This window comes from Sceloporus occidentalis, unplaced genomic scaffold (genome assembly GCF_023333645.1).
Source record: "Sceloporus occidentalis isolate IW3139 unplaced genomic scaffold, rSceOcc1.0.p SCAF_189, whole genome shotgun sequence".
Lineage (NCBI taxonomy): Eukaryota > Metazoa > Chordata > Lepidosauria > Squamata > Phrynosomatidae > Sceloporus > Sceloporus occidentalis.
Window position 1 is genome coordinate 941,223 of NW_028317169.1, and position 144,179 is coordinate 1,085,401.

At 38.9% G+C, this 144,179-nt stretch overlaps 4 protein-coding genes across 4 annotated transcripts; 3 read left to right on the top strand and 1 right to left on the bottom strand.

Moving 5' to 3' along the window:
• The first annotated feature begins 36,968 nt into the window (after positions 1-36,968).
• On the top strand, positions 36,969-57,840 carry LOC149278429 (transmembrane channel-like protein 3). The gene is made up of 22 exons (XM_089501983.1): positions 36,969-37,072; positions 37,823-37,966; positions 38,441-38,516; positions 43,724-43,805; positions 45,315-45,421; positions 46,616-46,714; positions 46,988-47,130; positions 47,334-47,481; positions 47,905-47,948; positions 48,179-48,326; positions 49,138-49,247; positions 49,328-49,425; positions 50,014-50,219; positions 50,495-50,623; positions 52,883-52,950; positions 53,569-53,697; positions 54,661-54,771; positions 55,239-55,364; positions 55,679-55,757; positions 55,841-55,887; positions 55,929-56,228; positions 56,988-57,840. Exons 1-22 carry the CDS (start codon positions 36,969-36,971, stop codon positions 57,838-57,840), a joined length of 3,351 nt encoding a protein of 1,116 aa, XP_089358109.1.
• A 3,141-nt stretch (positions 57,841-60,981) lies between these two features.
• LOC149278430 (pseudouridylate synthase 1 homolog) lies at positions 60,982-66,649 on the top strand. The gene is made up of 5 exons (XM_089501984.1): positions 60,982-61,065; positions 62,706-62,870; positions 63,484-63,621; positions 64,579-64,684; positions 65,973-66,649. The coding sequence occupies exons 1-5, from the start codon at positions 60,982-60,984 to the stop codon at positions 66,647-66,649; spliced, it is 1,170 nt and encodes a 389-aa protein (XP_089358110.1).
• A 5,751-nt stretch (positions 66,650-72,400) lies between these two features.
• On the top strand, positions 72,401-88,397 carry STARD5 (StAR related lipid transfer domain containing 5). Its single transcript, XM_089501992.1, has 6 exons — positions 72,401-72,490; positions 74,172-74,221; positions 74,960-75,092; positions 75,777-75,894; positions 76,647-76,740; positions 88,250-88,397. The coding sequence occupies exons 1-6, from the start codon at positions 72,401-72,403 to the stop codon at positions 88,395-88,397; spliced, it is 633 nt and encodes a 210-aa protein (XP_089358118.1).
• Positions 88,398-91,993: 3,596 nt separating this feature from the next.
• Positions 91,994-117,599, bottom strand: LOC149278432 (pro-interleukin-16-like). Its single transcript, XM_089501986.1, has 18 exons — positions 117,294-117,599; positions 112,251-112,353; positions 111,394-111,530; positions 110,237-110,347; positions 109,740-109,854; positions 109,144-109,217; positions 106,632-106,851; positions 106,062-106,179; positions 104,182-104,314; positions 100,902-100,974; positions 100,068-100,489; positions 98,781-98,907; positions 96,967-98,026; positions 95,884-96,070; positions 95,469-95,570; positions 94,329-94,575; positions 93,303-93,434; positions 91,994-92,166 (listed from the first exon to the last, which is right to left on the bottom strand). The coding sequence occupies exons 1-18, from the start codon at positions 117,579-117,581 to the stop codon at positions 91,994-91,996; spliced, it is 3,822 nt and encodes a 1,273-aa protein (XP_089358112.1). The 5' UTR covers positions 117,582-117,599.
• Positions 117,600-144,179: the final 26,580 nt, after the last annotated feature.

Below are 144,179 nucleotides of genomic sequence, written 5' to 3' on the forward strand. Positions count from 1 at the left end.
GGAAGGAGGGTTTGGTTATATTTACATATCTTGAATAGTTTATATGGAATGGGTGTGACACTACTGATAACAATTAATTTAAGTTTCATTGTAATGATGCGAAATCTAATATACAGACCACTAGACATGGTACTAATGCTATCAAAGATAGATTATGACTCCACGAGGTCCTTAGTGAAGTATAAGATTGGTTTCCTAGTTAAAAGTACCAGTGCCCAGATGAGTAACATCTCTTGGAACATTTTCACTTGTTGACACATCAAATAACTCTTGAACCCAATAATATTTTACCACAAAGGGAGTAAATGTTATGTCCTGATTATTAGTGTGACTGAAAGGGATATATCTTTAAATATTTTCCAGACAATCTAAAATTTTGTCTAGAATCCAGATGATGCATCTAAAGAATTTATATGCACTGTAGAAATCTGAAATAAACACCCCTGTGTGTCATACAGGATCTTAAACTACGTCTCTTTATTTAGGTGGCATAAATCTTAACTGTGACATGTTTACCGAAACCCAGTAACATTGATAAAAAATGCCAAGCAACACTAACATTGGAACTGAGCGGAATTCATAAGTCCTAAGTAAATAACCACAGTACATAACCATTTACATTACCAATCTTTTTTAAGAACAAAAATACAATTTCCTTTTAAGTCAACTTGTAATTGCCAGTAAAAATATTGCTTTTGTTTTGTTAGGGTAGTTGTCCACTGCCAGCATTTTGAAGAGTCCTTGGATAGCAGATCACAGGACAACTTTTATTAGATTAAGCAAAGAAATCCTTATTTTCCTATTTTAGTCTTCTGTTCACTTTCATTTTAAATATTGCACTAATCTTCAGGACTTTAGAAGTTCATGGCAAACCAGAATCCCATTTAATCGTTAATTCTGTTCAGTTAAAGTATTTGACAAAGTGGACATTTACTCACACATACGTGAGGTTTTTTTTTATTTTTTGTCTTTAACAGATCCACATTCCACATTTGACTATTATAGATAAAAACATTAATTTAATAGAATCTATAATAGGAAAAGTGAAATCAATATGTATATATTAGCATAAATTGATTAGTCGAAGGTTATGGGTCAATACATGGTATTTCAATCTATATTTCATTAGAGATATCCGATTATGTCATTAATGCTATGTCCACATCTCGTGTTAATACATTGAACAGGAAACATCACTCTGAGTTCCTTTTTATCAATTTAGAAATATGGAGGCACACATAAATGTATTATATGTTTGCTAAGTAATTGAGGGAGTTTGTTAATGTCTGTCCATTAACCACGATGATGGAACTTTCTACAGCCAGATGCACAATAATTTACTCTTGGTGAGTTGTTGAGGATGGACATATAGGTGATCTGATATACTTACCTGGGAAATCTCCGGGTGAATCCCTGCTTCCTTAGGTTATTTTAATTTTTTGTTATTACTTATACTTCAGATAGTGCACCATTAATACCTTGTTCATAATAAGCTGCCAATAACATTTCGTGACTTTGCATGAGTAGTTATCTTTTCCTGCCAAATTACTGATTGAAACTAATGAATTCCAGATTTTGACATACTCCGTAGTAATTGAGCATATGCCCAGTGACAGGGACAATGCTTAATTCATGGGTGGCCAGAACTTATTACACAAAGTGTGGGACACATTGAATTTATGTTATGTATGCACACCCACATGGTGTGCAATAATGTATAATTGGTTAATTTACACTTTGTCAGAAATAAAACTAGTACTTCATTTAACTGGTAAATGGGGTGCAATGTTTACTATGCAATGTGAGGTCAATAAAAAAATAAAATAGTTTGTGAAAATTAATGTGAAATATGGTACATTATAGCATATTTTGTTTAACCCCTTAACGACCTTTGCCGGTTCAGGACCGTCATGGAAAAACGGTCGCTTAATTACCTTTGAAGTTCCTGAACCGTCAAAAAAATTAAATAAGCTTAGAAAGTGATCAATTATCACTTTCTTCGCTTAAACGGCGTTACTGTAATGCCTCGATGTCGAGGCATTCAGCAAGGCCGAGATCGGCATCAGGGGCCATGTTTGGCCCCTCCCCGGGGCATCAACAGCCGCCATACATTGTTTGGCGGCGAACGCCCGTTTTAAAAGCGTTTAGGAGGCGATCAACGATGAAAGAGTTCGCTAGATGGTCTCCAGCCCCTCTAGAGAACTCTGGCTCCACTTGCAGGTTGAATACAGGTACTGCACTCAACCATGCAAGTCAATGGAGCCCAGCTTTCTAATCACAATGTCATTAGTAAAATATTCAAAAAATAATAATAAAAAAAAAAAAGGGAAAAAAAAAAAATATGCTAACATTTAAAAATAATTATGCAGTGATGTCACTAGATGAACCATCCAGTACCAGCAAAATGTGTAAAAAAATATAAAAAAAAGTATTAAAAAAATAAAATAAAATAAAAAAATAAAGTTCATTATTTTGAGCAAGTGCAAAAATTTCTCAAAAATCTCAACAAAGAGTTAAAATAAAAGCACTTCAAATACCCAAGGGGTGTCTAATATAAAAAAAAATGGCTGATGGGGTAAATTGGAGTGGTAGAGCTCAAAGATAGGGCATAGGTACAGACTGACCAAAATGGAGAAAAAAAGCGCACTTCCCAAATGTGGCATTTTAAATCTCAAACAACACGACAAACCCATGCATGTGGGGTATCGCTGTACTCAGGAGATGTTCCTGAACACATATTGGGGGGTTGTTTGACAGTGACATATACCAGGACCTGTATATCTATAACTAAAGTACAATTTGTGTGAAAAAAAAATAAAAATAATTACTATTACAAAGTTTGACAAAGTGTAGTTGTATAATTGGTGCATGGAAAGGGTTAAAATAACAGCCTTTGGAATACCCTGGGGTGTCTAGTTTTCAAAAATATATGGTTTGACGGGGTTAAATTGAGTTAACCAGCTTCAAAGATATTCCAAAGAGGAGATGGAGGCAGAATGACCAAATGACCACCTGAATTACTCATGCCCCAAAAGTAGCCTTTTACCAGCCAAACAATCTGACAAACCCATGCATGTGGGGTATCGCTGTACGCAGGAGATGTTCCTGAACACACTATTACAAAGTTTGACAAAGTGTAGTTGTATAACTGTTGCATGGAAAGGGTTTAAATAACAGCATTTGAAATACCCTGGGGTGTCTAGTTTTTAAAAATATATGGTTTGAATGGGTTAAATTGAGTTAACCGGCTTCAAAGATGTTCCAAAGAGGAGATGGAGGCAGACTGACCAGATTTTTTTTAAAAAGGTTTGGAAATCATAAAACGCTGCTTGTACTTATTGCCCTATAACTTACAAAAAACAGCAAAAAACATAAAAACATTGGGTATTTCTAAACTCAGGACAAGTAGTAGAATCTATTTAGCTAGTTTTTTTACTTGCTTTTTTAGGTGAGTAAAAGATTTTTCAAATAAAAGTCATAAAATGTGTTTTTTTTTCAATTTTTCACCATGTTTTTTTTATTTTTTTTATAGTAAATAAGATGATACGATCAAAATAATGGTATCTGAAGAAAGCCCATCTTGTCCTGAAAAAAACAATATATAACTTATGTGGGTACACTAAATGGGTGAGGAGAAAATTACAGCTGAACACAAGCACCACAAAAGTATTAAAACAGCCTCGGTCCCAGAGGGTACAAAAAGAAAAAACGAGCCCGGTCCTTAAGGGGTAAATATACTGTGGTTCTTTACTTGAATTATAAACAACAACAGTTACTGTCATGGTGACTCCTTTACTTACTTACTCAACCTAAAGATGTATGTTTATACATGTATGCTTTTACTGCCACTTAAAAATTGTTATTTACATACAGCTATATCACACCCAAGTTGCCACAAAACCCTGACTTGAATATCTATCTTCTTGACTTCCGCAACCCTCCTATTATTCAACTCTGTCAACTACAGTCTGCTCTAAATGCTGCTACTTGGCTCTTTTCTTCTGACAGACTTAATCTGGTATTCAACTTTGTGAAACCCTCCACTGCCTTCAAATTTCTTCCAGAATTAAGTCTAAATTTAATCTGTGATATCACATTAATTTAGAATTGTATCATTCTGCACACCCATACTTTCCCTAAAATTGTCCTAAAGCTACAGATATCTCACCTACTTCAAGCCTGCTGCACTGGTGTCAGCAAGGCTTTTGCTTTTCTCTTTCATCCTTCACTATTATCACCTTACAAGAATCTGCACCTAATGTTTCTTTAACACATTTTAACATTTTCACCCATCATTCCACAAAAACCCTCACTCCCATCTTGACGACTGTGACACTCTTCTGGTTGGCATTCCCTTGATGTCATTTATCTCCACCATAGTCTATCCAGAATGTTCAGTTTTTTAAATTATAATTCCTGGTCCTAATTTACATAATTCTGCCCATATAAATGTTGAGGATTTAATCACACTAGATGGCCAAATATTGCTTAGCCCGCCACTACTTTAATTTTGGAGAGTTCTATATAATCTTACTCACCATAATGCTAAGTCTGTGAGACTACACTGCCTTTTTACCCCACTTCTCTTGTTATTTATAGGTCTCTCTGTACACCATTAATGATTCACCTGTGAGGTAGGTCTAGTCAGGAACCTGCAACAATACACACTATTTCTCATTTTTGCATCTGTGACAGTTTTATACATGGCCCTGACAGTGTGTCTGAGTGACCTTAGTTACAGTAGTAAATACTATTAAATAGTAGGTCGACAAAGGCTTCCTGGAATGCCACCACCCAATAGGCTGATTACAAGTGAAATCAATCTTCTCCCAAACTGGCTCCTTAACACTATAGAGTCAGCACTGTGTTCATAATTTACTTTAACCTGGCACTGCTTGTCTTTAAAATCACCGGCATATGATGTCATTTCCCAGTGCTCATAAGGATGGCAACGCAGAGAGGGCAGCTGGTGGTGCCCCAGATTAAGACATTTAAAAGTCATTAAGACATTTAAATGCCCATGGTTTGTAAGAGGTGCATTCAGATGATCTCCTGCTTACCAATTTAAGTATGTGGTACTTACTGCTAGTCATCTCTATGGCTGACTCAAGTGAACAATTATGCAAATAACCTTACAGCCCTTTTATTGGAAATATGTTTAAAGCTTTTTTTGGTTTTACCATAAATCTTAATGAAACCTAAGAAGCATATTTGCATAACTGTATGCTATTTCATACAGTCCTTTCCTGCAAAAAATAAATTATGATTTAACCATCTTATTTTAGAGACACCTTTACATAATCATCAGATCTTCCACTTTTATTGCTTATACATTTGTTTCATAAATTAAGAGAGCATAAGATGCCAAAAAGACAAGCTTTTACATAATATAAACTTGATCAAGAAAGCAGAACAATTAAGCAAAATCTATATTTGTAAATAAATGAAATAATTAAAATATATATTTTGAAGATAATTTCTTTTGGTTAGATGATTCTTTGCGTAGCCAGCCAGTGAGATCAATGTTATGCTTACAGTGCTGTGAGAATTCATATCATGCTTGATGCATTGCCAGGTTCAGTTAAGGTTTCAGTCATTGATTGAATGATCATGTAGTGTTATATCACCGCATACTAATTAGGTAAAAGTGTCAATTAAGTACACAATGATTTAATCTAAGATAATGTCTTCAGGTGCAACATATAATTAAGGTCAGTCTTCTTAGGTTTCCTCTTGATGAAGCAATCATGTATATCCAGTTACTCCAGCATAACTAACATTACAGCTGCATGATGGGTTGGTGTTTCATTGTGTTTGGAGGGCACAGGTCCCCAGTTTTCAAACTACATTTTAACACAGTTAATTAACGGAACAATATGCTGCACCAAACAGCGACACCATATGTGAATGTACACCATAAGCATACCTCCCAACATTTCAAAATGTGAAAGAGGGACACTTTTTTTCCCAATCTCGCGAAACTCACCAATACAAGCATTTGCACTTTACAATGTTGCGCTTGCGCTTCATTTTTGTCAGCACAGTCAAGCATATTAAAAATAACCAACACAATGAATTGAATTCTTATGAGGCTCAGTCAAACATACTACTTCCATGCAAAGCGGGACAGAGGAAGGGATAGGTGGGTCATCGGGACAGAGACCCAAAATCGGGTGCAGTTGGGGGGCATGCATAAGTGAATACATAATAAAGCACTTTATCACCTACATTTTATCCATTCAATGCCAAATGGCTAATTTTGGAGTGAAATACATATATTTAAATACAAACTTTGTCTGTAAAACTCTTCAGGCTTATGTTTCTTACATACACATGGATGCCTTATGTGTACTAAAGTCAGATGTGTGGTGAGAAGCACACACAGACTCTGGGGGCCCAAAATAAAAACAGTAATGTCCTTTAATTACAACTCTTGTCAACCTGTCCTTTAAGAGAACTTGATTGTCAGCCTGTTGTTACCTTATCCTTCCATAAATGCATAGTACCTGAACTGCTAATGGTAGCCTCTATGATGTTCTTTCCTACGTTAGAAAGCAAGTGCATGCAGAAGAGGGGCACTAGTATTGCTGTTTTCAAAATGTGACCATGTATATCTCTGGCAAAGCATTGCATTGCAGCCATTTTGAATGAAGGCTTTGACACTTCCCCTGGTTTTTAATGTAATTGGTGTTATATGTTTTATGAATACTCTTCACAATCCCGTTGCTTCTATTTTATATGAATTTTGAGGAAAATTTATAAAGACATATGAAAATATGGAGAGCTTTTATTCTGGTAAACCTGCAGTGTCTGTGCAGGGGAGAGGTGTTTGGCCATGCACACTCTCCTACCTATCTCCCTCTCGCCATACACTACAGGGCGCTTGATGTTAGCCCAGCTCCTTCATGAAGCCACTCATCCAAAAGGGTGAGATCTCCCAGTAGCCTCCCTTGAGAAGTTCACATGTAGGCATACCTGTGTAGTAAAAGGCCCCTGGGAATTAGCATAGCTAAATGGACAGGGAGAATATATGTGTGTGGTTGAGTGCTTTTTGATTCGGGTGCTTTTTGATTGCGGTATGCAAATGTGAGGGGCGGAAGTGCCTAGGGGATATAGGGTGCCCTCTGGGTGACCCCGGTCAGTGTCACTTTTAGAAGGCTGACAATACTTACCTGCTTCCCACACTTTCTCCCTAATTTTATGTGTACTAACTTTCTTTTCTATTGTCACAGCTGGCGGTTTGTGTGTCCTTGCCGGTCTGGTTTGGTAAGTTACGGAGTTTGGATGCTGGTGTGAAGGAAGGCTCAATCCTCCCCTGACCTCTGGTGTTTTATTGGACGTGCCCATCGAGCTTATGGTCGGCTGGTGGTTAGCACTGGTTTTTGGACAGCGGAAGTTAGATGTCATGTTTGTTTGGACGAGGGGGAGATGAGTACCTGTGCTTTCGATTGTGCGGTGGTGAGCGGCCGGCAAGGGCAGGGTTAAGTTCAGGTACTGTGTTGGAATGTTTGAAGGGTTTTATGTTTTGGTATGTATATTTTTCAATTGGTATTTATTGTTGTTTGATTGTTTATGTATTTATGTTAAATAAAGTGTTTTAAGGCCAACACAGTCTGGTTTTGTTAATAAAGTGAGCTGTGGTCTGTGTTATCCATTTCGGTCTCCGTGTCTTTATTTGGTGGGTTATAGTGGTAGCTGTGTACATGCTACCTCCATACATGACACTTTAATACTTGTCTAATTTAATGTTTAAAAATATTTGGTGTCCTAAAACTGATACAAGATTTATTAGTCAGTACATCTCCCTTCTCCTTTATATAAGTTCTGGATATTACTGTGAGATTGTATATACCCAAAATATTACCTTAAACCTGTGTGGTGTCATACAATGGTTTGTTAAAAAAAATAACACCAGTGTACAGCTGTTTCATGTCATTTGGACACCCACATTATAGTTCACACACCAGCACTACTATAGGAAAAACATATAGCTTGTAATATCCATGGATTTCCTGGGAACATAATTGCAAGGTTTTGCAGAGGCCACACAAAACTAAGCTTTGTCTTGGTCTGCCAAAAAAGTCTTGTGGTAAGCATTATTCACACCATTAAATGATCCCAGACACCATTGTGTTTTTGTTGTTTTATTTTTTGTGTGTTTTTTTGCATTTTATCTTTATGGCAAAAACTTGGAAAATATGCTGTTTTAGTCATGGCTAGCCAACCCATAAACATTATTAATAGCTGTGTTCTGCAATCACTTATGTACAGTTTATGGTACACAGAAATAAGTCATTCTAAATTTTACCCATATGGAAGGATAGAAACAATTATTAGCCTCTGAAGTTATGGACCAGAATTGGATATGTACAACTAGATTGGTCAGGTGTCCATGTCCAGCTCAAGTCAAAGAGGTCTATTTACTAAAGAGAGAGTTTGCAAGAGATTTGAACAGTTTAACCCCTGATACCCTTATGCATCCTCTCCACTCTGCCCACTATATGCAAGAATAATGCAGTCCTTCACTGAGCTTAGCCTTAATTAATAGTGATATATCAAAGTTGTATCTATTTTCCTGCAAACTCCAGTTTTAATCATGAATGAAAATAATCAGACAGGTTAATGGCAGGTTTCCCATGTTCAATAATATAAGGTTTTCATTTTTTGAGTATGTATTGAAGACGATAGAACAGTGTCTCTTCACTTTGATTACCACTGCTGCTGATCACAGAAACAATTCTTTCTCACTTTTCCTCCTCCTGATCTGTTTGTGCTGATCAGCAAGCAGTGCTCCATAGCTATGCATTGCCGATTGCAATATTTGCGATTAGCCAACAGAGGAAGCAATGAGAGATCACAGCAAGGGTTAGAAAGACTTTGGGTCGGTGACACCTACCAGAACACAATCCTAGATTGCGTGATCGGGCATCCCTTGATTGACTGTGTACTGGTGCTCGCGGCAAGCATCGGTACACACGGTCAGTCAACAGGGGAGAGCACAGGCTGTCCATAGATCTCCCGTGAAGCAGAATAGAGATGACACACTGCAACAAGTCAGGACTTATATGTAGGTCCTAATGGGCTTCTTGCCACAGGTTTTAAGGACGTACAGGTACATTCTGTGGGGTTTGAAGGGGTTAATTTGCCTCATTCTATAGAGGGGATGTAAGGGACATTACATTGTTCCATAACTTGAGATGGAGTTTTGCCAATGAAAAATGTAAAATATAAACAGGTGAAATCATATGGATAATACCAAAGTATGGCAGCAATGGCAATGATGCCATAGTATCACATTTTAAATTATAAACACTGATACATAGTAATATTATGATGACACATTGTAAAGTATACTGTTTATTTGTTACTGGGCAGCTTTAATATCACAGTAGGGAATAGGTTCCAGTGTAAATAAAAGGAGTCTAAAAGTTCTCAATATATGGGGCAATATCACTATATAATATTGTGTTTTTAATATTAACATAAAGAGATGATTTACAGTAAAATATCACCTTTTGCATTTCTTTATTCCCTAGTGCACGACTGCTAGATTCTGGAAAAGTCTACAACTAATTTATCTTTGTGGAAATGAGTTGTAGCGGTCTTTACCCAGTTATATAACAATAATGACAAATCTAAAAGTAGCTTATTAAGACAGGTCTCGTTTAAAATGTCAAAATGTCAATTATAGAATTACCATCTTTTGCGTCAGCAATCTATTTCTGGATTATTACATGTTGTGGAAAAAATTCAATAGGCTTTATATTTTAATGAAATCTACCAAAGCAGATCTGAATCAGTCATATTTTTTCCATTGCTGAGATGTCAAAAACTGCCAGCATGGCATGTGCTCATGCATCCAGAATTGTCATGAACTATCTCCTTACCCAACATGCCACTTGTTCTATGAGTGAATGTAATAAATGGGTTTTCTTTTATTAATGTAACTTAATAATGAAATTCTGCCTACAGTAGTTTTAACCAATGCAAATATATTGTACAAAAAGTTGTTAATTTGAGTTGGAAATCTGGACATTAATTATTTTGTCTTGATCAACCAGACATTCCTACCTAATACTGCACACTTTGTAATGTAGTAATTTGTGCTCTGTGAAGATCTAAAAGCCACAGAATTCCACTTCATTTTCAAGAAATATAATTATTCTGTGTTGTTAATTTTAGATGTAGAAATGCTGATAGACTGAAGCATTAACACCAGAGACTTCACTACTGTGCTTTTCATCAGCTCCAGCTAAAGTGATATTTACACAGTAATATATACAGTATTATTATAGCTCTCCCTTCTGCTTAAACACTAGTGCCATCTTCAGATCATTGCTTCCTATAAAATATATTTCATAGCTTAGAAGAAACTAAAATATTCATATGTAATTCATGGGCTTACGTATATAGAGTCCATTGTAAACTTTTTTATTAGTATACCTGCCCTGCAGTATTAAAAGCAATATAGTGCAGAAAGCTATATGTAACCTCTAGCACTCCAGCTGTTAAGCACTGCAAATCCCAGCATGCTTAGTGCAAACTAAAACTTGCACTTTATAGCAACCAATATAGCAATTAATTAGGTGTTGTTGATATAATTCGTCAAGATCATCTTCTCACAGGCCCAGGCTGGCCATTTGGCAAATTGGACTTGTGCGGCAGATTTGCATTAAAGTGTGCATGTGGCCTGGAGTATAGTTGGCCTTAAAATGATGGGGCTGTTTTTCTTCCTCAGTCTGGCCCTGTCTTTAAATGTTTAACAAATCATCTGATTTAATCCGGTCTGTGTCTCCTATTTTAGCTCTAATAAATCCAGCACAATTTTGTAGTTTTTAAAAGCAAGACACACACCTTTGCAACTTCCTTGCTGGCTGTCTGCCATTCACATAAACACTTTTATAGCATTGTTATGAACACAATACAATCTGTAACAATAACAAGCACACCATGGCTCATTGGTTATCCACAAGTACACAGTTGTTCAATTTGCAGTGCAAGGGTAATTATTTCCATATTCCCCTTTTTTCCAATCACAATAAAAGTCTGATTCCTGGTTACCCAAGTCTGACCTTCTGCAGAAATAAACAGTATTTTCTTTTTCTGGAGCAGATCTGTCACTTTTCAGAAATTCTACATTTTACAGTTCAACACATTAAATAAACACACTGTATATATTAAAATATATAATAGGAAATAAGATACTGATCAGATAATGGTACAGATCTCAGCTTCCATGAGTTAAACTGAATATCTCTTAAACAATTACATTGGTAATTACATTGCCAAACAATAAGCACAAGCTATAAGTAGTTTTAATTAATACATTTGGTTATGCTCAAAGCTGTGACATTACCGTAACCATTTATTGCTTGTGAGTTTTTAAGCTTTGGGGCTATTGTCATCCTGGGTAAAAAAAGCTGGGGAGGAGTTCTACTTAAACGCCCCGGCGGACCCTTTTGTCACTTTTCTGTGGTTTGTAAGGCGTGCTTTATTCCGAATGTCTGCTCCTCTAGGAAGATTGGCCCCAAATGATGGTGCAAATTGTTTGCTGTTGCTTTTGGCACGCAGGATCCAGTTGATGCGTTGCGTATGTTTGTTTGTAATGGCATGTTTGTTCCAAATGGTGTAGAATTCAATATGAACTTTGTTTTGTGTGAAACTGTTTGTTTCCAGCCTATTTCTCGTAGTTCACACAGATACTGGGTCCATCCTCTGCATTGTAACTGTGGAAAAAACGCCATAAAAAACGCCAAGGCAATAAACCCACATGGCTTTTTCATGGCGTTTTTTCTCTCCCATAGACTTCTATTGGAGAAAAACGCCAAGATTTCCTTGCAAAAAATGCCAGAGTGTCAACATGCTGCGATTTTGAAAAACTGCCACAGAGCCCAAAAAAGCAGAAAAACGCCAAAGAGGACTGAAAAAACGCCGAACAGAAAAACGCCAAGTGGATATGGCATTCTGCGATTTCCTATTGAAGAACAGCTAACATCTGGCTGCAACGTTTTTTCACTAAAAAAACGCCAGGTGGCGCTATTGGCGTTTTTATGGGCGTTTTTAGCAAAAAAAAACCAAGTGGAAACCTAGCCTAACTATTGCAACTGGCCATGCTCAGTGTTACAGGGTGAAGTTTACTTACTGGACTCATAAGGATTGAAGGTTTGTGTAAATGAGTAGGTGTCATGAAACTTGTGTACAGGACTTTGTTCAGTCTTCTGGCTCTGCAAATGGGAAGTATTAGCTAGTTGTGTGTAAATATTTTAACAGTTTTAAAGTATTTTGATTGATCTCTATCAGGTAAAACAAAAAAAGTTTCAACATCTGTAATTTTTATAATTTTATCTCACGGCTTAATCAAAAACATGCATGGTTGCCTACCCCCTGCACACATAAAATAATTTTTAAACCATGCAGATACCTAATTCAAGTCATTGTGGGATAATGTACAAATATGTTTTATTTGTATGTAATTTTTTTAATCACACGAGAAAGGCTCATGTATAGGGCTATCCTGAAATTAAGAAGAGACACAAATTCAACAATTAAGGGACAAGTGGTGTAGAAATGCAATATGTCTAATGATCTTAATTGATGAAAGTGGTCAAAAGACTATAATGGGTACACTGATTTTAGCAGATTCATGATAGCTTTAACCCTTTTAGGATGCTGAAAATGCTGAACATATATTGGTAAAAATATGTCAGGTTAAAATCTGTTTTAATATGCCACAAACTTTCATACTGCACAGAAACACAGAACTTGTTTGCACTTTCCAGACAATAACTAATCAAATTCATTTTGATTTTATAACAAAACTGGTTTCTGTATGCTGGTCTGTTGGAGAAACCAGAGAGGATGATTATATTTCTGTGCATTGCAGTAAGCCAAACAAGGATAAAGTTCATGTATTCACAATTCCCTGCCAAATATTGATCCACTGCTGTCTAAACAGTAAGTTCTACAGCTTGAAAATGAAATATTTAAAAAAAAATAAACAACTAAAACTCTAGCTCCCCTTACTGGTCAAGACGGTGAATTGAAATTTTAAAAAATGGAGAATCTTAAGTCACATTTGGACTTCCTGCACCATGTTCCTGCACCACCTGCCTTTAGGGTAAAATAAATTCTAGTATAGTATATCAGGTGTACTTGTTGAAAGGGAGTTGGCAGATAAGTAAAACCATCCTATTCACTGAGCCAGTTCATGTGAGGAGATTACTTAAACCTCGTTTTACAAATTCAGCTACACACTATACAAGGCCAACTTGCAGATATAGCTCAGGATTTTGACTTAACTTGCAACAGTTAAGTTAAATTATATTAGGCTGTTTGAAATTGGATGCAGTGATTGTAAATGTTGATATTTGGTAGAAACACTATTTTTTATGGATTGGATTCCTCACAACTCATGCCTCTCCACAAATAAATATTTATAACATTATTTTTTCCTTATTCCCAACATACTAATAGTAAGTTAGATATTTTATGTGCATAACAAAAAACTTACAATAAATACTTAAAAAATGCTAGTTGATAAATAATGATTATTATTTTTTAATAACTTTATGATTTTATTATTGTAAGGGTTCTGCTGTGGTATGTGGCACCAAGACGCAGATCCTTTATGTCATGTTAGTTGCGAGGTGGGGTCAGGCCCCATTCAGGCTGCGGAGCTGCTTCTCTCGCTACAGTTCCCCTGTCTTGCTACAGTTCCCCTGTCTTGCTACAGTTCCTCCTTTGCTGTAATCCATTCCTGGATTTTCCTGTGCTCAGCCGTTTACTTCTGATACTTTGTTTCAGTCCTACTCTTAGCTTCAGCTTCTGTTTCCTTTATAAGGTGTGCCCCACCCATTTGTTATGTTTGTATCAGTCTGCAGTCTACAGGTATGTTTTATCTCTGTTCTGTGTTTAGGTTTAATGTTTACTTTCAGTTTATTAGTAATTCAGTAGGCAGGGTTTAGTGCTAGGACCAACCGAAAATTTGAGTAATTGGCATAGTGGTGGGCTAAGCATACTATGGCCATATTTTTATCATATCGTTCTAGGCTAGTCCTCTATTTATGTGTGTCAGACTTTTATGTACCTTTGCCATCTTTTCCCTGAATCATCTAGGATCTCAGCTCCTCACTCCATCCCTTGTGCTCCTTGCCTTTTTCACCTGTCCTTTGTTGTGTCCTGTACCATGTATGTCTTGTCTGACTATGTATCTTGTTCGGTCTCTCTGTTCCTTGCTGTCCCCCTTGCTCCCTCTGTCCTTGCATGCTTCTGTTCTGCTATTACTATTCTGTTTAGCTTCTCTACTCCCAGCCTGCAGCATTCTGCACATTTGTCTGTTGAGCTATGTCTCATGCCTGCTCCAGGGTGCCTGTGGAATGTCACCAGGTTCTGTTTTGTTCTGGACAACATCCGCTGCTATGTCAGGGCCCTGGTATGTGGCCGCACAACCCTAGGTGCTCAACACTCGGGGGGAGTGCAGTCACCTTGCACCAGACCCTGTCAAACTCTGCTACTGCGCAATAACTCCTGAACACCATCTTTGGGCACTCTAGGTCAATACAGTCGTCTGTATAGACCCAGTCCCTGACACTGGGTTTCCATGGATCAGACTTGTTTGTCCAGCACATCCCACAGATGCTTGATTGGATTGAGATCTGGGGAAGTTGGAGGCCAAGTCAACACCTTGAACTTATTGTTGTGTTTCTCAAACCATTCCTGAACCATTCTTGTGTGACAGGGCTCCTTATCCTGCTGAAAGAGGCCAATTCCATCAGTGAAACTGAATACCATGTCCATGAAAGTGTATATAGTCTGCAACAACACTTACATATGTGGAACATGTCAAAGTTACATCCACACGAATGGCCGGACCCAAGGTTTCCCAGCAGAACATTGCCCAAAGCATCCTCTGGCTTGTATCCCATAGTGCATTCTGGTGCCATGTGTTCTCCAGGTAAGCAACCCACATGCACCTGACAATCCACGTGATGTAAAACAAATTGTGATTCATCAGACCAGGCCACCTTCTTCCATGACTTCATGGTCCTGTTTTATGCTCATGTGCCCATTGTAGGTGCTTTCAGCAATAGACAGGGGCCAGCATGGTCACCCTGACTGGTCGCATACGCAAGAAACTGTGATGCGCTGTGTGTTCTGACACCTTTTTTAATCAGAAACAGCATTATCCATTTCAGCAATTTGAGCTACAGTAGCTCATCTGTTGGATTTGACCACAGCCTTTGCCCCCATGTGCAACAATGAGCCTTGGTCGCCCATGACCCTATCGCCGGTTTACTGTTTTTCCTTCCTTGGACCACTTTTGATAGGCACTGACCACTGCAGACTGGGAACATCCCACAAAACATTACATTTGCCAATTTTTCCTGCTTCCAACACATTGACTTTGAGGACAAAATGTTCACTTGTTGCCTCATGTATCTCAACCACTGACAAGTGCGATAACAAGATTACCAGTGGAATTCCACCTGTCAGTGGTTATAATGTTATGGTGTGCACCACTTCAATGGCCACTACACACACCTGGTAATACTGGCCATTGAAGTGGTGTGCACACTGCTGCAGACTGTGCCAGCTGGTAAAAGTGTATGCAATAAAATATTTGAATTATAGCTTTATATGAGTTATACCTAGTACAAGGTATCACTTGCCAATGACCTCCCTGTAAGAACATAAAATATGCCCAACATGTTAACACCTATTATTACCTACCCCAGTGACAATGTTTTTACCCTACTAGGCCTCATATTTTCTAAAGTGTTATCATTACGACACCGCAACAGCAAACTTCAGATTACGCCAATGTCAATTAGGCATTTTGGTAGCAGCAGTCCACATCAGATGAATTGTCTGTATAAAAAAAAAAAAAAAAGCATTAGGTATACCCTATATGGGATGCACTCTTTCGAGGTCCAAGACTATGGGCCCCCAAGCATCTGGTGACATTAAAAATTAAGCACATTTAGAGGCATAATTTGTTATGTTGTGTTGCATTTACCTGATGTATATGATGCTTATATGTTTGATATTATTTTTAATTATATTTCTGTTTGTTACACTACTCTTTCTTTAATAACAATATAACAATAAACTTTGATTTAAAAAAAATATATGAAATTATCATTGCCAAACTTCAACACAAAATCAGTATAAACTGCAGACTCTCATTGTATTGATGACCTTCTCTGGCCTGGTTTCATTTTGTTCAAATGTGACAGAATTAATTTGAGATTTCTATATATAATATATATATACTCATTGTTTCAATTAGTGTTAAACAATTCAATGTGTGTACTACCGATTGCATTTCATAGCACATTCACTGTAATAGGTTGACTATGTTGCTAATTTATTTCCTAATCACTACAAACACATTTGGCCTTAGTTCAAATACTGCTGGGTCTTAAACCACATGCAGGGGAGCATGGCGACACTGAACAAAAATGACACTTTGCTCTAAGTTAATGTATCCTTTGATGAGCTGTGCTGGGTGCACAGCTGTGTGCATGACATAGTTAGTGCTTTCACTCTTGGCACTGGTTGCATCTTAGCTGACTTAGCCGAGTGTTATTACTGAAAACAATAGAAGTGGCTTAATATTAAATTCTGGTGCCCAACCTAAATGGTGTCTTCTTTAGTGACAAGAATAAGGTTTCTAAATCTAAAATCTAAGCAACTGCACAGATGAGGCTCGACATGCATCCTTTAGTTGGCATGTACTAAATAACTGCGCAGAAGAAGACCCTGTGGTGAGATAGAGCTCTCAACTCATTTTACTTAGTAGACTCCTTAATAATCTAAAGAATTCTTCAGAAATACTTTGTACACAATTTTACCACTGCCTGTCAGACTTTAAAATATCTGTTTAAATAGTGATTGTGGAGAACAGCTTCAACAGCTATTCCTTTCCAAATGTAGCGATAGATCTGTCTTTTACCAGTGAAAAAAAGAGCATTTGATGGTATCTTTCAAACCCTTGGTATCCATACTTATAAAAAATACAAATTCAGGGGTGCTACTTTTTAAATAAAAGTTTTGAATTTGTTAATTTTAGACAGCCTCCAGAACATATGTAGCTATTTTAACACTGTACAGAACACCTTATAGAAAACGCCATACCTAGGAGCTTCCCTGGGAAGGTTACCTGGAGCTCTACCACTTCTGTGGGAGTGCCTTTGTAAGGATGTGGGCTAGCCACACGTGGATAGGGCAAGTCACACATAGAGGCAAGGCTTATTCCAGACTGTCTTGAGTAGAAGGGACAGTAGGCATAGCTAAATGGAAAAAAGGAAAAGACCTGGAGACCTGGAGAAGCAGCTCTTTACCTAGAGACCCCTGGTCAAACCTGGACTGTTGTGTGTCAGTAGAAAGGTTCCAATATAAATTCATTAACAGCATGGTGTGACTAACAGATGATATCACACCACAGAGACATAACATAATATTTCATGAATTTGAGGCTGAAAGGCAAAATGATATTGTATTGTATAATGTATTATGCATTAAAATTAAAAATGACAATTTTCTACAGAACATTTCACTTCAGTCAGACTATAAAAAGCAGGAAACCCACTACAATATTATCTTGATGAGACCATTGAAAACCCAGACACATTAGCAGAGATTTCCGGAAAAAAGTTTACTGAGGTCAGTGTTTGTCCTTAAATGTTCCCTGTCTTCTCTGTGACACAGCAAACAATATCTGTCAATGTCTTTGTGCTTTATGTTGTTAAGCTTCTGTATTGTATGCACACATTCATGTATATAGTGATGTTATATACCAAGTGGGTGATTAAGATGTTAAACTTATCATATGAATGATTAGCTGAAGGTGAGGGTATATGCTGTGAGTAAGGGTTATATATTCTACTATTGCAGTAAAGTTGATATGATCAGAGAGTCAGCAAACAACTGTTATGCACAAAACTGTGAGTTGGGTAAAAATGTGTGTTTTTAGCTACAAACTCATTAAAGTCGTTAAGACAATCAGTATATGCACATGCCAAAAAAACATACAAAAGACTAGCATGCAGCAGATGCAAATATATGCAAGTTGAAAAAGGAGGCAACTTTCAAAAGGGACATTTACATTCCATGTTATTTTTTTTAATTTATTAATTAAAATGTATTTGAAGGGTGTGACATTTCAAGCTAAACTCAGATGACCTATCCTGTAACTAGCATGCCTTGACAGACAGCTCACAGATTAGTTAATTTCCAAGTTGTTTAGCATGCAAGGCCAAGCAACTTCAGTTGAGTTAATGCTTAACTTGACTGTCCACTTGACTTCTTAGTGAGTAGACCTAATTGTCTCTCCATTATTCTTCCTCTATGTATAGATTCTGCATTGTCTAGTAGGGAAATCTTTCTAAATGCCACCTTCATTATTTTTGAAGGAAGGCTTCTGAGTTACCCTAGAAACCAACAAAGGTTTTCTGTGATTGTATGGGTATGTACTAGTACATGACTGTGTACATATGGTTGCACAACACCCCATAAGAATAAAAGACAGCCCTGGTTGTAGTTTACTGCTTCTAAAGCTGAAGCATATTAATAACATAGTAACATAGTAACATAGTAACATAGTTTGTAAGGTTGAAAAAAGACCTAAGTCCATCAAGTTCAACCCTTCTACCTAACCTTCCTATTCTTGATCCAAAAGAAGGCAAAAACCCCCTAATTAAGCTACTTCGAATTCTGCCATCAGGGGGAAAAATTCCTTCTTGACTCCAAGAGGCAATCGGATTTCTACGATTGGTTTTGAGAGAAATGGAAACAATTGATTCAATATTAGGTCATATCTCAAGATTGTAAACTTGCGAGCAGGGCCCTCTCCACCTAATGTATCGGTTTGTCTTAGTATGTCAATTCTAGGCTTGTCATACCCCTTGAATTCTTGGCGCTATTTAAATAAAATATCATAATCTCTCCTAGGAGGAGTTTGTGTAGCAGTTGGAGAGATGTCAGCTTGATGTGGCACATGTCACAAGTCTATGCATTATCATTCAAAATATATGAACAGGAAAGGTGTGTTACTAATACATACATTGTATTTTAATCACTACACACTTAACTTGATTACAAAATCCAATGTTTTTAAAAAGCCACATAATATACAAAATGTGTGATTACTTTAGTGATAGCCAAGTTTCAATACCGGAATTGTTAACATGTTTTGAATGTTTAATGCTAATTTTCAGCATTAAATATACATGGCAATTAATGAAACAGACTCATCAAATAGCTTGATGAGCAGGTCTCTTCTAATGTATTTTGCAAACTGCCATGAACTTGTGTACCTTGCATAAACAGTTACCATATTATGAAGCATCACCCAATTAGAGAAAGTAAATTGCAGTGCCACATTATGTTCTATGATCGGGCCAGCAAAATCATTAAAAAAGTATCACAATTGAAAGTAAGGTTCTCTGCAGCTTCTCAGAGTAGGTGGTGAATCATGATACACATTACATTCAGACTCTTCCTTGGCTCAAATCACTTGGTGTGGGATATTCATTAAAGTTTAATTTAGTTGATGCAAAGTCATCCAAAGACTGTTCAGATTTGGGAGTGATTAAAATCTGGCTTGTTTGCTCTACTGATTAAAAAATAGAAGTACTATGGACAAAATTGACTTTACATCTGTAGAGTAAACATGCAGAATGTGTCTTAGATCTGCCTCTCCTACAAGTGAAGGTTTACATAAGATAAATTGATCTTTTTTTTTCCAAATTTTGCAAAACTTTTGATAAATACAACAACAAAGATATTCCCATTTGGAATTTAATTCCTCTTCTTAATGTCTTACTTAGGTATAATATTATCATTATTGTTTTATATATATATATATATATATATATATATATATATATAATATTATTTACATTTACAGTCTTTTCAGCCATCAAATTCATTGCTTACTATGTTATCCTCTCCACTGTACTGCTCCTCTTCTCCAATCCTTTCATCTGCTGTTATATCTTCTTCTGTGCTTTTACAACGCATCACTATATACTGAGCCAGACATTGACAATGGTTCAGCATAACTGTAATCACTATATATTGTGCCAGACATTGATGGTGGTACGGCAAAAATCCCATCACTTGCTGAGCAACACATTGACAGTGGTACCGTATACCTGCCATCACTTTACACTGAGCAACACATTGACGGTGGTACAGCATAACTCCCATCACTTTATACTGGGCCAGACATTGACAGTGGTACAGCATAACTCCCATCACTATATATTGCGTCAGACATTGAAGATGGTACAGCATAACTGCAATCATTATATAATGTGCCAGACATTGATGGTGCTACAGCGTAACTGCCATAACTTTACACTGAGCCAGACATTGACTGCCATCACTTTACATAAGGTAAGTGTTAAGTAAGTAGGGAGAGCCTACCTTGGTTTGGGATGGTGGAACTGTTAAAGAATAAGCTGATATGAACACTGAAAGTACTGTAATGGACAATCAGTCCCCAATGTAGCCTAATAAGGAGGCCGGGCGGGTCAGCAACGGTTAATTGGTACAGTAGCAGCGTAGTAAGAAGGCAGGTCTCGTCAGCAATGGTTAATCAGTACAGGAACAGCGTAGTCAGGAAGTAAGCCGGGTCAGCAACAGTTAATTGGTACAGGAACAGCATAGTCAGGAGGAAAGCCGGGTCAGCAACAGTTAATCGGTACAGGAACAGTGTAGTTAGGAGGCAAGTCGGGTCAGCAACAGTTAATCGAACCAACCAGGGTACCAAAGGTTAATACACAGCTAAAGTCAAAATACAAGCCAAGGTCAGAACCGATAAGGAATAGGCTGGGGAAGGCAATAGGGAAGGGAACTGCTGCAGGACTCAGGAACAGGCAGGGAGCAAACAGACAAACGCTGAGTTGCAGGAACTGAGCAAGGAATATTAGTGAGGTAGGGCCTTAAATAGAGTCACAGAAGCCCCTAAAAATCTCCTGCCAAAAATATGTCGTCGGCCCTTTAAGAGAGTCCCTGCCGGCATATGTGCATGCATGCGTAGTGCCGGCTAGGCTGCTCAGAGCACAATCAGTGCTTGGCTTAGTAATATTGATAGTAGTTAAGGTGCTGAGCCAGGCACTGATGGTGGTATGCAATAACTGTAATAATTGTGTACTGCCATCAGATGGCCATCACACACACATGCTTTTTGCTTTCTAACACTCTCACAATGCTTCCTTACCTTTCCTGTGCCTCTGTCTCATCTCCTGCAGCTCTTCATTCTCTTCCTCCACCTTTTTTGTTCTTCTGTCTCTGTTCTGCCTACTCTTTCTCTCTTTTTTCTTATCTCCTTAAAGAAATGGGTTTCTGGTCCAGCAGTGGGCGCGGCTTCAGTGCTGGGCACCAAGATATGACATCAAATCCCAGCACACATACAGTGATACATAGACATTTATGAACAAATACACTTATCCATAGACCTTCATGCACACATGCACCTTTTTATAGACATTCATGGTCACATGCACTGATACATAGACATCCATCAAATGTCAATGTCTTGTTCAGTTTATATTGGTGGGAGTTATGCTGTACTGTCATCAGTGCCTGGCTCAGTATGTAATGATAGGAGTTATGCTCTAAAGTAGATCATAACTCCCATCACTGTATTCTGAGACAGACATTACATTATATGAATGTATATAGCACCAGCGGATTCTGTAGCGCTGTTACAATCAGCCAGTAAAATGAAAAATCACAAAAAGAGAAGAGGGCCCTGCTCTTGCGAGCTTACAATCTAGCTGATGGTGGTACAGCAGAACTCATATCACTATATACCACAGTTAATGTCTGTCTCAGCCATGTTTTTCAGGACATGTATACATTTTTATATTAATGACAGCACAGGTAAAATGCTGCCCTGCAGTATGTGGGATGTATAGTTTCATGGAAGGGAACCAGTTAGTCAGTTGAACATCATCCATAACACAGGACTAAATATCAGTCAATGCTGTGCTTCAATGGAGCATCAGCATTGAAAGAGTTAAAAAATTATAAAAAAACAAATAAATAAAAAAAAATAACAGCACTGACCTGAAAGTCCAGGGTGCTTCCGGGTCAAATGCTGGGCTGGGCTGCTGATGATCAGATCACTCCTGGCCAATAGGAGTGATCGGATAATTATGGCAGCCCCTGGATGACCCTGCCCTACTAAGAGAGAGGGGTCATCTAGGGTAATTATGATAAAACACAAATTATTAATAAAATAAAAAAATGTATGCGTTAAAAACGCAATAAAATACATTTTCTGTGAAATTTTGGCAGACATCAATGAATAATGGCTACCTGAAAGCTGTCAAAATTACCCTAGTTGAACACCTTGACTTGTCTGCTGTTCATAAATATATACTTTTATGGGGTAATTTACAGTGGGGGGCTTCCAAAATGTCCCAACTGCGATATGGGTTCAGTAAACCAATTTCTGAAAATTCCAAATTTGAAATAAAAATGCGCATGTTCCAGTTTTGCTCTCATAGCGTCCTCAAAAAAATGCATGAACCGGGGGATGTTGGTGAACACAAATTTCTGCAGTTGCACATATTCTATACAGAATATAATATGAAATCTAAAGCAACATTGCAACATATGCAATAAAAATACTTCAAAATTTGGCAGCAATTGGCGATAAAAGCCCTGTTTGAAAAGTGTCAAAATGACCCTAGTTGTACACCTTGACTTATCTACTGTTCATAAACATATAATTTTGGGGGGGTAATTAGTATCTGTGACAACTATTGCAGTTATTAGACTACCATGCCAAATTTGAAAAAAAAAAATTTTTTAAAATGTGATGCATGCCTTGCAATATTTGCCCTATACTGGTCAAGATAGATGAAAATCCTGGCCATGTTGGGTAGTTTCCAAATCTGGACAAGTTAATGAATATATTTTGGATACATTTTTCCCATTGGTTCAATGTGTGTACAATTTGTATGTATACAAAACTGTAAAAAAATGTTTTTTTCATTTTTTCCCCACTTTTTCCAGTTTATTTCAAACAAAACAATGTACTACCAAGCTTAATATGGTTTCAAATGGAAAAACAATATATGATTTGTGTGGGTGCACTAATTGATAAGAGAGAAATTACAGTTGAAGAAAGACATAGCAAAAACACAAAAACGGCTCCGGTCCTTTAGCAACACCTTAGTATCAAAATCCAGCTCCTGAAGGGGTTAATATGGATCTCTGGAAGAAACAGTTGTTTTGTTTGTATTAAATGTTTCTGCTTATCATTCGATTTACTCCTGTGGATCATATTTGTCAAGGAAGAAATTGTGTACATCATGTCAATGAAAGAAACATAACTCATACACATTGGGATGTTTCCCCAAAATGCTCTATATTTAGAATTTAATTTATTTAGATTTTTAATTGAAAAATAGCTATCTATATGTACAAAGAAACATTTTTTTGTCATATGTAGCATTCTTATATTTTGTAATTCATTCTTCCATACGGATGATAAAATAAAACTATAACTTAATTAATTATCAAGGAACTAAGGTTACATTTAATTTAATGACATAGTATTTATAGAAATAAATGCAGGCTCACATTGCTGACTGAATTATTTTATTTTTTGTAGAAGTTAGTGGATTTGTATTTAATTCTGGTGCCTTTTTAAGTTTTAACCAGTAGGTGTCAATGTACTGATAGAAATAGTGTTAAAAGGCATAAAAGGTGATACAAGTTCATTTTCTATTTCCACGTCTTTCTCTTTGTTTGCAAATACACTGTACACATATTAAGCATCCATATAATAGTGGCTAGAAGATCAATTTTTAAAAAATAATGCATTTGCTGGACCATAGGAGAGTTATTGGGGACGATTGTTAAGTGACCTGTATCTGTATGTCAATTGCTTGTCATTTTGTAATTGTCGTTATCTGTAAACATTTTTACCTTGTACAGCGCTTCTGAATCTGTTGGCGCTTCATAAATAAAGTATAATAATAATAATAATAATAATACTTTCCAGGAATACCAGTGCTTTTTATAGTTGGTTGTATTCATATTTATTGTAATAACATGGTACTCTAGAAAAGATTCCAAAACCATATGTACCATAATTATCTACTGACTGTACAAGGTCTCTCATTCTGCCCTCATAGTACAAGTGAAAGGATAAATAAAGGAACTGTGTGAATGTAGTCATCCCCTGTAAGCACAAGAACATAGTTCTGAGTGTATGTGATGGGGCATTAGCTCATGAGGAAAACAGTTTTAAGTGCAATGGCCCCGATTACAAGAAACCCCAGGGTTATCACTGGTTGGAAATTAGATTCATTCATGCCAACCTGCAAGTAAAGGACATGTAGGACAAGTGGTGTACTCTTCTGACCTTTTACAATACAGTATGGGCATATGGCCAAGTAAACAAACAGCAGTTAGACAACGTGTTCAGTGTGAACTGGTCAGTCCTGTACAAAACACATTTATAAAAACAAAGCATAAAAAGACCATACATGTTTCACAGAAAGCTCTTTTATTCTAGACACCTTGGTGTCTGGTGGAAAAAGTTTCAGGTAATGGACCCAAATGCCCAGTAGTGAGACAATAGTACACATTTAATGAAGGCAAGTTAATATTCCTCCATTGTGCAAAATTGGATGCCACGGGCCCAAATCAGAGACCAGATCAGATGCATCAAACATAATGTAGCAGTTCTTGAGCTCGTTGAGCTGTGCAGGCTGTGGCTTTAGTACAGAGCTGGGTGGCATCTGCTTTTCTGATACTTTATCAGTGTTGGTCTAGCAATTATTCTTATTCATTTAAAATGACGTGAGGGATATATTATACTAGCTACAGATATTATATGGAACTTTGGGTTTTGGCAGTTTGCTACCATTCCCTTGATGTTAGTGTTTTTTAAATACATGTATATAAACTTCATACAGCATGTGCTTTTTTTAGTGTAATAACTTTAGTGATATTAGTTGGTTTGAAATTCCAAAACTTTATTATTTAAATATCTATCACTCGCATTCTACCCTCACTAAGTTTTGTCACACTTAACATTTCTGAACTTCAAGACACATTATCTTCCTTGTTCCTCCAATCAGGGGAGGAGGTGTGCCTCAAAGTGCTGCCATTTTGGGGAAGTTAATCGGGAGGCCATAATAATAAAGACAGATTTGCTGAGAAAGAGAAGCAATTCTGAACCTCTCTCTGCAAATCTATCTGCATTATTCTGGCCTCTTTGTGTACTTCCGTAAAAGGGTGGGGCCACAGGGGCAGCCTCCACCCCCTTCCACCAATCGGGGGAAAGTATGTGCCCGGAGGCTGCTCCCTTTCTGAAAGTTCACCTGGAGGGCATATTCATAGAGAAACAAACAAAAGTACACATGGAGCAGCAGATGAAGAAAGAAGACAGAAGAACAAGTTGGAGCAAGAGAAGTCACAGAGCTGCACGGCAAGGAGACAGGGACACGGAAGTGGTCGGTGGAGAACCAACAAGACAATTCTCCCAACTTACTTTTAACTTACCAGCTGTATGCTTGTCAGTTTGGGACCTGAAACACTAAGTAGGACAGGGACCAATTTTAGTGTAGCAAGTGTCATTGGACCCCACCAAGCCTGACTGTGAGCTGCTTACTCCAAATGTAAATTAATGCTTAACTCAGGACTAAATATAGTCCAAAGAAAAATATATTAAATCATAAATGTATGAGTTAAATGTAGTTAAAAAGTTTAACTATAAAAACATTTGGAAACTGCATTTTCAATGTAAAACATGACTTTTGCAAATAACCTGCTCCACTTTTTATAATCTTTATTAAAAAATAATGGCCAGAAAAACAAGCAATAGAGATCCCATATCCATAAAAATGGATTTGTAGTTAGTTGAGAAGTGAGAACATTCTACTGATGTCCAAATATATTTACAAAAATAGGGCATCTCATCTTACCCTTTTCTTTTTAACTGTAAACAAATTTAACCTGCTGGGCTATTAAACTTACTAATGGAATATTAAAGATTGCTTTATTCAACAGTAAAAAATGTTTCCTTTTAGGTTAACTCAATTGGCAGCAATGAAATGTATTATTATGAAATATTATATTGTACACACAGGGGTGATTTTACGGTGAATGGAAGTGACATGGCCTTAATAACTGGGTATAAAGCTAAATACAAAGTATAGTGGTCGACATTGATCCTTCATAATGGCCATAAACCTCTCATGCCTGAATTTTGTGGTGTGATAATGGTATAATTTCAAGTCATCTTGATTTATGCTTCATTAGATTTTAGGCATTATGGGGACATTTATAGAAAGTCCACTGCAGAAGACCTTTACATGGGCTTATACCATCTATCTGCTGGACACTGTAATTACATTGTGCCTCTTTTCTATATAATTTATCTGCTATCCTCTCATTTACACGGAAGCACACAAAAGTGACACTGTGTAAGATTTAAGGAATGCGTTTAGGGTGACAGAACAAGGCTACTAAACGAATCAGGACATTTCAATGTCAATGATATGAGATGAAGTTAAGTCAGGAAGTAACTGATCCATGAATCTGGGAATTTGTGTATTAAATGCAGACCTCAATCGATTCTTATTTGGAATTTCAAAAAATGATGTCACATTACTGGTCAGCATGCACTGCAAGAGAATGTCGAAATATATATTAAAAGAGCATTGTTTAAAAAGAAGATGCCATAATTTTCCTATTGCAAACTTATTTATGCCACATATTTACAAACTTGCTGATTTAGATGTATACGCCATTTATATCAGTCTGTATTAGCTGGTATGCCTCTGACTATAGGGACAATGTATTTATGCACAATGCGTTTATACCCTTGAATTTAAAGTTAACACTGGCTTAGTAACCCTCTCTTTCCTGATATCTACCAGTATTATCAAATGCTGTGTGATTTACATCTTTATTGCAGATATTTTCTGAATTTCTCACAGATGCACTATTTTATATTAAACACGTTTTTTTTGTAGATACATTAAATGATTCCAGAATATTTTAAATATATTTAACCAATCCCCAGACAGTAATGTTAATGAAATGTAATGTTAATGTGGCTTTCAGAATAACAAATAACGCTTATTTTTTTTACTCTCTGTTTATGTTTCAAATTTGATTTGAATGCTTTTATGTATTTTCTGTGAGGTTGTGTTTCATAGATGTCTGAGTTGTTTTCTGCATGAGCTCAGCACTTTTCCTCAGCTCAAAAACAAGAATATTTGAGTTTTATTAAAGGGAAACTACATTAATTCATTTAACCTGATTCTAAAATGCTATGTTATCAATACTCAAGGAATGGTTGTTAATGCATATTAAAATAAAACGATAAATATGTTAAGAAATTTAAAATATAGTTTAAGTGTATTAATAAGTGTTTTATATACATGTAAATAGTATATATATATATATCTACATATTTTATATATATATATATATATATATATATATATAAATATATATATTTGTATGAGAAAACAAATTGGAAAATCATATATATTTATGATGGCCAAAGAATCGTGATATTTTCCATGACTTCCTTGCCTATCCAAGAACTTTCTTGCATCTTCAAAATCAAATACCGGTATGTTATCTCTCACTGCTGTACAACTTAGCAACTGTAAGAAACAATTCATTTTCAGCTGCAATAGTCTTATTTAACTTTTATGGACACTAAACCAGTAAAGAACATTCAAAAATGCCCGGGCATTTATTCCCGGGTAAATATTCAAGATGTATAATGTACTGATTGCCTTGTAGACTATAGCTCCTCCAATGGACAGAGTATTTTTGCCCGTATTGAACTCCTTCAGAAAAGATTGGATGATAAAAAAGGTTTACAGCCCTAATCTGCACCAGCTATAAGTTTCTATTCCTTATCCACTCATCAGTTATTATACCTCTGTCCAAGTAGCAATAGCTACTTGGCTACATAGCAACTTTAACAGAGTAAGACAGGGCAAGCTTGCAAACTTCTCTAATACCAAATAATATTCTGTGACCAAGGCATTACTATTTATCCACATTTACCCTCTGTCCTGCTTACAGAAATGGATTTTTGATGAATTTAGCATTTTTTTCCCTTTTACGCGTGCAATGAAGCCACCTGTCCCCTGTTGTAGCCTGCTTATGCCTATGTCTATCGCACGCTGAGCCGCCCATTTGATCTCTGTTCTTACAGTAAAAGCTGTGCGAGTGGGGGAAGAGCTCTCAGCCGTCAGCTCCCAGCCACCACACTCCCCGCCCAGCCTGGAGTCTCCCCTCCCTCCCCAGTGACTGACTGTAATCCTGCAGTCACACTGACGATTGCCTCCACCCCTTTCCTTATAGCGTCCACACTGCTCAGCAACTCATCTAACAGTATAAAATTAATATTTGGGCTGCTGAACGTTAGGGGAGGTGGGGGTTAATTTAGGGGCAGTTATGTTTGATGGGGTGTTTAGCGTTAATTTAGGGGCAGTTATGGTTGATGGGGTGTTAAGGGTTAAATTAGGGGCAGTTATGGTTGATTGGGGTGTTTAGGGTTAAGTTAGGGGCAGTTATGGTTAATGGGGTGTTTAGGGTTAATTTAGGGGCAGTTATGGTTGATGGGGTCTTTAGGATTAATTTAGGGGCAGTTATGGTTGATGAGGTGTTTAGGGTTAATTTTGTGGCGGTTATGGGTCTTTATGGTTAATTTAGGGGCAGTTATGGTTGATGGGATGTTTGGGATTCATTTGGGGCAGTTATGGTTAATGAGGTCTTTAGGGTTAATTTAGGGGCAGTTATGGTTGATGGGGTCTTTAGGGTTAATTTAGTGGCAGTTATGGTTGATGGAGTCTTTAGGGTTAATTTAGAGGCAGTTATGGTTGATGGAAAGGAAAAGGGCTGATTGTTATTAAACAGCTGACAGTATAAAAACCTCCCAGTGGATATAGTTTATCGTAATCTTTCATACTATTGTAACCCAGTGCAGCAAATCTGTCTGATCACTCTGCATCTGGGTCGTCATGGACACTGACCTTTTTCCCCAGCACAGTGCAGGACTTCAATAAGGAGTTGTTTCCAGGAGCTGTCAGTCTCCTGTGTGATTGCTATGATGCTCAGGCTGCAAGAGGAGATGCCCCCCCCCCTAGAAGCTTTGGCAACAGCAAGGGTAGGGGAGAACTAAGCAGGGGAATAAAGAGGGCAAAAGTAGGATATAGCTCTCCTTGCTAGAAGGCCACTGTAGTCAAGGTATCACTGTACCTGGCAACTACATAGTATCATGAACGAGTATAAGGCAGCTGGAATTACCCATTGAGATCCTGGGCCTGCAGAGAGTGCCAGATTCCAAAGTACAGAGTCCACAGCATCAGAGAAGTAAGAACAGAGCTGCAGAGAGACATCTGTGAGGGAAGACAGCTTTAGTCCCAGCATGGAGAATAAAGAAGCAGAATTGCCTGAAATACTACCTGCAACAGTGCACCAACAAATAAACACGGGAGTAACTGGACGGTGTGAGCACCTGCATTTTGGAGGGAGAATTAGGTGCGTCTACAAGCAGTTAGAAAGAAGCTTCCAGGAAGGTATAAGGGGAGAGATAGAGGAAAGAAGGAGTGGGAGAGAGGGTAAGGGAGTCACGGAAGTAGTAGGTAGGGGTTAGTATGTGTGGATATTAGAGTGGGTGTGTATCTGTAAGTGTGTGTATGTTGGCATAAGTGTGTGTGCAATTGTGCTTTAGCATGAGTGTGTATTTATAAGTCTTTGTTATAGGAAGTGTAATTTGTAGCATGAGCGTGTTAGAATGAGTGTGTGTATATAAATGTGTGCAAGTACATACGTTAATTACTGGGGGCCACTTGGCTTTACCTTCCCCAGGCCTCCGTTGGTGGATGGATTCCCCAATTCTAGCTTGAAAAGAAATGCCCCAATCTCCCTCACTGTTAGTGGATGCTCGGAAGCCACTAAAGTGCCGAGAAATAGCTCAGTTTGCAGACAATCTGGTACTCAATGTGATATACATATTATTTCCCAAATGGAAGTCTGGTTTTAACAAAGGGCAACTATAATATGAATGTGAGTTTCCCAATTTTTGGATTGAAAAAGATGCTGTTATGAGTTCTAAGTACAGGTTGAGAGTCATGTATCCGAAAATCCCTTATCCAAAATGATCTGAAATCCAAATTGTTTTTCAGATAAAGTTCAAATAAGGCATACTCACAACTGTGGGGGGAAGGAAAGAGGTGTCTGACCTCTCCTGCAGTCAGTAGACTTTTTTCCTGGACTAGGAGTGTTCTGAGGGAGCCTGAATAATGGAGCAGAAGAGCTTTGGGACTACAGGGGAAAGCCTGAACAACGGAGCAGACACAGGCAAGAAGACAGATCTGTAATCCCAAATTTCCTAGTCTCAAACATTTCGGATAAGGGATAATCAGCCTGTATATGCATTAAGTTTATATTGTCTATGGCTAACAGGAGAACCAGTATGTCAATGCCAATACCTTGGGATAATATGGTTTATTTTTGTCAATGAAATGAAGTGCTTCTTCAGTCTGGAAAAAGTAAAAGTTTACAAGCATCCGGATCCTGGAGAAATGTGTATAACTAAAATGCCATTTTTTATTTATCTAGAACAAGACCAATGGACTGTATGCACAAATGGAAGCCAACAGTTTGGCTCCCAAAGGCTGGATGAGCATCATGCATACTGGACATCTACATTTTGGCTACTTCTACCTTATAATATAGTATATATTGGCAGTTTTGTCTAAAGCTTAATTGTGTCTGCCATTAAAAATTAAACTATGCTAGTTTGACCAGGGCCCTCCTCACCTTTTGTTTCTATAAATCTAAATTGGTATGTCATGTTTGCACAAAATACAACACTGTTGAATATGATGGCACTACATCAATCAATCAAAATAACTACATATGTCTTAATATGAAAAAATTTATTAAAATAGTAATTGTATTATCTTACAGCTCGGCTTTCAACACTACACTTGAAGAGGTTTTTAGATGTTGCAGATACAGTATTTACATGTGTCCCAACATAACTGTCTGCTGATGACAATTGACATCACAATCTTGTAAATGGAGTCAGTTTGTGTGGTTTTTTAGCCTTAAGCAACTAGCAGAATATCCAATATAATAATAGCAGGGATAGTATAATGTCTTTTCCAGCAATCTTCAGTCCATCTGGTGGCACCACCACAATATGTTATTTTACACCCTACTTTGAAGCTTTTAGACTGCATTTCATTATTTTTCCACTTATAAAATAAAAAAATAGAGATCCAAATTATAACTCACAAATATGTCCGTAGTGCAAGCAAATGTATAGATTGCATTCATTTGAACATTCTTTGTTAAGAATGATTTTTATGGCCACAAAAGGACTTTAAACCAGACATGAATAGTGTAAATAAACTAATGGTGTGGAATTCACTCAGTGGTTGCATTGGTTTAAGAATTACTGTCATTGACGAATTCATCACACTTTGAGCCACTTGTTTTTATTGACCTGCTTTTAAAAGGACACCTGAATCTTCCTACCACTTGCGACTAGTAACAAACTTATGGTATGTCACACACATCTAATAATTCAATAACTGATTTGTGAAAGTGCAGTGGGCTTAGCAAAATAAATGAAATAACATTAATAGGTGCTCTATCAGCTCAGTTCACATTTTAGTGTTTGCTCTATTGGACGGCTCAGAGTGGCTCATTCATGAAAATGTACACAATAAAATGAATGTGTCATTGAAACTGTGTATTTATTTGTTTCACAAATTTTAGCCACACTAAAAAACTCCAAAATTGAAACAAAGTATTTACCATACCATTTTTCATGTAATTCAAAAATCAAAAGAATAAATCTTCATTATGACTACTTCTTCAAATTTTCGAGCACAAATGTTCTGGATGCAATTGGAAGAGTTGTCAACTCTCACCTCTCCTTTTCCTTAAAATTTTGTTTTTCACCTTAAGCCAAGATCACTTAATGGACTGAGAGTGAGCTCCTGTTCTTGGGTTGACATCATTTTCCTGATGATTGAGAGTGAATTGACAGAAACCTCTTGCATTTAATTGCTGTATGCCGGCAATTCATCATAGTGTTTCTATGTAAACGTAGCAGCAGTCTAATCCCTGTTTTTAGCTCAAATACCCAAGGTTTATCAATTTGTGGTAAACATAAAACAGTAAAATCAGTAGGTTGTTCTCACTAATAATGTTCCCTTTCATTAAATATATGTTAATTTGACACAAAAAAACATGAACCCAAAACATGACATATAACTCTGTGTATGTCTGTGGAAAGCTAGATAGCTAGATAGCTAGATAGATAGATAGATAGATAGATAGATAGATAGATAGATAGATAGCTAGATAGAGAATTACTGTTTCTGGGAGTCACAGACATTCATGTGATCTTTGCTCTCAAACATATAGTATGTCCCTTGAAGGACGATATATACTCCTTGCATACTGGAAATCTCCCAAACCCAGATAGCCTCTTAACTTGATTTTCTCAAGCCCTGCTGGAACCATTCTATATTACCGTATTATGAGGGGTTATTATGTTTAGCATGACTGCTAGACACAGTATGACTCCATACAGCAGTCACTGGTAAATATTACTTTTTAAATACTACTAATGCATCAGAAACAAATTAACTGTTATACTAAAATGCTTCATCTGTTGGATACACAAGCTTACTGTCTGCCAGATGTCTGCAACTTGTTATGTAGGAGAGGAAGCCTTGGACAATAAATAAGATGTTTTTTTTTCAATTGTAATTAAAATAATAATTCAAGACATGAATTTTTTGTCTCTTTATTTTTCTTTCTTTCTTTGGGCTTTGACAGCTTGACACTATTTAAAGTACACCGAAGTTAAAATTTATTGAAGGAGGCTATTAAGTTTTATTCTTGTTTAATCCTGGGGGTTTACTATAACTGGTGAGCTGCAATCTGGCCCTGATTTGGCCAGTAACACCACAACTGCTACAAAAAGAAAAGGGTTTTCAATGTGGAAACAGACCCACAGCTGAATTTAAGCATAAGGCAAAATAGGCTTGGTATCTTAAAAAAGGTAGCAGGGGTACAGAAACATTGGGGGATCTCAGGCAGGATCTCCCTTTTTGCCTTATAACTTTGTGATGACTTTGCAATTGGAATATTTTTTTATACATTTGGGAATTATTATTGTTTAGAGCAGTTTGATTAATATGCTATATTGAGTATACATGTGTTGAGAAACTTGTTCTAAATTGTGCACCTAATCTGGAATCACTTGATATTTATTTGTGTAGGTTTTCTTTGTGTAATGCCCTCATACCTGACTCCTATAAATAGACCATTTTGTAGAGATGCCACAAGTTGTGGGTGGGTGTGGAAAATTTTCCAACCTACCTATATATTTTAAAATCTCATTTCTTTTAAGCAAGGCCCACCACCCTCCACAGATAATGCTTTAATTGTACAATTTCTATAATTATTTGGGTGGTGTTGAAATGTATGTTTAGGGATACAAGATACACCATATGGACAAAAGTATCGGGACGCCTGATCATTACACGAACAGGGACTTTGATGACATTGCATTCTAAATACATATACTTTAATATGAAGTTGAATCCCCTTGCAGCTATAACCGCTTCCACTCTTCTGGGAAGGCTTTCCACAAGATTTTGGAGTGGTTCTGTGGGAAATGTTGCCCATTCCAGTAGAGCATTTGTGAGGTCAGGCACTGGACGAGAAGGCCTGGCACACAATCTCTGTTCCAGTTCATCCCGAAGGTGTTCGATGGGGTTGAGGTCTGGGCTCTGTCTGGCCAGTCAAGTTCTTCCACACCAAACTCATCCAATAATGTCTTTATGGACCCTGCTTTGTGCACTGGGGCCCAGTCATGCTGGTATAGAAAAGGACCTTCCCCAAACTGTTCCCACAAACTTGGAAGCATAGCATTATCCAAAATGTCTTGGTATGTCCTCTTCCACATAAGCACTTAAAAATGTAAGCGTTAGAGTTTAATATTAGAAGAACAATTCTACATTAGACTTGCATTCAAATTTGCATTTTGTGGCTGCAATTTAGACATTAAAACTCCATAAATGTAGGGATACATTGTATACATCTGTTCAGTCTGTATTTACACCTAAAGTAACAATTCAATAGATAGTAGTACTTACACCTACAAGAAAAGTATAGCCCGGCCAAGCCTAGCATCCCTACTATACAGAGTGTCAGGGCTCTGTAATACAGAAATCAGGAAACTACCATGACTATTCCCTTGAACATTTATGACAAAAAGTATTGCCTAGAGAGGTTAACTCTATTGACCATTTTATGAAGGTTGCTGTTAATTAAATGTTCTTTTCAACTGCTTGATTAGCATTGAGTTCCATTAACCTTTGACCTTGCCAGACTTATGGAAACAAGCAAATGACAAAACCTCACCAAATCCATCCTTTCTGTTAATCATGGTTTTCCCGAAAGCTATGTTATTGGCCTTCTAGTTACAACATTACAAAATACTTAGTAATACACATGGATGTAATTTTCAATGTTTTGATGATAACTCATTGGTTAATGGTACAATCAAGTGATAAGATTTGTGCCTTTGCGATGTTCTATTACACCTCTGACCTCGACTCATTCACCCTCTGTACTCAATCCTAGCAATATCTGTCACCTAACATGGCAGTGGTTAAATAACATTTTCGTGGGGGGTCTGTGCTTATGCATTGTTAAGGCTAGGTTTCCACTTGTTTTTTTTTTGCAAAAACGCCCATAATAACGCCAATTCAGCCACACGGCGTTTTATTAGTGAAAAAACGCTGAGGCCAGATGTTAGCTGTTCTTCAATAGGAAATCGCACAATGCCATATCCACTTGGCGTTTTTCTGTTTGGCGTTTTTTCAGTCCTCTTTGGCGTTTTTCTGCTTTTTTGGGCTCTGTGGCAGTTTTTCAAAATCGCAGCATGTTGACACAATGGAAGTCTCCAATGGAAGTCTATGGGAGAGAAAAAACCCCATGAAAAAGCCATGTGGGTTTTGCCTTGGCGTTTTTTATGGTGTTTTTTTCCACACTTACAATGCAGAGGATGCACCCAGTATCTGTGTGTCCTACGAGAAATAGGCTGGAAACAAACAGTTTCACACAAAACAAAGTTCATATTGAATTTTACACCATTTGGAACAAACATGCCATTACAAACAAACATACCCAACTGGATCCTGCGTGCCAAAAGCAACAGCAAACAATTTGCACTGTCATTTGGGGCCAATCTTCCTAGAGGAGCAGACATTCGGAATAAAGCATGCCTTACAAACCACAGAAAACAGAGAAAAGGGTCCGCCGGGGCGTTTAAGTAAAACTCTACCAAGGAAATGACATGAGGGGGCAGATACTTGCCATTTATCCTAATCCCTTTTAGCTGGGTGACAATTCTAACGTGTAAAGGCTGGAAAAACTGCCTAAGGTCAAAAAAGCTATTTCCACAGAAAGGCTAAAACGCCAGAAAAAACTCCAGAAAAAACGCCAAAACGCAGGAAAACGCAGTGGCAGTTTTCTTGGCGTTTTTCATCAAGAAAATAACGCAGGACAAAAACCCAAACCTAGCCTTACTCAGTTCACAAACTAGTGTTTAATATTGTAATTTGTTTTAATCTAGAGACTTTGGGGAATTTCTATTGTGTACGTCTGGATGATCAATGGGATCATGGCCTCTTACATCTTCTGTGATCCAAAAATCAAACCCAAGACAAATAAATTATCTTCTTGTATGAGTAAACCCTTTCGAATTCTGCCTCATTGGTAATGCGTCTTAAAACACACACAAAACTATGGCCCTTATATGACCCCGTTTATGAAGCAGTGGTGTCATATTACTGATCCCTCTCAGGGATGTTACTTTTTATTTGTAATACGGTAATTTTTAGAGTCTACTGATTTCTGTGTTATAAGGCTACCTTAGTACCAGTTGGGTCTTTGCCTTTGGCCACCTGTGTAAACTAGCTTTGTACAACTTCAGTTACATTTATAATATTCAGTATTTATCACCTAAATGGGGTGCACATACAAAGGGAGAACAAAATAAAACAAAATCCAATAATTGAAAAAGAGCAATACATGAGGGTATATTATGCATTCACAAAAGTGTTTAATAAAGAATGCTCATCAATTGCACAATTCCAAATTCCACAATTCTCCAAAACAAATTAAACAGCCAAAGACACAATATCATAATAACAGAGTGCAGATACCTAGGGAGACACATAAAAGAAATGTGCAAAACGCAAATCATTCCATACAAGGACCAGCAAGGATTATCAAAGTTCAGCAAACAATATAACATATAAGTTATATGTCCTGCCCAACTTCTTCAGGAGGAAATAAATTTTTTTAATATTGAATTTTCCCCATCTAAATACAAAGACTTTGAGCAACAAGATATTTCATGTAATCTGGATACAGAATACTATTCTCTCTTTCTCTCACCCCCTTATTAACACTGGACTAACTATTGCTCTATTTAAAGATTTTGGGTGACTGTCTGGAGGAATTTTGTGTAGAACCAAGAGGGTGCCTAGAGCAACAAGGATCCTTTCTATATAGAAGCTGGTGGGTAATGCTGGACTCACTGCAAAGTGAGTGTATTGTCTACAAAAAAAATGGTTCCTTATAAATAAACAGTTAACACTTGTATGGTTGATAAATGCCCCTGGCTTAATGTGTTTTAAGTGATGATCTAATACTTAATTTGTGTTTTATTTTTTCCATGTGATGTTTATTGCTGTGTAAAACCCAGCTAAGTGCTCAGTAGGGAAAGCAGTTTTGCAAGCCCTGCCATTACTAGTAGCATTTTGATCTGTCACTGAAGTGGGCTGTTCCAAGGCAATAAAACAGGAGGAGATTGCACTGTATACACAGGACTCAGCTCCCAACACAGAAGGGATTATAGCACTGCCATGACAGCAGTCAGTGTGCACTCAGCACTCAAACCTCCCAAATCAACAAAAAGATACAAGACTGTCAGAAGGAATGCCAGCATTTACAGAGTGCCTCCTCACAGGTGAGCTCTTTATCTGGTCTGATCTATCTAAGGAATTTCTGTTAGATTTTCATCAAGTTAGATTAATTTATGAAAATGCAAAAGCTTGTATTGAATATTACAGTTTCCCTTTTTGATTGCACATATACTTCACATATCAAGATATCTTGTGTGTCTGCTATATAGATTCTGGAATTCATTTTATTGCCTGCGCAAAAGCTGCTGTGAACTTTTAATGGTTTTAGAATATGTGAAAAGTTTGTTAAAATGAATGGGAATAGGGGAAAATGCCTACATTTAGACATTACATAGCATTTATGTGAATTTCATTGGATTTGTACTGATCTGTTTCTATTAGTGTGACCAGAGGCAATTGAATTTCTGGGTTTCTTTGTTACTTTCAGCACCATGGAGAGCGACAATCAACATTACTCTATAGTAACGCAATACACGGCTATGGTTCATTTTTCTGTGTGTTTAAAAATCATATACACGGAAGATCCATGATTATTTATCTGTAATTTTGTACAGCAGGCACAGTGAGACAGTATAATCAGATTGACAAGTATGATGCGGTGCTAGATATCCATGTTATTCGATGTAATACATGTGTGCAAACAAAGGGTTAAGAGTTTTCCATGTCACTTTTTCTGTACACATACATGTGCAAAGGAAACAAGGATGTCTAACACATACACATGCAAACAAATTATAAATATATATATATATATATATATATATATAAATAAATGTAAGCACTTTTTAATTCAGCAATTCAGATGACGATGATGCTGATGGCAAAGAGGAGAATAATGACCCTGAAGCAATCTTCCAGAACATACAAATCCAGAAAGAGACTGTCGCAAATATTCGATGTAGACCGTGGCCAATGAGACAGAAGCTCCGCTCACTCAGGTAAAATAGATCTGAATTATTACGTTTCCTAGGTTTTCTGGACTTTTATATTCCAGTTAACATTGACAACTGGGTTTCTTGTATCAGCAAGATGTTTTTGTTTAACATCAACTATGCCATATGTCTAAAGCATGCCCTTATATAATTGAGAGATTATATTGTATATTTCCTATTAGCAAAATGATATAATCAAGTCATGGGAAATGTTATCATTTATTATCATGGAATACTTAATTGGCTTATTTTATGATTTGTTGCCCAGCCACAGATGCCGCAACAAACAGAGAACAAATTATAACATTAATGAAATTATTAGATTAACATGATGTAGCAGATGTATATAATGGACCTGTATGAATGATGCTGTGTATTGGTAACCCCATGATTGCAAGAGTGGTCAGCAAGGATGGCAAAGGAATGGTATCCTCACCACTAGTCCTAAGTAACCGTTTTCAATGGATTCTTACTCCACAGACAAGCTAAAGAGATTGTGTTGAAGTATGAAGGCAGATTGACCAGAACGAGAGGATATCAGGCTGCAGGTGCAGAGGTAGGAGACATGGGTGATTATGACTTACAATATGGAATTGGCATACTTGTGCCAGTCCATAACTTTTCATCCAACAACAGATTCCTACACTACTCATCCAGTCTTTCCTTGTTATTTTTCTTACATACAATATTTTCCAACTATTATTGCAAATTGTATGCCCTTCAAACCAACCATTCAAAGAAGACCTAGTGCCACTTGATTTACATGAGCCAATAGTTGACACCTTTCTGGTTATGCTCTATATTTATATGTAATACACAAATTATTTTTATCCAGCATTAGTAGATTCAATAACCCATCTAAACCTAAAATCAGTTTTAACAGTGAAAAAATTTTGGTTTGCAATTCTATGACCTTTTTAAAATCACATTCTCAGGGGCAGAATCTAGACAACCACTGCTAAAACTGTTGCAATGCAAGCTAATTGAAACATCTGCACTTAAATGATTCAATGGGGTCTATAGAAAAAAAGCATGTTAGAATTTGCCAGCATTGCAAGGGTTATTTTTAAAACCATGTTTACTGTAAGAATATCTAAATTCATATATATATATATATATATATATATATATATATATATATATATATATATATATATATATATATATATATATATATATATATATACACACATACATACTATCATACTTCTTTGGTGTGCAATGTGTTGGCATTGCTAAAAAGTATACATTTAGTATGTATACATACCACATCATAAACTTTTTTTATTGCATGCTACGCTTTGCTACAAAATGTATTTAAAATACACTAAAATAGTAGTCTTTACCAACCCATTAATACAAGTCTTTTGAGTCTAATTGTTTTATGCATTATTCAAAAATGATGGGGGATCTTAAAATTAACTGATACAATCGAACACATGAGTTTTTGAAACGGACTGAGACCCTAAAAAATCATCCCATCATTCAGTTTGTATTTTGTAAAGACAACCAGTTCAACGATAATGCACTAGATCATTTGATGTTATATGACGATATAGATTATATTCAGTGTGTAAATAGTGCAAACAGTTGACAGTTCCTATGGATTGATAGAGTATTGACTTATGACACAGGGGGCCATTATATTGACTTTTCCTGATATATGATTAAAATGACTGATGCCTTGTGACATAAGTATGATCTTGGATTATTTCTACTCAAATCAAGTAAATTATTCCTCGGATATAAATTTAAAAACACTTTAGTTAACTGAATTAATTCTAATTAATTCTAGCGTATCGTATTAGTGCTTAAGCCGCAATTGGCTTGTCTATAAAAGCATCCAATAAATATGTTTAATAAACAAAATACTGAATCAGCGAATAAAGCTGTTGAATCTTTTTCAATGCCTATTAAAATATATTGGCAGCTTCATGTTCTAGCGAACACTTGGTCTCTGCTCATTAACTCTATCTCCATATCTTTTAGGTTAGTGATACTTGTTTAATTGAATCATTACAATTTTTGAGATAGGGCTTATTTCTCATGGGGTGCCTTAATGTGGCAAATAAGCTCCCAATACAGTACTAAAGCCTTTTTACTCAAGTTATATATTTACAGGTTAAACACTGGTCATTTGTACTTTGTCTTCGTCATGTATAGATCAGTCAGTGAAGTGACTTTCAAACAATTTCACTAATTTCAATAGGTTTGGATCAAAGCCACCCAAACTTTTTGTTTTTTTTTATTTCTTACAGAAAATGCTTACTGAGGTGGTCCTTCATAATGTAATGTGAAATAAGAGAGATTAAACTACAACTCTCCTGCAATTTCTCCCTGTATTTAAATTTGGAATAGGGTTGAAATCCTTGGTAGTAATCGTCTTTAGTGCTTTGAGAGCATCGGCAAAGAAGCAAATTTACTGCCACGGGCAGGATTTCTTGGAGACAGAATTTGTGCTTTATAGCGATCTATTGTTAAGCTATGATTGGCATATGCCCTGTATCATTACATGAATACCATCCACAGGCAGGTGAATTTACTTATTAAAATTTAAAAGGAGAGTATCAAGTATAGAAGGAAAATGCATATTAAAGCACAGTCTTTTGTAATTGAAACAATACAGCTGCTGGGAGACACATTATAGTGAAATTGCAACTTTATTTCTGTGCAAAGCCCAGAACTTCCTCCTGCCAGCAATGCTAATGCTTTGTCAAACTGTGATTAGTTTGTTATGTTGCTTGTCCACTATTTCCAAATAGTGCCTAAAGAATAAGAAAATAAATAATTTCAGAGTTATAGAATTTCTTATTTGTTTCTCTTGTACCATGATAGTGTATCTTTCATTATGCAATTTCATTATTCAATAGAAAGAAGTGTATATTTTGCACTGCTTTGTCACAGTGCAGTTTGATCACAACCCAGAGGCATGTATGATGTGTGCTGGTTGCAGGCATAAATCCACATGGTCCTGCAGACATCATGGATGATGAGCTTCCTGCTGACCATGCTAAGCATGGCAGGGACCTCATATTTTGCAACAATGTCAACCTTGTCTGGAACATTACAATCCTGCTGCTCTGCCAACCTTATCCGTCCTTCTCACCAACCTCTTCCCTTTCTCTCCACAGCTCTATCACAACCTCCTCCAATTCCCATCCCACCTTTGTTGATTTCTCCAAACTGTGCCCACCACCATTATTTTCCCTAACTCAATTGGAGAAATTTTAAGATTCTACTAGGCCATAGAAATGATAGCAAATGAACGACCCTGTAGTGTTTGCTTTATTCGATTTAAACAACAATACAGGCACAACCCGATAATGCTTTCCGCGGCCCTTGCAGTCCCCACTCACGTGACCAAGGGGATTAGGGTATAGTACAGGGGCAAGCCAGCTGTGGTGGGCCACAAGCTTAGCCAGGGTCAACCCAGTCCCAACATAGATTCTAGGTACACACAGAAGAAAGCCCTGCGCTCAACTCTTGGGCGGCAGCAACGTCTATAGTATTCATCAGCCCAAAATATTTATTTTTCTGTGTTTGTTCTATAGGTTCTAAGTAGTAGATTAGGTTGCAAGTGGATAATCCATTATGTCGCTGTACCACATATCTCCCACACATCCCTTACACACTCTTCACCTCCTATAACATCATCACTCTGCATACGTAGAAGTCATCAACAGTGTTTGCAAGGGGTCCAGTAATCTGTACTTTAAAAGGGAAAAGCTCACCATCCACTGAATCACAGGGTATGGACTAAGAACTAGGCAGACTGTCTGGCTCTTGGCTGTACTATGTACTAGTCTCGGTACCTTATTTACATCAACTAAAGCCCAGCCTGTTAGAATATACAGCTCTTTGTTTTGCAAATAACTAAATCATATCAAGGATCTTCCCTGTTGGAATTTTTTCTCATTGTAATAAAAACATTTTATTGGATTACACATTCTCACATGTGTATAGTCTTACAATAATGATGACAGCGGAAAGGGGACACACTTTTATCTTTGTCAGTGCAGCCTTGCATAGTGACATCAAGGCCTAATTTATGTGCCATTAATTTAACCCGCTGACTTGTTCTTAATACAAATAAAGAATTGCGCTGAAACGAAAGAAACCAGTTCTGCCCGTTCTGGCACAGTTCGCAGCCTTGGTTTGTATTTTGTTTAATTAAGTACCTTAGTTAGGCACTAATGAATGAGAGTGCTGTAAAAATTAATTAACTTCCTGGGAAATGAATGATGCATCCATTAGTTTAAATCCCAGGCATCACTTAAGTTTTGGTTTCCAGAAAATGCAATAGTTTCTGTGTGTACTAAATACATGCTATACAATTAGTCATTACAGAAAAATCAGTATGGCGGTATTGATTCTAGATAACATAAAGAAATATCTACATTTAATGATAGGATCTTTTTGCAGAAAAGAAGGTTGGTGCATGGAATAACCTCCGAGAAGATGAAGCTGTAGATAAAACATACATTGGATAAATGCATGTCTTGAGTCTTAAATGCAACATAAGATTTTGGAACATTTTGTTCTAGTCTGCAGTATTTATTAATTCTGTTTTAATAAATATTTACTATGTTACGCATTTGAACAAGAACATCTTTTATTATCGGATTAGCACTTAGCATTTAAGTATTTGGGAGGGAGGGTAGAATAAATATGTAAAATTCCATTTTTTTCTTCATATATGTACTTACATTAGATATACATTGCATATAGTTGTGTTGCAAACAATTGTCTTTAGTGCTTTAATGCAATAGTTATCTAGTAAACACATTTTAGGGTTCAGAGTTAGTTAACATGGCTCATTCACCAAAGCAGGAAAGAGAGTTTCCTCCAAAAAATTATGGAAGCTGGGTCCCCGGCAAATTTCTCTGCAATAAGTACTGAGCTAGTCCTGTATAAAGTATAGATCAAATTGATCAATAAGTAAGAGTTAGAAGAACATCACTATTGTAATGTTTTTATATAGGCTCATACAAGCTATTTATGGCTTAGACCTTCATAGCAAAGTCAGCCAGATAAAACTGCAACTCACCCGCCAGCTCACTCTTTAGTAAACAAACCCCAAATATTACCAGTGTGCATAGCATCAATCTGTGTTTTTAGCTTTGTAATAATTTTCCAATTAACACCCGAGGTAGAAAATGTATGCATGTTACTGTCCCTGTTACTTCCTATCGACTTCTCTGCTCCACAACTGCACGAACATACAGTCCACGGTTTTGCGGTGTTAACTCTGGCACTAGTGACAGTACCAACCTCATCTTGTGCTGCAATAAAAAGTTAATTGAGACAACCGCAGCTAATTAAGTATTGATTAGGCAATGATGACGGAAAATGTGCTTTCTAGCAAAGACAGGCTTGATTAATCACCACAAAATGTTTAGTGCAGGAGATACGACCAAGAAAATTAAAGAGGTACTTGTTAGCTGTAACATCAATTAATAATCAAATATGTTAGATGGACATCAAAATATCCTGACAATTGTCTGTTTTCTCTATAGGCATAACATATTACGTTAATTTACACGCAACTCCAATAGAAGTTTCACATGAAACACTTTTTTTTTTCTTCGAATTATAGTCATTGTACATAAAGTAGTTTACAATACAAAATCTTCAACTTGTTCTCTATAGCAATATTTCTAGATACAGTGTTTGTATTTGTACAAGGTATGTGTAAGACACTTAGTTACATAGTTACATATTTATGGTTATACATAAAACTCATTTTTTGCATTCTTCTTGTAGCTTTGGAGAAAATTTGCCAGACTGTCCTATAACTTTGCTGTCCTTTTTATCCCATGGGAAATGAGGATAAAGAAGATAGAAAGTAAGTATTAAGAAATGCATAAGTAACCTGTTAATATTTACTGTATAAAAACCACAATAATAAGAAATTAATTAAGAATTAGCAATATGAAAGGGTTATGACTGGAGTAGAATTTTAAGGTATATCTCCCTCCAAAATAAATAAATAAATAAAAACACTTGTCATGTTTCTCCACCAAAAAACCCCAGACACCCATAAACCACCTAAAAGAAATGTATCTAGAAACTTTGCAGATGTTGCCCTTCATTGGTTGATGCCAGAGGAGGCCCCTTGCCAGCGACCAATACAGTCGCTCTCATGGACCTTTAACTCCTGGAGCCGAGAGACCAATGGTCTCCCCAGGCCAAGTTTTGGCTTCAGGAGTTAAAGGTCCATACGACCGACAGGGAGCTCCCTAGAAATGTATCTAGAAACATTGCAGATAGTTTATATACAAGGTCCAATCAGACTACAATCTCATATTTCTGTTTGTGTTGAAAGTGTTGTAAGTTTGTATTAGTTTTGTCTTCCTCAAGATATAGATATGACAAGGGCCTGAAGTTTTATACAGTGAAAAGATTTTTTACCTTATATCAGCATCTTACTGGTCCGGAGAAGGGTTTGCCCTTCATTATTTGATGCCAGAGGAGGCCCCTGCTGGTGACCAATAGAGTCATTCTTACGGACCTTTAACTCCTGGAGCTGGGAGACCAGGGGTTTCCCCAGGCCAAGTTTCATCATCAGGAGTTAATGGTCTGTAGATGAGACTCTATTGGTCACCGGTAGAGTCCTCTTCTGGCATCAACCAATGAAGAGTAGCTGCCCTTCATTGGTTGATGCCAGAGCAGGCCCCTGCCGGCGACCAATAGAGTCGCTCTTATGGATCTTTAATTTAAATCCTTTGCCAAAGCCATTGGTCTTTCCAGGTCAAGCTGCTCCAAGGTTCCCCCTTGCCCTGTCCTTTGCCAGGGGGATTAAAATCCCTGTTCCTCCCAAGCCAAGCTGCTCAGAACCATGTCTGAGTCTTAAACAACAGCTCTGGGCAACCTGGCCTGGGGAGACCAATGGCTTCGGCATCAGGAGTTAGAGATCTGTAAGAGCGACTCTATTGGTTGATGCCAGAGGAGGCCCCTCAAAGTCACTTAAATCCTCTTTCTTCCCCATTCTGATGCTCAGTTTGAACTTCAACAAGTTGTCTTGACCATTGCATTGAGTTCCTGCCATGTGATTGGCTGATTAGCTATTTATGTTAACAAGCAATTGAACAGGTGCACCTAATAAAGTGGCCAATGAGTATGCTTGCTAATGCAGCCATCTGTATGGCCACAGTCTAGGGTGGTGGTTGCACATGCATACATATGCAACCTGTCATAGGATCTTTGTGTTTATATTCTGTGAGTCTCATAGTACCAGGCTTGTGGCAATGCTGGACTATAAACTTGCAAGCACGCAGCTTCTAATTAAAAATAGTGAGAATTTTGGTCTCCCTATTATAACAGAAAGATAATGTATCTTCCTCTTTTGTATCAGGTCATTTCGGATCTGGGGTGGCATCCTACTTTATCTTTTTGAGATGGTTGTTCGGGATTAACATTGTTCTCACAATATTGACTGGTGCATTTGTTGTATTACCAGAGGTAAGGCTTGTAGTCCTGTCATTTGTAAGTATCTGGAAAAAACAATAATATTAATGTGTGTACAAACCCTGAATTACCATATATTGCTGGCTTCCCTAGGAATTATTACTGCACATTTTATTCTTTGCCCACTAATAAAAATAGTAATAAAAAGTAATTTCGGGCAGAGGTTATGTTTCGGAGAGTTGATAATAGACAACATTTTTTATGGTTTGTGTTAAAGTAGGTAAGGCGATGTATGAACTGGAAATGTTAGCGTGCCAGACACTAACTATGGTAGCAATAGTAACCCCTGAAAGGTTGGTGTCCATTCTTCATTATGAAGTGAATACAAAATTACTTGCTAAACTTTTGGGAACGCTAAGAGACTGTGATTTGTTATGTAGCATGAGGCTATATTTCAGTAAATATTTGGATTGACAAGTGCATTAGATTGCAATGTCAACAATAGTTTACTGCTTTCTGAACCCTTCGGCCAACGTCTGATTTACACCAACCTTATGTGATACATATCTCAGGCTAATTTATTGTAGTCACTCCTGGCCACTACTTAAAGCTCCATAAAAGACGCAAGCCATTTATCACCTATATTACGCCGCACTAGGAGCTGTGACTGATGTGAATTGTGTTGGGGATCTTGTTTGCACTGTATTGCAAGGATTGCTATTCTGATCCCACTATGTCCTTGAGGTGTTGTGATTGTTTGATTTGCTGCTATTATAAATTATATCCTTTCATCCATTTTATTTTCAGTCACAAACAGTTGAAGGACAGATATAAGGCATTTTTAACTTTAAGTTTATGAAGAATCTATGTAACAAAAAATGCTTGTAATATTTAAAAAATGATTAGTGCCCCCTAAAAATGTTTGCCCCAGAAGGTTAACATTTTCATAACACATTTACCAAACAAAGATACAGTTGTAGTGTTTCTTGTGTTGTAGCTGAACCAAGTCCTATATTAGGTATATAGTTGGCGAGACTCTCGCTTTATGTTCACTTAAATGGAAAGTATAATATAAAGCATGGGAATGCATAGAATTTTCCTTTCATTGTGTGGGTTATTATTTTTTGTTTTTCTTCCACGGGTAAGCTTGTCACTAAAATGAACAAGTAATATACTGTATCACCTTCAGTTTGATTTTATTTAGTGCATTCTCAGCTGATCTCTCTTTTTTAATTTTCTTCTCATCAGATCCTAGCTGGGGCCCCTTTTGGAAGCACCATCAATAAGAAAATCCCTGATAAGGAAGTCTCATCAGCACAGGACCTCAATACCATCTGGTCATTGGGGGCAAGGCTCAAAATTTATTACATCTATATCTGGTTGATCTATTGAAAATCACACTTTCAGAAACAAAGAAATAACATATACAGGCATATCTCAAAACAGACATCCTGGCTAATTATGATTGGATGTTCTTGGCCAAGAGATGGTTCCAGCTAAACACACCAGTGTATCTTGGACATAAATATGTTATGCCTCTAAGCAGAGAATAATTAAATAGATAAACTCCAAGAATGATGCAGTACCTTGTATTCTAACAGAGCTCTGTCTGGTTTGCAGGGTTATCTGCAATACTCTGTGTTGTTTTATGGATACTATGGTCGAGAAAGAAAAATAGGAAGAGCTGGATACCGTCTGCCGCTGGCGTATTTCCTCGTTGGAATGGCAGTGTTCGCCTACAGTTTCATTACATTGTTAAGAAAGTAATTTTTATGAATTATTTTTCTGAAAGAAAAGACTGATGCAAATGTTCCATACAAACAGCCTGTATTTTATTAGTGAACATTACTAGTAGAATTGCATGTACAAATACAGCTAAATACACATTCAAAAAAAGGCTTCTTAATATAAGAAAGCTACATATGAAATATGGTATATTGTTAGAAAGACAATATTTTTTTATTAGGATGGCCAGGAACTCCCGTCTGAGCTTGGCAAGTGCTTCTGATGAAAACTACACTTTCTGCTGGAGAATCTTCTGTGCATGGGACTATCTTATCGGGAATCCAGAAGCTGCGGAGAGCAAAACGGCTGCCATTGTTAACAGTATTAGGGTAGGTGCTTATTGCTTAATTTATATATTTTAGAAGCTAATTTTCTATATTAAAATCAAAATTCCTGATAGCACAAATGTCTGCTTAATGAATAATTTATATGTGATAATATAATAAAACTATTTCATATTAGTGGATGTGTGCTAATATTGAGATGTCCCCTGGCTATTTTACAATTTGTTTTCATATTATTGAGAGTACCCTGGCCAATGACTATTAAAGCCATCGAGAACAGATAACTAGCGTTTCAGACAGACAGACAAATGACTTATGCTTCTCAGTCTCTGTCTATACACAGTATGTTACAGTAAGTAGGTTTCATCCATATACTTTTAATGCATGTGTTATACTTGTTCTAGTAAGGCAAAACTGCATTTTTGATTGCTTATAGTGTACTGCTTATTTTCATGTCCCTCGGCACAGGAAGCCATTTTAGAGGAGCAGGAAAAAAGGAAAAGTACAAATTTGTAAGTACAACAGAGTATGATGTCATTTCTGTTGCCTGATTGATTACTGATTATTTGATTAATAAACAAATGTCACTTGCGTAGCATCGGTTACAAGCTTAATCGGAGCAATGTGGTCAAAGAGACAGAAGCTTAAGAATACTTTAATAGTCGAATATCGAAATACGTAATTATTGAGATTACCATTCTGTTATTAACCATTATTTCTTTGCTGTAACAATTCTATTTAGAGCAGTAACAATAAGCCTCCGGATTCTCGCAAACATTCTAGTCCTACTTTCACTCGCTGGCAGCATCTATATCATATATTTTGTGGTGGACAGATCTCAAAAACTGGAACGCACAAAAATAGAACTTACACTCTGGGAAAAAAATGAGGTAAGAGAAGTCACATACTGTGGACAGTCAGATATACTGCACCGTGTGCGAGATAGGATGAGGGAAACAGCTACCTTCCTATTTAGACAAATCCAGTCAATCTAGCTTGTGTTTTAGCATGTGTTAGGAAATAGCAAATTACAATTTATCTTATTAACTTTGTAGACTACCACGGAGTCTTCAGAAACATTTTCAATAGCATTTCTTTTTATGAAATTATAACAAAATGATAACTGAAACCAAAAATATGGAAGGAAAAATATCATCAGTTATGTTGTTGTAATATAATCCATCATCAAGATTCCTCTTTAGTAGTTAAAGTTACTTTACAAGGTACATGACAGTGTCCAAAATGTATATAATTAAAATTATCATGGTTGAATGCCAATCCTGAATTACTACAGTTGACACTAAATGTGGCGCCATACTCATACTCCTGTATGATGCCATGTGGTCACCATGTTTTTTACTTTATTTACATATTTTAATGTTTTTGAATAATTTGCACACTAATTGTTTATGTCAGCCATCATTTGAGGTTGCAAAAATGTTATTAAGGTTTGTATTTCTTTCAAAGTACGTTTACGTATAGATTTTGTAGGATAAGAGTGGTTTCAACTCAGTTCTCGGTGATCCAATAATTGGCCAACCCAGACGTAAAATGCATTTTGGAATCTCCAGCAGTAGGCCTTGAAATTCAAAAGCTGCACAGTCCTTGTTTATATCACCAGTGCTTACATTGCCCCAAGCTGCTATGAACTAATGATATTTAAACAAAATGTTACTTACAAAATATGACATCCTCTTTTAGGTGAGTGTGGTTGTCTCGCTAATCACCATGATTGCTCCATCAGCCTTTGAGCTGGTCGCTGCATTGGAGATGTATCATCCAAGAACTACACTACGGTTCCAGCTTGCAAGGTAGGATGGAGTAAAGTCTAAAGCAATTGTCCAACACGTGTATTCTAATGATTAACCAGTTGAACTATCACTTTTTTCAGGGTTCTAGTACTATATCTCGGAAACCTTTACAGCCTAATCATTGCCTTGCTGGACAAAGTAAATAGCATGAGTGTAAGTAATACATTTAACTGTATTTGTGAGTGCTTTGCCACTTGTTAAAGCAAATTACATTGTTTAAAGTGGGCCTTTTATCCAATGATGTGTGGATGACAAGGTCCACTGCAGGCAAGTATGGCACATAATATATACATTGTGCTAGTCAAACCAGTAGCATATACACACTACGTTCTAAAGTTTGGGGTGACTTAGAAATGTTCTTGGTTTTGAAAGAAAAGCACATTTTATCCATTAAGATAACATCAAGTGGATCAAAAATACAGCGTAGACATTCCTAATGTTGTAGATGCCTATTTTAGCTGGAAACGTTGATTTTTAATGGGATATCCTCATAGGTGTACAGAGGACCTTTATCAGCTAATGCAAAGTAAAATGTTTACCTTTATAATTTATCAGTGATAAGTGCACTTTAACTATTGAATATTCTGGCAAAATACCGGAAAATAAATGAAGACTTAACACTTATACCTTGGCCATAACATTTGTATTACAAACATAAATTGTATACTTATAATTATTATTTTCCTGATCTGCGCCATTATTGTGAATATATAATAAGGTTTTATATCTATGTTTTTTCAGAACAGTGCCAATGACACTTTGATAGATTCAGCACCACTTTTTGCCACAACATCTATCACCGTCCTTCCTACAGTTACTCCTGATTTGGCAGCTCTAGAAAACTCGACCCTGGCATTATATATGGAGCAGAATATGACAAAAACCATGGCATTCATTAACCAGACATCTTCCTCCATTGTTTCAGTTACTCCACTTCAAAAAAATGAATGTTGGGAGACCTATGTTGGACAGGTAGGAAGATGTACATGAAACAGATAACAGTAAAATAAGTAGGTTAGTTAGACTGTAAGCTCTATGGGGCAGGGACTTTCTTTCCTAATGTATTCCTGCCTGTTGTAGTCTGTAGACTAGTTTACTCATTATATGACTGCACTTATTATACACTTTTATTATACTGTACTAGTAAAGCATAACAGTATACCTGTTAGCACTTTGTAAATAAAAAAGATACATACACACATACATGTTGGCAGCCTTTAAATAATATAAATATGTCTTTATTACAGGAGATGCTGAAACTGTCTATTATTGATATGATTTTCACAGTGGCAAGTATTCTTCTTATCGACTTCTTTCGTGGCCTTTTTGTACGTTATATGAGTGACTGTTGCTGTTGGGATCTGGAAAGCAAATTTGTGAGTATTTCTTGCCTTCTAGTATAACAAACTCAAACTATGGTCTATTTACCACCATTGATTACAGAATTTCTTAAGAAAGCCATCATGAGGATATCTGTAGCATAGGAGAAGGTGTTTTCAGAAAAAAAGTGTGGAGGGAACAATTTATTAACACAACTTTAGGCTTTTATACAATTATATTTAAGATGTGACTAGGATTGGTAAGGTATACCAATAATTTAGGATAATAGCAATAATAAAAAAAATCCAGTGTATTAGTGTTTAGGGGCATGAGATGATTTGATTTTTGCAGTGTTTATACATATAGCATTCCTAGTTGATAATTTCTACTTGAAAGGATAATCAGTTAGTTTGCAGTATAAATGGTAATAAAAAATAATTGAATTTCCTCATTGTATTTAATGTAATAACAATTATATGATATAAGCTTGCAGTGCATCAATACCCGTATTTACTCATTGTACTAATTCTAGTTATATAATTGTTCAAATAAATTGCAGTATTTATACATGAACTTGAGGCTTCAAACAACGGATGTAAATTGTTTGATCTTTTGCTGACCTTCTTCAAAAATGCAGATACTGTAGGGTTGCCTTACGATTCACAGTGGATGTGGTCAGCAACAATTCCCTCTCTGTCCTCTAGGTGGTGCAATTAAAACAAATGTGTATCATTTTGGGTATAGTGAACTACATACAGATTCCCCTAAAAATTAACTATAGTGTTATTTTGGTGAAAAATTATTAATGTCACCCTTTTTTTTGCCGTCTTTTGGATCAACAGCAACAAATTAACAGATATAGGAAAGGCTGAACTTGATGGACGCATGTCTTTTTTCAGCCTATATAACTATGTAATATGTAACTACATACCTGAATTTTTTGAGCGGAGTACGTTTGGCATCTGTTTTGGGGGCATGCTGTTGGATGTGAACACAACCATCTGCATTGTAACACATAGGCAAGGACCTGCTTGTATTCTGTGAGCAATCTTAAAGGGTAACTCCAACAATATTTTTATCCTTTTTTTACTAAGCAATAACTTTACATGGAAATGCATATGAGCAAGTTTCTCAAAAACATCCATAGATGGTAACTGTATCACTTAACTTGACATTCCACGCAAGCACTCACCTACACCTTGGGATGGGTGTGGCGGTCACGCCTAAGGGTATGATGGTTGTAAGGGTCTTCCAGTATAGCCAGGGGATGGAGGTCTGTAAAATGAAGAAAAAACAGTGCAGTATGTCTTATGGAGCCAGGGTGAATAATAACATAAAAAACACTTACACTATATAGAGCTAAATATAGCTCTATTGTAGCAGCGTGGGCAGTATAATCCCCACCTGTGGGTGTGGCTTCTTCTGATGATATACTTAGGTCACAGGTTTTCAGAGTGGATATGTAGAGACATAAAACGATGCAAGACCTAGGGTACACTGTGATAATGGGATAGGCTTTAAAGAAATATATAAAGTACTCACATTTGTGAGAGCAAATAAAGGTTGCTCTATCCTCATCAGCATGGGTGCTATTTTCCCCTCCAAGGAAATGGCTCCAGTGAGATAAAAATCAGGATAAAAGCCAAGTTAAAAATAAAATAAAAATGGAGGTCCACGATTAAGAATAATCCAAAGCTTTATTAGATAATAAAAGCAAAAATGCATAAAACACGTGTTTCACCCAAAAAATGGCTTTTTCAAAGTACTCCCAGCACATAACCATTTTGTATTTGTGCTCACCTACTTGTGATCATCTGGTAGTGAAGCTAGTTATCGTAACCTGGAAGCCTCATGGAGAAGGAAACTCTTCACCGATAACGCACACAATGTTGTGTAAACGTGCATATCACAAATGGCATCCAACACCACTACACATGTCAAGTATTTATTTATTATGTTTGACAATATCTGGCTTCATGTATGGGTAGTATGATGTCAGCTTGGGTACATAGCACCCTCTTAAAGTCCAAAGTCTGGCATGGGATGGCAATTTGTAGTGAACATTTAGCAAGCACAATGTGCAGATGGAGTGAGTGTGAGTTTATCTGCATTTTCTTGAAAAGTCAAGTTTAAAGGAAAGGTAACTATAATTTTATGTAAAGAAAATAGTACATAAGCTATTTAAGTTCTTGGATAACGTCTGACTAGCTTTACTGTATACTCACATAGGTGAGATGGGAATTTATTCCAGGTAATAAGCCTGTGAGATACTTAAGGAATGTTAAGATTTTGATTTGTTTTCCAATTTATTTTAGCCAGAGTATGGCGAATTCAAAATTGCAGAGAATGTGCTGCATCTGATCTACAACCAAGGAATGATCTGGTATGTATCACTTGCCTGGAGCTCTCCTGCCCCTAATAGAAAGAAGGGAAGAAAAGTGGGTATGATACGAGAAGGTACTAGCCATGTATATAGGCTTATATAGATTTTAAAATGGGTACAGAACATGGCCAAAGATTTCCCCCCAGCCCCACACAGATTAAACACCCTCACCCATAGGCCCTGTAAATATCTCCGATTTCCTTAGCCCACAGGTGTAATATAATGCCCAGATATGCTTATATGACAAAAAAGAAAATAATTGAACAACATTCTAAAACCACAGCTTGATATGGTACAATTTGGGGCTGCAAGTGCTACCATGGACATTTAGCACAGAACTACATAAGGATCTTGAACAGTTTATTTAAATGTCAATTGAATAGAACATTTTTATCAAAATATTTTTTATGGGGGTCCACAGTAGCCCAGTACCCCTGTTAAGAATAAGCAGATAAATATGTGGTTCATTTCATGTCCCAAAAAATTATTACCACATAATCCGTATTTTGTTGTTTGTGAAGCTGACAACTTTTAAGCATAACTATTAAATAACCTGGAATTTAATAAGTTGCATGTAACAGACTTAATTATAAATCTAAAATGTAATTCTTGTTGCAGGATGGGAGCCTTTTTCTCTCCGTGTCTACCAGCGTTTAATGTGTTTAAATTGATTGGGCTGATGTATTTAAGGAGCTGGGCAGTTCTGACATGCAATGTTCCCCATCAGCAAGTTTTCAGAGCTTCAAGGTTAGTAGAAGGTAGCGTAAGATATCTGTAAACACATATCCTACACCATAAGTCTGCATTATTACTTAGCAATGCAAGGAAAACATTTTTGGAGTCGTTATCAATCTAACACATTCTGGACCAAAGTGACATGTTATATCAGAGAGGCTGAATAGATATTCAGCATAAGGGCTTGTTGAGTACATTGTTCAAGCTGCTGTGCTGTTGGACAGAGTAGAAAGTCATACATCCTTTGTTTTGGGGTCTGTGTTTTAGAGCATTTGAGAGAGTGGCTTCAGCTGGGAGTACCAGTACATTACATGCTAAATTGATAATCAGCTTGCTGACCAGTTCTGTGCATGCGCGCTAAGCATAATCTCCGCACCTTAACTGTTTGAAGCAGTCTGTTATCAATACGCTGTGACTCAGATCACAGATTGGTAAAATATATCCAAAACCAGGGTGCTTGGTCGTGTTGAGAAATAACCATCTACACCATTCAGCTTTCTTATGTAATTTATTCTATGTTGATCATTCTGGTATCTATTCATAGTATCTTCAGCTCTACCAAGGAGTTGCCTAACGCTGCCATATTAATCATATGATGGTGTATTCTTTTAATGACAGAGCCTTATTAAATATATAGTATGCACTTCATATTAAGAAATTGTAATTGGTTTTGGTACAATGTAAGAGGCATTTTTTTCACATGGCCTGATGAATGACAAACATACAACGTGAATTAGGTTATTTAAGCAGTTTTTTAATATTTATTTTTAATCAACATATTTAATGTATAATTTGGGAAAATTACATTTTTAAAGTGACTGTTAAAGGTGAAATACTAAGAAAGAGAATGAGCCGATAAGCTTTGCCATTGCATTTATAACATACTCTGTATCATGTAAATACTCACATTATTCAGTAGCGTAAAAATTGAAAAAGTAAAAATATATATGTATATTTTTTTTATTTCCTTTGCAGATCTAATAATTTTTACCTGGCTATGCTTCTGTTTATGTTATTCCTATGCATGTTGCCAACAGTGTTCTCTATTGTAAGGTATAAGCCATCCATAAACTGTGGACCCTTTAGGTAAGTTATGTTACCCAATAACTAAAACACATCTGGGAATCCACAAGTCTTGTACACCCAGAAACAATTTAAATCATGTCTAGCCATACAGAGATATCAGTGTGTGACAGTATAATCCTCTACTTCTATACAATATAATCACAGACTTATGCATTTAATGCTTGTCACTTCTTTGTGACCTTTGTGCATTAGGCCACTGTTTATCAATGATCGTATCCTGGATGCCAGGCACTGCTGTGTCAGATGACCGGTGCCAGTTTTCTGAGTTTTTTAATACTAGTCTGGAAGTGGGCGAGCTCGGTCCTTAGAAAATATAAAGTCCAGGTGGTGCTCAACAAATAATGGGTTACTCCAAGCCACTATCTATATCCTGTTCTTGAGTTTTTGATCCCTATTACAAGCAGACAACTGTTTAATTCTATAGAAATATTGGACATTTTTCTATAACCTGTCTGTCATCTCAACAGTGGGCAAGAGAAAATTTATGACATTATTTCTGAAACCATTCAAACCGATTTTCCTGCTTGGTTTAACAAAGTGATGAGTTATGTGAGCAGTCCTGTGGTGGTTGTCCCTGCTTTGCTTCTTCTCTTGTAAGTATTAAATGTTATCCCCATAGCACCATGGTGCTTGTTGTTGTGTCCAAAAATGGGAGAAAAATATTTTTAAAATTTTAAATATAAATACAGGTAACCAATATTGCTTCAGGGTGTAGTTTCAGTTGTATTGTACCTTCTAAAGAAGCAATGTTAACACTGTTAAAAATTGGGGTGAGCTATTGGTATCCCCTTTCCCTGGTGTGGGATGGTGCAGATGTGCCTCCTTGCTCTCCACACCAAATATTTAACACTGAAATACATACATTTCCTATCTTTTTCTTATTGTGAAATTACATCTTCTCTTTCAGCATGTTAATTTATTATCTACAAAGTATTGCGAGATCACTAAAATTCACCAATAATCAACTGAGAGCACAGATCCAAACCGTAAGTCTAAGCACAGAACCATAGATTTCTGAGCCAAACGTCACAGCAAACAACCGCTGTTATTTATTAAATGTCTTTCACAGGAAAGAATTGAGGACAAGAAAAAAGTTTTTAAGTTGGCTGTAGGTACGTCTGGTGATTGTGTATCTTTAGTCTAATTTAAGTCTTAAGGAAACTGCAATGTGTCATAAGTGAGCATTTTCTTCATTTGTCAGCTCGGTTTCAGAATATTGATGGACATGAGAAAAAGCAAGAGAAAGACAATGACATAGTCAGCCAGGAGTCATCTGCACGGTCATCCACACCAAGAAAGAATGGTAGTGTAGTGAATTTTGAATCGCCAGTAAGCAAGAACAGTAGAATTCAAACAATCTCTCAATCTGCAACACGGCCGGGAATTTTACACTCTCCAAATATAAGTCCTTCTGTGTCGGGAATCCAGGAAAAAAGACATGAGAATGTTACAAATAGGTATGTACAGTGTATATATAGACATATAAAAAAATAAATGTGCAACATACACAATAGAAGGAAAAGCTGTAACTACTTTACAGTTTTTGTGCAGTTTATTCATTCAGAACCCCTGTTCTGTATGTACAAAAATATCAACAGTTTATGGATATAATGACAGCTGGGTCAAATGCATTTAAAAAAAATAATTCTGGTGCAAAATTGTAAAAGTGGAGCAAAACAATAGCATCATTCTTTTGTTTGCTGTGGTGTTTGTTATGACTTTACAGTTTGCACTAGATTTGTCCTTTACACAGAAAACTGCCTCCAGTAATATAAAAGTGCGGAATGGTAGAATGCCTCCAATATGTATTTTTTCAACTATATAGCTTATAGTAGCCAGAGAAGAGCTTTTTCCCCACTGTGTGTCACATCATTTAACTGACAAAGTTACAAAGACACAGCAGTAATACACTTCGTAGGCTTGGTTCACTTACCAGGGCTGGGTAAAGTTGTTAATTAAAGGTAAAATCAAATACTGTATCTCTAAACCAGTGACATTAATCAAGTGTAAAAAAAATACGTACAGGTAACGGGCAGTTTAATAGGTCCACCTAAAAGCCTAATAATGTTGGGTCCCATTTCATATCATGACTTTTTGTCCTATAAATGGGGCTGACTATAAGATATAACTAGGTGGCGTATGCAGTTGGGTCTATCACGTTTTCGTTAGTTCCTAATGTTTTATTGTTCTTTTTGTTTGTTTGTTTTTTCCTGGAGGCCCCCAAGTGGAAAGATGAGAAGTGTGAGTGATGCCTGTCGGACCAAGAGCTACAACCCAACCCATCATCACAAGAAGCATGTTGAAGATTCCCAGTCTGAGCCTCTCTTCAGAAGAGGGATAAGGCAGATAACTCCAGATCATCGTGCAGCGGGTGTATCAAGTATGGTGTCTCAAAGACCCCATACAAGATATTTTATTGTAAATGAGCACGACTCTCGCAAGAAGATTATACGTTCAACTTCTCGTTTACCGAGACACTTCCGAATGGAAGAGACTGGAGACATAGTGGAATTATACCCGCGAAACGTCAGGAGGTACGTTGTTCAAACTCCACGTCGGTCTTATTCACCCCATCTGAGTGAGGAAGAAGAGGAAGAATTGCAAAAAGACTTAATACGAAGATCCCACCGCCCTCGCTCACTATCAGATCTTAGACACCCTCCTCGATTTTACATTGGAGAACGCACAGACAGTCAGATTTTATCTGGAAGAGATCTGGTGAAAATGCAGTACAAATCATGGGAAGGAGGGTTCCACCTTGACTCAGACAAAACCCACCATCGGAAAAAGATAAATCTAAGAAATATAGACCTTGATGAACAATATGTGGAACGCCACCACAAAGTTAAATCGAAACAAAAGCATGAGCCATGCCCTACAGAGTCTGACTCAATTTCCAATACATCCAGTAGTGACCAGCAAAACAGCAGCACTGACCAGTACATTCAAGTTATTCATAACAAGGACAAATATATAAAAACCAGTGGAAAACTAACTAGAAAGAAGGCAAAGGCCAATGTTGACATAAAAGCCTCTGCATTTAGTGAGTTAATTTGTTCCAATGTTTAAGAAATTATTAGTTGAGCAGATTCTACATACAATATTGTACAAAATTATTATACAGAAAATGATTAAATACATTGGAATTTTTACTCTGCATTTTCAATTTTGTGGTCCATGGCAACCACCAGGATAGGCAGCACTGGTCAAGATAATGTAGGCTGCCTGCACACACCTCAAACTTTCAGTCTTAACCCTTTCAGTGCCAGCCACTGCCGTGCTTCTGAACCGATCAGCCGCATACCCACTCCTACTGCGCGTTTAACTGTACACACAATACTTCTATTAAAGAGCCAAACGCAGAGGCTTTCTCTGGAGAAAGAACAGAATGCTGCCGATTAGTCGCATGTTCTAAAAAATATAATAATATGGCTTTTATTTAGGTAACACTGGCTAAAGGAACAGGCTGGCTAGCACATTGAGAAAATAATGGCTAACGTGCAGGGATAACAAAAGTTAATCAGTGGCAGGAAAGTGCTCCCGGTGCTACTTTAGCGTGCAGTCTACCGGTAATCTGCAGACTACCATTAAAATACCGTGCATTCTGTCTAGCACAAGTACCAGTGTTTCAATCGCACCTTGATCACATTTGCTGAAAGTGCTAAGAAAGGATTCAGATTTGTTTTTGACAATTCTGAAAGACATACAGCGTGTATATCACATAAAGGACTAAAAAGTATCATATTTCCACAAGTATAAGACGCAATTTTGGGGGCCGAAATTGGAAAAAATATATATTACATAAAGTTATTGTACTGGCTGCCTGGGCATGATATGAGTGTGATTGATGTTAGCTGTTAGCAATTGTTAGCAATCACAGTCCTATCATGCTCAGGCAGCCAGTACATGCACATCGCTTTCAGCTTCTATGTGCCCCCTACACATAGATCCATGCTAACACAAACACACTCATTCATTCATTTACTCCCCCACCTTACCTGAACTGCAGATCTTCTGGCGCGGCTCGCAGACTTCTGTGGGGGCAGCTGTTTCCCTCTGCGCTGCTCAAACAGGAACTGAGCGGAATCATGTGATGCGATGTGCATTCACATGACTCCGCTGGGTTCCTGTGTAGCCGCGATGGATTAAGAGACACTGCTGACCAAGACAGGTAAGCAGCAGGTCCCCTTTCCGGTAAAATAAATAAATAAATCTACCACTACTGTATAAGACGCACCCAATCTTTATAAAAAAAGGTGCATCTTATATATGGGGACATACGGTAAATACATTTTATTTGTATCTCATAAAATTAAATAGGTAGTAGAAGCATTATTAAACACTCATCTACAGACACCAGACAAGCCAGAAGGCTTGTTTTTTCCCTCATGGTGCTGCCACGACCACAAGGGATTCTGGGTAGGCGATATCACTGACACCACCGCCAATCATACGTAGGCTAGCAAAACATCAGTGTTCAGATAGCACACTTTGGATTGGCTGCTGCTTCACTCTGTTTAGTTCTTATTGACTAAAATGGGATTTCCTCTGAGCATTATATTTTGAGCGCCGTTGATGTCTATCATATACCTTTAGTGCTAATCCTTTAGTGTACAGTCTGTGAATTTGTTAACTGTGAATTTATTAAAGTTACATTGTTCATACAGACAGATGGCGAGACTCCTATTTACTGTGTAAATCCCAGTGGCTTGTTTTGATGCATTAATTTAATCAGCCATTGGCATCAAAAGAATTTGTTTCTGTTCTAAATGCAATACTCACATCAATAGCTAGTAATACGTTCCAAATGCATGGTCTTGGAAAGCTCCAGTCATCCTATTATTAATTACAATCCCACTTTAAATAGTCCCTGGTGAAACTACGGTACTCCCCGATACTTACAGCGCCAAGGAGATTTAGACTTTAAGTACAAGTCTGGAGCAAAGTTAAGAGAAATAGTATAACTTGAAACCAGTGCCGTGGTTGCTATATCGCGAAGATCACGTTCCAACCTTGCACCGAGTCCGAATCTTTGTTCGGTTTTTATTTTTTTAACCACATCTGATTTACCACGCCTCCCCAGTCCTTACTGGAAGCAAAAGCTCGCAGCCTATCTCCTCAAGCCCTGCGATGACATCACTAGCCGTTTATTCTACAGCCGCTAGTTGTGGAAAGTTTGTGCGCATGCGCCTTGGTAGATGTACGGAAAGCCTATTGGCCCTAAAGTTTAACAAACGTGTTCCTTTTTTTTTATTGCCTGTCGGGAGAGGTCAAGTTCCGTAACAGCGTAATCTGCGGGTCCTTTTCACCACCCTATAGCAAATTTCGAAAATGAAATACTAGTATTACCACCGGCCTCTCCAAATGTACCGGGTGGTTTGATGGTTTCTTAAATAGACACATTTACCACAAGCAGTTCGAGTTTCAAGACGGCAACTGGAAAAGCAGCTCACTCTGGTGTGTAAATTAAGCATTGGATTATGATCGTGATTTTAAATTAAAGATGTGTCCCGTGTAATTACTCTCTAATTACAATCCAGCTTTGGTAATACTGAAAGCAGCAGGTAAGTCATATATATATATATATATATATATATATATATATATATATATATATATATATATATATATATATATATATATATATATATATATATATATATATTGGTAGGTAGAGCAAAAAATCCCCTCTTGATTATTGTACAATCGGAGATGGCAACAAATCACCCCACTAACCACATTGTACGCACCCCACTACCCACATTTCAAAGAGGTATTGTAGGATACAGTGAACCTGGACACATAGAATTTGGGGCAGACAAGAGCCATTCAGCCCATCTAGTCTGCCATTTTTCCTGCTTTAAAGGCTCAAACCTTTATCAATCTGTAGTCTTGTCTTAGATCCAATAGGAATGAATGCCTATCCCATGCATGTTTAACTTTCACTGGCTCTTAGTCTCTAGCACTTTTGCTGGGATGCTTTCACTTACATTACATCTAAACCTCTGACCCTCTAGTTTTCGATTAACATTATGTCCGTATTCAAAATAAACATCCCTCCTGTACTTTACTAAATCCCTTTATGCATTTAAATGTATCTACTCCCCCAAGCTATATATATATATATATATATATATATATATATATACACACATTCTTCCAAAAAAGGTTCCTTATTTTTTTTGTTTTTTATCTTTTTCCAAGCAGAAAATGAGGCGACCTGCTATATTGGGCATTCGGTCCTGGCTACAGTGCTACTCTTCTTTATGTCAGACAGGTGGTATTGCATGCTCGGTGAGTGCTGAAATACATTCTCAATAAATAGATTTACATTCTACGTTCTGTTTTTTCTCATTTTTGTACTTTGGAGACATGTTTTTTTAATGTATATTTCTAGCAGGAAGGGGCAGGAGGTTATTTTGCACCTGTTTTTTTTATTTTATTTTTTTTACATTTTATTGGAACAGAGTGGTTCCCCTTATGTCATGGTGACATCGTTGACATCTATTATTATTGAATTTTTATTATATATATTTTTTTATTCAACTATTTTTAAATCCAGGCAGCAGAAGGGCACTGCTGTCTTGTGAAAGGCCTTCTAGCTTTCAATATGGAGAATATGATCACTCCGGAGAGCGACGATGTTCCTTCTTATTTTTTGATGTTGCTGAATGCTTCAAAAGGTTTTGCAGCAACACCGGCTCAGCGAAGAAAGCTGATTGCTTTCTAAGCTCATTTAACTGCAAGTCAATTGTCGTTAATGGGATGTTTTCCATGATGTGCCTGGCACATAAATGGTCATGAAAGTACTGCAGCTGGGTGGCCAGGTTATGGTTTTTGAAAGATAAACGTAGTATATATACAGGAGGTTTTCTGGAGTCGGACCTTTATAACATATGGTGAAGTCATGAGTTCCAACACACCTCTCTCCTGAATAGAGGAGTTGAGGTGTGAGGTGTGTTTGAACTCATGACTTCACCATATGTTATAAAGGTCCGACTCCAGAAAACCTCCTGCTGCAAGAGGAGCTTGGTTGGCCCTGTACAATATATAGCTAAATCAGGGAGAGGTCTCCTTTCGTATTGAGCTATGGATTGTGCAGCTCAGCCCTTCTTGCTGCAGAAACCTCCCAGTGTTGGCCCTTTATAATACCTGGGAACTTCTTGGCTCCGGCTACCCGGAGCCTTCCCTTGCGGGACGCGGCCAGGACTGCACACTGACGTCAGTGGGAAAACCCCGTTTAATGGAAAAATGGTCGGGGAGCAGGGCGTGTCAAGACCCCGCTCCCGCGACCCGGGTGTTCCCAGGTATGTTTATAATGGATAGTGAAGTATGAGAGTTAAACCACAACCCCCCTGCCAACTCTCCCTTATTGTGATAATGGAAGTGAAATCATTTTTGTTTGTTGCTGTCCCTTTTATAATGCACACAGAAACCAATAAATAGAAGTATTTACACTTACACTTTAGCTTTGCAGAATTTGGCCATGTACTGGCCATGGTTTGATTGGATAGGATTTGAGTGGATGACAGGCTGTGACAGGTTTTAATAAACTCTGACATTCCATACCCTTTTTTTTTCTTGAATCACCAATAATTTTGGATTATTTTGGCTAACTCCTTACAGTCTGGCTACTGTAATTAGTTGTGAGTCTATTTTAGAGGAATGCTTGCTTTGTTTGGAAGAACAACTGAGAATATAGGGCTTTTTCTGTCTAGTATTTGCATATAATTGGAACATCCAAATTATTTTACAGTGTGGAAAGATTGGGCTATTTTTTCCTTTCTCATAAACTGAGTTTAACAATTTCTGATTAACTTTTTGTCTCATTTTAATATCTTTAAAATATAACACAATATATTGTAAAGTTACTTTCAACTTCGTTTGCGTTCAATAATTTGAAACTTTTTTTTTTTTTTTTTTCCTTTGCTCAGGGTCTCGTAGAAATGGATGAAGATACGCCGGATCAAATATCTGACGAGAAACCCGTGTGTGAGACTGCTGATAATTTAGACAGGTCTAATAGCGACAATATAATTCCTAGGAAGAAATTTGCAATGTTGATGGCTTACTGTGGTCGTGGGTATCATGGCATGCAGGTACGTGTTGGATTTCATGGCAGCAAAATATGTATTTTGTAGGATGAAAGCAAATTGTGGGAGTAGGAGCTTGAATAACAAGTAAAATCCACTTTGATGTAAGGGGGTAACTACTATGCTTATAGCTCCAAATATTTTCTACAATGATGGCAGAGGTGGATAGAAGCACGAAAATGACAACTAGAGAGATACCTCTTGGCTACCCTAATACTAAGGTGCAGTACACACATCCAACTATGATTGCATGACTGAAAAGAAGTAGCAGCTTCATCAATACTGCTAAATATGTAGACACAGGGAGGTACAACCTCACAACACCGCTGTATTAATGAGTGCTTAGGTATTCACAGTGTTGTTTCAAACTTCATTTCTGTCTCTCCATCTTTTGCCATCTGGACATTTTCAAAGATTGTTCCCCAATATCAAGGGGCTCTAGGGCAACTTCCACTCTTGTACCAACAAAATCAACCTGATCTTAGAGTATCTTCAAATCGGAAAACCCTTACTGACAATAAAGCAATACCAGACAAGCACAATGGAGTGAAACTGTTAGAACACCTCATAACACATGCATGATCTGTGGAAGGTTAATTATTATGCATTTTTCATACAGATGAACCCCAATGCACCAGATTACCCAACAATCGAAGGGACCCTGGTTTTAGCACTTGTTAAAGCAGGATGTGTTCCTGAGAGGTACTCCTCAAAAATGAATGAGCTAAAGTTCCAGCGTTGCGCTCGTACTGACAAGGTAGTATTGAACACGTGGTTTTCATTACATTTGAATAGTAACTTACGGTTTCAGCATCAGTACATTGGTTTCAGTGGACTAAAGCATCTTCTAAAACAGGAAAATTAATCTCCCAAGTTTTTTTTTTCTCAGCATTAAAGGGTTCCATATTTTTCTCCTTTATCTAAACATTTGGAGGATGCCATTGTAGACATACATGATATTTCTGTGGCATTCCACGCTCAACCACCAAGACCTGGACCAACCATTTGGCACACTGGGCAAATGCGGAGTGGGCCTGTTGATAGTTTTATCCTTACCGATACTTCAGCAGCAGATTGGGTTGTGGTTGCTTGCTGGATAAGTGCATAGACGTAACAATGTCTTTTGAAGAAGCGATAAGCGAAACAAGTTCCGTCACACGCGGAGACAAAGAGAAGGCGGCAGGCTGAGCAAAGAAACAGGTGTCGAGTGGTTTGAGAGAAACGCAAGATTGTTGGAGGATATAGTAGGACAGAAGAGAAATATATACTGCTTGTTGTTATCCACACTTGACTGGACTTACTTGCTACCACTATTGTTGTTCAGAAACAGAGTAAATTACATTTGAAATCCAGATCTTCTCCTGGCACGGTCTGTGAGTGAATTCTGGCGTTGCAACGTTACCACGGATAATTATGGTTGTGACTAATTAAGAGCTTGCATTTTAGGCTCCTTGGGGATTTATTCAATAAATGTCTAATATTATATTTGAAATACTACACTATAGGTTTTTTTCTCCCTTTTCTTGAGGTCATTGAAAGAAACTAAAATAAGTGGCATTTTCATTTTCACTGCACACTCACCTGATGGTTAAAGTATGTAGACTTAATGTGGCTGCACTTATATTAATTGCTTTCGCTCATTTTTAGTGTTATACATACTTTTTAGAAGTTCCCCTTTTAAGGTTATAATAAGGCTGTACCTTTTTGATTTTAGGGAGTGTCTGCTGTGGGTCAGCTCGTTTCTGCAAGACTTTTGACATCCTGTATAAACCCAGTAGAGGAAATAAACCTGCATCTTCCACCAGAAATCCGCATATTAGGTACTGAATAAATTCCTATTTTTTTTTTTAATTGTATGTCTTATGTTGTGTTACACTATAAGCAGTTGTGTGAATAAATATGTATATGGACACGTGTATGCGGGTGTATGGATGTACATGTGTGTAGATATGCATATGTAGGTATGTATGTGTATGTGTATATATATATATATATATATATATATATATATATCATGGTTTCTGTTAATACTAGTTAAATCAAGATGCATGGGAGGTGGCCGGGAATGATAAATATTTGGGAAACCTTTTGTTTTAGTTTAGATAACACTGATACAAAAGGGTGTGTGGAAGAAAGACAGGTTTTCTCATGAAATAGATTGAATCAGGTCAGGAGATCTTTGGGTTTTACTGCCCCATGATTGTAAAGACCCCAGGGTGTGGTGTTGGCCAAAGGGAATAACTTCAAAGGGTAACTACGGCAACCACAGGGTCCAATCAGGGATCTCCCAGTAGACTCAATTGGGACCCTCTAGTATATCAAGGGACAGGTAGTGAAAGAGAAAAGAAGAGGAGAGAAAGAAAAGAGACAAAGGAACATCACTAACCTGGAGCTCTCAGGGAAGGTAACTATGAACATGCATGTTTGAATATTGTAAATAGGAACTTATATGTATTTGTTGTAAGTGTGTCAATTAATGTGGGGATTATTGTTATTGTACTGTTATTTGTATTGTTTTATATTTGGAACGTTCTAGTAAAAGTTTGTATTGTTGTATCATAGCCGCATTGTGGATTCTTGGATATCCTGTTGTTGTTTCAAAATATTCTGTTGCATTCTGGAAGAAGCGAAAGTTTTCAGTTCAAACCTTAAAAGTTAGAAGAGATAGAACAGGGATTGTATAACTTAATAAGCCAGTGGGTGGGTTTATCGGTGCATATTTCATAAGTGTACCCATACACCTATTCACCTGGATAAGTGTAGTTATTGTAGCTAGAAAACACATTAGCCTTCAGGAGATATATCCGAATACATATTGTGATTTCATTGATATGTGTTTGGATGTATCTGTTGTTGGATCAGTTGTAATCTTAAGCACATAACACATTCATAAGTCGTTTAGATGGTATGCTGTAGATAAAGCATTAATCCATCTGATTGATATTTTAATAACACAATTCCCTAGTTCCCTCAAAAGAAAACTTAACAGTTGGTCTAATACTCAGCTAGGTAACCTTTTTTTTTTTTTTACTACGCTGAACTAATATTGCAATGAAAAGTCAAGATATAAATACATATCACCATTTACATTCTCTGTTTTTCATGCAGGTATAAAACAGGTGACTAAAGGATTCAATTCTAAAAACATGTGTGATGCTCGGACCTACTCTTATATGCTACCTACGTTTGCACTGTCTGGATGTGCTCCCTTTGCTCCAGACTCTAGCTTTCGTCTCCCCCGGGAACAGTTTCACCACATCAACAGATTGCTTTCCTTCTATAATGGCGCACATAAGTACCATAACTTCACTGTGAAGAAGACAGCTGAAGACCCAAGTGTCTGGAGGACGATGTTTTCCGTGTCCTGTGCTGAACCGTTTGTCCACCATGGCATTGAGTTTGCTCACATTCTGTTTACTGGACAGAGCTTCATGATGCACCAGATCCGTAAAATGATAGGTATGATCATAGCTGTAGCAAGGGGCATTGTTCCTGCTGAGTTTCTCACACAATGTGTGCAAACGGAAAAGTTTAGCGTCCCTACAGCCCCTGGATTAGGCTTGGTACTTGAGCATACTCATTTTAATATATACAACAGTCGTTATGCTGGTGATGGGTTTCATGAAGCACTTACATGGGAAGAGACTTTGCCTGCTATAAATGCTTTCCGTGAAGAGAAGATAACTCCTGTTATACTTGAAGGAGAGTTAGAAGAGCTTTCCATGTGCTGTTGGCTAGATAAACTAAAGCATCACAGTTTTCTACAATTACAAAGGACCTCTTGAATCAACCACACTTGTGTACTAGGAAGAGCATTATGGGATCCTTACGTACCTTTTTTAAGTTTGTGTAGCCAACAGAAACCAGTTAAGCAAGATATGCTTAATTTTTCTTTTAAGTAGTAGTAACTTTTAAATAAACTGTCTTGGCATTTTTGTAATATAACTGTGCCTTTGATATATATCCCCCCCACACACACACACTCTGCAGAGTGTTTCAATACTCAATGACCTCATACTCGCATTGTATCAATGATCTCCCCACCAGTCCTGCTTCTCCAGCGCCGGACTTGTTTGATGGCAAGTTAGACTATTTAACAGGCTAATGTTCAATTGACATATATATATATTTCATTCCAGAACATATGCAGCGTTAACAAAGTACAAGAGGGAAGTTTATTTTAAAATGTCATAATCTAGTCCAACTACATGTTGCCGCCATTACAAGCCATTTTGGCGCTTCTTAACGAAGTGGAGAGACTGTGTGTATGAGGGTACATATCAATGACTGATAGGTAGAAGTAGCCCAAAAAATGGGTGGTGGTCTCATTGATGGTAAGGGCTGTGATCGATGGGTCCAAAAACATGTGGGAGTTTTTCCTTACTTTTGTAACTCTGGCCAGTCAGCATTTACAAGGAGGGGGGACAAGCATTAGATATATAAATTTTCTAACACTGTTTTAACTTGTCAGTAGCAGCAGTTACAGACTGATGAGAGTTGGAGTGTGAGACTCCCAGTTTATTTTTGGCCAAAACCTCTAGTTTTTGGTCAACCAAAAAATATTTGTTTATGATTGCGCACAGTGTGTTTAAGTTTACTAAATAATGTTCTGTTCCTGAGTAGAGTTTATTTGATTAAGTTGCCTTTTTTTATGCTACTAGCCAAACCTCTTTGTGCAAAATACTTTGCATTATCTTTCCATTTTATGTATTTCGTCCTTCCGATTTAGACGTAGGTATCGGGCTTACATCTATGACACACCCTTAAATAAACCACCAACTAGTTGATGATTAATTTAACAGTGGTCAACTCTATACATTGCTTCTGGGTATAATAACTTTATACAAACCACACACACATTAAAACCAACCCGACAAGGATTTCCCTAACTCAGGGCTTGACAAATTTGTTGTGAATCTAGGCGCCAGCTAAAAAAGTTAGGAGCCAGGATTTTTTTTAAACTAACAGTTGGTCAGGAGTGATCTGATCATCATCAGCCCACTTACTAAACTCACAGCATTTGACCTGGAAGCACCCTGGACTTTCAGGACAGTGCTGGTTTTTGTTTTTAATTTTTTTTGATAAATTTTTTTTTCTTAATGCTTTCAATGCTGATGTTCTATTAGAGCGCAGCATTGACTGATATTTAGTCCCCACAAGCTTGTGGGGACAAATGTTAACCCCTGCAATACCACGAATGTGTCATACACATACATACATTAGGGGTTAACGCTGCACTGTCACTCTCATGGAGCGATCAGACAGCAGGGGAGGCTTGGGGCTGGTCTCCACACTCATGTGGAGACCGAAGAACCCTTTCCCCCTGTCCCTGAAGCTGCCTCTGGCAGCTGGGACGCAATTACTGGTCTATAGACCAACCATTGCAGGGAGGAGTCTCTTTGATGCCTACAGGAGTCATCAAAGAGCTTGTGAGGGCTCTTCTTTTGCTGTTGCTGGTCTGCCTGGGCTTCCAGGCAGACCACCAGCAGCAGCAGAGCCCCTTACAAAACGTGAATTAACCCCTAAAAACCCCCTCTCATGCAGCGATCAGGCACCAGGGGGGTGTGGGTACCCAATCAACACTCAGCCCCCTTCCCTTAAGCTGCCTGTGGCAGCTGAAAACATGATTGCAGGTTTTCCTGCAATCGCGGTTTCAGCCTACAGAATCACTCCGTGGGAGTGATCTCGGGGACGGGCTCTGAGTGGCTGTGCTGTCTGCCCAGACTCCTGGGCGGATGGTAGCAGCGCCCCTGCGATCACCACGATTGTGGCGATGTGGGGGCATTTTTTAGGGATTTAACAGGCTGACAAACACCTAGGGCAGGGCGCGACAAATCCCTAACTAATATAATTTTAGTAATGTTTTCAATTAATCTAGCATGGGTTGTGATATCCCATAATATCCCGTAAATAGCACAACTGTTTATTACAAAACCAGCCATTCTAAAAAAATAAAGTATTATTATAACAAATAACCTACGTCCCATTCGTGATTTCAACCATTAATGAGTCTACTTCCCATAGTGAAGATTCAATGCACCTCATGTTGACACATTTTCTTATGCAGGTCACCACCCCTCACTGAAAGAGTAACGCTTTCAATGATTTGAAACTTCAAAGGTTAAGTACCAGCGCGTTCCCAAAGGGGGTTTGCCATTCAAATTCCCTACAGAACTCAGATGTTCCCTATACGGCACTTTAAATCCATTTTGAACACACAAGGTGACACTGCGGCTGTGCGTACAGTGTGTGAGCGGGAGGTGGGATGTATGCATGTGGGTATGTGAGCATGGATGTGTAATTGTGTGTGTCAGTATGGATACAGCAAAAAGGGTCGCAGCAGGCCCCCTAGAGGCACGGGCCCATCATGGCTGCAACCGCTGCACCCCCTGTAGTTATGTCAGTGGCGCTGGATATGTGCCGGTGTCTACCAACTCCCACTGCCCAGCTAATGCTGCTGCTTTATCCCCTTCCTTACTCTGAAGGATCAATTAATCAAACTGGTCCAATTTTTGGAGAAACTGAGTCCCATAGTCTGCTGCTAGATGTTTGTATCCAGTGGTGCAGTGTGGATCTCTTCCTTAACCCTGAGATGGTGCTGCTGTAGGTGAAAGGTGAGTTTCATCCAAGCCAAATGGCCAGGAAACAAAATGCATTGCTTGAAAATGAATGTGGCAAAAACTAAAATTTCATCCAAATCGAATTTGCTTCCAGAGCACAAGACTAATATCAAATGCCTCTTAAATAGTAAAATAAATAACATATATACACACACTCACAAGAGTGGGACCTATCAAATGTAGGCTCATGGGTAGCAGGAAAAAATGAGGGCAATGTAGTGTTGTATCGGGGTTTAGCAGGACAACCTCCCTCAATGTGGCTTTAAAGAAACGATGCTAGAGATACATACCTGGTAACTTGTGAGCCCCATCTAGAGTCCCGCGCGAGGCGGCTTTTTTAATCCCGCTCCCGCTGATTTTTTGTGGGTGTTCCGCTCCTGCCACAATCACGGCCACCTCCGCAGAGTTCCCGCGCAGTCCCGCAAGGTTGCCTTCTCGCTGCTCCCTCAAAGTGTCTCTTTCTCTTGCTCCGCCCAGGAACAAGGCGGAGTCACGGGAAGTGACGTCACATCACGTGACTCCGTTTTGTTCCTGGGCGGAGCAAGAGAGGAGACGCTGTAAGGGAGCAGCGAGAAGGCAACCTTGTGGGACTGCGCAGGATCACCGGGACCTGTAGGTACAGTGCCTGACCGCCCGCAGCACCAGCAAGACCGCCCGCAATGCAGTCCTCTAGCCCCATCCATCCAGAGTGTACTCTTTCGGGACCAGCCACGACTGCCGCGTGACATCAGTGGGCAGTCCTGCTGACATCGTAAGAAACACCCCCATTTAAAGGGTAAATGGGCGGGACGTGAGGTGTGTCAGGACCCTGTTCCTGCAACCTGGAGGATGTGGGAAACTATGGGAAACTGGAAAAGCAGCTCTGCTTCCCGAGAAACCCAGAGAGTTCCCAGATATATAGATATATTAGGAGCAGATAATGGAAAAGATGGCCAAAACTAAAGTGTATTAGTTTTTACTATAAAATGCATAGCATATGCTTACATTAAAAGTAGTAACAATATGTGAACATTTAGCCAGCCAGGAATGCTAACATCTAGTACCTTATTCCATGTATTTTCAACAGAGGGTATACGTTAATTCCAGGTGTGTGCTGGTGCCGCCTATCCATTTTCTTACTTCCTATGTCTATGTCAACGCGTTTTGCTACAGGAGCCTCATCAATGGAAGTCTGACCGCTTCTTGTTGGATTAAATGGTGTTAAGCCTCTCATTGCTGTAAAAGGTGGCTTTTAAACTGGATTGTGTTATATATACTTATGACAGTGTCATGATATACATGATATGGACAAAAGTATTGGGACCAGAGCCGGCCTTAGGCGTTGTAGCGCCCTGTGCGGACTACTCCTCTGGCGCCACCCCTCACTACCCCCCCCCCCTCTGCCCCTTCAAGCTACCCCCCCTCAACCTACCCCTCCCCTCTACCCCTTCAAACTACCCCCTCTGCCCCTTCAAACTACACCCCCCCACACTTACCTTGTTGCCGGAGTCCTGCGGTGAGAGCGGAAGGCATCCGTCTTCTCGCTCTGCCACGGTGCCGGCATTTCATGTTGATCGCCGGAATAATCCGGCGCTCAACATGAGATGCCGGCACCGCAACGGAGTCACGGAGAGTAAGGGGCGCTGAGCGGTTGCTGAGAACTTCACGAGCAACCGCTCGGCGCCCCTGACCGGGATTTAGATTAAAGCTTCGGGGTTTTTTTTAAACTTTATTTAACATCAATGATGTTAAATAAAGTTTAAAAAAACAAAACAAAAAAAAAACCGATGCTTTAATCTAAGTCCCGGTCAGGCGCCCCTGCAACCATGTCGCCCTGTGCGGTCGCACAGGGCGCACACCCCTAAGGCCGGCCCTGATTGGGACATCTGACCACTGCACCAACCGGGACTTTTATTATATCACATTCTAAACAAACATACATCAGATGCTGAAGGGTACATACCAAGACATTTTGGACAATGCTATGCTTCTAACTTTGTGGGAACAGTCTGTGCCCCAGTGTACAAAGCAAGGTCCATGGAGACATGGTTGGATGAGTTTGGTGTGGAAGACTGGCCGCACAGAGTCCTGACCTCAACCCCATTGAAGACCTTTGGGGTGAACTAAAGCGGAGAGTGCGAGCCAGACCTCCTCCAACATCAGTGCCTGACCTGATGAATGCTCTACTGGATGAAACACTCCAATATCTTGTGGAAAGTCTTCTCGGAAGAGTGCAAGCTGTTATACAGTAGCTGCAAAAAAAAAGTCCTCGTGTGTAATGGTTAGGTTTCCCAATACTTTTGTCCATATAGTGTATAATAAAATACATTTTACACACACAAAACGTTTAATACATGAAAATAAACAGGAATGAAATTTATGGTGTTTAAAAATGATTCATAACATTTTAAAATATATATATATATATATATATATATATATATATATATATATATTAAGACATTATCCATCTAGTGAAAAAATGCAGGATATACAAAGATTTTTTTTTAAACTTATTTTAAAATGTAATAAAAAGAAAAATAAATCAAATTTTTTTGTACAAAGCGATGTAAAGATTAAGGGTAGAGACATTTATAGAACATGTTTTCTATACATGTTTATAGAACATGTTTTCTTTACATATTACACACACACACACACACACACACATTATATATATATATGTATATATATATATATATATATGTGTGTGTGTAATATGTAAAGAAAACAAAATATATCTATATATATATTTAGATATATTTGACTAAACCGCAGACACATCATTAAGGGCGGGTCCTGAATGAGGTGAGGGGAGGGACCATCCTTCAATCCTAACCAATCAGCATCTGAGCACTTGTCGGGGAGCTCGACCGGCTGTCAGTGTGCCGCGTAACATTCGAGCGGGTCACCCTTACTCTGTCTCCTGCAGCATTCATGGAGTATACGGAGGTGGCCAGGTCCGCTGCGGATAAGCTTCTGTCCTACAGCAAGGACCAGAGCGGCTGGAAACTGTGCAAAAAATCCGTGAGTAAATGTCTGGCCTGAGTGCGGGCTGCTGCGGCAGCGCCGTAAGGGCTAATCCAATCAGTTATCCTCTATAATACTCCGTGTCACGTCTCATCGAGTTCCGTGCTGTGTGCGCAAAGCGCTTGCTGCTTACAATGGAAGCTGATCATGCGAGACGTTCTGGTAGTAGAATGCTCACAACCTCCAGCCACAAATCTGTGGCTGGGATGATGGGAGTTTTAGTCCACAAAATAATCCCTGGATGACCCTGGTTTCAGTAAAGAACGTGTGGTCATTTTGCCGGTATATAGAAAGCTGCAGTATGCTGTCATTTAGATGGTAGGTGTAACTAGGTAAGGTGTTTGGACTCCTGCCATTGGTCAATTGTCCGTGACGTAATATCACGCAATTCTCGCTGAAATAAGGAAATAGGGCTATTTTGGGGTCGTACTGTGGGTGTGAACATTTACTGTAATGAGAATACAGATATATGTACATAACACAATGCAAAAATGTAATAATAATATATATTTTTAAAAGCGAGTTTCAAGTTGTTCCTTTGTCTGTATTAGTCTATCATTATTGACACAGTTCTAATATGTGTGCATATAATATATAATCTAATATTAATAATCTGTAATATATTGGACTCGAATCTGAGCCATTGTTCATCACCTCTGGCAGGAAACCACTGATAAGTTATCAAACAGGAGCTAAGAATAGATAGCAATAGGCTGAAGTATCAGATGTGGTGTCATAAATCTTTACTTGCTACATATCCAAGGGTGTAAAACAAACAAACTATAACAAACCAAATTCAGATGAAATGGATACATTCTAAAACAGAGAAATGGAAATAGACAAATAAACATGCACCAGATGTGTTTGCGGTCTGTTCACGTAAACAGTTATTAGCTAAAGGCAACTCTCCAGGTGTTCTTGAAATACATTTCCAACATGGGAATTCAGGTAGGAAACTTTTAAAAGCTTTATAGAATCAGCACCAGCAGGCAGTACTGGGATGCCCTCATGTAATGCAAAGTGCAATGACTAAAAAGACTGGAATTTTGCTGATTTAACTATGCATTATGCAGGGTGCCAAGCTCTTCTTACAGCTGAAGCTCGCTGGGGTTGGCCCTTCATAATGTTTCGTGACATCAAGGAGTTGAAACCATGCTCCTGTCAACACCTGCATTACTGAATAAACCCCAATAGGCAGCGGCATATTTTAGTCTAGGCTGACCAGGCCTATGGAGGGACTCCCACTGCCGCAAAACTGGGGATCCCAAGAGGGGCAATGTGCCCTGCTGCTGTGCTGCTACTCAGTGGGCCTGTTTAAAGGGAGAACTCGGATCTATACCCAACCGACCCATTTACACTATCCATGGGCTGCTTTACAAGGCTGCATGCATCTTTAGGACATGGAGCGCTGGGGTATGACATCATATCCTGTCACTCTTAAACAAAGATGGTGCATGTAGAGGGGCACTGCCTTGGGTAAAAGTAAATGCAATAGGCGTTATGTATTACACTTTCTGATGGTGATTTTTGATGATTATTGGCCAACAGACAATAAGAATCAATGGGTAATTCCCAGCCATTGTGAAAATATATATATATATATATATATATATATATATACCATATACCATACCATACCATATACCCATAACATTTTTATGTTGGTGTTGCTTAACAGGGAGAAATTGCTGTGCATTGGAGACCATCGTGTGAGTTTTCTGGAAATCTGTAAGTATTGCTGTAAGATTCTAAACATTCTATTCTCTGACATTATTATAGCTTGTTTGGCTTTTCTCTCATTTTGGTACAATGTATATATATTTAAAGTATGATCAGTCATAGTTAGTGGTTAAAGCTTAGTCACTTATAAACTACAGTGCACTATTGTTACAGTTAATCATAAACTAGCTAACAATCTTTTTTAATCTACTCAGTTGCAATCTCCTGAAATTTATTACCTGTATTTCCTACTAGATAGCATTCGTGATACATACCTTAGAAATTGGCATTGACTTTTTGAGATCATACATATTATAAATATGTCTACTTCTAAAGCACTTTTTCAACTAGTCTTACCCTAAACTACTTTTGATGTAAGGTTGTTTATCTACCATCCTCTCGGTAAAACTTTTTTCAAGTTTAAGACTATGACCTCGTGTTCTAACATTTCTCCTCCTCTGGAATAAACTTATCTCCTGTACTTTGGTGAATATCTAAGTATTTGAATGTTTCTATCACATCACCTTTCTAAATTCCTCAGAGAGTCGAAGGATCTTACTCCTTACTATCCTTACTATCCTTACTTGGACCAATATGGCCATATTCCTTTTTCTTAATACATTATTGTGGCATTTTTTTGATATGACATCACAGTATGGGGTATAGGTTATAGTAAGCATATGCAAATTGGACTATCCATGGACTAATTGGGAATGCAAGATATTTTATACTGTTTTTAAATTACAGATATAAAGGAGACGCAATCATAAATGCAAATTCAGAACATGTTTGGAAATGTTTGAAGCCGGAGCCTCATGGATTGAGAGTCAAATGGGATAGTAATGTTGAAGATTTCCAAATTATTGAAGCAATTACTGATGTAAGTAATTAGTTGATAGGTTGGCCTTTTGTCTGGTTTTCGGCTCTAATCCATAACTCTTTAACAAGCAACTATGAAACATAAAAATAATATGAAAGATACCATCAATGACATTTTGTCAAGCACTGCATGGGTTGAGCTGGGTTGAGCCAAATCCACTCGTAGACCCACTCGAGGACCTAAATATGCTATGCGGAGGAGTTGGTTTCAATGGCTCAATGCCATCTTGCACACCCCCACAAACACCCAAATCAATGATTAGCAGCTACTACCGTTACTGTCTGTTTAGTACAATACTAATTATTCCTTGGTAGACAATATAAATATTAAATTCTATAACATGTCAAAGTAACAGAAGTTTCTTTTGTATTTATTTATTTTTATTGAGTTCTAGGCACTTGACTAACCGATACACGTTTAATACAAAATATTCCTTAATATGAAGCTAAAAAAGACCTATGTTATTCAATAGATCGTTTTACAGTATAGTCTACACCCTAAAGCTCACCTAACTTGCTGATTTCTCTATATTTGCAACAATATAAAGAGATTCAAACTAAGCAGCCGATCAAGATGTGGGGTTTGTAGCATGCTAGTGATATGTATTTCAAATTAAAAAGTTATTATAAACACTGACTTATATTAAATAATTACGTATAATATATATTGTGTTGCTTTGTTTAGGAAATCTCTGTATGCCGGACTATAACACCTTCAGCTGCCATGGGAATTATTGCCCCACGAGATTTTGTAGATGTAGTGCTGATTAAACATTATGAGGATGGAACAATTGCATCTAATGGTGAGTAAAGCCCTGACAAGTGAGATATATTTAATAAATATTCATTGAAGACAGTATGATTTTCAAAATGTTTTTAGTTCTTGTTCTGTCCAAAACCACCTCAATGTGCCATGTTAAAATATCTCAGAATAAGAATTTATGTTTATGGGGAGCATATTTGGTTGCATATATTGTATAGAGGTTTTGGGATTAAAATCAGATTTGGTAATTTGGTAATACTTATATTTAAAGAGCCGATGCCCGCAGGCTGAGAGACAGGATCTACAAAATAATAGATATAAAGGTACATGTAAACATCAGATTTTTATTAAAGCAGATATGTCACTTTTCCATGCCCTACATATTCCAGTTCAGTACACTAAATCAACCTATGAAGTGTATTATGGACTGGTATGAGCAATACTAATTACTAAAAATATTGTGTCACGTGTATATCATGGAAGCAATCTTAGCTTCGTTTTCTCAGGATCTGTATGATTATTCTTCCCCATAAATAAATTTGAATCCTGTCGCTAAGATTCTGTATGTTGATTGTAGGTTCAGGCAAGGTTGTACAAGGTTGACTCCATGAGTTTGAGTTGAAAGTTGAAATCATAATTCTAGTACAATGGAAACCCAAATACTTGTATTTCTTCAGATGATAAATATCTGTTTTTGCCTATAATTTATTTCGAATTTGGAGTATGACTGAGTTCATTTTGTACGATATGCAATGCCAGATAAAACAACTTACTTTTCTCATGCCTTTTTAGCGACCAATGTAGAGCACCCAGGCTGTCCACCTCAACGAAATTTTGTTAGAGGATTTAATCATCCATGTGGTTGCTTATGTGTGCCGGTTCCTGGGTAAGAATAAATCAATTTGGTCTTGTATTGTATTTTTATTTGATAACAGCAGTAAATACACAGATTTGTTGAGTCTGACACCTTTACATGTATTTATTACATACTCAACTGATTTAAAGCAAAACTACGACTTTCTATGACCCAAATACTATGCTTTTCTTAAGAGCTGCATTATTATTGCACTATATAATACTATTACAATTATACTATTAATGTATCCAATTGTTAAGTTGCTGATTGTGTAGGCAGCTTGTTAAGGTCGATTTTCAAAAACATGTACTATATGCAGTTTTAATTAAACGTAGTCTTTGTGTTTGTCTTTGGGGGGAAAAAAATCTTCGTATTCTAACAATATTTACCCGCTTCCATGTTCATTTCGGATGAATATTGTTATACGTTCTTCACATTTGTTTTCTGACGGTTTTCTAGCAGGGAATAATTCTGGGTTGACACTGTAACAGTACGCAGTCGTAAGAGCAACTCGGTTGGTCCTCTGGCATCAGCCAATGAAGGGCAGCTGCTCTTCTAGGTGCTTCCTAGAAGATGTTGGAGCATAATAGTTTGTCTTTCAGGTTGAAATAGATGTATGTTTGTAGGAGTCCCAATTTACAGTCTGAGACCCGACTACTGTTTTTGTAAAGTAGACTTGTGCATTCGTCTTCGGGCGAACATGAAAACGAGCACGAAGAGGCCGTTTTTTTGTTCGTTCCGAAGGAACGTAGAACAGAATACAGTGCCGGCAAACCGTAGGCGAAGACGAAGACTCACAATCACGAAGATTCGAAGATTCTTCGTGATCGTCTTCGTTTTTGCCGCGCAGCCGCCAAAATTTCAAACAGGAGTGAGCTGATCCTCGTCTGTCCAATCAGCTCACTCTTGTGACGTAACGCTAAGGGTCTCGTCCAATGCCTGTGCTGCTGTTTTTTTAATTCTGAAGGCGCCTTTATAAGACCAGAGCTTGCCTGAGAGATCCATTCATTTTTCGCTGTGACTGCTTTGGCAACACTGCTGTGCTGCATCCGAGCGTTACAGAGAGAGATTGTTCTGTTCTGTGTGAGACTGGTAAGCCTTAGCCTGCCATTTCTCACTGTGTACTTCATCCTCACTTCAGTGCTACTTAATTAATATATTTAATAATAATAATTTGATTAATTTAATTTTTTTAAAATTAATTTGTCATCAACTTTAGTGTAAGTGCTGTTGAGTTGACAGTGCACCCAGTGCCTCAGTGGCACTGGGGTGCCCTTGCCCTGGGCTGGCACTAGTGCCTATTGCCTGTCCTGCTTAAATAAATTAAATAGAATTTATAAATTACAATTTAATAGAATCTATAATTTAATAGTTCATTATAATATTATATATATATATATATATTTGTCAGTCATATATATATATATATACTATAGTATACTAGTGTAGAGTGTACTGTAGACATTCATCTACTAGTGTCTAATTTAAAATCAGTAATATTAATTAATATAATTAATAATTGAATTCATTATAAAATTATATATATATTTGTCAGTTATAGTTAGTAATAGTATACTAGTGTAGAGTGTACTGTAGACATTCAGAACATCTACTAGTGTCTAATCTAAAATCAGTAATATCAATAATTCTCTAATTCTTTCTTATCTTAATAGTTAATTAAATTAGCTATAAATAAAAGTAATAATATTAATTAATTACTACTAGCGTATAGTTCAGCTAATCTTATTAGTACTGGTGCTGCAGCTCTATAGTTTGTGCTTTGTTTTAGCAACAGTAAGAGACCAAGTCAATTTTTCTTAATTAATCTTTCATTTTATTTCATTTGTTTTGCTCACCTCAGTCCATCAGTGAAGTGAACTTGTTGGGCTAGTGAGTGCAGCCGCATAAGTGCTGTGTTTTTTTTTGATCAGCAAGCAGTGACGTTAACTGTTTTGCAAAGATTTTCTCATTTATTTTACATTTTATTTCAATTTTATTAAAAGTACCCTTAGTGTTTTGCTCACCTCAGTCCATCAGTGAAGTGAACTTGTTGGGCTAGTGAGTGCAGCAAGCAGTGAAGATAACTGTTTTGCTGTGACATTTTATTTTATTTCTAATTCTTTTCAAGAAAAATTGACTGTGACGAGCTGTACTAAGCAAAGCTTCAAGCTACTAGCTGTAGTACTAAAATAATTCTAATCTTCTTTAATCTTAATCTATAATATATTATAAATAATAATATTCTAATTCATAATCTATAATATAAGTAATTCTAATTCTAAATTCTAATTCATAATCTATATTCTTCTATCTATAATACATAATATATAAGTAAATTAGTTCTAATCTATTAATATTATATAACTTAATATTAATTAATAAATCATATACTGAATCTGATTTAACCTCACTTTAGCTTAGTGGGTTTGAGAGCGTCTGCCTAGAGGTAGACTTATAGTAAGGAAATATAGCTTTAGGCTAGCATAGTGGTAGGCTAAGCTCTTAGGCCCGTGTAAATTCAAATTAAAAATAAAATACTGCTAGTTATTAAATAGTTAATCTTGAGTTAATAATTTCAATAACTTTAGGATTTTGGCAGATTGCACACAGCACAGTGCAGTAGTGCATAGTTTTACTTTTTAAGCAGTAGCACTGAAGAGAACTTCCTCTAATTTTTTTGTCTTTAATTCGTTTTTCCTTTTTTTTATTTTTATTTTTTTATTTTTTTTTTTATAGTTTTTTAAACACTACACTACACTACACTACACTACACTACACACACAACACAAAATTTGAAATGGATCCTCCTTTTGGGACTAAGGAGGGACAAGCTCCATCTACCACCACCACCACCACCACCAGCACCACCACCAGCACCACCACCAGCTCTAAGATGCAGCCTTTGCGTCAGTCTAGTCGGCCAAGTAGGCCAAGCTCTCGCTTATCATTTGGGGAAGCATTGCTTGAAGGATCATCAAGTAAAGGAAAGGCACCAAAAGCAGGCAGTAGTAGTGCGGCTAGGCCCACAAGCTCTATGGTTTTTTACGGAAAGCCTAAAGCACCAGAAGCACGTTCAAAGTTAAAGGGTAGCACAAGTAGTACCAGCCCAGTGACTAAAAAGAAGTGCCTTTTGCCCCAAGCAGCATCTTCCCCATCCACCAGCAGCATGCAAGGTACCAAGCAGAGCCAAATTAGCAGCAAGACTCAGAGGGGTCCCAAACCAAAGCGATCTCATTCCTTTGTAGGGAAAACCACCACCACCACCACCCCCGCCTCTACCACCACTAGTGCTGCGCCTACTGTTCCCACTGGTACCGCCACGCCATGTCCTCCTAGTACCTCTAGCAAGCCACCAAGTCCTTACAAAATTTTTGTAAAGACAGTTAGAGAGAGGGCTACACATAGTGGAACTCCACCTAGCGAGGTAGCAGAGGAGCCTGAGACTGAGAGGCCAAGTGCAGAGTCTATTCTTCCTGCTCGCACTACTACTAGTCACGAGTCTCACGACGATATCAGTCTTAGCTCCAGCCTAGCAGGAATTCCATTCGATCTGGCTAATGAAGAGCTAGACTATGAGCCAGAGGAAGTAGAGGAGATGAGTGGTCAGGAATCAGATTCCTCAGGGAGCAGTGTCCAAATGACTAGTGCACAATTTTCCCCTGAGCCTCCACCTTCTCCGCTACGATCATCACCATCACCACCACCAGCAGCAGCAGCAAAACCTAGCAAATCTAAAGCAATTAGCAGTCCCACTATGGCCAGTACTGTTACCACCAGTCCCACCACCACTAGTTCTGCCTCTGTTCATCCACCCCGAGCAGTAAGAGCAGCACCCAAGGCACACTCCAAGGCTATGCGCGCCCCAATTTGGGAGCACTTTGAAAATGTTGAAGAAGGGCGCTATGGAAAGTGCAAACATTGTGGGAAGCTAATAAGCAGAGGGAAAGTGTCTGGCCATTTTACCAGTGCTAGCATGAAGCATCACCTCAGCACTCAACACAACGCTGTGCTATTGGGGAAAGATGCAGAGGTAAAACTTAGTGCAGGCAGCATAGCTGGTGGCCGTGGAAAAACCCCAACAGCTTCTTCTTCTGAGCCAATAGCAGCAGCAGCAGCAGCAGCAACTAGTGCTGGCAGCCAGAGACCAAGGCAGGTTGGAGCACTGCATGCCCAGCCCACCCTGGAAGAATTTGGGGCATTCCACTCCAAGAGAACGATGCCCAAACAGCAGGCCAATAAAGTAACGCGACTTATTGGTCAGTTCATTGCTGTTGGAGGGGCATCCTTCTCCATGATTGAAGGGGAGCCTTTCAAACAATTGATGGCGGCTGTGGCTCCACAATACACAGTTCCGTCACGTTCCACTTTCAGCAGGAACATTGTCCCCTCGCTGTATCGGTCCTGTGTTGCAGCAGTGAAAGAGGAGCTTTCCAAGGCTGCTGGTCAGTGTGTTCATTTCACTACAGATTTGTGGAGTGCACCTAGCGCCCAGCATGCCTTTCTTTCTTTGACAGCACACTGGTGGCAGCCCGGTGTGTCTAAGGAAGTTGCTGCAGCAGGCTACCGATCATTCCTTCTCCATGCAGAAGTGATGGATGAAAAGCACACTTCCCAAAATATTCTGCATGCGATTAGGAAAATGTTTAGCCTTTGGGTGGGAGCAGAGGCGGGCACCAATGTTGAAGTTGGTTTTGTGGTAACTGACGGAGGTGCCAATATGGTGAAAGCGCTGCGAGATGGTCATATTGTTGGTGTGCGCTGTGCAGCCCACATCATCCATCTTGTAGTGAAGGCAGCAATGTCAGAAGGAACTAATGTGGCAGCAGTAGTTCTGTCCCGCTGCAGAAAGATCGCTGGGCACTTTCACCATAGTGTTAAGGCTAGCCAACTTTTGAGGGAAGAGCAAGAGAGGTCAGGTCTTCCCGTACACTGCCTACGTCAGGATGTCAGTACACGGTGGAACTCCACGTTAGACATGCTAGAGAGGATTTTGGAGCAGCAGAGGGCAATCCATAATCTTGCCTCAGAGCACAATATTGGGATTACCTCTCCATTGAATAGGGAGGATTGGACAGTGATCGCCCAGCTAGTGGCAGTCCTTAAACCATTCAGGGATGCCACAGAAAATTTAAGCTCAAACACTGCCAGTCTGGCCCAGGTAATCCCAGTGTTCTCCCATCTAGGCAGCAAGATGGATGTGTTCCTTGAAAACCGTGAGGCTGTTCAAGGTGGCACTCTACATCCTGACGTAGCAGCCATAGTCAGGAAGCTGAAGGATCTGCTAAAAGTACACCTTCGCAAGCGAATGGAAGAGAGTCCCGAAATGATGCTAGCGTGCCTTTGTGATCCAAGAATTAAGGGAAAGCTAGCTTTGAAATTCAATGTTCTCAGTAGCTACCGGGAGCAATTGGTCAACAAGGTGCGTGACTGGCAGCGTAAAATGGGAATGCTGTCCGAGGAGGGTGAGGTGCAGGAGGAGGAAGAGATGATGTGGTCTGCTACCCCTAGCAGCAGCATCAGCAGCAGTGCCACAAGCAGCACAACACAGCTGAGTGGAGCAGCTGCGTTTTGGGAAGAGGCACTTGGCAGTATAGTTGGACCATCTGACAGAGCTAGCAGCAGAAAGGAGAGTAGTGCTGCTGAAATGGTCAAACTTTACCTCTGTGAAGTTCCTTCTGCTCCTAATGTTGATCCTCTTAGCTACTGGGATGAAAAGAAGAGTGTGTGGCCTGCACTCTCATGGGTTGCGCAGCAGCTTCTATCATGTCCGCCAACCACTGTTCAAAGTGAGCGCGTGTTTTCTATGACTGGAAACATACTGAGTCCACAGCGCTCACGCATGGCACCTCATCTGATGGAGCAGATTGCCTTTCTTAAATTCAATCTGCCCAAATTGGGTTACCCAGCTCTTAGCTTGGAAAGTTAAATTTTTTCTCTCTAATGTTTAAGGTAGTTTCTCCCCCTGGTTGCACTTGCTGCGGTGTGGCAATGCCTGCTACCTCCGCTGGTGTAGCCAATTTACGCTAGGGCCTAGTGTCTGAGCTCTGTAAGTCCGCTCCCAAACGCCTAGGACTGACAGTCTTTGGATGCTTTGCCCTGGGGTGAAACAGGTGAGTGGGTCGTCAATTGCCCACTCATTCACCTTTTTCCGTTTCCAACGCTGCTGCTGGTGGTGGTGCCAGTATCTTTTGCCAGTTCGCTTCCTGGCTGAAATCATGCCTCAGATGTCCCTAATGGAAAGGGTAGTTTCTCCCCCCTGGTTGCACTTGCTGCGGTGTGGCAACGCCTGCTACCTCCGCCGGTGTAGCTAGCTTATGCTAGGGCCTTGTGTCTGAGTTCTGTAGGTCTGCTCCCAAACGCCAAGGACTGACAGTGCTTGGATGCTTTGCCCTGGGGTGAAACAGGTGAGCGGGTCGTCAATTGCCCACTCATTCGCCTTTCCCAATTCTGCTGCTGCTGGTGGTGGTGCCAGTGTCTCTCTTCAATGCCAGTTCGCTTCCTGGCTAGTGTCATGCCTCGAATGTCCCTGATGGTAAGGGTAGTTTCTCCCCCCTGGTTGCACTTGTTGCGGTGTGGCAACGCCTGCTACCTCCGCCGGTGTAGCCAGCTTACGCTAGGGCCTTGTGTCTGAGTTCTGGAAGTCCGCTCCCAAACGCCAAGGACTGACAGTTTTTGGATGCTTTGCCCTGGGGTGAAACAGGTGAGCGGGTCGTCAATTGCCCACTCATTCGCCTTTTCCAATGCTGCTGCTGCTGGTGGTGGTGCCAGTGTCTCTTCTCTGCCAGTTCGCTTCCTGGCTAGTGTCATGCCTCAAATGTCCCTTATGGTAAGGGCAGTTTCTCCCCCCTGGTTGCACTTGCTGCGGTGTGGCAACGCCTGCTACCTCCGCCAATGTAGCCAGCTTACGCTAGGGCCTTGTGTCTGAGCTCTGGAAGTCCGCTCCCAAACGCCAAGGACTGACAGTGTTTGGATGCTTTGCTCTGGGGTGAAACAGGTGAGTGGGTCGCCAATTGCCCACTCATTCGCCTTTCCCAATTCTGCTGCTGCTGCTGCTGGTGGTGGTGCCAGTGTCTCTTCGATGCCAGTTCGCTTCCTGGCTAGTGTCATGAATCAAATGTCCCTAATGGTAAGGGCAGTTTCTCCCCCCTGGCTGCCTCTGTCTGCGGTGTGGCAACGCCTGCTACCTCCGCCGGAGTGGCCAGCTTACGCTAGGGCCTTGTGTCTGAGCTCTGGAAGTCTGCTGCCAAACGTTTAAGACTGACAGTGTTTGGGTGCTTTGCCCTGGGGTGAAACAGGTGAGTGGGTCGCCAATTGCCCACTCATTCGCCTTTCCCATTTTTCAATGCTGCTGCTGGTGGTGGTGGTGGTGCCAGCATCTCTTCTCTGCCAGTTCGCTTCCTGGCTAGAGTCATGCCCAAAATGTCCCTAGTGGTAAGGGCAGTTTCTCCCCTCTGGCTGCGTCTGTTTGCGGTGTGGCAACGCCTGCTACCTCCGCCGGAGTGGCCAGCTTACGCTAGGGCCTTGTGTCTGAGCTCTGGAAGTCTGCTGCCAAACGTCTAAGACTGACAGTGTTTGGGTGCTTTGCCCTGGGGTGAAACAGGTGAGCGGGTCGCCAATTGCCCTCTCATTCGCCTTTCCAATTTTTCAATGCTGCTGGTGGTGGTGGTGGTGGTGGTGGTGGTGGTGCCAGCATCTCTTCTCTGCCAGTTCGCTTCCTGGCTAGAGTCATGCCCAAAATGTCCCTAATTGTAAGGGCAGTTTCTCCTCCCTGGCTGCCTCTGTCTGCGGTGTGGCAACGCCTGCTACCTCCGCCGGAGTGGCCAGCTTACGCTAGGGCCTTGTGTCTGAGCTCTGGAAGTCTGCTGCCAAACGTCTAAGACTGACAGTGTTTGGGTGCTTTGCCCTGGGGTGAAACAGGTGAGCGGGTCGCCAATTGCCCTCTCATTCGCCTTTCCAATTTTTCAATGCTGCTGGTGGTGGTGGTGGTGGTGCCAGCATCTCTTCTCTGCCAGTTCGCTTCCTGGCTAGAGTCATGCCCAAAATGTCCCTAATTGTAAGGGCAGTTTCTCCCCCCTGGCTGCCTCTGTCTGCGGTGTGGCAACGCCTGCTACCTCCGCCGGAGTGGCCAGCTTACGCTAGGGCCTTGTGTCTGAGCTCTGGAAGTCTGCTGCCAAACGTCTAAGACTGACAGTGTTTGGGTGCTTTGCCCTGGGGTGAAACAGGTGAGTGGGTCGCCAATTGCCCACTCATTCGCCTTTTCAATGCTGCTGCTGGTGGTGGTGCCAGCATCTCTTCTCTGCCAGTTCGCTTCCTGGCTAGAGTCATGCCCAAAATGTCCCTAATGGTAAGGGCAGTTTCTCCCCCCTGGCTGCCTCTGTTTGCGGTGTGGCAACGCCTGCTACCTCCGCCGGAGTGGCCAGCTTACGCTAGGGCCTTGTGTCTGAGCTCTGGAAGTCTGCTGCCAAACGTCTAAGACTGACAGTGTTTGGGTGCTTTGCCCTGGGGTGAAACAGGTGAGTGGGTCGCCAATTGCCCACTCATTCGCCTTTTCAATGCTGCTGCTGGTGGTGGTGCCAGCATCTCTTCTCTGCCAGTTCGCTTCCTGGCTAGTGTCATGCCTCAAATGTCCCTAATTGTAAGGGCAGTTTCTCCCCCCTGGCTGCCTCTGTCTGCGGTGTGGCAACGCCTGCTACCTCCGCCGGAGTGGCCAGCTTACGCTAGGGCCTTGTGTCTGAGCTCTGGAAGTCTGCTGCCAAACGTCTAAGACTGACAGTGTTTGGGTGCTTTGCCCTGGGGTGAAACAGGTGAGCGGGTCGCCAATTGCCCTCTCATTCGCCTTTCCAATTTTTCAATGCTGCTGGTGGTGGTGGTGGTGGTGCCAGCATCTCTTCTCTGCCAGTTCGCTTCCTGGCTAGAGTCATGCCCAAAATGTCCCTAATTGTAAGGGCAGTTTCTCCCCCCTGGCTGCCTCTGTCTGCGGTGTGGCAACGCCTGCTACCTCCGCCGGAGTGGCCAGCTTACGCTAGGGCCTTGTGTCTGAGCTCTGGAAGTCTGCTGCCAAACGTCTAATACTGACAGTGTTTGGGTGCTTTGCCCTGGGGTGAAACAGGTGAGTGGGTCGCCAATTGCCCACTCATTCGCCTTTTCAATGCTGCTGCTGGTGGTGGTGCCAGCATCTCTTCTCTGCCAGTTCGCTTCCTGGCTAGAGTCATGCCCAAAATGTCCCTAATGGTAAGGGCAGTTTCTCCCCCCTGGCTGCCTCTGTTTGCGGTGTGGCAACGCCTGCTACCTCCGCCGGAGTGGCCAGCTTACGCTAGGGCCTTGTGTCTGAGCTCTGGAAGTCTGCTGCCAAACGTCTAAGACTGACAGTGTTTGGGTGCTTTGCCCTGGGGTGAAACAGGTGAGTGGGTCGCCAATTGCCCACTCATTCGCCTTTTCAATGCTGCTGCTGGTGGTGGTGCCAGCATCTCTTCTCTGCCAGTTCGCTTCCTGGCTAGTGTCATGCCTCAAATGTCCCTAATTGTAAGGGCAGTTTCTCCCCCCTGGCTGCCTCTGTCTGCGGTGTGGCAACGCCTGCTACCTCCGCCGGAGTGGCCAGCTTACGCTAGGGCCTTGTGTCTGAGCTCTGGAAGTCTGCTGCCAAACGTCTAAGACTGACAGTGTTTGGGTGCTTTGCCCTGGGGTGAAACAGGTGAGCGGGTCGCCAATTGCCCTCTCATTCGCCTTTCCAATTTTTCAATGCTGCTGGTGGTGGTGGTGGTGGTGGTGGTGCCAGCATCTCTTCTCTGCCAGTTCGCTTCCTGGCTAGAGTCATGCCCAAAATGTCCCTAATTGTAAGGGCAGTTTCTCCCCCCTGGCTGCCTCTGTCTGCGGTGTGGCAACGCCTGCTACCTCCGCCGGAGTGGCCAGCTTACGCTAGGGCCTTGTGTCTGAGCTCTGGAAGTCTGCTGCCAAACGTCTAAGACTGACAGTGTTTGGGTGCTTTGCCCTGGGGTGAAACAGGTGAGTGGGTCGCCAATTGCCCACTCATTCGCCTTTTCAATGCTGCTGCTGGTGGTGGTGCCAGCATCTCTTCTCTGCCAGTTCGCTTCCTGGCTAGAGTCATGCCCAAAATGTCCCTAATGGTAAGGGCAGTTTCTCCCCCCTGGCTGCCTCTGTTTGCGGTGTGGCAACGCCTGCTACCTCCGCCGGAGTGGCCAGCTTACGCTAGGGCCTTGTGTCTGAGCTCTGGAAGTCTGCTGCCAAACGTCTAAGACTGACAGTGTTTGGGTGCTTTGCCCTGGGGTGAAACAGGTGAGCGGGTCGCCAATTGCCCACTCATTTGCCTTTCCCATTTCCTTTTCCATTTCATTATTTTCCTTCTGATACACAACCAACCAAACATAACACACACAATAACACATATAACACATATAACACACAGTGACATCACACATAACACACATACACACACACTTACAATGCACAAAACACAAGGACCTTTTCCTTGTTATTTGCCCTGGCCTTCACTCACTAATAGCATTACATTAACACTATAACTCACACTTCACCCTATAACATTTTTCCATCCACATACCTGCCAACAGACCCAACTTTTTCAGGGACAGTCCTGCTTTTTTCCAGTCCTGTCCCATCTAATTTAGCTAAACTAGGTATGCAAAATGCAAATACACATAGGTAGTTATAGCTCGGTAGGTAACGCTACTATAAACATTTAATAAATATAATCAAGTACTAAATAATAAATCTAACTTTAAAATACATTTAAATAAACCCCTATTTTTTTTTTAAAAAAAACATTAAAATTAAATTATTATTATTTAGACATAATCCATCTTTAACCAAACCAGTGCACTGCTACTAATCTTAAACATAACCGTACATTAACCCTAAGCTATTTTTTAGTTCTTGTCCAACATTTTTCCATCAGCATACCTGCCAACACACCCAAGATTTTGGTGGACAGTCCTGCTATTTTCCAGTCCTGTCCAATAAGTAAGTTGGGTTGTTGCAAAGTATGCCATTGTAAATAGGTAGCAAATGTTAGGCATGTAAAGTGGTCCAAAATCAATTTAAAAATGTAAAATATTCCCTATTCTTTTATTAAACATCTATGGACAGTACACCTCGGTATGTGTGTGCAACTCTATTGGTCGTTTCGGCAGGGGGCTCGCCTGCCATCAACGAATGAAGTGCATTCTGCAGTTCTGCAATTCACTCGTTGATGCCAGACCAGCCCCCTGCCGAAACGACCAATAGAGCTGCACACACGTACCTTCACGGCAGCTGCTGCTGCTGTGATGTGTTATTAACCCCGTATTAACCCCTGCTAGGCAACCAGGAGGAAAACGAAGATTAAACGAGCACGAAGAATGTCCGCGAATATTCGCCCGAAGAGAAGACAGGAACGGGCGAATATTCGCGGAATACGAAGATTTTTTTTTCCCCGAAGACGAGCACGAAGACGAACACGAAGAGCCCCCTGGTGCCCAAGTCTATTGTAAAGTAACTTGGTGCTTCTTTTCTTTTACTGTTACAGAGAGCCAGAGAAGACACAACTACTAAGCTTCTTCCAAACAGATCTTAGCGGGTATCTTCCAAAGTCAGTGGTAGAATCATTCTTTCCATACAGCATGACACATTTTTACAACAATCTTATAAAAGCTGTTAAAAACCTGAAAGTATGATATATTATATAAAAGATTCCACAGCTCCATTAACGTTCGTACAGAGTATAATAAAGAAGAACACACATCCACAGGAAAACCATTGCTCCTGGTAAAAACCTTCAAATGGAAGCTGCAAACAAGCACTTGTGATTCATTAACTGAAAAAAATGCTCACTTGTATTTTCATTTGCTTTATGTATAGTTTTATATGAAATGAGTCTATAATGTGCGTGTATGTTGCATGTATCTATGTGTATTTTACATTAAGTTCAAGTTCCATAAAAAGGTACTTTAAATTGATCTGTAGAACATAAAAACTCTCTAGAACATTCAAACATTAACTTTATTCTGCTATGGGCTGATCACACACCTAGGATTTCTTTCTTAATGCTTTTTATGTTTGCCTAAGGGAAGGACCAAGTTGGGTTTGAGGTCTTAGAGAACAGTACATATAAAATGGGGAAAAAAGTCATTTGACCTACCTAGTATGCCCATCAGGTGCCAACCAACTCAAGGCGTTCAGGTGCCCATTGGGAAATATGTTTAAAGCATGCAGAATATGAATACATGCAAACCAGATATACAAACAATGGAATAACCTTAGAAGATTTTTTTTTAAGAATATGTAGGTAGCTGTTTTATGTTCTAGAGATTGACAAATATTTTTTTGGGGTGGGGGTAGGCACACGATACAGAAAATTATTTTATTATTTTTATTGAAAAATACACTCCTTTTTCCCCTGGTCTTATGTTATATTTTACATAGCATTTATTAAAAGAATATTTTATTAACCATAAGATAATTTAAAATTGTATACCTTGTTATTTAGAGCAACGGTGAATAACCTGCTGTCTGTCTGTATTTTTGGATTGTTATTTCCTATCACCTTCAGGTGAGATACATCCCAAGAACACCTGGAGGGCTTTAGACTTTTCAGCCCTTAACTAGAGTTAATTGCCAAAATTCCAAAAATATTATATAATATACCTATTTTTCTGTAATATTGAAATATGTATTATGCTTTTATTAAAAAAGTGTCCGATGACTAATTTTAATAAAAATGTTGTTTATGGGAAGGAAAACACAATTCAAACAGTTGTCCAGCAAGTTTATTAGCATTTATTTTAAATGTCTATTTACAAACATAGCATAAAACACACAGCGTGACTATTTACAAGAAAAGGCAAAATAATAATGCATTAACACTGTCCCCATATTCTCTGGAGATTCTTGGTCCACATTACATTAGATTATATTAACTGGCTGTGTAATTAGATGAAGTAGTATGGAATTGTTTTAACACTCATCACTGTCCAGTTTTACCAGGTTGCAAATATTGTACGTTAAGCTGTTATATGGGACAGTAGGGTATCCACTTAGTATATTTTTATTTTATTTTTGCTTAAGCGCCTTAGAAAAAATATTTTTTTTATGTATTACAGAATAAAAGTTATGTTTTAATTGATTTACACATCCAGTAAATATATTCACAACTATCTGATTTAATTCCACAGGACCTCATACAGTCTTTAGGGTCCACATTAGATAATGGCAAAAGGTTAAACTCACTGGTACAGGCAGATATAACCCTGTATATTATTTGGATTTGTTTAAGTATATTAAATACTGGCGCGGTCCTTGACCAAACAGCAACACAAGCAAGTTGTCCCCTATAGGAACACACCATGTATTTATTTATTTTATTTATTTATTATACATTTAGAATGCCAACATTAAACCTGATTAAATAGATACATGCCACTTAGTTCAAAATTCGATAATGGCACATTTTTAGTCTCTTGATTCAATTAAAGCTATTTTAGTATAAGTGCAGTTTAGTTCCTTAACTTAGGATATGTTAATTTAAAAGGCTTTTTGCTATATCTTTGTTCAAATGATCTCCTTCTCACTTGTTTAGAGTACCCACACAAATTATATATTTTTTGTCGGGTGAGGGCAATCAGGGGACTTTTTTGGTTGCAGGCTACTTCTACTAGCAGGGACACAAGGTATTAAGGGACTTTTTCAAATTTGTAAACTGCTGATATTTGGTAATGATATGTTGCGTTATAAAAGTGTTATTAAGCTTGTAGGTGGAACAGCACCTTTAATGCACTCTTCAGATCTTTAATGCCCAGGTATTTCAAAAGAATGCTATAAGTAACTACACTAGCATGTGCCCTAATCTGTATCTAATAGCTGTACACTTGCTTGCTTTTGTAAGGGATGCTTACTCCGGTAAGTGGAGACACTACAAAATACACACCCTAACTTGATTTGTCGCCACCTGGAAATCTAGAATTGTTATAGAGCATTGAATATTAAGGGATAAATTAATTTTAATGTTGAAATTGTGTGAAAACTAATTGTATGCATCTGTGGTAGAGGGTTAAATAAAGGCTCTTGTTAAATTTAGACAATGTTGCGATTTATTCACTTAAGGTAACATTATGAAGGGCCAACCCCATTGAGCTTCTAGTCCAAGAAGAGCTTGGATGGCTGTTTTTAAACCATAATTAATTGAGATTCCTTTGAAAGTCACCACACTGACTGAACGATATATTATGCAGGGCCAGCACAGATTTCCTGCAGAGAAATTAGCCGGGGATGGCTTTTTATAATTTATGGATTTTAAACAACAAATCTCTGGCAAGAAATGACAGTGATGATTTTACAGTGGCCTAATTTCAATACAGAATGCTCCCCTCTAACATATATTGGGTGATTTATACTCCCCTTGGCCTATGGCTTTATACTTGCCTTTAACCCCCCCCCCCCATAGGTCCCTGCTATATAGCTACAGGAAATAATAGTTTATAGATCTGCAGCCGGATGGGTGCATCATTCTTACTGCCTACAGTTCTAGGCATATCCATACATTTTACAGCATTCTAATACATTAATCCATAAAAGATCTGAGACCTTGTCACCTGACATTAATGACAGCACATTGTCCCTCTTGCCCATTTGACAACAGGGTTTTTTTTTTTTTAACTAAAGGAGACTTTGCAGGATAGTTGCGTTTCAGCTTCCTGACTTTACTATATGTTATGAAGATCCAAACCCAGCAAGGTTCAGGAATCTCCCTTGTAACTGAGGAGAGACACAACAAGGGCCTGACTGCCAAAGAAGTCAAATCTGGCCCTCCTAGGCCAGAATATGTCTTCCTTCATAAAGAATAGTGGAGTGAGAAGAATTAAAACCACATCTCTCCTTCAGACTATCCCACCTACTCTCTTTAGTAAATAAACCTTGTCGCCCAAAAACAGCTGTGAAAACCTAACAGTATCTTAAAATAAGCAGGGGATGACTGGCATCATGAACCAGGAGGCCAGGATTAGCCAATACTGCTGTGTGTACCGGAGGTGGAGAATCATTTCAATTCAATGATGTCAATGGAGTGGGTTTACCCTTTGTTTGCCTTTCCCTAAATATTGTTGACTATATACAGTGGTCTATGGTATGGAGTCACCATAGCATATTCCTTTAGTGCTAATCATCCACTTTACAGGTATTTTAGGCCAAAAACCAGCCTAAAGATGTAACTGTTAATGGATGTGATAGTAACATATTCTGTTGAGCATAATTCTGATGAGCTATAAAATGCCACTACTTATTGGTTTATAACATTACTGTAGGTTCTTCTAATGACAGCCTGGACAGGTCCATTAGGCAGAGATTTAATGGCAGTCCAGGCTTCAAACCGCGTCAGACCCTGTAAACTGATGTTTCCCAGCTGGAGTAGCTCATCACCAGATTGCACGGCACTGTTCTTTTCTGATACACCTACAGAAACAAATATACAGTACATACGTATATTGTATAAGAAACAAAATAAACGTGAATACAAATTATTGCAGAACCATGAATTTCACACCTGCAATTTCTATATTAAAAATACATTTTAAGATTGTGGCACCCACCATTAAGAGAAAGACGAAATAATGTAGCTAAATATTAGGCCCAAGTGAGTAAATGTAAAATACTATTGGCGGGAGCCCATAGGCATAACTGTTGTTTGTTTATTGTCTAACTGCAAAATATTAGAGGCTTGAGTGATTTATATAAAGAAAATTTCTCTACAAACAAAATATTACTTAATTAGAATCAGGAGGCAATAAGGGTCTACTCGGACATTCTTCCTAAAGTATGTAAGAAACACAAAGATCGGAGCAACCCAGAGGGCAACTGTGCCCCTTTGCTCATCATCTCCTGATCACAATGGAAATGTTAGTAGGTTGACATGTACTCAGCAGACACGCTTCGCCCTCTTGACTATGTATTTTCTATGTAGAGTCTCTTTGGTTAGCACCAGCATAAACCTAAAAAAACAAGCTCGTAGGGAGGTCTCTGGTCCAGATGTGTATTTATTTTCATATTTATTTTCATATTTATAGGCTTGTATTTACCCTCTGTGATTAGCTGCCAGCCTACATTTTCCATACTGATATTTGTGGACATTTCACCTGATAAAACTACTATGTAACTAGCAAAACACGCGCCAGGTCTTTTCGCTTTGAGATCAATTATGAGAGTACTAAATTCATTTTCTCAGTCTCCCCCTTCCATTAAATTACTGTTTGTGTTTACTAATGCAACTTGTTGTGGATCCTTACTCCAATACCATTTCGTTAAATGCGCTCTAAGTGACTAAGGGATTCAAATTGCAGTTTTGATTGTGGTAGTGACCTGATAACTACACCAATCAAACTTCCAAGTTACTGTTTAATGTTTCATTCCTTCTTCATGCTTTTTTTCTATTCAGAACTGGTTTTAACAGAGCACTACTGCCCCCTTGTGTGAATAAAACATCTTTACAAGCTAACCAATGTAAATTATTATTACCGTAGGCATTTCTATATAGAGACAGAGCTTTCCACTTTTAACAACTGTGAAACTTTAACACCTCCAGTTTTACACACCTTTAAAGATTCTGTTGATGATTATTGGCTTGTCACCACGAACAGAGCCTTTTCCTCCATCCAGACTGAATCCTAAACCAGCCAGTGACTTTTCAAGGGTAACTGTCACTATGTTTCCTGCATCATCGGAATCTGTTGATAAAAAGTGACCAAAGAACAAAGATTAGGCAAACAAAACTATGTACGTAAATTCTGTACTTACTTACCTATATAGCATAAATGTTAATTCATGTGGAGTCATTTCCAAAATGTTATTCTGCTCTGTACCTTCTAAGTGGCATCCGAACAACTATGAGATAAGGCTTCAGTAAATTAAAGTATATGGTAAAGTATGCAGTGTTTGAATTCTGCCAAGTATTGATAATAATCATACCTGATAAATTCTGGGTGATGGGCTGTGTGAAGGGGCAGGGTTATAAGTATGCAGGGATGGGGCTAGCACCAGACTGCCTTAGTGGGTGGTAACTGGGCAGGTAGCAGAGGAAAGTGGGCAGGGAGCAGGCACGGCCAGACAGCTTCACCTTCCCAGAGAAAGAAGAAACTAAAGTGGAGACCTGTGGAAGCAGCCCTTCACCAAGAGGCTCCGGGTCATGCCCAGAGAGTCCTCAGGAGTGTTTATAATGTCTCCCTTTTACTGTGATTTCTTGTTCTCTTTGCAGTGGTTTGTAGCTTGTAGCTATGTAACCTCAAGTAAAACATCTTAGTCTTTCACAAAAAGTTATTTTTACATTGTATTCCTTTTTTGTACTAGTCTGATAATATGTTTAGCTAAGTCAATACGGGGTACAAAGTAAATGCTTGTCTGTGCTCATCTGGTTAAGGGTGGAGAGGTGCTTGACTTTGATTGCCAATCAATTGACCTTTATGATTGGCATTCTAGAGCTTTTTTATAAACACACTGTAATAGCTTTTTATAAACACACTCTAATAAATATCAACAAAGAGATGTTGCTGCTTAACGTTATATGTTCTACTGTTAAAAGCAATGTTGTTTTGGTTTCAAGAAGTATAACAGAGGTTTCTTACTTGAGGCCATGGGGTTGTTAGTCACATGACAGATAGCAGATTTAGAAGAGTCCAGACTTTGCACTCCATCTTTTTCTTTCCTTATAACTATAACCGCTTGTTTTGGGTGACGTGCCTGGCGTAATATCCCCAGCGCATCGTTGTGAGTAAGCCCCTTCAAAGACTTCCCGTTGATAGACAAGACTTTATCACCTTTCTGAATGGTTCCTTCTTGTGCAGTCAGGCCATTTGGGAATACCCTGTGCACCTAAAAAGGTATTCCACATAGATTTTAAATCAGAAGATATATATACCCTATATAATGTTTAGACATGTGAACCCTAAAAAAAAAAGCACTGTATAGTATGGATCAATGTATGTAAATAGTTTACAGACTTTAACAGAACTGCAACTCTTTATGTGTATTTAAGGAAGCTATGGCAAATATACCCATATGCTCTACTTGCTTATTAAAGCTAAAGAAAACAGTTTGAGCACACTGGGCGAAGCTTAAAGCAAAGACCCAATGAGAGTGTAATGGCTGCAATGTGATTGGATGTTGCCCGACTAAGGGTTCCCATTGGAGGAATGATGTAGTGGTTGGAGCCCACAGGGTGAGTTGTAGATGCATGCTCCCGCTCTTCCTCTTGTGTGGAAAGTGGTAGGTATTTTGTTATTGTGATGAAAAAGGAGAGATATATAGAAAAGAAGAAGGATACATGGTTGAAATGGGCCCATATGCTAATAATATCTCTATACATATAAAAGATTTGTCTTGTTGGAATTGTTGGGCATGTTTGAAGGTACAATCAGAGTGGAGGTTCTGTAGTCTCATTGGATGTTTATGAGGGACAATTGCTACAAGGATCTGCCACTCAAAGATGTTGTGGGTTGATGCAGAGGTGATACATACGTAATAATTGTCAGGGTTTTTACAGTGGTTAAGGCATAGTAGAGGACATGGCATGAATGGGGAAGGTAAACAGAGAAGTGGATAGTGGAGTATGGGGTGTGCCTCGGATCATGTAATTTGTAGGACAGTGTGGGGTAAAGGTGTGTGTGTGGCTACAGGTAAGAAGCAAAAATGGTTTGAGGAGCTTTGAGGAGCTCTGATAAAATACATTCTATTGTATAAACACAATCAAGAAAAGCAGTACATACTGTGATGGCTTTGTTCTCTAGGTCAAGCCCTCCAGCAAGACTAAATCCCAAACCCGTGCCTTCTTCCTTGTGCAAGACCACAACATGAATTTCATCAAATTGCTAGAAACGAAAGAAAACAGGGAGCTAGAACAGATCAGGGATCATGGTTTGAGACTACTGATTAAAACTGCTCTTAGCATGCATGATCTTCTTGTTTTAATGCATTTAATTTGCATTTTGTGTCTTCTGTACAGGACTGTGGAAAATGGTGACTTTCTAATATCAATAAAAACATTTTTTATGTCTGCCAAAGTGGGACTATTAGTACAGAATAAAGTTGACATATTATAATACAATGTTATTAACATTCTTAATTTTTATCTAAAAAAATATTTCAAAACAATGTTAAAATATTTGTTTTTTAAATATCAACCTTTAGTGTTTCTTCATCCAGTCCTTTGACTTCCTCCACAAGTCGTGTGAGCTCTTCAAGGGGAAGTAATGATATGACAGACTGACCAGCAGATGTTGCAGCTGCTGATAGGGTGGGAGGATGTTCTGCAACATATTCTTCTTTTTTGTTGGGTTGACCTGTTCCATATTCCCTTAACTCTGAAAGGCTACGTGGGCAGGAAATTTTATTTTGTCAAAATATGGTAAACAAAGGCTTTCTAAATATAGCCAAAATACATAATGCATTGCACTCATACTTAATCATTAAGTGAATGAGTGAAGCAAAGATGGCTCTCACATAAACAAAATAGATGCCTACACACAGTTACTCCAGGTGAATAAACCATTAAAGAGAAAGCTTTGTCTTTTGGTAATATGAATGTACATTTACTTCTATAATTTCCCTTCATTTGAAATATAATCAAGGGTGCAAAGACATCATTACATCAGAAGACATGTACGTCTAAATGACCCATAGTATCATTTGCAACACACATTCACCAAACTGACTGTATAGAAAACTCACAAAGCACACAAAGGATCCAGGTCCCTAAAAATTATAATAGCTTGAGGTAGTGGCACAGAATGTTCAAAACAAAAGGAAACAAACAGCATGTCATACACACAAAAGATATTTCAATCAAATGCTAATAGAAGCCAGGTGGCTGTCTACTTACCCCAATAAAACCCAAATATTTCTGACAATCCATATTGTATGTTTACTAAATGCACAGAAACTCTTAAATACATCCAAGCCATTATGTTTTACTCATCAGTACCCTCTAATTTATTATTATACCCCCATAATTTCTACAATCTCTTTTTCACATGCACGGGTGGCATTGCAGTTCCTGGGGCAGCTGCCCTTCTTGCCCCCATCAGGGTTACGCCCCTGATTTAAAGAAGGAACTGACTTATGTGGTGGTACGGGTGTCTTAGCTTTAGCACATAATACCTGTTTTGTCCACTTTTACTTTTGGCCAGTGCAAACATTTCAGGTCAGATAACAGAAAAGTACATTTAAAATTATTTAAGTTTGACTTTAAGCCATATTTATACTTACTTCACAGAAAACCCAGAGTCTGTGTGGGAGTTTTCAGTTGATGGGCTACATTGGAACTCATCTGTTGTAGATATGTCACCTTGCCATGATTCAAATGCCTGAGACTGTGGAGACTGAGGAAAAATTAGAAAGGACTTCATCAAAGCAGAAGACACCTGATTGCTGATGGAATATAACTTGTTACAATTTTCACTCAAGGTGGTGATATCAGACAATGTAGAGGTTGTCAGTGGGTAGCTTTTAGATCTCTGACTAGGAGCCTTATACGGTATAGGCTCAGTCAATTCTATACAGGAGGAATAGTACTTTGGTTCATCACTCGTACTACTGCTTCTTCTCATACTCATACAAATTGGTCTTGGTGGAGACTGAGGAAGCTCCAGCTCATTCTTCTCCAGAGCTTTGGAGTGATCTACTAGGGGGATACTCTTTTCTTGCACTTGACTTTCAAGAGTGTTCATATTAATCTTCTTGAAACCAACTGTAACACATTCAACTTCATTTGTGTGAGCAGAATTTCTTTGCGACGTTTGAGGTTTGATGTTTAGCTTATCATTCCCTTTTCCAGGGAACTGTGGTGTGCTAAAAGTTTCAAAAGAACTGATTCTTTGTTTTATTGATGATCTGGTGGAGATATTTGGTACATTGAAAGTATTATTCAGCTCTTTGGGTTTTGCCAGATAAGAGTTATCAAATGATTTTCTATCTACATCCTTAGATCCCTTCAGGCTCTGGCGGAACCAAGCTGGCTTTGGTGCCACAGGAGGACCCTTTTTCACGTTGTTTATGTCTTCTGGTTTGCAGGTTTGGGAACCGGTTTCCTCACATTGAGAAAGCTGTCTAACGTGCTCTGTGGGGGAATTTGCTGTATTATCATTTTCTGTGCTGATACCACCTTCAAGATCCATTAGAGTGCGGTCCTCGTTTATAATGGGGCTGAATACGTTTTTAATACAATCAGAAATTCGTATCCACGGATCTTCTACTGTTGGATCAAAGCAGTACTCAACTTGTGCTTGTCTTCTAAGCAATGGTCTGTGTTGTGATATGATAGGATTTCCTATGGAACATATAGAACAATAGGTTTAATACAATAACATCTGCTTGACCAGCCTCCTGGGAACCATCATTACCTTCCTAAACAGCTGACATGAAAATGAATTTTCTTTAGAACACATAGTTATAGAATTTACAGTTTCCATAATTTCTCTTTAGATCAAATAATAGTTAGCATGCTTTATTGTTTATAAAATGTTTAGCAGTTGCAAAACAAAATAAAATTAACAAAAATATCAAGGTGCCCTGGGATCATTAAGTAACAAGAAAAACATGACTCGTAAGGTATTCTTACCAACTAGAAAAAAGTGTGAACAACTTATATAGAAAGAAAAAAGAAACCGACTCCCAACGTATAGTGACATCAAATGGCAGCAGCAAAATGTATTGTAAGAGGTAAATTATTCAAAATTTTATATGAATATTTATATTAGAATATAAAGCCAAAGAATAGTGACATAAAATCAATATACAGACTTCCACATAAACTATGCATACTAGTGTTTCATAAAAAAAACAAGACCTGTTTGGACAACTCTACAACTGGACCTTCTGAACAATGTATAAATGAATCATGAACGAGAGGTAGGCAAGTTAAAGGCGTACAACTTCACCCACCAGTTTTTATAACAAATCCTTTCTCGCTCAGCAGGCTTTTTTGACAGGGCTAGCATAAAGTGAAATTAAATAGGCACATCTGTACATAGATAATGTCTCCCGAATCCTAGTGCACAAAGCGATGGTGGCTAGTGACATACCTGCAGATGTGCGATTGTCATGCTCCGAAGCTGCTGTTTGTGAGTTCTCACTGGGGTATAAAGATGTATCTAATGACTTGTTGGCTGTAATTTGTTGGTTTCCCTTTAGCTGCAAGTTTCCTGCTTCCTGAGAAACAATGCAAACGTGTCAAAAACAGCAGTTATGTGTAACCACAAGACCTTCAGTGAATACTCAACATGGTAAAGAGCTGGGGCAAATACATATGGGGGATTCTGCAACTGGGACCATTCAGTTATCGTATGCATGAAAGTGGCTAGAGTGTCACTTTAAGCAAATAGAGATCACTCACTGGGTCATGGTAATTTGGTAATCAGAATGTGTAACAGAAAAAAAACTTTTAAGTACTAAAGTACGATCCTAGTGCAAAGTCCAAAAGTGTGAAGGTTACTTCTGTTTGGACTATTCCATTCTTTGCTATGGCGGCAAGACCACTTTTCCAACACTGTTCTATTACTATTTATTGTTTAATATAGCATCATCATATTCCATAGCAGTGTACAATGGCAAATCACCTTTTTATATATAACAATTACATTCTGCTCTATTTTGTATCCTATTTGCTACTTTGTGCAATAATATACTATTTATGAATAGTTTAAACACTTATTGCAAGCCATGCAAACTATGATTCTCTAACTAAAATGGCAAAGTACACATGCACATGAAGCAGAGAATTTTGTTAATACGTAAAATGAAAAACAATCTCCCTGATCTACCATAAAAATCTGCGGAGTAGATGTGCTTTAATTTTTTTATCTATTTGTGATATATGCTGCCGAACTCGAACTTCCTCTCTGTAACCACATCCTGACTCTGTTTTTTTTTCTAATATTCTGTCATCAATGCTTAAAAAAGTGGTAAATGTAACTGTTAAGTATACTCTACTCAATTCTATTTGAAATCTTTAATATCAATCCACATATACTAGTATTTCATAGTTGCATTATAATGCAAGTATTCAGTTGCATTGTATCAAGTATTTCATGAGAATAAAAATAAATAAATATGCAATTTCCTTTTTTAAGGAAATTTGTCACCTTATGCCCTGCAAAAAATATTACAAATGAAAAAAATGATGTTTTTCTCATTCTATTGGTTTTTTTGGTACTGCGCTGGAAAAATCTATTTTACATATTACCTTTAACTTGGGTGAGAAAATGCCTTCTGGTAAAATGTTCCAGTTCCTCCATTACTTCATTATTAAATGTTTATTTTTTAGTAAGACCTACAGTGCTTCAACATGAACACTCAAAAGTTCCACTTACATCCTCCTTTGCATCTTCTTTATAATATTTCCTGGGAGGCGGTATAGGTTTAGATGTCCTTAATTTCTTTACAAGTATTTCTCCAGAATTCCTGCTAGGTTTCTTACAGCAGTCTTGTGTTATGGTCAGCGACTCATTTCCAACAGGCGAATAATGTTCCCGTTTTACCGGTGAGGAATAATGCAGCAAAGTGGGTTCTTTTCTAATAGGAGCATCCACACTGTGGACCTTGCTTTTTAAATCGTGCAGCTGTAAGGAGTCCAAATTATCGCAGTGTGGTCTGGGGTTATAATTGCTGTCGCTGCTAGAGCGAACCATTTGCCTCTGCGCTCTCCTACTTTCATATAGGTATGCGGCGTGCTTCTCGATGCAGCTCTCACAGTGATATTTACCATGACAGCAAGAAGCCATCTTTTTGTCACCTGTAATTGGAATACATATAACTCATACAATGAAAACAGCAGGGTCCCTTATCACTTAGTGTTCGACTAGATAGAGAATAGACTTTTTAAATCTTCATAAATAAAACAAACCAAAACCTGTCTGAACATACTCTTAGAGTGACTTGAAAAAGGAGTTGAGTTTTATGATTAGCACAGGGACCAAAATGTGTGTGTACCAAGCAATCCCAATGAGTGTAAAAGTGAAATTCTAAAAGTTTAACCACCTCATAGATTCCGTGATGATACATTTAAATATCGAAAGAAAAAATAACAAAAGGAAATAACATCTGTACATCTGTACAAAGTATAGAGAAGCATTCTTTAAGGTGGATCATTTTTCTGTTTTTGTGAAGCTGACAATTGCCTCTAGGTTTTATGCTTTCAAACATACCTTCTAAATTCCATTGTGGATATTCCTTTTCTATTACTTTAGAGACAGCTTGTTTGAGTTGCTGTTCAGAGATCTGTAATGTTTAAAGAACATTGAGACAACAGCTAATAACATGTATAGCAACGTAATGGGTACATTTTGCACAATTTTCCAAGTTAGTTGGACAACTGTCCTAATACAGTATGGAGGTCTACTTGTATGACAACCATATCTTAATTTATTTATTTGATGGACACTGTTGGAAACTGTGTCTTGAACAGTTCCTAAGAGGAAGACGACAAAATACACAAGGCTAACATGCATGGTGAGGTTTGTAGCAGATGAGGTTTTTAGTTTGAAAGTTTAATGATGGGATCTACATAGGGCCCAGGGGCAGGCTGGGCCGGGGGGCAGGGGGGCAATTGCCCCCCAGGCCGCCCTGAATCCGGGCCGGTGGGCCGGCCGGACGGCCAGCAGACGGATATTCAACACAGGCGCTTAGTTTGCGGCTGGATTGAATGCGCCCGTCGTGCCGGTAGCGTACTTGGCGGGGGCGGCTGCCGCTCATCTGAGGGGTGCTGGCGCGGCAACTGTGGCTGTGCGCCGGGATTTGAAGCCACGCCCACCATCTTCCGCACCGGAAGAACAGGACACAGAAGAAAGGAAGAACGAAGAGGAGGAGGAAAAGTGACAGTGACAGAAGAAAGGTAGGACAAGATTCAGGGAGAGTGGATAGTGTGTGAGAGTGATGGGTGTTATGCTGAATGTTTGTGAATGAGGGTTTCAGATAGCATGGATGTGTAAGTGTTGGGTGATAGCATGGCATAGGGAGGCTGTAATCACATTCCTTTCATGCCCAGATTCCAGCATATACTGGCTGCCTAGGCATGATAGGAGTGTGATTGCTGTTATCAAAATTTTTTTGGTCCAACTTTGTTGCGTTAACAACACTTTTATTGGACAGAATAATTATATATATATATATATATATTGCAAACAGCAATCACACTCCTATCATGCTAAGTCAGCCAGCACATGCTAGAACCTGGGCATGATAGGATTGTGATTGCTGTTAATTATATATATATATATTAATTAATATTGTTGTTGATTTTTTTTTAGTCTAATTTTGGTGAGTTGCTTTTAATAAAGTATTTTAAAGTTTTTTGGGGGTTTTTTTTGGTTTTGGCCAAGTGAATGCTGAATTTTCAGTTTAGGTCCAGAATTTTCATTTCGGTGCATCCCCACTATATACTAAGCCAGTCACTGACGTGGTAGGCCTACACCACATCAATGTTTGGCTTAGTATATAGTGATAGGGGTTGTAGTGCAGTATTGTCAGTGTCTGGCTCAATGTATAGTGATAGGCACGCATTGACGTCAATGTGTGCCTCAGTATATAATAGTTATGCTGTACCCCTGTCAATGTTTGCCTAACCATAGAAACTATGCAGTTTTAAAGTGTGTGTGGGGGGGTGCCACATACAGTATATGCCACAGGTGCCAAATACTCTCAGTACGCCCCTGCATCATGCGGCAGTCAGACCCAATGGCTGTGCCTCAGCTCTTTGTCCCACATCTTAAAAGGGGTGGGATGAAGAGCTGAGGCACAGCTATTGGGCGGTGCGGTGCGTGCACGCCGGCCGCTTTGATTTCATTAAGCGCCGGTGGAGTGACTGCCGCACGACAGCCGCTTTCAATGTCGATCGCAGCCGCTTTGGTGGCGCAATGGGCCAGTTGACTAGATTTTCCCCCCAGGCCTTGGGCTGCCAGCCCTCCCCTGATAGGGCCATATGTACTCCAAAGAACCCCTAAACACAAATGCTAACACTGCCTACCTCTGTCCCTCTCAAGTTAGTCTATCCAAAGTTCATCTCCTTGGCTGAATCTCCGTTAAACTGAACATGAACTCACTTTGGACACCCTCAGGACTTTTGTGTGTGTTTTTGTGAATAGTGATTGCTCAGTGCTTAGATAAAATTATACACATTATCCAAGCTAACTCAGGAACATGAAATCTGGCCATTAGTGAATCAACCCCAATCTTTGTGGCTTAGACTGTGGCTGGTGGAGGGCCCAATTGCCCACAGAGGAGAGAGGGGAAAGTGTGGACTAAGCAGAGTTAAGCTGAGCCAGACGATGGTCATTTTTGTGGAGATGACACATCAGCCAAGCAGATTTTCTCTAAGCAGTGAGAAGGACATAATAAAGAATGTCTATCAGAGAATGCAATTATCTCATGTTCTGGCTAGACTGTAGGCTCCACTTCTACCTTTTAAACTGAGCTAAGGTTACAGACGTTGGTTAGAACAATTCAAACCAGTCATACTTGGCCACCAAATCATATATTTAAATCTACTAAGAAATATTTATAAATTTATTTCAGATGACAGGTACTCGAGCAAGATGCCAGCAACATAGTAAAGTATGTGTCAAGTGGTTAAATTAAAAACAAAATGTCTTAAACTGAAATGCATGTTTGCAGGAAGTATAACAATGTAGAAACTGAATTATTTCTCCATTCACTTAAAAGTATTACTATAGCATGCAAAAAATATTTTTTTAGGAAAAGCCTGGACCATAATGGGAACTGCAGCAGCTTGTTTATCTCCTATGTCGAATAAATCATACCTTACTCATCAGAACAATTCCACAATCTGTATTTTCACAATTCTTTTAAGTGATATTACCATTAAAAAGGTAAATTATAGGGTGGTGTCTTCTTTATGCAACCCAGTAACCATGGCAAACTTAAAGGGACATACCAGTGTCACAGGAAGCCTCTAAACATACAATGCACATGAAAGCACTTTGTAAGCATTTTCATATGCATTGTTCAAATTGGAAGAAAAAAAATGTACTTACTTTAGGGAGAAACTGCAGCTGCAGAGCTGCAGAAGCCCACCTTATCAATGTCTCACCACTGAAATAAATGAGAATGCTTTCTGTGCGTGAGCATGGGGGTCTGAATAGACTCCCACCTGTAGGGTTTGCCGAGCCATCTCTGGAGCTCACTGGCGGTAAGTATATCACATGAAAGGTGGCATATTTGGCCAAATACATCTCCTGTATGGTAAATAGCTGAAGGAGTGAGGTAAGGGGATAATTAATATTCAAGGGGGAAGCCACGAAAATGTAAAGGCACCTCTCAGCCACCATTTACATTAGAGTGAATATGATGGTTGCACTTTAACATATTCATTTATCAGACTCCAAGCATTTTGTGAATATGATTCATGTTTGGAACATTAGTGAAAACAAGTTGTTGAATGTACAGTGCTAACGTAACGTGCTATATTACCTGTGGGTCAGGATGTCGGCTGATGAGGATAGTGACTGCTCCAGGGCTGCATTGACTTAGGAGTGCATACACTTCATTTAGTGACTTGTTACTGACAGAGATCTCATTTATTTCCACAATTTCATCACCTCCTCTAAATATAAACTTAACATATCAGAGAGCAGAAACATTTTTTTTGCATAAATTGATTTTTTAGAAACAAAAAATATTTCACAGTGGCTATACATATACATACACAGTTTATAAATAGTAAACTAAAAAAGACCTTCTTAAATGCACATAGTACATGTTTTGAAGGAAGGAAGAATAGGAAACCTTTTCTGGAGATGAATGTCACTGGCATTTTATAAAGACCTAACTAAACAATGCTACACTTTTTAGGAAGTGACAATTGACGAGTCAGTCCATTCGTCATCATTATCTTAATGCTCTCTGTATGCTTCTGTTAAAACATATAATTGCACTTCTTAAGCAGCTTTAAAGTCTGGTGAACATTCCAGAGGGAGTCTGCATCTAGATTTTCAGTGTGTTCTAGATCATATGGTAATGTGTGCAAATGATTTAGTGTTCCTGATGGCCCTGAGAGTTCCTTAATTGCAAAGCAGTGGGCACTATGACATCTTCAAGAAGACATGAATTTAGAGGTTTCCACTAAGGAGCAAAAAATACCCTCATCCGTTTACCACCATTTATTGTTCAAACTAGTTGTTTTTTTAAATCCAAATAGTAAAGATTTTACCTCAGAGACAGGGAGTAATGTCACATTCTCAGTCTGGGGTACCTTTCAAGTAATATACACCGATCAGCCATAACATTATGACCACCTACCTGATATTCTGTAGGTCCCCCTTTTGCCGCCTAAACAGCCCTGACCCGTCGAGGCATGGACTCCACTAGACCTCTGAAGGTGTGCTGTGGAATCTGCACCAAGACGTTAGCAGCAGATCCTTTAAGTCCTGTGAGTTGTGAGGTGGGGCCTCCATGGATGCATCCTGGTTGCATGTGTTCTCCAGGCAAGCTAAACACACGCACACGGCCATCCACATGATGTAAAAGAAAATGTGATTCATCAGACAAGGCCACCTTATTCCATTGCTCCGTGGTCCAGTTCTTATGCTCACATGTCCACCGTAGGTGCTTTCGGCAGTAGGCAAGAGTCAGCATTGGCACCATGACTAGTTTGTGGCTATGCTGCCCCATATGCAACAAACTGCGATGCACTGTGTGTTCTGACACCTTTCTATCAGAACCAGCATTACATTTTTCAGCAATTTGAGCTACAGTTGCTCGTCTGTTGGATTTGACCACATGGGCTTCACCTCGCACGTGCATCAATCAGCTTTGGCCGCCCATGACCCTGTCGCCAGTCCACCGCTTCTTCTTTCTTGCACCACTTTTGATAGGCTCTGACCACAGCAGACCGGGAACACCCCACAAGAGCTGCAGTTTTCAAGATGCTCTGACCCAGTCGTCTAGCCATCACAATTTGGCCCTTAGCAAAGTCGCTCAGATCCTTATGCTTGTCCATCAGCTTTGAGGACAAAATGTTCACTTGTTGCCTATATATCCCACCCACTGACAGCTGCCATGATTACAAGATTACCAGTGTTATTCACTTCACCTATCAGTGTACATAATGTTATGGCTGAACGGTGCACATTACACATACTGTATTTATATAGCTCTTGTAGATCCTGTAGAACTGTTACATTATGAGTCAGTGAAAACATTTAACAATAGCATATATTAACAAAATTGTTAATGTATGGAACGCACAACATTATTACAGTAAGACATACTGATAATAAGGAGACCTTGCTCTTGTGAGCTTATAGTCTATTAATATAAAGTTAAGAATTAATTTTAGTATCTAAACATACCTGAGCCGTCCATCCATGTGAGCCACAGAGCCTGGAGATAGTGTATGGATAAATACTCCAGAGATACCACCACATTGTGGGACACTGCACAACCCTATCCCCAAACCAACACCTGACTCTGAAAAAGAAAATGACAGAGTTAAATTACCAGAATTAATGCCCAGACAGTGAGCATAATGAAGCTTACCCTCTGCTGCTTGTCTATATCATACTTCACCAGTAATGAAAAATATGCTATAACGAATTCACCCAGACCACCATCTTTTAAGGATTCTAGGCATGAGGATATCACTTAATGTTAGCCGCATTCCACCCTGCTCATTATCATCTCACTTCACAGCAAGATGTCTATGCCCCACCATAATATCAATCTGTCCTCCTGGCAGGATCATCAGTGAGTGTTGAAGTGCAAAAGCTGAGGGACTGCAGATAGTACATAGTACAATTCTGCAAATATTATATGGGACCAAGGGAACATACATAAAGTACTTTACAATGTGTTACTCTGCAAACGATGTTACGTGTCCTAAAAGCCATTCATATACTATACGGTATAATCCTGTTCATTACCTTTGTGTAATGCCACCTCTATTAGTACTCGGTCATTGGGGTTATTGGTGCTAAGCATGAAGACAGGGCTTTCTGACTGAATGATGGGACAGTGTTCTTTAACTGCACAAGTACTGGAACTTTTAGAGCGAGACATCTGGGATATGATGTGGCCAGCCTTCATATCTGGAGCGCTGAGTCCTGTCCTTACTGTTAGAGTGATCACTCCTTTCTTTACTTGCTAAAAAAAAAACAAAAGTGGAACAGGCTACAATAATCACATATCAAACAAGAAACTATTCGGCATGCCCAGAAATGTAAGTGTAAATTATGTCTCCAGCAGCCTCCTCCTGAATATATTTGTTTGCTAAAGCGATTAAAAACCTGGTGGTGACTTAAACCAGCTTGGCATCATACACATGATCTAAGCAATAAACTTAATAAGCATTCACACTTAGTATAATCATGTTTGTGATTAGGGTAGCTTAGAATTAATGCATTTGTAAGTAGCCAGTATCACATATTTAAAATATCAAAAGAGAGGGATCCATATAAGCTTAAATCTTTGTCTATCTGCATTGCTCATTTAATCTCACCATGGCACAATTGACATTCAACAAGAATTCACCAGCAATGTGGGGAATCACACTACAAATCCTCAATTCTAAAAAATCAGTGGCAAACTTACATATTGTGAGATCAATGATAATGGATTTGTTTGGGTCCATACCCAATAAGTAATAGATAAGGCAGATTGGTGGATATTTTTTAGCGCAATTACGGTGCAAATTTTTTAAAGTTGTCCTCAATGGAATGTTCCTGCAGAAAGGACCACTCCACGTGCTGCTATGATGAAAAGACCATTTTGAAAACCTTACATTAGAACTGAACTTTATAAATAATCCACATCTGTGTGAGTAGTGTGCCCCTTAATGTTTAATTAATAAATAATATAAATACTAAATAAAATTTGACGTTTAAGAGACTGCTGTAGTTGAAGGAACGCTTTTTTGTATTGAAGACAGCTTTTATCCATAGAGAGTCCTGCTCAGCAGTCATCAAGTGATAGCTCATTTGCTAAAAAAGAACTGTAAAATGGCGATGCCACATGCCATAGGAATTAATTGCACTAGTGCAAGGGCGACCTCATTTCCTAACTGCCATTCAGGGAAACTTATTTTCTTACTTACTTTCATGAGTGTATTGCCACAGACGGTGGTAGAGGATCATTCATATTATTATATAGCAAGCCGGACAGAAATAGTGGTACAGCATGACTCCAATCAGTATATAGTGATCCAGACACTAAGGGTACTACAGTATATGTCCTATCATTATGTAGTGATCCAGATGCAAATGGCGGTATAGCATTACTTATATCATTATATAGCAAGCCAGACACAGACGGTGGTACAGCAAGACTCCTATCATTATATAGCAAGTCAGACACAGGCGGTGATACAGCTTGACTCCTATGATTATACAGTAAGCAAGACACATATGGTGGTATAGCATAACTCCCATCACTGTATACTGATGGTGGTACAGCATGATTCCTATGACTTTATACTGAGCCAGACATTGATGGTGGTACAGCATTACTCACATCACTATATACTGAGCCAGACATTGATGGTTGTACACCATTACCCCCATTACTATATTATGAGCCAGACAGAGACAGTGGCACAGCATGAATCCTATCATTATGTGGAAACGCTCTAAAAGGCCTGGTCAACAGAGCTGATACCAAGAAGAAGAGGATGAAGAAAGAAGACAGAAGAAGGTAGAAGGAAGACTCATTCCAGGATACTACGCACAAAGAAAGGTGCCTCAAAATGCCGGACTGTCCCAGGCAATCTGTGACATGTGGTCACCTTAACTAGTGTCTCTAAAAGGGGACCCCACTTTCTGCTTGCATGCTGAAGTGCAATTTCTGTATTGGCCTACACTGCACAGCTTTAATATAGTACTTGTGCTGGGTGATGTGGGGGAATCAGGTGGGGGCCCACATGGTGCAAAGGGCCCTCTCCTGCAGCAGGGCTATTTGCATAGACATAGACAGACTCCATTACTGGCATCAATGTCAGGATCTCCCAGCCATCAACCTACAGCTACAGGAGGAGAGATACTCTGCAGGTAAGCTGTTTATGGCAGTCAGCGTGTATACACAATTGCGTATGTATTTATCTGGTGATATATTTGTATGAATGCATGTATGCTTATTAAGTGTGTATCTATGTGCATTATGCCTTTTGTGTCAGTGTATATCAGTGACAGAAGCAGCTTATATGACATGTAAAGATTTATTTTTATACTGCTGTATCCGACTGGTAATTGGTTATGTGCTCACATTTAGTTTATGCACATGGATATTTAGCTGGCCAGTAAGGGGACTACAAACAAAGCCAAGGGGCATTACACAGAAAAAAGTTTTGTTCCCATTAACCTCTTAATAGATGATATGTTCACTTTAACATGGGGATATACTGTATATGCTCAGCAGATGGAAAAACCCAACAAAAATACACACCTTAAATTTTTGTAAAGCATCTTGATGAGTAAGGCCAAACATTGACTCTCCATTAAGTTCCAGAATTTCATCTCCTGTGATAAAACACTTTAAAAAGTTAATTATATAAGAACTCATCATCTGAATCATTATGCACATTTTATGCTCTACAATCATTGCGTAACAAACTTGACACAAAGATCTATAAAATCTCATGCAGGCTCAATTACACAGAGATGGTTATTTTAAACAGGTAACAAATTTGTTTACACAGAAATCAGTTTAGAGTAAGTTATAAATGGAGCAGGAGTTACATCAGTCAAGTCTGGTCAGACAAGTTAACCCTTAACCCTTGGCTTCTTGGTGCATAGATCCAATTGTTTTTGAAATTTGCTTTGTATTATGTGCTGAAACACATGTTATACATGAAAATGTAAATTCCTACTAAATGACATCAAAATAGTCACTGCCACAGTTCCAACTGTCTAAAATGTCTGCTTGTTGACAGATTATACAAGAGACCATACTGGGTAAAAAATAGGAGCTGCCCACAAATAAGTAGCTGCAACACAAGAAGTTCAGGCATTAAAGCAGAAAAAAACTTAGAAGAAAGATACCTTCTTGCAACCTCCCATCAGCCGCAGCTGCTCCATCTGGAAATATCGTTTTCACGTAGATGCCAACTGGTCCGTATATACTATCCTTTCCTCCAACAATACTGAAGCCTAAACCCTATTGAAGAACCAAATCAATCATCAATATACATGGAATACCCTATACATTTTAATGGGAATGTTTACAGAAAACAATGTACCATTTAAGTGCTTAGTTTTAAGAACCAACTAATAAAACGTTTTATTTTGTTTTAAATCTCTGTTTTTTATTTATGCTCTTACTGTTTCTAGTGCAATAATGACGTAAACTATATCAGATAAGCGTTAGGGTGGCTACTAGGTTATATTTCAACTGTTGACCTACAACTCTCATGATTCACACCATCCAAATCCAGACTGGGAAGTTGTAGGCCCATAGCAACTAATAATCCTCATGGTATATTTATATGTTTTACAAATAAACTGCTTCAAAGACTACAAAAACATTGTAGAAATCTTACCTTACCCTGACCTTTCATCAAAATGATATTGCAAATTACAGAAGCCTGTGAATGACTTCGCATGTTCACTAAGTGTGCCGAGCTCAGAGACCGTGACGATCTGGTGACAGCCTGTAAATAACAGTATCATCATTTTTTTCACTTTCCTAAAAGAAATTCCCAAAAGACACTGACAATTTCTCAGTATAGAAACACTGCTTCGAACAATACCAGATAATATAAAATGTTATAAATGTTTATATATATATATATATATATATATATATATATATATATATATATATAAGTTAAGACAATATTCATAGATTGACTTGCAAACAAAGTTTGTATAGCAACATAATATTGCACAAATGAGCCTATAATGTAGAATGAGTTGGGTTGTATTACACAAGAGTCAAGTGGTAATGGTTTCTTTATTCACAGTAAATGTTTGTTGATATGTTTTTGCCATTTTTGGGAAGTATCTATTGGATGCATGTAGACCAGAGGAGCATGGTATTTGTGTAATAAAACTATCTGCCATTTTTGTCATACCCTATTTTGAAGTATGCAAGGGTGAAGCAGATCTGGGCTGAAAGGACCATTCAAAGCTGGGGACCTTAATTACACGTTAATTGCGATGTCTCATAAAAGGGGTGTCCTTCTACACAGAAAAATCTTATATTGTGTTACTGGGCAGGTGTGTAAAGTTAGATAGAATGAAAAGTAGATTAACACCCTCTTGTCTTTTTAAATTGGTGCAGGGCCGTATCTTCCATAAGGAAGGAGAGGCAGCTGCCCCAGGTGATAGAATGTGAGGGGCGCCACTAGGTGACAATGCCCATGCACCCCATTCAGCTCCTGGAAACAGATATGATGTCAGAGTAGGGAGGGACATCTGCCCCTGTCCCAGATGCCAACAGTCTTAGCCATAGCTCTGAATTTGTGACTTTGGTTTGCTACATTTATATATGGAACTTTATATAGTGATCATTTTCCATGTGTGCATTCAATATTTTTTGCACAGTATTCATGGTGTAGCAGGTTCTTTATAAATCTCTTATATTATGATTAACAGTTGAGGTTCTATAAATTAAAAATATTGTAATATCAACCTACTGAAATATGTTAGTGTTTACTATTTTATGATTTTGTAAAGCACAAATGTCTGTTAATACCTGTACAGGCCCTGTTGGGCAGTCCAACTGCTGAGATAGTGACTTGCGATTATTACACAGGGGTTGTCTTTCTTCGAAGAGAGCAGGTTTCTTAGGTACTGGAGGGTCTATTTCACCAATCCAATATGGGTTAACAGCTAAAGACAAGATTGGAGGAGAAATAATAGCCAATACAACTTTAAATAGTGACTTAAGAAAAAAGAGTCTTTAAAATAGAATGTAAATTTAGTCACAGACTATAATAAAATGAACACAAAGTTACAGGAATTTACAAAAACACTATCTCCACCCAAAAGCACCTAATGTTTTCAGGATCTTCTCAGATGACCACGGGTGGACCACAGATATGTGCCGATTTTAAAGAATCACATGTGCTTGCGTTAGAAGGTAAACCAGGAAACCTGCATAGCTGGGGGAGGTATCTGGCACTGATATCCAGAAAATAAGTAAAATATTTAAGATGGGCCTATCATCTAGAAATGACCTAGCCTGCCTTTTATGGGGGAAAACATATAAGTCAAAAGCTATCACTACACAGATAAAGTATACATTATGGCACAAAACACTGGCCACCATAACAATCTTATTCAAAGGCTTCAGTAAATATGACTTGCCAGTAACCACAAGTGGGGTTATTGTTCCTTTCCTGTATATGGCTTGTGGCCTGAAATAAAATGGATGCCACACCCTGGAACATTATTGAATATTCTACATATAAGAAATATATTGTGTATAGTGACATTATATCCTTTTAGGTGCAATAATATTTGTTTTATCGTCACTCTATGTTTTAAAGAACCTCTGGGACCCAAATGTATTAACAGATCTCAAGCAGTAAATAAAGTGGCAGAACATACTTGTAGAGTTGCTTCGTATCCTGAAACATGGCGCCTTCATCTGCAGTAAACAATGGTTTTCCGGTGTATATTCATTGTCAGCAAAGGCATCAAAAATTTGTTCCTGTAAAAATTATAAATATTATAATATTTTTCAATAATAAACAAAGTAAGCAATTAATATATAAATATTTGTTTAAAAAAATACCAACTTTACCCTGACCTTGCATGTTCTCTCTACTTAACATAATGGTTAAAATAAATATGCATCAGAGGACAAGGTATTCAGATACAGGGGTATGACTTTTGTTTGGCAGTATCAGCCATGATATTCCAGATCCTTTCTTCTTAAGGATACTGTATAGTGATGTTCCGGTTCCTTTGTGTCTTTTAATCATTGGGCCCAAAATTATACTGCTGTTGCCTTAATGCATGTCTTTTTGTTTCAGCTCTATTTAGTGCGTGGGAGTACAAAAGTACCATTAAAATAAAATATTATTATTATCCTTTATTTATATAGCGCCAACAGTTTACGCAGCGCTTAATACAATACATAAATTCAAGGGATATGACAAGACAAGAATTGACAGACTAAGACAAACCGATACATTTGGTGAAGAGAGCCCTGCTCGCAAGCTTACAATCTAAAATATTGTAAAATATATACAATAAGTTTAAATATTCTACACGGTTACATAAACATTCTGTTTAAACAACATGTTTATATGACAAGTTTATATTATTATATGTTATGTAATTTGCATAAGTGGCATAACAATACAACTCCCTTGTTTGATCCATTTAAATAACGTATTCAGAAATGGAGAATATGAATAGGTAACCACCAGTGTTAAGGGCTTTTGCTATTTTTGAATAATTCTTCTTTTATTATTTTTATTTCTACTATATCATTTTGTCCATGTCTATGTTTTTTTCTTATTTATTAGTATTATCATTATCTGTTTTTCTACTGGACTAAAATGCTTACATTAAAAAAGTTATAGTTTATTAATCTATTTGGAGATCAGTATACTACAACCACATTTATATTTTTGATAAGTACTATTTTTGTATTGCTTTTTGGGAACTTTTCAAAATGCTTAGCTTTTGTTAATGTTAATATTTGTTTGGCATATATGGGGAAGTATATGCCCCACATTTTCCCCCCATTATGTCATGGGATGGGGATGGTTTGCCTTAGATAAAGCAAGCGCTGTATATAAGTCACTGCCCAAATGAAAAAATGTGTCCCAGCACTCAAAGGGTTACAGCTTTGCATGGGTCTAACACTACTCCTATGCACAGTCAAACCCTATTTCTAATGGAGGCAACACATGATTTCAGTTTGGGTGCTTTTCTGCTGTTTCTGCTTTCTCCTGCCATTGTTGATGCCATCCAGGACATTAAAAACAGTCCCTTTAAAAAGAAAAATCTATATATTGTTCCTGTATTTTCTATTATTTGTATACAAATTTTTGTGACTTTAAGAATTATAGGACACTGTGATACCCAGCAAACATTCTGGGCTCCTGAAAACAAGGTACATCCATGAAAGAACAAGGGGCAGTGTAATTTTAGTCCCAAAAATTATGATAGGTAGGGTGAAAGCTCACAATGTATGTATGAGAAGTGTGTGTTTGGGGCTTGTATGTAGTATATTTTCTATGGTTGAGGCGAATATTATTTTAAAAAATGCACCATGATGCCATAGTCATAACAGCCAGTAGGTGTCAGTAATAAGCAAGAAATCAATATTGCATTGATGGCTTTTAAGAGTTAATAGTGGTGGGTAAAACTCTCCAAACCAAAATTGAAAATGAAGGTCACTGAAATCCAAAGTGGGCTTTGAAACAAAGCAGTTTGCCAAATGCGGTAAACAGTTGGCAGTCTACATCAAAATAAAAACAATTCAAAAACATGCATAAAAATAATACGCCGCTTTAGATGCTAAGGTTTAAAAAAGGATTATTCCTTCAGACCCAGTTACACTTAAGATGCACAATTCTTCAGTCAAAATGTACATTTTCTCAGGCCCAACTCCCAAAATTGTTTCTGTCTGAAGTACACCAGACATTGAGCAACGATTATGTGTCACTGTAGCATAAAACACGTTGGTTCTCCTGTAGTTGGCTACATATTTTTCCTGGCTTCTCCACAACTGCTTCATCTTTATAGGCATCTGTTACAGGGACTACAACCATGTGAGGAAGAAATAACTCATAATTTAAAATTTAGATGTTGAACAGCTACAAGATTGGGAAAACTCCTTCCATTAGATGCACATCAACTTCAGATTTATTATTTTATACACAAGACTAGCATGTAAGAGTTACACCTCATAACATCTCTTGCCACTGATCTCCTGGTTACATCAGATTATCCTCAGTAAGCTTTCCCTTTAGGTCAGAAGAAGCAGTTTGGGGACAGAAGAGGGAACATTATTTCTGTCTTTATTTTTAAACCACCTGCTTCTCCGTTTTACTGGAATTTTAAGATATGTTTTTATGTGTTTTTTCTATTATTGTGGTGAAAGCCCACTTTCCATTTTTCCACATTTTGCATTATAACTTGCAAAAAGTCCTGTTTGGACTTTTGGGAGCATTCCAATGGATACCATTGAATCGCTATGGGAAACAAATGAAATTTGCACTAAATGCACTGGCAGTGCCAGTTGGATATCACAAGTGGAAAATATAAAGCTGAACATAGAGAAAAAATACTATAAAAAACACAAGTGACTAAAAAGACGGTTCTTGGGAGATGAGAGGGGAAACAAGCTCATATGTTATTTTTAAGTCTGAGTTGTTTATGTAAATTGTCGTTTACTGCACCAGAAATTTGGGTATCATTATAGACCATAGCCCAATAAATTAATTGCAGTAACAGATGTGTGTTGTGGAGGTGTTCATGGATCTTAGATTATACTGTGAAGTAATTCATCACATTGGATTTAGGTTTGGTATCTCATATATTGTCCAAGGTTCAACTATTCAAGTTTTTTATATATATAAAGCATATATTTTTGTCACAGTTATTGAGGTTTGTATTATTACTGGTTTGCGTTTGTTCTCCCACACTTAGTCCTGATACTTTCCTTGTTGAGTTGACAGTTCTTACAAGCTATATTCCATCGCTCAATGAGCATAAGTCTGATTGACCGAGTTGACAATTACATCATCATGTGGCCTAGCACATCCTATGTATGGATTTCTCAAGCCACATACACCGCCAGATGAAGAAAGACTCTAGCTATCCTAATCAACCTATGATTTGAGTGGCCGATAAGCAGGGATATAATATTAAAGACAAGCCGGGAGTCATAAACTAATGAAGAGATAGAGAAAGAATAGCATTGGACTAAGAGGATATACAGAATACGGACAGGGACACAAAATCATGTCAAAACAAGATACACAAACAACCGGAGACAAGTTAGAAAAAGATCAGGAACAAGATTCTTTCAGCAGCTCGACTGTTAGGGAAAAAACAGGAATTGTGCTAGATCCAGAGCCAAGCCGCAGTGACTGGCAATTGGGAGGAGGAAGTCTTGGATTTTTATATTGAGCTAATTAACCATAATTGTGTGCAGATGCTGATTTCTATCAGAACCATCTATTAGAAAATATCCTTAGATGCTATGTAGATAGGTTACAGATACAGAGAGGGCAGTCAGACACAAGTAGGACCCCTGGCATATCATTACATTCATGCAAAGTATCCAACTGAGATCTTAATGCCTCCAAGTAACTTCAACATATTCAATCTAGTCCTTGTATTCTGATTCCGATGTTTTCTACACAAATATGATGAAAATATTACTTTTGTGCATTGTTGACTTAAAATCTTGTATGTTGCTGAAAACAGATTTAAACCCTATTGTGCCATAAAAACCAGCACGGGCTATTCTTGGAAATATGTCATCTAAACTGTGGCACTGGTGTTTTGGACAGTTAGGAAAGCATAAACTCATGAAACATCTAAAAGACATTCTAGCATTCATGCAAGATGTATGAATCAAAGGGAAAAGGAGGCATAATTGGAGGCATGGTAACGGGGCAGGGCTTTACTAACATTTTTTACACAACTGTGACCAATTGACAGCTATTTTTGTAACGGAGCAAGGCATTTAAAAAAAGGAATAATTTTGTTACACGATTCAATTTAGAAACCAGCTTCTTTTTGGTACACATTATTGCAAACTTTAGGTCTGTTAAACACTTAGATACACTTATACGCAGCAAACATTCTTTGTTCTTGTAAAAGAGGAAGAATGGGGGAGGAAAGAAAGACTATTAGGACTGTCGTGGATACTTGAGAGGTATGATATTTGAACTGATGAGGAGATCTGACTGAAATATGGGTCTACAACTTCCAAATAAATCATCAGGAGACTAGCATATAAGAGAACCTCCGATTGCAAGCTGCAGGGGAGGGGGTTGACCAGGGGCAAGATTTAAAGGCAACAGGCCTCTTTGCTGCCAAGTTACACAGCTAACATTGTAAAAATGATTCTAGTCTGGATAAACATGTTAGGAAAGATGGGGAGATAATATTTAAACATACTTATAATAGTACTAACGGCTCCCCAGTTTAAACAGAACATATAACTGTTTGTCATTGCATAATATCTGGTAGCTACTTGTAACCCATAAATCAGTAGGTTTATATGTACATTTATAACATGGAAGTTATGTAAACATGTGCCATCCTTGTTTGCAATACATAATGTAAATAACTATGGCGAGTTGATAAATGCCTGATGAGCGGAATATGTTACATTTCATTTGTGTCTACATTTAAACTTGGGGTGTGTTGCCACATTTAAAATGTCAGGCCTAGAGTACCTTTACATCTAACCACATTCACAGAAAAAATACACCCTTGAAGCTTTACAACACATTTATCAGTTATTAATACCAGAATGGGAAGAATTAGAAGTTGAAGACGTCGAATGCAAGAATGATAATAACAAAGCTGTTTGAAATATTTCACCCACTAGAATTACTTTTATTATATATAGTTTATAGTATACTACAGAATATAACACATCCACAATCCACATACCTTAAAAGATGATTTACATGAAGTTTTTTCACTGGAAGCAGATTTTGACAGAATGATTTTCCTGATCATTGGATCTTGAATAGAGTTAGTAATTTGCAAAGCATCAGCTGCCAGTGACTCAGATTCTCGTATACTAGAGTGTGAAATCTCTGTTATTTCTGTGTATTTATCCTCCAGACTTGACCCATCATCGCTGTTCTTGGCATTGCAGAGCATCAAAGACTTTGAGATAGAGCGGAGATTTTTGGTCTTCTTGGTTTTTTTACTGGTACTGCCTTGTCGTTCCATCCTAAGAGAGGAGTTAAAGAAACTTCCTCTCTCATGATCATGTCTTATAGGCATGTCAGTTTTTTCCCTTTTTTATAATCTTTTCAACAGCATCTCATCGCTGCAAATAAAAGAATATATTAAAATTAACATTTGTTCTGGGAAATTTTTTTACCAACTGTGTTTTAAATTCTTATGTAATGTCAATCAATGATTCAAGTCCAGAACCAGAGCATTTACTCCACAAAAAGACCTTAAGCGTCTACAGACAAAATGTATTTCATAATGTAAATTGCTGATCTGGTCTACTGCTTGATTGCCCCTGATTACCTCCACTTTTTAATTGCACTTTAAATACATTGCTGATTTTTGACTCATGCTGAAGCACATGCTCCTCTTTGCCACAGTTTACAGATGCCCATAGTCTCAACTGTTGTGAATTATCCCTAAAGCAGTCATGCTAACTGAAATGCTTCATGTAAGCATGTAGCGTGTTTGCAATGGGTCATGATATATACATTTGCACCAGACGGTGAAATACATAATAGAAATCACTGCAGGCAATGTTCACAACTCAGCAGGTTGTGCATTGTGACTTGGGCAAAAAGGTTACCCCAGTATGAGTTATAGTTTTATTATCATGTACTTTGATGTTCCTAAGGCTCTCAGACAGGCTAAGGTTCACATGCAGACATGCTTCTTTCAGCTTTGGCACTGGGGGTTTTGAGTGAATCACTCTTTTGTAGGCTATGTTTCTTGTTGGTCTATTACTGCAGGGATTTGCACCTGTTTCTACTTTGCATTCAACACACATACAAATTGTCTCTGGGCTTTATGGCATCTGATGAAACTGTACTTTGTGACTATGTGCCTGATAATTACTATGAATTTTTTGGCCTGTTCATTTTGACTGTCACTTTTTTTGTACATTTCTAGTTAGTCTCTAGATATAGCATGTGGTTTATTTCTCTGGGTTCTTCCTTTGAGAAAAAAGGGTCACTCAGGCCATGTATCTCAGAGCTCCTCTATGGAAATTAGTGTTTACCTTTGTTGCCATCTCTAGTCTGAGGATGCATTCTGCATTTTCTTCCAGTAAAGTAGTTAAGTCGTTTCTATGTAAATTAAAGTAAGTATGGATGCACAATGCCTCTAGGGCAACAGTCTGTGAGCTCATGGTATCAGTATGTTTGTGTGTGATTCATTGCCTTCCTGTCCGTGACCTCTTGTTAAAAGGGTTTTTCTAAGTACATAGCTCTGATATAAATCTTTTTTGAAAATACTGAATCCCAAATAGATTAGGATAGGTGGTGCAGTCTGGTTTGTGAGTGGGAGTATTGTATATAGCCCCGATTAGGAAGCCATGCTGAGACCGATAATCGATGTCAAACTTTCTTGTAATGGCGGAAACCAAACCCTTGCCAGATCTCTTGGGTCTATGCCCCATACTTTATGTGGTTTTTATGAGAAAACTTTAAGCAGTTGGACATTAAGAGATATGTGAATTAATGCTTTTAGGTTTTTTTTCTCAAAGCTTTCACTTTGTAGATCTTGCTTCAACAATGCTCCAACCAAGCAGTTATAAGACAAAAACTTTCCAAGGTGTTCCACCATTAATTTTGTAAAATGTCCAGAAAACAAAATCTGCTTTTCAATTTGACCTTTACCAAAAAAATGTTTAAATGGGTTTAGAGGCATGCATATATATATACAGTATATAGACATTATGTGTGTAGTGGACCTACCTTTGGAGTGAGAGGAAAGCATTTTAGATGCCTGTGTCATGCTATTGCATGCTGACTTGTCTAGATGAAACTGGTTGCCCTTGTAAAAGACAAATGATAAAATGGTATTTGTAATTTCACTGTTAGCTTTTTAAAATGCCATATTTTACACAATACCCAATAGACAAGTAAATGATAAGTAGCAATCGATTAACCTTCTTTCCACAACATACATATTGTTCAGTTCAATTGAGTGTTTTAGTACTGCAGATTAACACTGTGCATTGCTGTGCCTTAAGATATGTAAAATTTCACTGCTTATAATCTAAAGCTTATAACATTGACACTGTGCAGATGTACAAAGTAGAACACACGGGGATACCGTGCCATTGCTGGATAACAGGGAGCTATGAAATGTTCCTGTGAAGATGGCATTCTTTCTTTGGGAAATTTTCAAATATTGCAGATCACTAATGCCAATAAACAACAAAAAAAATGGGTGATAGGCTTTTACAGGGTGTAGAGGCTTCGCTATACAGTAATGTAACAAAGTTTTACTCTACTGTGAGGATGGTCGTTTAGTCGAACAGCAGAAGTTCTACAAAATTAATATGAGAGATAATTTTTTTGGGGTGAGGCATATGGCTATCCTGATCATAAGACAAAAACCTAGAAGGTTTGTACCATGTTGGCCATGCAAAACAGGAGAAAAGTATAGTTAAAATGGTACCATTTATTGGCTAACTGAGATTTTGATTGTAAGCTTTCAAGACCAAGTTGTTAGGTCCCTTCCTCAGGCATTAATGAAGCTAAAACTGAATTTACTAAATACAAATGCACAAAGAAGACTAAGAACCACTTAAGGTTTGAGTCTTTACAGCAGGAATAATGAGCAAACTAGATGGGTCGAGTGATTTCTATCTGACGTCAAATTCTATGTTTCATTAAGCCATTGTTCTCCAATAATATTGCTGCTTTTAAATGTAGTATATTTGTCCTGTCCACTGCCAAAAACACTTACAATGGGCACGTGAGCATAAGAACTGGACTGAGGAGCCAATGGCAGAGGCCTGGTCTGATGATTCACTTTTTTTCCCATCACATGAATGGCGGGGTGCGTGTGCGTCGCTTACCCGAAGAACACATGACACCAAGATGCATCCATTCAGGTCCCATCTCACAACTTACAGGACTTAAAGGATCTGCTGCCAATGTCTTGGTGCAGATACCACAGCACACCTTCAGAGGTCTAGTGGAGTCCATGCTTTGACGGCCCTAACACAAACCCTGAAAAACAGCCCCCTCCTTCCTCTACCAAACTTTACAGTAGGTACTATGCATTCCCCTCATCAACTGCTGTTACCCCTGTTTTCCACCCGGTATGACCATAACATATTTCATTTGAACCCCTCATCTCCTGCTGTTACCCCTGTTTTCCACCCGGTATGAATATCCCATATTTCATTTGAACCCCTCATCTCCTGCTGTTACCCCTGTTTTCCACCCGGTATGTCTGTATCATGCATGTCTCCATACCCTGCTGCTCTCAAAGGGTTACATTTGGTGCCCTCTAGTATAGCTTAATTGCATTTGTTAGCCAAGGTGTGAATATCTGCCTCCTGTATGCAATCAGCTTATCTGACCACTTGTGAGGCAGCCCTATAAATTCCTAGGCCTAACTTGGAAACAAGCTTGCTTGGAAATGTAGCTGCTGTGGTCTCTTCTCTAGTGGCCTCCTCATAAGTGGATAGTTAAGAGTTACACTGGAGTTAAACGGGAGGCAAACGACATACCAAGTACCACTGCAGAAAGCAGTTACAACACATCACCGGAACCAGATCAACTCATCCTCATCCAAGCAGTCCTCTCCTATTGTCTCACTTGCCCCTCAACCACGACTAGATTGTAAGCTCGCAAGAGCAGGGCCCTCCTCTCCTTTGCACCAGTTTGTTATTGTTTGTGTTTTTGCATGTGAAATTTGCTTTACTATCTGTAACAGAGCTGCAGAATCTGCCGGTGCTTTATAAATAAATGTAATGTAATTCCAGCAACCACCAAGCACAGATTCCTCCATCAGACTTCCAGATAGTTAAGTGATTCATCACCCCAGAGAACATGTTTTCACTGCAGCAGAGTCCAGTGGCGGTGTGCTTGACACTTAACATTGCACATAGTGATCTTCGGCAGCTGCTTGGTCATGGAAACCCATTTCATGAAGCTCCAGACACACAGTACTTGTGCTGATGTTGCCTCCATAGGCAGTTTGAAGCTCTGTGGTGATGCTACAGAGAACAGGCGATTTCTACCCACTAGATGCTTCAGCACTCTTCTGCACCACTCTGCGAGTGCGCCTGATCTGCCATTTCGTGGCTGAGCTGTTGTTACTCCTAGACACTTAGAGTGAACTGGGGCAGATCTAGCAGGGCAGAAATTTTGTCTATGGAGAAACCTGTTATCAGCGTGTGTGGCTAAAACACATAAACTCAATAATTAGGAAGGGTGTTCCAAATTTTTGGTCATATAGTGTACCTTTAAGAAATTCTAGAATAGACTGAATGGTTGTGACAATATTAAGCAGCAGGGAAAATTGGTTAATAACTAGTTAAGAAAGGCTTGTTTTAATGCATCTTGTAGTTATACATGAATCAGATGTTCCAGAACCATGTGCCATGTGACAATTTGTTGTGTTCCCCAGGTTACAGTCAGCAGCCTTTTATATACTCTGCACGGTTTCCAACACCCAGAACAAATAGTTCCCAATAATTTCCAAGTCGTACCTCCCAACATTTCAAATGGTCATACTGGCAGGTTTCGGGAAGTGTGGCAAGGGGGTAGGGGGTTTTATGTGATTTTGTGACTTGTTAATAACAGTATACATAACAGGGTATGTTATTTTTAAAAAAAAGAACAGTTGTATTGTGTTTACACAACTGAGTTTATAAACACTTTTCTTGTGTCGACATACATATTATGTCAATATCTAGGAATATTTTGATTTAGTCATACCCACCAAACATTGTGAAGTGCTTAGATCCCAGAAAGGTTTTATCTGTTTTCTTAAGAAGGCAGGTATACAAAGACATACAACTTATGCCTCACAAAGGCAGCAGAGACTTTGCCAGGTACCCCACTCCTCTAGAAGGTACTTACTAAGTAATAGCATTTAGTATCTCATCTAAAAGCTGTGTCTGAATTGGCATCTGGAAAAAGAGATAGACCACTTAAAGTCAGCACTACTACTAATAATAGGATGTTTTTATCACTGTTGGTTGACTCTGACCTCACTTCCACCAATATAAAACAGCATTGAATTCCTAAATCGATAAAAGGTTGGAAGTAGCAAGAACTATAAATGAGGCAGTTCTGGAGAGTTCTAATGGACAATATACCTTATTTAAACACTGCAAATAAACTTTGATATTAAGTGCTTCTTACAAACAGAAAATACAAGTTGGGTTGAATACTTGTGTTCTTTTTAAAAGTTATTATAAAAAATATAGCTATAATAAAAATGCAATGAATGAAAATTTCATCATTACATTTGATAAATAGTTTTAAAAACGCCAACGATTTTCTCTGCAATGATAAGTAAATCAAACCTTGTTCTGACATGAAGTTCTAACATTCTTTAATCTCTAGCTGGTTGTCATAAGGTTAGAAAGCACACAATCTCATGATCAACAAAGACCGTTCTTTGTATAACAGTAACGACATTCTGAATCTGAACTTCTGAGACCACAGGCTGTAGGAGGCTGAATGCTGGGTTTCAGCTCTTGTGTGGTAGGACTAGAGTGGGCACAGCAGTCTGCATCAATACCCTACTTTATAACACATCACAAAAGTTCTATTTTCTACATTGTTTATCTAATTTTAATATACAATTGCTGTGTGTCTGGTATTTAAGTGTAAAAGGGAACATGAAAAATATTCAGTGTCAGCCTCACTGATGTGGTTAGTGCAAAAATGTTAATAATCAGCTACAAAAATTCAAAGAACAGTTGAGTTGAACTTCTCCCAAACCTTAGAAGTGTCTTGTTTTATAACATTGGGTTTGTATAATGGTATAATATTATTGATATTATAGTCATCATGTTGTCTGAAGTAACCTCTCCCTGCATCTAAAAGTCAGTGGATTGAAATGATGCTTCCCAAATAGTCAGTACAGACCATGGTCCCAGTTCCAAATATGAATACACCGATTGTAGAGTGTATGTTGTGCAATTGAATGAATGCTACCATGGAATATATCAATGGGGGATATTCTAGGGTCTTTTTCCAAAAAACTATAACAAAATGAATGAATTGATTAATACAGCCTCAAATTGTTACCAATATGTATAGTTAAGGCAGCACACAAATGTCTGCATAACCCGCAAGATCAGTGTGGTACTAAGGGCATTCCATTATCAGCTAGAAGAAGTCAGCCTGAAGTGATGAACCAGAACAGATAATAAGAATTGTGCTGTGACACCATAAATTAAGAACGCCATGATTCAAACTACAAGTAAGTCCATTTTACTGGGAGGTATTTTTAAAAAGATATAATTAATACATCACATAGTGGACTAATGCTGTGTTCATTTTATTAGCAAAAACAACACAACATTTTAATGGATCTGTCAGCTTTTGAAAATCTTGCTTAACTGGGGGCATCTTCACCTGTTCCCATTTATTTATTCCACCTCAATGTTTAAGGCTGATATGTTCTGTGAGGAAAATTGGGTTGGTCTCCAAATAAATGAGTGAAACATAAATGAGTGAAACATGTTGGGGTACAATAGCCCCTTACTGAAATCATTCCATTATTAGAACAAACAGAATAAAACAGCATGAGCGGTATTACTGCTTAGCTTTTTTTCTAGGCATTATAAAGTTTTTGCCTGTGGATGCCCTTATTTCCATAAATGACTTGTGTTTTACTCTAAAAGAATGCTCTTTTTGTTAATAGGCAGCTTGCTGCTCACCTCCTAGCTAGCAGTGGGATACACATGAGCATTGAATTTCCTTCTACCCTAGGGGTTATGGATTAATGCTTTCCAACATGTATCAGGCTAAAATGCTACGTAAAATGGGTTATAGCCAACAGCTCAGTATGAGACATTCTGATGAGGATGTGGGGGGTTGTTCCGATTACATTACAGATGCAATCTTGTCAAAAAAGTGACATCACTGTTCTTTTTACATGCTCCATGCATTTGGAATTTTCATTAGCTGCAGGAGTCAGTCTTTAAACACAGCATAAAACAAAACTATAAAATGTTTAATTGAGCCTGTAAAATAAATTTCATAATTGAACAGTGTTAAAAAAAATTAGTTCATTAGATGGGGAGTCAGTTGTATTGACTAAAGGTAAACAGTTGCTGTATGTCTCACACATTTTATATATTGTATAGTACACTTCTTTTGATGTGACTTACTGATGTAAGTCATGAGACATCAGTTATAAATTAAATATATGATGATCTGAAAATTGGTCAGAGTGATACGGAGCTGTATGACACAAAGGTTCAGCTTTTTCTCATGTAGTTAGTGCATGTTATTGTACAATGCTACAGAATATGATTGTGTTATATATCATAATAATAATAATAATTATTATTGCTGTTTTGGGCAGCACTGATTAGTGCACATGGAACGTCTTTTCTTTCAGATGTGTTTTTTTACACTTTTTAATTACTGGGCCACCTGCCCCCCAGACTGAATGTTGCCAGACCTGCCATGAAGTCAGTGGTGGATTTCGAGACAGAAACATTTGGTTTTCAGGAAAATGTTTATGAATCTGACTCCAGAGGAAAAGCAGGTGATAGCAAAAAAACCCCACAATGACCTAAAATCAGGCTGTGAGAAAGAGGAAGGATGTTTGTCTCCAAAAAAAAAACCAATAAGATTTCATCAATGCATTCTCAGGCTTTGACAGTGTGAATTGTGCTAGTGGCACTGGCCAATAGCAAGGATATTATATGGTGTTCTAGATGTGCTCTTGTTAGTCCCATACTTGTAACTATTGATTTCTACCGATCCTGGCAAAAAATGTTAATCCCCCTGCAGACCTGATTACCTCATCAACAAAACAGTACAGTAGGCCTACTGGAATTTCTCTGGTATGAACCACATCACCCCCTATTTGTCTCCACAGCCAACTCCAAATAACACTGTGCTGTGTTAATAGGACATTTTCTGGTCGGGGCTTTCTAAATAGCTGACATATTACTAACTTTTCTTTTCAGAATTTATCTATCCTCTTTTAAATTCTAGGTACATTACAGTGCTTTGATGTGTAGAGTTACTGCATTTTGTTGGACGGCATACCCTGCTCAGCTCAGGCCCACATCAAACTGGAGTCTCCTTGTGTTAACTATGCCCTCAGCCTTTACTGAGCTAAGGCTCAGATTTCTGGAATAAGAGTAGGTGACAAGAGCCAAACACGTCAAGGAACGGGGTTCATACAAGGGACTGGAAACTGTAGGAAACACCACATTCTGCTATACTTATTTAGTTAATGCCTTTTAGAGAAAATTTACCGTGCAGTGAACTTTTTGACCTAACCTTCTTGATCCTCACTGGTCTTTCAGTTTTGCTATAAATGTGCATATGTGTATATATATACAATATAAATTGTATATGTAGTAAATTCACACATATTTCACATTTTACCTACTCATCAGACAATCCTTGATGAATGGCCTGCAAGGTTTAATATGGTCTAATTTTAGGTGAGCCTAGGGCAGCTCAGGTGTGCCAATATGTAATTTCCTTCTGAGTGTGTTAAATCTGAAAGTGTAACCATAATGTATTACGCCTATTTTAAACTTTATTTAACATGCACCATGTGACATCTGCTACCTATAAAACCCAACTAATCAATTCTTAATAAAATGAGCTAAAAACACAATTTGGCCTTGAAAAGGTTAAAACCCTCACCAAAATGTTCTCCTTTTTTTGCTACATTTGTAGTTTTCAATATGGGCTAGGAAAGCTAACTAGGCATAGTAAGTTTTTATGTAGTGCATTTCAATTAAACTTTTCTGTGTCTCCTTCACAGCATTGCTCGTCTCTGTCACAAACCCGTAGTGCAGTAACATAATAAGTCCTTTCTTTAGATGGCCTAACATACAGCTAGCTGCAGCTACTGTAAATTAGAAACATCTGGGAAAGTATTCCATTCTGTAAGTCACTAAAACAATTTTTCTAAATGTTGTCGAAAAAGAAGAAAAAAAAATACTTACCATTGCCAAGTATAAATATCTTCATTTCTTAAAAAATCTTTTAAAAAGTGGTCCTTCCATGTTTCAGACAGTCATGCATTAAATCGTATAAGTATTCCCTTTCTCTGTGCTCTTAGGCACCATCACAGCAGTAGTTCCATAGCACAGTCTCTCACTTTTTTTTCTTCTTTTTGGAATGGCTCAGACGCTTGCCAGTAAATTATAATTGCCTGAGTCTTTGCATTTAAAATACCGCCCAGTGAGGGAGATGTTCATAAAAGAGATGTTATTTCGCTGAATGAAACTGCTCTGGTCTTAACCTTTCTTCCTATCCTGCCAGGAGAAATGTAAAACCTCAGACTTTCCTTATGGACTTCTTCAGACTGGGTATCATTAAAGCAGAGTGCCTCCAACTTTCTTGGATGCTGTGGGTGGGAAAAACAGGTTTAGACCATTCGTCATGGAACCAGCCCACACCAACAAGAATTTGGCAATGAAGTAGTTAAAAATCAATGTCAATTTCAGCTCGTTTTCTCTCTGGTTTGCTGGGACCACTGTTTATCTGGCTGATTGTTTGTTTATATAATTCTGCGATGCTAATCATTACCTACACACCATGCTTAAAAGTGAAGTGATTCATTTAGTCATTCAAGAAAAAAAAATCTCTTTCTGCTTGTTTTACTGGGAAGAAAACGCCTTTCATAAAAATTTTCCAGGCAGTGAATAATGTCTGTGTGTGTTTAAGAAAGGAACATTACATCAAACTAACATTATCAGGACCAGCACATTTTTTTACCCAACATATATCTTATAATTTGCAACAACATACATTGTTACCAATGTCCCCCTCTAATTTTTAGTAGTTGATGTGTGCAGAAATCTTATTTTGCGTGTACAGAGTGATTGTGAAAAAAGCAAACCTAAAATAGTTTCAAGATAATTCTGGCACAGCCTCTCTCCCATGGCTAATAGAACTGTATTGCCATGTTTTAATATAATACAAATATAAAGGCAATCTATCAAGTTACATACCATATTTAGTTTTATTCTATAAGATTTTATTCTATACATTTTTTACCCAACATATATCTTATACACATTTTTTACCCAACATATATCTTATAATTTTCAACAACATAGATTGTTACCAATGTCCCCTCTAATTTTTAGAAGTTGACGTGTGCAGAAATCTTATTTTGCGTGTACAGAATGACACGCAGAATGATTACAATCTAGAGAAGTTTTTTGGATTTTGTTGATATTCTCAATAATAATACCATCGGGATGAAGTTCACGCATGAACTTCAGACAAGAAAGATCAATTTCCTTGACATGACTATCTATATAGATGACGGTCTGAAAATACAGACTGACATCTATAGAAAACCCACTTCTACCAATAATCTGTTCCATTGGACTAGTTGTCATCCAGAACCACTACGAAGAGGAATACCTGTAGGACAATACCTCAGAGCACGGAGAAACTGCTCTGAGGAATCCACTTTCCAAAAGGAATGTGAGAATTTAAAGTCTAGATTCATGGCTAAGGGATACCCCATCAACTGTTTAAAGAAAGCGTTTAGAAGGGCAAAAAATACCAGCAGAGATCGGGCACTCCATGAAGACAAGGTAGACAATGGTTCCCCACAAGTGATACGGTGCATTGGAATTTATGACTGCTACTCTACTGAGGTGTCAATGATTTTTAAGAGGCACTGGAGATTACTGACCATTGATGCAGACCTAAAAGATGTAATCGGAAATAGACCAATGATTACATATAGACGTGGCCCTAACCTTAAAGACATGCTTGTACATAGTCATTTTATGACTGATAAAAAAGAGAAAGGAAGGTGGTTGAAATCCCAACTGGTTGGTTCACATTCATGTGGGAACTGTAGCTTTTGCAAATATCTACCTACTGTAAAAACATTTCGGAATCCTGTGGATGGCAGGAATTATGAAGTCAGACAATTCATAAATTGTAAAAGTAAGGGAATTGTATATGCTGCTAAATGTAGCTTTGATAAATTGTACATAGGGAAAACCATCCAGGAGTTCCGTAGACGTATATCCCAACATCTGGGCACGATTAGGAGGAAAGAAGAAACATCTTTGGCCCGTCATGTTAATTTTTTTGGTGGAGATCTAGAGTCTCTGAGGTTTTGGGGTATCTCTCAACTTAAACTTGGTCCACGAAAAGGGAATCTGGATCGATTACTATTAAAAGAGGAAGCCAAGTGGATCTATAGACTCAAAAGTTTGAGTCCTCTAGATTTAAATGAAGGTTTCTCCTCCTCAGCCTATTTGTAGATTCTAAATAATAGGACTCTGATTTGTAATAATAAGATCTTCATACCCTTCCCTTAGTACACTTGCCTTTAAATTTATAATAAATATTTCTCCCCTCATCCTCTGAGTCTGGCAGTCTGCGGAGCGGTCTTCCTCTGGGGGTCTGCCAGTCGATGCCTACCAGATATGATGTCATATGTGTTGCAGCACTAACTGGCAGACGCGCAGTGAGAGAAGATCTGTGCTTCAATAGCCATAAATTTTATTTTTTGCGGTGGCAGCTGCATTGGCCGTACTTATAACTGGGTGGTTGGCCTCAAGAGTGGCCCCAGGGGAGGCCGGCCTACTAGCCTTGCTAACCTTTTCGGCACACATAACTTTCCTTTGCACACACACACAGCTTAAAGGAAACATTTTTAATTTTAGCACTTTAAGTGAGCAATTAGACAATGCACAACAAACAAAAAGGAATCTTAACTAACTCTTTTTTTTATTTAAGAACACAGAAACATAGAATTTGACAGCAAGAACCATTTGGCCCATTTAGTCTGCCCATTTATCCTGATGTAAGACTCAGATCTTTATCAGTCCTGGATCTTGGCTTAGGTTAGCTTTTTTTGCCTATCCCATGCATGTTTAAATTCGATCACTGTATTAGCCCCTACTACTTCTGATAGGAAGGTATTCCATTTATCTACCATCTTGTCAGTACCCTAAAACTTCCTTACATTATATCTAAACCTCTAACCCTCTAGTTTTACATAGTTACATAGGCTGAAAAAAGACATGCGTCCATCAAGTTCAGCCTTTCCTATATGTGTTCATTTGTTGCTGTTGATCCAAAAGAAGGCAAAAACCCCAGTTTGGCTCTTTCCAATTAAATCATTTTGCATCTTTTAATGTTTCTATCATATCTCCTTTATCTCTTCTTTCCTCAAAGCTATACACATTGAGTAATGTCAAAATAGATTCTCTTGAGACCCACTTTCTTAGATGTTTCTTGTCTTGAGTTCTAAAAAAAATGCTTACCTAGTAATCAGAATGGTATTCTATTAAAAAGTAGACCTTTTCATAATGTTATAATCGTAAAATAAGTGTCTAGAAGAAGTTTGGTTAAATCACAGCATTATATATGAAAACCACATTATTCTGCATTGAACCAGACAGACAATTATTGAAATTGTTTACATTAACCAGAACAGTTGTAAAGAGGTAGATTTTAATGTGCCCTCCCTTTTTCTATAACAGAAATTATACCAATTTAAAAAGCAGTATGTACTTTTAGCCTTTGAACATTCAGTATTATGCATTTACACTGAGAAAAAGGCTAATGTTTATGTGTGCCTTTATTTTATAACTTATATAACCCAAATGAACTTGAAAATGTCTTATAGATTTTGTAACAGAAAACCTAGATGACATAAGCCATAAGTAGTTTCAACCCATGGACTATACCTTGATCAGGCTGCCAAAATAATCATTTGACACACTGACAGAGGCAACTGCCATGGTTACCACAGGACTGGAAAATATCATTAACAACAGCTAAATAGAAACTGTGGTAGACTTTGTTATTATAAACAGTGAGTTGCTGGAGGCTTCAATAGGGAGCTGAACATACAGCATCATTAAGTAACAATAATAAAGCTGCCAGATGTGGCCTGGCAGTGTATGTTAATACATGGCACCATAAGTATATTAAATGTTCTTCTGGGTAGATTTGGTGCCAAAGTTAGCTTTTAGAATAACATATATATATATAACGGTAGGGTAAGAAACCATCTTCTGGCAACCTCTAATCTTCTGCTAGATCCTTAGAGAATGTGTATATACTCATTTTTAAAAAAACATTTGTATTTGTTAATGGGAAAAACAAAAAGTTTACTTGATGTAGAAAATAGTATATTTGGGGTTAATCTTATACTCATAATAATAGCATGTTACATAATCCCTACACTTCTTCCCCCCAAAATACATTCCAATACCAATTTCTGGTTTATCTTGGTTAAAACATATACATTAAAATGTTATAAACATATGATCATTATTTATTTTTATCAGTTCTGCAACAAAATCCTTACAATGAGTCTACCCCAAAGGTTCTTTGTTGTGAAATATCTAACAGAATTCAGATTTATTTAATAATGATAATGTGGGTTAGCCAGGGCACATAATTTTAACAGTGGTCCATTGTTTCTGGTTTACATTTCGTGTATAAATGTGTCTTTGTGTTGAGATGGTTTGTGCTTTGCGAACAGATTACATAAAATTGTTTGTAAGTGTTCAATGTCAAACTAAATGTCAAAATAATTGGTGTGAGAGTTTAAATGTAGTACTTCTTTGTGGTTTAAGAATAATCCTGATGAAGCTTAAATCAGTATTTTTTTTGCTTGGAGTCATTATATAATTTGCAGTAATATTAATATTTTTATTGCTGCTCCCTTAACCTCAAGGTTACAGTAAACATATGTATAATAATGTTTTATTTAATTGTAGAAGACTGCATGTCATTCTAAATAATCACTCCAGATGTGCAGGTTGGATTTGTGGTAGCATATAACCTGGTAGGACTCTGTTTGCTAGTTACAAATTGCATTCAGCTGAGTCAGGGAACATGTTTGATTTGCAAAATTTCACCCATCCCCCCAAACTATTGCCCACTAAACCAGGGCCAGATTAACCTAGGGGCTGATGGAGCCGCAGCTCCAGGCCCCCACCTGAAAATAGGCCCAGTCAGTCCAGCCCTTTATTTTCCGATGCGGTCACCGGGCCGTCTTAAACGCAGGCACCGCAGTCGTTGCGGTCTCAACTGTGACCAGGCCCATCACTCAAGGGGGCCCGGGCGACCCACATGATCACTTCCGCAGGAGCCCACTACTTTTCTGTGCGAGCACTCTTGTACAGCCAAGGGGATGCAGGAACCCAGCAGAGTCACTTCACGTATGTCACATGACCCTGAAGCGTCTGCTTCCCCTGGGCGGTAAAACAGAAGTTGTTCACACAGAGTGTGAGCAGCACAGAATGAAGCAGCGGGCCTCTGTGGAAGTCTGCGAGATATCTGCAGTTCAGGTAACGGGGTGGGGGGAGGCTGGATGTGTATGTGAGATTGAGTGAATGAATGAGTGAATTAATGAGTATCTGTGAAGGAGTTAATGAATATTTGTTAATGAGTATATGTAAATGAGTATCTGAATGAGGGAATTAATGAGTATCTGTGGATGAGTGAATGAATATCTAAATGAGTGAATGAGTATCTGTGAATTAGTGACTGAATATTTGTGAATGAGTGGATGAACATGTGTGTGATAGCATGGATGTGTAAGGGGGGGCGGCATGTCACATGGAGGCTGTTTGGGGGCAGAGATGCCACAGACAGTCTTTTTTGGGGCAGAGATGCCACAGGCAGGCTGTTTTGGGGGCAAAGATGCCACAGGGAGGCGGTTTTAGGGGCAAAGATGCCACGGACAGGCTGTTTTGGGGGCAAAGATGCCACAGACAGGCTGTTTGGGGCAAAGTCACCACAGACAGGCTGTTTTGGGGGAAAAGATGCCACAGGCAGGCTGTTTTGGGGCAAAGATGCCACAGGGAGGCTGTTTGGGGGCAAAGATTGCAAGTTCTAATCTGGGTGCTTGGTAGTGGATGCAATCTGGGTGCCAGGGCTGATTTGTAACTAAAGGGGGGGCTGGCTGGGTGGCATTAATACACAGTGTTGGGCCGGCTGGGGGCAATACGCAAGGGTGTGGGCATTAATTCACAAGGGGGGTAGTTGGGGGCATCACATAAATCAATACCAAAGGGAGGGGTAGGCTGGGGCATAAATATACATAGGGCTGTCTGGGGGTGATACGAAAGGGGGCAAAAACACAAATGACATAAGCAGTGTGGAAAATAAAAACAAAACAATTATTGTTAGCTTAGCCTGAACAGATACGGGTGTCAGTGTGGCAGAGCCTGTCCTGGTGTGTGTGTGTGTTGGGCGTCAGTGTGGCAGAGATGGTCCTGGTATGTGTGTGTTTGGATGTCTGTGTGGCAGAGCCTGTCCTGGTGTGTGTGTTTGGGTGTCGGTGTGGCAGAGCCTGTCCTGGTGTTTGTGTGTTGGTGTGGCAGAGCCTGTTCTGGTGTGTGTGTTTGGGTGTCGGTGTGGCAGAGCCTGTCCTGCTTTGTGTGTGTTTGGTCATCTGTTTTCTGGCACTTTACTTACTGTAGGAATAAATTCAACTATTTAATATTTACTTATTGTGACGGGAACGACCTGTACCCTCGACTTGGTACTCCCGCCAAATGTTGCTTCCTCCTGCCGGGACACCAACAATTAACCCGTTCAGCACCAGACAAAACCAGCGTTGTAGATAGAAGGGGGAAGTTGCTGCACCGGAGCTGTGTTGGCACTGTGGCTAGCCGAAGCTTAGCTACACAGTGTGGCTATTGTCCTGAAAAGGACAATAAAGGATCATAGCAGCCCACCCCAAGCATCAGACAACACTCATGTTGAGGTGAAAACAGGACTCCGTTTATTTGGAAACACACAGCCGAATATACAGTCCAACAATGAAAGGGACATAAATCACATTAACATATCCACGCCCTGCTCAGACAGCCAGGTGCCACACTCTGGCCACCAAGCCCTGCATAACTGCAAACCGCTGTTTTCGGGGTGATCCCGAGGGAGCGGCAGCGATCCCGGGGGAACCGATGGATAGCTTGGGATCCTTAGAATATTTTGTCCAAAAAGAAACACGATCTGCTGTGGGGACCCGGAGAGGTAGACCCCCGGCTGACCCCCGGTCTCCTGGAAGTCACAGCGACTGGGGATCCATAGGAGGCTGCTTCTCTGAACCAACCCTAGTCTGTACCCCAAATCGTCTTCCGTTCCAAGGTGGAGAACCTGGAGAAGGGTTAGAAATGTAACTTTTTTTTTTCAGGAAGCTCCACTCCGCCTACATGCCCCTGACGGAAATGAGAGACAGCGAAGGCGTGGTATGACAGGGGAAGGAGGAGGTCCAGAAAGTGGTCGTCGACTACTACTGAGATCTCTACTCCCCCAAAGACACAGACCCGGAGGCTGCTGAACGGTTCCTGTTAGGTATCACTAACACCATTGATCCCGCAGGTCGTGCAGCCATGGATGCCCCCTTGACGCTGGAGGAGCTGCACTCTGCCGCCAAATCCTTCAGGAAGGGCAGGACACCGGGCAGTGACGGTCTCCCAGCCGAGTTGTACACAACCCTGTGTGACCTCATCGGCCCGGACCTCCTCGACCTGTACGAGGAGATGGTGGTGGAGGGCAGGATGCCCCCCACGCTGAGAGAGAGAATGATCACGATCCTGTATAAGCGGAAGGGGGAGATATGCGACCTGAAAAATTGGCGTCCCATCTCTCTCCTGAACGTGGACTACAAGATCCTCGCCAAGGTACTAGCCACCAGGTTGAAGAAAGTCATCGGGCAGATCGTCCACCCCGACCAGACCTGCGGCATCCCAGGACGCCTGATCGCGGACAGCCTGGCCCTCATCAGGGACACGATCTACTACATCAAGGACCGCAACATCCGTGCTGCTCTGGTAACCCTAGACCAAGAGAAGGCATTTGAACGACTGTCTCATGGTTTTATGGGTCAGGTACTGCGGAGGTTTGGGCGGAGATGTCCTGTTCTTATGCTAACTTGATGTACCTTGATATCCGCAGCTCGGTGCTGGTGAACGGCTGGAAGACTGACCCCTTCCCTGTCCTCTCTGGACAAGGCTGCCCTCTCTCACCTCTTCTTTTTGTCTGTTGTATAGAGCTCTTCGCCGAGTGCATCAAACGGAATCCAGAGATCAGAGGGATCACCGCGCCGGGCAGAGACAAGAAGGAGATTAAGTGCTCGCTCTACATGGAAGACATGCAATTTTCTGCGCGGATCGCCGGTCGGTGAGAGCGCTCGTTCAGACGTACGAGGACTTCAGCCGAGCTTCAGGCGCAAAGGTCAACTGCGGGAAGTCGGAGACCATGCTGTTCGGGCAGTGGGACCTGACTTCTGAGCCGATCCCGTTTCCCGTCAAAACCGACTTCCTAAAGATGCTGGGAGTCTGGTTCGGTAGAGACGGTGCAGCCCTGAAAAGCTGGGAGGAGAGACTCAACAAAGTAAAGCAGAAATTTGGGCTGTGACCTTACCATTGAAGGGAAAGTGCTGGTGCTGCTCAACGAGATTCTTCCCGTGCTGCAGTACGTGGCTCAGGCCTGGCCCTTGCTCGTCACCATTCACCGACCCATCAACCGAGCAGTTTTCCACTTCATCTGGGGCTCCAAAATGGACAGAGTAAAGCGCGCAGTGATGTACAAGGAACCCGGCAAGGGAGGCAAAGGAGTGCCTGACATCCCTACCATGCTGAGGGCCTTCTTTGTGTGCAACTGCGTGCGTAGGACTCTCAGAGACGTAGTGAAAGGCTCTGCTGGAAACTCCATGTCTCGCTTCTTCCTGCTGCCCCTGTGGAGACAGCTCAAGTGGGAAAAGTGGGACAGCTCCGTCCCTTACAATTGGACTATGCCCTGGTTCTACTCGGACGCGGGCAAATTTGTAAGGGAGCACCAACTGGAGGGAGTTAAACCAGACCTTTGGTTACCCCGTGTGATCCACAAGCTCATCAGAGCCAAAGACACTATCGAGAACATCCCAGGGCTCCCCGATGTCACAGCCAAGACTGTCTGGGCTAACGTGTCGTCGAGCAGGCTAACCAACAGGCATAAAGACATTGCATGGATGGCCATTCAGGGAGGCCTCCCCCTAAGGACATTTATGCATGTCAGGGGGCCCACAGTGCATTGTGGAGGAGGAGACTTCCCTTCACTTGTTCTGGCAGTGCCCGTTTACACAGGCTTCGTTCAGAGCCATGGAGCTGGATCTCAAGGACTCTATCGAGAGAAAGTACCTGTCCTACCATTCGGTACTTTACGGACTTTTTCCAGGAACACACACTGAGAGCGCCATTGAGGATGCTTGGCGTCTCATGTGCTGTGTAAAGGATGCTCTATGGTTTGCCAGGAACTGCCTGGTGCTGAGGAGGGAGCAGGTCACAGTCCGTGACTGCCGCAGGCATATCCACAGCCTGCTGAGAGACTACTCTCTCAAGGACAGTCTAGAGGCTGAAGACTAGCCCCATTCTCCTCGGCCCCCTTTCCCCAGATTATGTTCCACTAAAGTGCTAACCATATGTGCCATGTCTGGGAATGTAATTGTACACTGCTTCTACTGAGCTTTCCGTAAACTAAAGTCGTACTGTAACATGTATTGCCCTGCGCTGCGTCGCAGTACTACTTATCGACTATCTGTACCAATATTACTGATCTATGTATTTCTGCTAAAACAGGTTGATGTTTGTTTTATCATAATCAGTTTTGTATAATAAACTTAAATTAAAAAAAAAAACCCTAGTCTGTACCCCACCACCTGTGGTCTAACTCCACAAAAGAGCGCTCTGGTGGGGTCAATGGTGTCTGGGTTATGAGGGGTTAAAGTCCGCGGGCAATTGCTCGGGTCCTAGCCGAGAAAGAGTTCCAGAGGATTATGGACAGGACCTGGTCAAGCAAAAAGGCATGTGATACAACAGGGAGAACAAGAACCACACATGAACCCCCCTCCCAAAATACAGGAACCCCAAATCTGTCCTTGCTCCACAGTCTCTAGTCCTTAGGAAGGAGGTTGGCACTCAGTCCCCCTCCAGGGGCCCATGCCACGGGGGACACTTTTCAAGATAAAACGCGCTCTTGAATTTGTAGTCACTTCAGAGGACAAAACTTTCCAGCCCAGAAATCAGTGAGAGGAAAAGTAAAGGTTTTGTGTTATTTACTATATTTCAATCTGCATATTTTATTAAAAAGCATTAGTGGCACTAAATTGTAGCTCCAGGTGTCCCGTGATGCCTTTTATTAGTTTACAGATGTACACCCAATCCCATCACATCACATAAGATTCTATCTTACACTATCTGCCTAGCACTGATATTCTCTTTAGTGCACAAGGATGCCAAGGAGTTAAGATTCTGTCTATTTTTTTTCCATAAAAAGGCCCGCCAAAATCCTCAGCACCAGGCCCATGATGCTCTTCATCTGGCCCTGCCCTAAACTAATATTGTCCATCTTTGGCCTCTTCAAATGCTGGATGCAGTTTGGGGATATAGGCTCAAACCTTATCATTGGTGTTTCTTGATACTTTTTAACCCCTTAATGACCAATGACGGGCCAGACCCGTCATGGCATTAAACAAGCTTAGAATGCAATTGTAAATCGCTTTAACGATGTTGCTGAAATACCTTGATTTTGAGGCAATCAGCAGCACCGAGATCAGCCTCAGGGCCATGTCTGGCCCCTCCCCGGGTGGGAGGACGCCCATTGTAAATCCCTCGATAGGAAGGCATTCAGCAACACTGAACACCCACCCCAGGAAGCACTGTGACTGTTCCGGAGAGCGGTCACAACAACCACTGCGATAGATTTTGCCACTCGCAAGATGGCGCCACGACCTTTAAAAAAATTTAAAAGTTTCCAAGAGGGTCTCTCCAGACCCTCCTGAGAACTCTGGCTCCCCTAGCAGGTTGAAGTTTATTATTATGAGCAAGTGCTAAAATTAGCACTGTATCTTACCAAAAATCCTGACATGGAAAGAGTTTAAATACTAGCATTTTATATACCCAAGCGGTGTCTACCTAAAAAAAAAAAAAAAAAAAAAAAAAAAAGAATGGTTTGATGGGGTAAATTGGAGTGTCTGGGTTAAAAAAAATGAGGCCTTTTAGCACCCAAAAAACCAGACAAACCCATGCATGTGTAGTATCACTTTACTCAAGAGATGTTGCTGAACACATATTGGGGTGTTGTTTGGTAGTGGCATTTACCAGGAGCTATAAATTCATACCTGAAATACAATTTGTGTGAAAAAAACGAAAGAAAATTACTACCACAAACTTTAAAACTTTAAAAGACATTTGAAATAGCACATGGCAGAATTACCAGATTTGGGAAAAAATGGTTTTGAAATAGTAATATGTTACTTGCCTAATAACTTGCAGAAAAAAGCAAAAAAATATATAAAAACATTGGGTATTTCTAAACTCAGGACAAATAGAATCTATTTAGCATTAGTTTTTTTAGATGAGTAAAAGATTTTTCAAATATTTTTTTATAGGAAATTAGATGAAATGATCAAAAATAGTATATGAAGAAAGCCCTTCTTCTCCTGAAAAAAAACAAGATATATATAATATAATATATAATGGGTTCACTAAATGGGAGTGGAAAAATTACAGCTAAACACGAGCACCGCAAAAGTGCTCAAACAGCCTTGGTAAGAAAGGGTACAAAAAATTAAAAAACAGCTGTGTCCTTAAGGGGTTAATTTATTTTTCTTTCTTACTAAGTACATTTGTCACTCTACTTTTACATGTGTTGGTCATATGTTTTTTTTCAGTTTTTTCTGGGATCTGTTTTTGTTTTTTTCATCCCTAGTTGTAAAATTGATAGTGTTATGCCTCTACAAGCCTGATCCTTGATTAATCTAAGTCTTTATAGTTTATCTACAGCCCACTTTTGCACCACGAAACCTTGAGGATCCCTAAGACTTGGTGCCCCACTGCACGGGAGAGGCTATGTTAGGCCCCTGCCTCTAACCACAACCTACCATACAATTCTGGATAAGGCATATATATATTATATATATAATCATGTAGCCACATATGAATGTGTTACTGTCAGCATTCTGGTCTTTTGTCCATAGCCTATCTGAGACATGAGGCCATTCAGAACCTTCACTTTTATTTGCTAGTATAAATTTATATTTGGTTCCACCAGTAACAAGAAGACAACTAACTTCATATTTTTTCATACATAAGGCTATATATTCCTTTTAGAATAACTCACAGCCGAAAAGAAATATAAGGCTTATTAAATGTTGTTAATACATAAATAAAACACGTGGACAGAGGCAAAAAGGTACACATTTACGTCAAAGGAAGTGAAATACTTTGTACTTGTTAAGGGTCATTCTGTAGCGCTCAGGAGAAGAAAAAACCCTGGGGAAACCTCTAGCAAACCTCCCACGACCCGGAGGATTCGGGTCTTGACCCGGAGAAGTTGTGCTTCACACGGAGGTCTCCTGGTCAAACATGGAGAGCTCCCAAGTATGCTTTTTGGCATCTCTATACTGACAAAAATTAAGAACTTTTTGCTTTACCTAAATATTTTAGCAAGCATTTAAATGGACAACCCTGATTTTAATAGTAATGTAGTTCATACCCCTCTGCCTCTAAAAGTTAAACTACTGTATAAATATGTAGACCCCGTAAATGAGGAAACAGTGCCGAATTAAACATACTTTAAAAACAATTACAAAATTAAACCACTTAACAAAAAGTATAGTACATTAAGAATTTAACTGCTAAATCCAATTTTTCTATTAAAATCTTATGATCAGGTGTTATTTTTTTCTTAAATACGGTTATAAAAAGTTAGTAATGGACTATAACTTTAAATGCCCTTGGAGATTATCTCTTACTGTATCCCTAAGGAAAAGGCCAATTAGTGCAGGTGTGCCTTCAGTTAATACCCTGGAGTATTTTGGTTGTGTCTGGAACTCTTGAATGGAATGGCAATTAGTTTCTTGCAACTTCCTCAGACTGTACTCACCAGAATGACTTTGTGTTCTCAAGATGGTTATTAATGAACTGTTTCACTATGTACCAAGGGTAGCTGCATTCATGTTGAAATGGCTGGCTTTGCACTCAAACACAAGGAAATTTTGAAAGAGTGCTCCCTGACAATTGTTTATTATGAGTTTGATTTAATTAATTAAAGGGATTTTTTCTGCCTATATCAGGAAGGTGAAGAGAGATGACACTTAATAGCAGGTATTGTACTTGTAAAACACGATGAACCCACTACGGGCAGGACTCCTTGCAGAGGGTCCCTACCCAATGGCAGTCTTCTACACTAGGGGGGTGCGCCCGTGATGTAGGGGCAGGTAAGGCACTTCACCAGATTGAGCGACATGGAAATGCTGTACAGAAGGGCCCAGTGTGGTCTTCTAATTTTCGGGAGAATATGTATCCTGAAGCTATGTTTGACTCCTAGCCTGTTTGACTACTCTCTTTCTAACATTTTTGTACTTTGTTGACCTGTCCTATGTACCATACCTGGCTTGCCTGACTACGTGCACAGTGTACCGACCTTGGATATGTCCGACTACCTGCTCAGTATATCAAACCCGGCTTTCGCTTACTACCTGTCCTGAGCATCTACCTGTGGCATCTCCTATATACAGGTATCTCCCGCAGTTGTTTTGGTATCTACTACTCAGTACCTGTAATATTTGTTTTTACATCAGCCTCCACACTACTGGGATCATCAAAGCCCCTGATCTCCTATCTTAGGGCTCAACCCTTTGGTAGGTTAATCAGGGTGAATAACTCCTGTGCTGTGTGTGTGCGCTCCAGACGTTAAACCCCAAGGATCGTGCAGTCGCTATGTGAAAACAAATAATTAGAAAAATACCACAAAAGTGCAAGGTAATTTCAAGGTTAGGGTCAGGGGGTCAGAAGATCAAGTTCTGCCAGACTTGGCATTTGAGTACTGGAACAAATTCCAGTCTAAATATTCTGAAGAGTCAATCAAAATTAGCCAAGGAAAGTCAACAGAAAAACTAAGACACCTACATGAATCAGGTAATATAATGTCACACAGAAGAGTTGTAGCAGCACAATATTTGATTGCTGCCATCTATAGGAATCATTCTAATAATTAAAGTTCCTGTATATTGCCTCCTTTTCTAGCAGTGTTTCAGAAATATAAAAGATGTCTCTTTGTGTAAGGTGGGTAGGTAGTCACACCTCATGCCCTGCCCACTCCCACCTCCTCACCAAATCCCTACCTTTAGCAACACCCCCTCAACACTGGTGTCCCAATTTAGACACTTAAAAATTGGGAGGTATGAACTTGTCTTAGAGCTGTCTCTTCCTGGATGGTTCATCACAGATTAAAATTTAACATGTCAAAAACAAAGACTGAGCTACTTTTTTTTTACCAGGGCCCCTCCCATGGATGGTACCACTATGTACCTTGTGGTAACTTCTGCACATTTGTGTCCTAGAATTACAGTTATTGTAGCACAATAGAACTATCGTAATTACTGTTACTTCTTCCTATAGTTTATATCTGTATGTCCATCCCCACCCTATGTCCTGTCCTGGGTGCCATGAACTCTTACAGGCACTGGGGTCACACAGGGGACTCAGCACCTAGCATCTTCAGAGTTATGATTTGAGAACTACGGTTAAGTTTCCATAGTAGAGAAATATAGTGAAGATGTTCCATGTGCTGACAGAATGAATAGGTCACCTGGCTATCAGGTAAGTAGGGGGTGTTTGATACCTGTGTGCTTGTAATACCATGGTGGGCACTGTCACCCCAGAGTTACCGTATTGGCTCGAATATAGGCAGCACTTTTTCCCCCCACTTTAAGTCTTTAAAGTGGGGGTGCGGCCTATATTCGGGGTCTAGCGCAGGCAGCGGGGTTAGCCTATATCCGAGCCAATACGGTATTAATGCACATAGTACCATAACAGAAAAATATGAGGCATTAAGGAGTTTACTTTTGTCTTGTGTAAGTTTTCTGTGTTATATCCCTGTTTCTTTTGATACTGTTTTGTGTGTGTGTGTTTTATATGTCTCTTTTACCATTATTTTTGTAAATTTGAATTCATAGCTTCTGGGGATAGCCAGAGTTATCACATTATAATTTTTTTAATAATTTTGAATTGTTACTTCTTTAACTAAATTGAGTAGTTCAGGGGGGTGAATAGATCAGGTGAACAGGTTTGAGGCTAAGGTGTAGTTGCTCTGGGCCCTGGCAAGAGAGTGGTGAGTGAGCCTTTTCACGTCTACATACCCCTTACCATTACGGTGAGAGCCTGTTTTGTTGTTGTTTTTTTGGGATGTCTGTGACATTACCCTGATCAAAATGTTTGTATGACCACTGTACTTACTATATGATTTATTGTACCGTTTATTATACTGTAACGTGCTAAAAAATGTTAGTCCTAGTTAAATAAGTATGCATTTGCACATGTAAGCTATCTTCTAGTTATTGGTTTGGTGGAATATGCCTGTCCAGTAAATGCATATTTTGCATATGATCTGTTAAAATAATATAGTTGAGTTACCCATAATATGTTTTGCTAGTGGCAATAAAACCCCATATCAATGGGAAATGTTACAAATATGCTTGGTCATAGACATCTAATAACCACCTATTTTTCTAACATCAAGAAACAATTCTGCTCTCTGCTCAGAACCTTTATTACTAAAGCAGATAAGACATAATTTAGTAAAATCTATTCTGCAGTGCAGAAATGGATTAATGTTTTTCAGCCGATCCCTTTTTTGTCATATATATGACAGCTTCAATAATGTAAACAGTTTTTAGTCCAAACATTTGAAGTTGCCATTGTACAAGGGGAGCAATGTTCTGACCATGCTGTTTTTTTAGACTTGATGAATGCAAGGTCTGTATTCTGAAGATAATTATAAGCAGGTAAAAGGTCACAAACATACATGCACAGAAAGACTGCTGCTCTCCTGAATCAACCTCAATACGAAGTCTTTATTAGTACATTGCTTCATAAATATATATATATATATATATATATATGTAACCAAAGAAAAATGGGCACTCACGGGTCTTTGTAGCAAAGTGCATTAAGCACTAGTTTATTTCAATCAGCACGGCCAACATTTCGGACCACCTCTGGTCCTTTCTCAAGACGGGTCCCCTCTAACCACACCCATTTTGTATGGTGACCACTCCACATGACCATGTTAGGTGTCACTCACTTCTCACAGTGCCATCTTTGGCCCCAAACAGGTTGTCAGTGCCATATTTGCCCCCAAACAACTTACCAGTGCTATCTTTGTCCTCCAAACTTACCAATGCCAGCTTTGTCCCCAATTTGATAGTGCCCAAACAGTTCATCAGGCTTGTCAGTGCCATCTTTGTGCCCAAACATTTCATCAGGCTTGTCAGTGATATCTTTTGCCTCAGAACAACCTGTCAGTGCCATTTTGGGTCCAAACAGGTCATCAGCGACATCTTTGCCCCCTAAAAAAGATTACACTAAATCCATCAATGACATCCCGAGCTTTGGCTTTTAAGAAGTCGCTGAGAGAGAGGGGGAAAGCCGTAACAAGCTCCTTTTGCTCCCCAGGCAAAAACAGAAAATTGTGCCCACCCACTATATATTTACAGAGGTTATTTTGAACATAAACAAATAACAAGGAAATTCATGATTTTAGAACTGCAGAGAGTTAAAAAAATATTCCAAACCCAGGGATTTATTTAAATTTTGACACTGAGAGTGGTACAGCATAACTCCTGTCAATATATAATGGGCCTTACAGTGATATACATTATCTCCCATCACCAACAAACACAACAGTATGACTCCTATTATTATATCATCCTATCCTATCTCATAATTATATACTAAGACAGACACAGACAGTGGTACAGCAAAACTCCCATCACTATATATATTGAGCCAGATACTGACCATGGTACAGCATAACTCCCAATATCACATCAGTCTATTACTATCACTTTTTTATTATATGTGCTGGGTCATAGGTGCAGGCTTTCCTAGTTTTTACACAAAGTAGTTGTAGATAAAAATGTCTCCAATAACTATACACCTCCTCACCTGTTGTCTCTGTAAGTCAAATTGTTATGTTATACTACTTGTTATGTCCTGTCCACCCATTGTACAGCGCTACGGAATTTGATGGCGCTATATAAAACAATAAATATTAATAATTATGAATGACCAGTTAAAATACATAAAAGAAACAGCTACACCATGAATGCATACAAAACTATGAAGGGTTGGTACATCAGAATGCAAAATTAAGAATATACATTCTTAATTAAGAAGATACATCATCGCAGATCAACCAATTTTTATTGTGTAATCAAAGTTAGAACGAAAGAACAAACCGAAAGCTACCTAAGTGCGATTGAAAAATAGACATTACCGTATTTCCCCAAGTATAAGACGCTCCCTTGTATAAGACGTACCCCTATTTTTGGGGGCCGAAATTAAAAAAAAAATTACATAAAGTTATTGTACTGGCTGCCTGGGCATGATATGAGTGTGATTGATGTTGGCTGCTAGCAACTGTTAGCAATCGCACTCCTATCATACTCAGGCAGCCAGTACATGCACATCACTTGCAGCCTCCCTGCCCCCCCATGCCCCCTACACATGGATCCATGCTAACACACACACACACACACACATACATACATACATACATTAATTTACTCCCCCGCCTTACCAGAACTGCAGATCTTCTGCTGCCGATCGCCTACTTCCATGGGGGCCGC

Excerpts from the sequence above, each read along its gene's own strand:
- LOC149278429 (XM_089501983.1), top strand. The coding sequence starts at position 36,969 with ATGACAGCAGTCAGTGTGCACTCAGCACTCAAACCTCCCAAATCAACA. Across the intron at positions 46,715-46,987 it reads ATACCATCTGGTCATTGGGG|GGTTATCTGCAATACTCTGT; the intron begins GCAAGGCTCAAA and ends TCTGGTTTGCAG. Across the intron at positions 50,624-52,882 it reads GGGATCTGGAAAGCAAATTT|CCAGAGTATGGCGAATTCAA; the intron begins GTGAGTATTTCT and ends AATTTATTTTAG.
- STARD5 (XM_089501992.1), top strand. The coding sequence starts at position 72,401 with ATGGAGTATACGGAGGTGGCCAGGTCCGCTGCGGATAAGCTTCTGTCC. Across the intron at positions 72,491-74,171 it reads GGAAACTGTGCAAAAAATCC|GGAGAAATTGCTGTGCATTG; the intron begins GTGAGTAAATGT and ends GTTGCTTAACAG. Across the intron at positions 74,222-74,959 it reads TGTGAGTTTTCTGGAAATCT|ATATAAAGGAGACGCAATCA; the intron begins GTAAGTATTGCT and ends TTTAAATTACAG.
- LOC149278432 (XM_089501986.1), bottom strand. The coding sequence starts at position 117,581 with ATGGAACGACAAGGCAGTACCAGTAAAAAAACCAAGAAGACCAAAAAT. Across the intron at positions 106,180-106,631 it reads AGAGGTGGCATTACACAAAG|AGTCAGGTGTTGGTTTGGGG; the intron begins GTAATGAACAGG and ends TTTCTTTTTCAG. Across the intron at positions 94,576-95,468 it reads TAGAGAACAAAGCCATCACA|GTGCACAGGGTATTCCCAAA; the intron begins GTATGTACTGCT and ends ATACCTTTTTAG.
- LOC149278430 (XM_089501984.1), top strand. The coding sequence starts at position 60,982 with ATGAGGCGACCTGCTATATTGGGCATTCGGTCCTGGCTACAGTGCTAC. Across the intron at positions 62,871-63,483 it reads GTGGGTATCATGGCATGCAG|ATGAACCCCAATGCACCAGA; the intron begins GTACGTGTTGGA and ends TTTTTCATACAG. Across the intron at positions 63,622-64,578 it reads GTTGCGCTCGTACTGACAAG|GGAGTGTCTGCTGTGGGTCA; the intron begins GTAGTATTGAAC and ends TTTTGATTTTAG.